The following is a 144,179-nucleotide window of genomic DNA, read 5'->3' on the forward strand; positions in this document are numbered from 1 at the left end:
GGGTGTGTGAGGGTAAGGGGGGAGAGGGTGAAAGGGTGAAAGGGCGAGGGCATGTGAGGGTGAGGGCGTGTGAGGGTGTGTGAGGATGAGAGGGTGTGTGAGGATGAGAAGGGGTGTGAGGATGAGAGGGGGTGTGAGGGTGAGGGGGTGTGAGGGTGAGGGGGTGAGGGGGTGAGGTTGAGGGTACATGAGGGTGAAGGGGTGAGGGGGTAAGGGTGAGGGGGTGTTGGGGTGAGGGTGTGTGAGAGTGAGGGGGTGTGAGGGCGTGTGAGAGTGAAGGGGTGAGAGGTGGAGAGGGTGTGAGGGTGAGGGGGTGTGAGGGTGTGTGTGAGAGGGAGGGGGTGTGAGGGGAAGTGAGGATGAGGGTGTGTGAGGGTGTCTGAGTTTATAATATCCACCAGATACAAGACCTCACGTACAATTGTTGGTAATCTGCACCAAAAAACAACTCAGAAAAGATCACGAATGCACGCCATCGGCACACTGAGCAATATTACTGGACGAACGTCTGGCTGGGCGCAGCAACAACTTTCCACAACCACAGTAGTCATATCAACGACGCTCTCGAGAACTGCATGCCATGCACCAGACTTCAAACACGCTCAAGCAGCTGGTTTCAGCTGCACCACCCACACAGGTTTCAGTGCTAGGTTAATACTGTTTATTAGTTCGGAGTTTTCATTCGAACAATGTGACTCTAAAGCACAGGTCGGCAGAACAGTAGACGCTTATTCAGTACTGGCAGATTAATTATGGAAGGAATTCGCCGATGCAGAACAAGGACAGTTTGTTCAAACTAACAAAATAATCAAAAAACAAATACTGCTCACAGCGGAAAAACAAAATAAAGTTACAAATGAACAGTCAGCATAATATGGGCAAAACAGTCCAAACAGGAAGTACAGTTTATTAAATCTAAATAAACTCCGCAGAAATAAGAGGGACCCACACAGTGCAGTCTGAAGTATTGCGTAATGGTGGGAGTGAGGAGTCAGAATGGCAGAATGAGGTACACGTGTGCAGTTAGATAATACGGTTAAAAGAACTTCCCTTGGTTTTAGCACCGCTCTACCGCAGTACTGCAACCTACACCAAAGGTGCTAAACTGACATTTGCCAGGCAGAGGCAAAGCTCCATTTTCTGTGCTCCCGAGAAAGACGTGCCTTCAGGAGAAAGCAAAGTAGTCTGTTTCCTCTGCGGACCGTTCACCCAACCAGAATTGAGGAAGCCAATTAGGCACTCCGGGATCAGTAAGCCGCCTCGGGTGACAGCCATGTGACAAAAAGATGGACCTGAAATATTCTGAATCCACCCAAGACTAATAAAATAGGATTAAGAGCGCATTGGTTTGTCCCATCAGTGGCCACATCTCCACCTCATTTAGCTTTTGAAAGGGCAATGCACTTTGAAGAAATACAATCGCAGAATGAAGTAGAACAGATGAGTCAAGAAGATCCCGGTGTTGACAGAAGTGCAATCACGAAAAGAAAAGTGGCCACACGGCCTAGCAGAGCAGTAGATCATACTGGGGAGCCAAGCTTAGGTACCAAATACGCTGGAGAGGAAAGCAGGATTAGAAGAACAAGTTAATAATTAAATAAGGAGACACGGCAGGCCGGCCGTGAAACTGAAAGCACGGCCGGCCTGCCGCAATCGCAGAATGAAGTAGAACAGATGAGTCAAGAAGATCCCGGTGTTGACAGAAGTGCAATCGCGAAAAGAAAAGTGGCCACACGGCCTAGCAGAGCAGTAGATCATACTAGGGAGCCAAGCTTAGGCACCGGATATGCTGGAGAGGAAAGCAGGATTAGAAGAACAAGTTAATAATTAAATAAGGAGACACGGCCTTTGATCCGACAGGCGGCGATGAGGGTGTGAAGCAGCAGGGGCTGCGGGAGGGAGGCTGGGCTGCCTTTGATGTGGTAATGCAAGGCAGGCGGCTGGTGGCATGTGCACGCGCTTTTAATGTCAATGCGCTTGCGCATTGATCTTGAATTTCACGGGCACTGCAAGGAATCGCCATGGAATCGCAAGTTGGTTAAAGTCTGTTTAAGCCCCCATAGTCTCGCAAGCTCAATGCGCATGCGCATTGACAGGCGAGACCTAAAAAGGGTTTGTTTGTAGATTGTAAAGTCAAACCTAGCCAATGTGTTATGTTATAAATCCTGAGTTTGTGCTTCTCCAGAACAAGCACTCTTAAAAAATACCTACCAGTATGGATGACATGTGAATTCTACACCTTGCAGTCCTCTTTGTCATATGTAACATTTTCTATACAACGATTTACACATGTATGATTCATTGCATCTGTATGTGTGTGTGATGTAAAATACTCCAACACCCTACACTGGTATGAGAGGTGCTATAATACAAATGAAATACATGTGAGAGAGGAGCAAAAGAGAGATAAGAGGCATTGTTGGGGGATGATAGTGAGGGAATCATTAAAAGGACCCAACAAAGATTGTTGTATCCCAGTGGACTGTACTATGCTTTTAAAGCTAATACAATTGAAAATATATGAAGAAAAACGTGTTGTAGAATGCTCCATTTTTGCATTTTTTCCCACATTCTCTTGGAGGGTTAACTCCCGCCCACTATCAAGGAGGGGTCAGGCTGTCTTGCTGCGCACGCACGCTATGCGCCATACGGGAGCTGGTCTGACAACATTTGCCAGGGCAGCTTTGTGTTGCCAATCCAGTCCTGTCTTTCTTGGAGGAGAGACCCCTTGCAACTAAAAAGTAATCTTTAATTGTATCCAGTTTTTATCAATGTTACTGGCTGCAAATGATACATCTTTAAATTTGTATTTATATGTTATATAAATGTATTAATGTTAAAAGGTTCTTCCATTATGCTGTCACTGCAGAGGGTCCATGCCCCCCCCTGAGAAATACCACATTGGCTAAAGCCCTGCGTTAGACTAAATAGAGGAAGAACCTCTTCGGGAAACAGTTTCTCTTTTGTCAACAAGGGAGGCCATACTTCCAGTTCCATTACAGGACAGAGAAAAAATATGTAATTCAAGGGTGTTTTTGGTCAAGATGGCGTCAGGGAAGTCCAGCATAATAAAACATCTGTTTCCCAACTAGTTGATTCTCCAGTTTGTTTCAAGAGGAACACACTTCAGCAGGTCACTTCCCTTGTTTCCAGGGGCAATTTTCTAACCAGGTTCAACCTGCAGGATGAGTATCTCCACATTTCCATTGCTCTCTCTCAGAGATTTATAAGGTTTGTAATTAGTTACCAGCGCTGACAGTATTACCTTTTAGTCTGAAGATTTCACGCAAGGTCATGGCACTGGTAATAGCTCACCTACATGGTCAGGGTGTGGTGATCCATCCTTATTTGGATGGTCTCATGATTCAAGCTCTGTCCCGAGACCAAATTTGAAAGAACACAACTTTTCAGACACTTCAAAACTTTGGATTTCTAATACACTGGCTGAGATCGCACCTCAGCCCAGTTCAGAGATCAGATTAAATAGGAGCCATATTCGACACCCCTTGGGAGCATGCATTATTTCCAGAAGTCAGGAAGAAGAAGCTCCAAGATCACCTGCAGACTTTATTAGTGGGTTCAAAAGCCTCAACAAGAACGTCGCTTAGTGTCCAACAAGACTTGTTAATCGTTCGTCGTTTTTTAGACCTCCTGAATTGGTTTTGTTTTTAGAGACAATAGATAGTTGCATTTTTTTCTCTCTTTCTTTCTTCTCTTTTACAGGTTACAACTCTGAGCATTGTTCCAGGACTCGTCTTTACCTGGGATAACAGGTACTTCATATTTTAAATACTTTGATTCCTCTCCACGAGAGATCGACTATCTAATTCCTGTGACTTACTCAATCCAGAGGAGCTTGTTTTGGTGGATGAGACCCTCATTATTAGATAGAGAAACTTGTTTGTTTACTCCAATCCACTAGTCCTGACCTCTGATGTGAACAATTTGCCATGGGGGCAGTCTAAGGCACCTTCGCCACTCAGGGCATATAGGGGTCATTAGAAGGGGGTAGGTCATCCAACCGAGGAGAGAACTAATGGCAATCTGGAGGGCTATTCAATTAGTTGCAAAGCACCTAAAGGGGAGTGCCCAGGTGGTTCCTATGGCATAATACAGTACCAATGTCCTACCTAAACCATCAGTTTGATACAGATTCCAACTCCCTCAGTTAGCTTCTCATATCTGTCTGTTGAGCAAGAAGAATGTCCACCACCAAAAAACCAATTACATCAATGGATTCCTGAAATCTCACAGACCATGTCAGCAGTTTTTTCCATGTTCATAGGACCTTGTTCTGATTCCAAAATATGCCAAACGTTATGCTAGAGGTGGATCGTGCCTCTGATAGATTTGGTTGTAGTACCTCCGAATTCCCAGATACTGAAGATTCTCTCATGAGTCCAGGAGCAACAGGAGATAGGAATAGATGCCCTAGCCAGTCCTAGGCCAATTGGACTCCTCTATTCATTCCTTTAATACCCTATAATTCTTACTAGACTCCAGAGGGAAGCACTAGAGATGATTATTGTCCTTTTGTTTTGGACAAGAAGACCATAGTTCTCCTTTCGACGTGTCCTGGTGGAAGATCAGGAGTGAAGCCGGCCAGTCTTCATCTCCCCTGAGTCATCCCCTGCTTTCTCTGAATACATTTGCATCCCCAAATACTGTCAGTCTGGAAGTTGGGAGGGAGGGTTTTTTAAATGAGTCTCCAATGTGTTTCAGCTTCTCCACAGGCCTTGAAAAGAAAATCAACAAATAAGGCATATGATGATCACTGAGCTTCCCTTGATGCTTAGAGCGGAGCCAGGCCAGATGCTAACATTCTCTAATTTTTACAGGACAGATTTAATTAGAAATTGTACAATACCCGCTAGAAGACAGAAATGAACAGCAATAAAATCCTTCAGATTCACTTGTGTTGCTCTCTCTTCTTTAGAGCCACCAGTTTCTGCGATGTTTAAAGGATTTATTCTCCTACAACCAAGAGTTAGGAATTCTTTCCTATCCTGTGATCTACCTCTGTTCTTTCACACTTACAAAAGACTCAATTTGGGCCTTTGGAGACAGTTGGTGAGAAGTTCCTTAACTTCAAGTGTTTTCATCTAAATTCCAATAACTATTGCCAGATAAATTGAGGAAATGAATGCGCTGGCGTGCCTCCCCCAATCTAACAAATGTTTGATGACGGTTCTTTCTTTGCCTTTGTTTAAAATGTCTCCCCAAAAGTATACTCTACTTTTCATGGAAGTCAGGGGATCTTGCTCCCTTCCCTACAGTTAGATTACACAAATATGGATCCTTCAATTCATCTCTTAGATGTGGTAAGAGCTGTAAGGATTTACCTGAAAAGCTCATCAGCCTACAGGAGATCTGATAGCCTCTTTATTAACATTGCCTTAGTTGAGAAAGATTAGAAGCCCTCTTCTTCCACTCTGGGAAGATGGATTCAGATTGTAATCTCCTCAGTCTATGAGGACAGTGGTAAGGAGAATTCAAGAGCAGTAAAAGTTAATTCAACTGGTCTGAGTGGGCAGGAGTCTCTATAGCAGATATTTGTAGTGCTGCCACATAGGACGCCCCTTCCACATTTAGCACGCAATTAGGAACTTATATTAATTTAAATGACAATTTGATTTACTGTTTTCTTTTCTGTGATTGAGAAATGTATTTGTTTGTTTACTTACTCTGCACAAAAGGTCAAGTGAAAGTGACAGATAGGAGACAAGATAAATAAATGAATAAAGGCTTTCGTTTCCCAAAGACTTTACAATCTGGTTGGTCTCATTTTTCTTTTCGACTGTTGAAGGGGTTTGTTTCTTGGATAAACCAAGGAATGGGACTTGTAGGCAGAAGATGCGATAATCTCTGGAATACTTAACAGCAAATTTCATTACTCCAATTCTATTTTGCTTGTCCCAGTACATACAACCCTGCACCCAATCTGTCATTCTTTCATCCACCATCTAGTAAGGGCTTATTATAAATAGGAGGAGGGATTGGGAGGAAGGAGATTTATGTGAGGGAAATCCCTTTTTTAGCAAACCCAGAAAGAGTTATTGGAATGGGTGACCTCGTTCATATATGAGGCCCATTATTACTCAACTGTAAATACTGGGATGGGTAGGGAGGAGCCATGGTAATGCGTATTAATAGTAAGTAATCCAAACATTTGTCAGAAACGAAGATAATGCAATGCTGAAGTGCTGATATTTGGGAATAGAGCTCGCCTACGTGCCTCCTCCGCACTTCTTAAATTCCTCAAGGAGCTGAAGACCTGGCTATTCAGCTAGTCTTCTTGTGGGACCATCAAGACTGTCCATATTCAGGGCCAGCCTCACTGATGCCTACACTCACCTACTCAGGCCCTGCAGACCCTCACACAAATCCACCTTACATTACATTACAAAACTGCCTACGGTGTTTCTTAGGACCTCCAGCTTGCATGGGTATGTCACTTGGTAATTGCTTGGGTTTAAAAATGAATGCAAAGAAAGGTTTTGTAATGACCTGTGGGAGAGGGAAACAAAGGTATAGGAGTATTCATGCTGGGGGGAGAGGGTAGAACCTATTAACACCTTTACATATCTGGGTGTTCTATTCACCCCGATGACAGCGTCGGCCTTATTGAAGACGTGGTGAGGGCAGGGGTCTGTCGGAGATCCGGAGTGGATGGAGTTCATCGTGCGGATGGTGTCTTCGGTGCTGATCGGAGTCCAGGCGCGGAGGGTGGTGGTGGGGGGTGGTGGTTCGGTCGTGGCGTGCGTCGGTTGAGTGCTGAAGCTGTTGTGGATGTCCGCGATCTTGTTGTGGAAGTAGGAGGCGATGGAGTTGCAGAGGTCTTGCGAAGGGGTGATGTCGTTGTTTCCGGCGTTGGGGTTGGAGAGCTCTTTCACGATGTTGAAGAGTTCCTTGCTGTTGTGTGCGTTGTTGTCCAGTCGTTCCTTGAATGCGGTTTTCTTGGTGGCGTGGATCAGTTGGTGGTGTTTTCGGGTGGCGAGCTTGAGGGCAGTCATGTTGTCCGGTGTTGAGTCTCTGCGCCAGGTTTTCTCGAGTGCTCTGCAGTTCTTCTTGGAGCTCTTGAGTTCGTCGTTAAACCATGGGGCTTTCTTGCTGCCGGGTCTGCTCGGTGGGGTCTTCAGAGGGGCGAGGTCGTCTGCGCAGTCGCTGATCCATTTCGTTAGGTTGGTGGCCGCTTGGCTGGGGTTTGTTGTGCTGGTGGGAGGCTTCTTGCTCAGGGAAGACGCGAGCTGGTCGGCTGTGATCTTGTTCCAGCTTCTGCGGGGAACCTATTGCTGGTGATGGTGGAGCGTGGTCCTTTTGAAGCTGAAGTGGACGCAGCTGTGGTCCGTCCAGTGGAGTCCCGTGGCGTGGCTGAAGGCGATGTCCTTGCTGGAGGAGAAGATCGGGTCGAGTGTGTCCAAGGGCAATCCACATATAACAGAATGTTAAAACAAGGAATAGCGCGCCCTCGTGTGGCTTTCCTAAATTAAAAGGAGCAGTTCCATCCCCAAAGCCCCCTCGCGCTAAAAGGATGCAGCAGGGGGAGGGGCGAGAGGAGAGGCGAGTGAAAGCGTTTCACTTGCGGGAGCGTGCAGCACCAGGAGCGATAATTGCTCCCACATGGCGCCGCACGCTCCGGTAAGTAAATCGCCACACGTGCATGCGTTGCCATTGAAGGCAATGGAACGCGTGCATATTTTTGGATGAAAAGTCAAAGCAATCGCAAAAGGTCTTTTTTGCCTAAGCAGCGCATGCGCACTGCGTAGGCGAGACCTACAAACGACTTCCCCCGGAAAATGAAAAACAAAAGAGTCCAACGGAGGTAGCCCATCCGGAGCGAGGACATTCAACAACTTCCCTCGAGGACTCTCTACCCTCCTCTTTCTACACTACTCAAGCAGCATCAAGATGAGTGTTTTTGATTCTCCTTAAAAATTGGTGTTTATGATCGTATTTATGCGTTAAATTGCATGTTCTTTGCACGCAAGCGTTTCAATTGTTCTGCCTGTTGGTGCGTGCGCTAACGATTATTTTCTTCCTTCCTCACGGGATTGTCTCTCGCTCCTTCGCGCCCGCAGGCTCTCTGTCAGGCTCTCGGCACGGTGCAGGCCTCCTGCCGCTAGGGGACCACGTGCCCATTGCCTTTCACGCATTTCACCCATTTACCCCCAGCGGTGCAGGCGAGTTGTCTTTTCCGCCCAGACTACCGCGGAAAGACTGGCTCGGGGGAAGATCTGTAATAATGGATTTTGCTTGGGCAAATTACATTTGAGAGCCCTTGCCTGGAGCTTGAACACCTGTGCACCGTAAGAAACAAGTGGATTGTGAAGGGACCAGCCCAGGAAGGCTATTACCCTCAATACTAGAAGGGTGTAGCGGTCCCAGGTCTAAGCCCTCTATATTAGAATATGTATATATTATACATTTTGGCTTACCACGCAAAGGTTTACCTCATCTGATCCCCTTTGTCTGCTCATAAATTCCAGTGGCAACAGCCTATGGCAGACTTTGACGACTGTTATGAAAAGGAGGAGGAGGAAATTACTTACTTACCTCTTGATGACTACTTTTGCATGGTAATTGACTCCTCCATTCTGAAAGCAGTTTCTCAAGTGGTTGCGCCCCTGGAGAGGAAATTAGACCAACTTCAGGCACAATGCCAGCCACCCCTCAGGCCGAAGGAAGATCTATCGGGGTCTGTGAATCCCCTACCTCCAGGTCAGCCATCCACTAGCGCTGTAGATCCGAAGCAAACATGCTCTGACGACACTGGCGTGGATATAGACAACTTTGCACGTCTAAAAAAGGCATTTATGGATGCCCATTCCCCTCAGCTCCCAATAAACCTGTGGAAGCTCTGGCCGGACCCTCTGGGCTCCCAGATGACTCTGATGGGGACGGAGACTCAGAAAGGCCATGGGGTCCAGCGACGGTAGATCAGATGGCAATCCCTGAAACAGATAATGACTTGCTCAATCCTGTTGATCTCCTACACCCTAGGTCAGCGGAGTGGGTTCCAGTCCATAAGGTAGCAGCCTACATGGCGGCCAGATTGCGTAAACCGCTGGATAAGGAAGTCAGAAGTTTCCTGAGAGCTGAGTGTCCACGACCATCCCTATATGGGAAGGGTGCAGGCACTCCAGATGTGGACCCTAAAATGGCCACCTTCTTAGTTAAATTTATCTGTGATCCCAATAAAGGTATTGACTGCTTGTGGATAGCATGCCAAGATAAACTCTTGGACATGGCGGGCCCCCTGGCTAAGATTTTAGACATGGCCGAAGATGCCAAGGCCTCGGGTACCCTTATCTGCCCAGACACAGTCTCTAGCTGGGCCCAGAGGACAATAATTTTTCGAGGAAACGCCAATGCGGCAATCTCTACAGAGCGTTGCAGGTTTTTGCTGATAAAATAGACCCCAATGTTGGGGGAACTGGCCACCTCGGAGGCTGATCCAGTTGTAGAGGGTAATCTCTTTGGAGACCCCTTTGTGAAGGAGCTGGGCACATTTGTAAATACTTTTAACTCATTAGATAAGGCCCAAACATCTATAAAAGGCATCTTCACCCGCATGTTTTTGGTGCAGCCGGTCATGGCAGGGGGCGCTCTATCGGCCGTCCCTACAACAGAGCCTCCTACAAGTCGGCTGAACCCCACCAAAACGTATCCACGCCACAGGGGTGGCAGAGGAAGACAAAACGGTTGCTACAATAATCAACAAGGTACGACTTCAGACTTTGGGGGATGTGACACTAGGGGGCAGCTTGCAATTTTTTCTGCACAATTGGTCTTCGCTAACCTCAGACGCCAGGGTTCTACAGACTATCAATCGGTTCCAAATAGAGTTTTTTGATTCACCGAGTCAACCGGTTCGCCCGAAACCCCTGTATTTCCCACGGGAGCAGATGGAACTCATAGACAGGGAAGTTTCAGAGCTTGTGCAGAAAGGAGCAATCTTTCCCTCAATCTTACAACCTTGAGGTTTTCTCAGCAACATCTTTCCAATGGTGAAACAAGATGGGGGCTACCACCCAGTAATAAACCTTAAGGAATTCAACGAGTAGCTTATTAACCGTCATTTAAAAATGGAAGGGATTCACCTTCTCAGGGACCTTCTGCAGAAACAGGACTGGATGGTCTGCTTGGACCTTAAGGACACGTACCTTACAATTCCAGATTTCCCTCCTCACAGACATTTTCTTCAGTTCCAATGGAACTCCCAGATCTTCGAATTTTCCTCCCTTCCTTTCGGTCTATCCTCCGCTCCATGGTGCTTCACCAAGGTGATGAAGCCAGTGGTGGAGTGTCTCAGAGTGGAGAGGGTACGGCTGATAATCTATCTGGACGATATTATCATTATGAGCCAATGTCCTCAACACTTCCTCATCCAACTGCAACAGGCAGTAACACTTCTGGAGTCCTTGGGGTTTGTGATCAACGAATCCAAGTCTTACCGTATCCCTTCTCAGAGGATGCAATCCCTGGATTTCATGATAAATTTGTCCCAACGCGACTTTATCCCTTCCGTCTCGCAAACTATCCAAGATCAGACACAAGTTGAAACTTACGCTAGCGAGGCCCACAATATCCTTACACCACCTAGCCAGAGTGGTGGGCCTTCTTTCATCATCAATACAGGCCATATTGCCGGGCCCCCTTCACTACAGGCCCCTTCAACACCTCAAGGGTTATCATCTGCGCAAATGTCTTATCTAGTCCCAATGCGTGCCCCTCTCAGAAGAGGCCAAAACCGAGTTACAGTGGTGGATCGACCACATGGAGGTCTGGAATGGCCGAGCCATTTTCGGTTCCCAACCCGACTTGGTGATAGAGTCGGACACCAGTAGTTCAGGCTGGTTTGCCCGCTGCGAAGAAGTTTCTGTCTGGAGTTGATGGCGGGCTTTTTCGCTGTGAAGTGCTGGACCAAGAACAGGGTCCAGAGTTGCGTCTTACTCAAAATGAATAATGGGGCAGCAATCAGCTACATCAAGCATTTAGGAGGGACAAGTTCCAGTGCCTTTTTGAATCATACCCGGGACCTCTGGGAATATATCTCTGTCAGTGGAACATCTTCTGGGATCGTCAAACCAGGTGGCGGATTGATGCTCCCGTCACTGGAAGGATACCAGTCTGTGGAAGCTACACCCCAGGGTGTTTCGGGAAATCCAATCTCGCTGGGGTTTCTTCTCATTAGACCTCTTTGCCTCCTGACTGGATGTCAAACTGGAATGGTACTACAGTTGGCGTCCGGATCCAGAAGCATTAGCAGTGGATGCAGTCCTCCAGGATTGGAGCGCGGAACAGGGCTATGCGTTTCCTACCTTTGCAATGATAATGACGGTATCCTCGCAGGTGAGGAGTCAACAGGCAGATCTTTTGATGATCACCTGTCAAGACCTGTTCGGCAACTTATATTGATAAACGGAAAACAAGGTTTCACCTTAAGAACAAGCTTTTGATGACTAAACTGTTCGTAAGGCAATGCATCATCACCATACAGAAATCCAGTATGGCCTCCGCTGACACGATCCAAAAACCTAAGTCAGCAGTCTAGTCCCTTGAGGCTCGCGACGAGCCAGGTGCATGTTGTTTGAATTCTAGAAACGAACGGTGCACTTCAACCGTCAGCGTGACGAAGACGGATGTCTTTCTTCTCACATCGGTTGTTATTTCTTGTATTTTTCCTGAATTTCGAACAACCAATTCCTAGATTAACTGTCAATGATAGTTACCTGACACTGAACCTGGAGAAGTGTGGCTCAATGGTTAGAGCGGCAGACCCGGAGGCAGGAGTCTAGCCCTGGATCAGGGTTCAATTCCCTGCCTCGGCGGGTCTTGGGCTCAAAAATTCCACGGACCTGATAATTCTCGCCTCGGTGCCTATTCCAATCATGGAGTCCCACTCTGCAACTCTGGGCAATAGTTTGCTTAATCTTCACAACGGCCCCCACAATGCTAAGGATGCCTGGCCTCCACCTTGGGGTGCCCAGGAGTGTACAACTCACAGGGAAAGCCAGGATGGGTTCCACAGCGGTATTCGTACAAGCGCCTTGAGACCCTTGCGGGTGAGTAGTGCGCTATACAAGTATCAATTTACATTTACATTTACAACCTATTTTGTCTACAAGTTACTTTTTTTTTTACGCACGCGCAACGTGGGACCTTTCGACAATTCTTCGTGAACGACGGAGGTCCTCCAGCTCAGAGAATTCAGTCCGCTTCTTGATCCTGTTGTGGCGGTGGTAAGAGGTGTCTGACACCAATCAACAGACTCAGCAACTTTAACTAATAATTACAGGTACAGAAGATTACTCCATACCTAACACCTAATAACAGAGAGGAGCAATAGCCTGAGGGTTAATTGGTAAATAAAGTGTAATTATCCAAAATTGCTAAAAGAATTAGGAAAGTTGAATTGTATGTAATAAGGTGTATTCACTCACTACAAGTACAGCACATTACAGCGGTAGCAGGCTCGGCTGGTCCAACGGCGTGCTTCAGCTGGATAAATGGTGTGCTCAGCAGAACCACCTTCTTCAGTCTGTCTCTCTTTGTCTTCTACTTCCCCTTCCCCCCGTCAGTGCGCTGCCTAGAGTATTATAGTTTCTCGGGTGCCGCGCTGGTGGTGGGGCGTTGGGAGCATCTTCGACTCCTGTGGAGATGGTTTTGGCATCTGACAAGTTTTGACCTCACCCCGATCTGGAGGTTACAAGCCTGATTTCCAGTTCTGATGGAACTGTCCTGGAATTTTCTAATCCATCTACCCCCCGGTCAAGATCTACTCAAAGATCCTCAGTGGAATCCCCATCACCTCCTTGTCACGGGCGGTCTCCAATTGATGGCCAGGCGGGTTACAGGCAATGCTGGAAAGTGCCAGGCCGTTCGGCAGAGGCTGCCTTGTTACTCGATAAGCCTTGGACAGAGAACACCAACAAGAGACACCGTTCGGCATGGTCGCGTTGGTAAAGTTGGTGTATACAACAACAAGTGTATCCAATGGGGGAAGATGTTGTCTCCGTCCTTAATTTCTTAGCCTCTTTGGCAAAAGAAGGTCTGGCCTATAGGTCGATCAATACTTTTCGGTCAGCAATTTCCGGTTGATAGATACCCGATTGGCGAACATCCTCTGGTTTGCAAATTATTGAGGGGTATCAGGTTATCCGAGGCCCCAGAACCTAGTTAATCTGTTCTTTGGGATGTTTACAAGGTTTCGGGTTTATTCCGTTCATGGCCATCAAATAAGTACTTGTCTAGGAAGCAAATGTCAGCTAAGCTAGCAATGCTTTTGTGTTTGATATCCTGTCACAGAGTTTCTGATGTGAGGGCCCCAGAGGGAGTTACATTTCATATACCTAGAAGAACCAATGTAATTCAAAGTCTGTGTCCTATACTGCTTTTCCTGATATCCCCAAATCATGTGTGGTCAGAGATCTCAAGGCCTATGAAGTGGCAACAATTGACATATGCCCAAATGGTGTAAAAAAACTGTTTATAGCCCCCACCAAAGCACACGGAAGGTCTCATCCCCTACGATTGCGAGATGGGTTCGCTGGGTGATGCAGGAGGCAGGTATGGATACCTCCCGTTTTGGGGCTCATTCTGTTTGGGGTGCAATGGCATCCAAGGCTTTTTCCCTGGGAGCGTGGCTGGAAGATATCCTTAACGCCACAGATTTGTCCTTGGACTTCACCTTCAAGAGGTTTTACATTAAACCAGTCACTGGGAACTTTAGTGGTGGATAAGCTTCAAACTAGTTTCATCTGAAGCTTCCGGTCCTACCATAGACTGCAAAATTTCCTAGCTATCATACAGAAAAGTTTCAATTCAATGAAGGACGCGGAGGCAAGGATTATCCCACCCTTTCAGTTGAACCCTCCCAGAATACCTACGTACTCATGTTGAGTAAAAAGTTTACGATTAGGTTTGGTCGACAATGACTTTTAATGGTGCTTTGTTTATTGACATTACTGTTGTCACTGTTGTTTGAGAATAATTGGACTGGTCCTCATACCTCAGATTTACATCTACCCTTCTTTGACTTAGGAATGGACACTGGCAAACAAGAATAAGCTAAGACTGGCTTGAAGTGGTCGCAGGAAGAAAGAGGAGGGTAGATCGTCCTCGATGGAAGTTATTGGATGTCCTCGCTCTTGATTGGCTACCTCCATCGGACTCTTTTATTTTTTATTTTCCGTAAGCATCATGGGAAATGTAGTTCTTATGTTTAATGTGGACTTTTGAAAAGCTGCTGAGTGTAATAAATGGTGAAAGTTGAAAGACTAATCCTCGTCTCTGTGTCCTTAATAGAATTGAAACTTTCCTGTACAAAATTTTTGATTCTCTTGGTTCATGCTACTCGGGTGAGAATGGTCCGGTGCAGTGAGGGAGTCAAGGAGAAATTGCATTTTTAAAGCACTGTCTTAGTGGGGTTCCCTCCTACCTTCAAGTTTGTGAACTGCTTTAGGGCACCACCACCATTTGGTCTCTTTGGGATCCTTGTGCCTTTGGTCTGATTTAATGCTCCTCTCCTTTTGTGCATTTTTAGGGGTTTACTCTTGTGGTGTAGCCCTGCTGACACGTTTCTTTATTGTGTTGTGGTCTCCATTTTGTATTGAGGCCTTACTTTTATTAGTGGAATGTGTTCTTTGTAGAGCTAGGGGTTCCTGTATGTCAGTCTCCTCCAGCCAGAGCACCCTTCTTCCCAATACGGGTTCCAGAAACATTAATGACATCCCAGTCATATGACCCAGGACACTGGCAGAAAGGCACAGTTAGTTGGGAAAATGCTAACCCTCTTATTGCAGTATTTTCAAAATTGTAACTTAAATTTCGACTTCACCATTAAAGAGGATTTTCAATGGCAATTTATTTGAGTGCAAACAGCATATCTCTATCTTCTCCCAATCAAAAGCTGGCACTTAATACTAAATAACCCAGTGATAGTCAATTGGAGAGACAGGCCTTACACCAGTGAACTAATTTAGGGGTGACTTACAAATATTAAGAAGGAAGGTTTAGGCCTGGCAAAAAGATTACTTTGCCAGAATTAAATGGCAGTTTAAAATGGCACTACAAACTGGAGTTGCAGGCCTGAGACATGTTCTAAATAGCTACTTTAGTGGGTGATACAATGAGTTCTGCAGGTCCACTAGTAGCATTTAATTTACAGGTCCTGGGTACATGTAGTACCATTATCTGGGGACTTACAGGTAAATTAAATGTACCAATCAGGTAGATGCCAATTGTACTATGTTTTAGGCAGACAGCACAAACACTTTACCACTGGTTAGCAGGGAAAAGGTGCACAAATTCCTAGTAGCCAATAAAAATGGGTTTAGTAGACGAATACAGAGGAATGCAAAACATTTGGGGTACTCTGCAAAAGAGGGCAAGGACCAACAGAAATATTCACCTACGTTAGTAATAAGGTGCATTATTGTAATTAAATTCAACTTATATGTACACCCTGTTTGGCGAAGGGCACAGTACATATTTGTAGAAAATGTGGTTAAGGGTACAAGGCTATAATTGCAGCCTGTTGGATAAAGTAAGTAAAAAATTTTACTTAGCTGAGTAAATGTGATTGTTAGGCACTCATAGGGGACATCCCCATATTAATACTGCTGTTGCTGACAGAGTTTGCCACTAACTCTGGGCCTGATGAAGGACGAGAAACGCCTGGTTGGTATGAAGTTTTCACAGAGGAACTGGCTGTTTACCTCTCTTTTCAAGCACCCTTCTTCAAAGCTGCACTGGCCATCCTGTGCATTGAGCGTTTCCGCGGGAGACCAGAAGGGTACTTTTGTTATTGGGGGCCGCCCTTTGGAGCACTGCAGCAGTTTTAAAAGCATTGCAGAGTTCCTTGCATATCCAGTAGTTAACAGGCGAGAATAAAAGTGTCAAGATAACTCTGGTGATGAATGTTCCTGCTGGATTAAGGCCTAATATGCCTGCTGCAAAGAACATGTACCATGCAGTTCACAGAACATTATAATATACACATAGCTCAGCGAGCTGTCTTTGTCACAGAGATACTTGTGTTACTGTGTAGTGCATAAGTTACAATCGTAATCTAGCATAGTGAGTTGTGAACTGCCATCAAAGAACTGCATGGAAACTGCATTGTACAAGAGTCTTTTATTACCATAACGTTGCTAATGTTACAGAAGCAAATGGTGAGCTTGCTCCTATAATGAAGCCTGGTCGAAATAGCCTCATTAACTCTGCACCATGGTTTATTTATTCTCTGGCAAAAGGGAAGCTTTCTCGCAAGCAGCTTAAAAGAAAGAGTGGAGGAATCATTATATGTTGGAAGACAAACTTAGATATAAACCTGATTGAGATGGTATCACAATCTGATAAAGGAGGCAAAAAAGTTATTTTTCACTTCTCAAATTGAGTTTGTTAATAATGACCCAAGAAGATTTTTCAGATCACCAAGTCATTTCTTCAACCCAAAGCCTCAAGGAGAAATATTACTCCTCAAACGTTATTCGACATTCTCCCCAAATTTTTTGAGGAGGAAATCATTACTATCCAAAGGGGCTTTAATAGTAACTCTAATAGGTTGGTTGATTCTCACTGCCTCTTTCAGGATATTTCCCATCTTAAGCCCAAAATGGCTGCTTTTCAGCGTATTTCTCTTCAGCAATCGAAACACGCTATGTCACTTCGTAAATCAGACTCCCATTTTAACCCATGTCCCCGGCTGTCATTAGGAAAGCGATTGAGGCCATTAATCCTGTGATTAAAGCCATTCTTAATGCATCTCTTTCCTCTGCGTGGGTTCCTGAGACATGGAAACTGGCGGTGGTCAAACCGTAATTGAAAAAACCAACAGCGGACACTAATGTTTTATCTAATTTTAGGCCTAACTCCATTCTCCCTGCCCCGAATAAATTGTTGGAAAAATTAGTCAACAAACTATTTATGGCCTTTCTTGAAAATTCCAGCATTCTACATCCCTATGAATCATGTCTTAGACCCAGACACTCCACAGTATCTGCTCTTTAGAAGTATCAGAAACAATAAAAGTAACACTGGATAAGGGTCTGAATGTTGATTCTCTTAAATATTTCTACAGGAGTAAAATTTGATTGTTCCCTCTACTTCTGCACTCAGGTTGTATCTGTGTTGGGCACATGTTTATCTGTAATTAAGTAATTAAAACAATTCTTTGAATTTCTCTCTCTGACAGCAGGTAAAATTGTCTCCCTGATGCTCATCACTTCAAGGATGGATTACTGCAATCAGTGCTTAATTTGAGCCGGTGGCTTCCAATGCTCAGCACTTGCACTTAATTGTCAACATCGGCACTTATGATAGTCTGCCATACTGTGGTGCCGCCAGTCAAATTCAGAGATAAACACAACAGTTGTTTATTTAATTCAACGCACAATAAAAATAACTACTATTCATGCAGTTATTATAGCTTTTGGGGCCAGGAATTGCCACTCTTTTAAGAGTGTGAGGATAAGTAGTGTGTTTGTTGCTGTCCTTTGCAGCTCTGGCAGCGGCTAGGGTGGTACAAGATGGTCCCCGACACTTATGTTTTTTACAAATCAAATATTTACTGCAGTAGCACATACCTAGGGATTACTAAAAAATTGTTGCATAAGCTTCAAATGGTCCAAAATGCTACAGTTTGACTTCTTCTTAAGCTTCCTCAGAATTGTTCCATCTCTCAGGACCTAAACAAATTGCACTGGCTTCATGTCCACAAGCGAATCCTCTTTAAAACCTTGAACTTTGTTTTCAGAACATTTTATCTTAAAGGCCCCCAAGTACTTTTCTGGTCATTTAATGCTTCAAAGGAACCCATGGATTTTGATATCCTCTAATCCAAACTTCTTTCAGGCTTAAAACACGAGGAGAGAATGGATTTGTTTTGTTGGGTTCTAAAGCCTGCGGTCACCTTCCCAGATCACTGAGAATCATAGAGACTGAATCTACTTTGTCTGAAAACCTGGCTCTTTCCCTTACTGGAAGAGTTATGTAAAATGGCTGACTGAATGATTTTAGATCCTGTTTAATCCTTGGTCTTTAAATGTTAATATTCTTTTCCCCTCTAGGCTTAGTAAATTGTTCTGGTATCTGAAACTGCGCTAGGATGCTCTGTTCCGAGTAGCAGTGCACTTTATAGATACTTAATTTCATTTTATTTCATTTCTAACAAGCATTGGAAATGCAATAGGTCTCGCATTAGGAAAGTTTGAGCTATTGTTATTGTAAATGACAATTTTTTTTATTTGTGTTGGTTTTGAAAATAGCTAAATTAATAGCTTTGTTATTTACAATGCCAATAGTTATAACTTTCACAAATGTGACACCGATAGCATTTGTAATGCAATGTGTTGTATTTACGTGACTTACATGTATTGATATTACAAATAACAATGTCTTTTAATGTTTTTAATTAATTAATACTTAAATGAAAGTTATTGTAATTTCTAATGGCAATAGCTTAAACTTTTGTAAATAACTTGTGTTAAGATTATGTTCAGTGTATTTTATTGTGACGAAAATCCAAGAACAGAAGTGAAATATTAACATTTTTTTGTTACATTTGTAATACAGCTTGAAACATTGAGATAACATATTTGAACCAGTTGTTGAATGGTTGCACAGATTGATGCTGTGGTGGCGCTGAGTGATGTTGTGGTGCCCCTGAGTGATGCTGTGGTGGTGCTGAGTGATGCTGTATGCTATGCTGTTTTGTTTTGCTTTCCTATGTTTTGTTTTGGTATGCTATGCAATGTTTTGCTATCCTATGCTTTTGATTTGTTATGTTATGCTGTGTTTTCTATGCTTTTTTATGCTATGTTGTGTTTTATTATGCTATGCTTTGTTTTGCTATGTTATGTTTTGTTATGCTATGCTATGGTTTGGTGTGTTTGGTATGCTATGCTTTGCTATGCTATTATATGTTTTGCTATGCTATGTTTAGTTGTGTTTTGTTAAGCTATGTTTTGTTGTGTTTTGCTATGTTTTGTTATGCTGTGTTGTGTTTTGTTATGCTGTTTTGTTATGTTATGCTGTTTTGTTATGCTATGCTATGTTTTGTTATGCTATGCTATGTTTTGTTTTGCTACCCTATGCTTTGTTTTATTGTGATTTGCTATGTTAAGTTTTGCTATCCTATGCTTTGTTTTGTTATGCTACGCTATGTTTTGTTGTGTTTTGTTATGCTATGTTTTGTTATGTTATGTTTTGTTATGTTATGCTATGTTTTGTTATGTTATGCTATGTTTCGTTCTGCTATGTTTTGTTGTGTTTTGTTATGCTATGCTTTGTTGTGTTTTGCTATGCTATGTTTTGTTTTGTTATGCTATGTCTTGTTTTGCTATCCTATGCTTTGTTTTGTTATCCTATGCTTTGTTTTGTTATGCTATGTTCTGCTATCCTATGCTTTTTTATTGTTATGCTATGCTGTGTATTGTTAATCTATGCTTTGTTTTGTTATGCTATGCTGGTGAGGGTGTGTGAGGGTGAGTGAGAGTGAGGGTGAGTGAGAGTGAGGGTGAGTGAGGGTGTGTGAGGGTGTATGAGGGTGTATGAGGGTTGTGAGGGGGTGTGAGGGTGAGTGAGGGTGTGTGTGGGTGTGTGAGGGTAAGGGGGGAGAGGGTGAAAGGGTGAAAGGGCGAGGGCATGTGAGGGTGAGGGCGTGTGAGGGTGTGTGAGGATGAGAGGGTGTGTGAGGATGAGAAGGGGTGTGAGGATGAGAGGGGGTGTGAGGGTGAGGGGGTGTGAGGGTGAGGGGGTGAGGGGGTGAGGTTGAGGGTACATGAGGGTGAAGGGGTGAGGGGGTAAGGGTGAGGGGGTGTTGGGGTGAGGGTGTGTGAGAGTGAGGGGGTGTGAGGGCGTGTGAGAGTGAAGGGGTGAGAGGTGGAGAGGGTGTGAGGGTGAGGGGGTGTGAGGGTGTGTGTGAGAGGGAGGGGGTGTGAGGGGAAGTGAGGATGAGGGTGTGTGAGGGTGTCTGAGTTTATAATATCCACCAGATACAAGACCTCACGTACAATTGTTGGTAATCTGCACCAAAAAACAACTCAGAAAAGATCACGAATGCACGCCATCGGCACACTGAGCAATATTACTGGACGAACGTCTGGCTGGGCGCAGCAACAACTTTCCACAACCACAGTAGTCATATCAACGACGCTCTCGAGAACTGCATGCCATGCACCAGACTTCAAACACGCTCAAGCAGCTGGTTTCAGCTGCACCACCCACACAGGTTTCAGTGCTAGGTTAATACTGTTTATTAGTTCGGAGTTTTCATTCGAACAATGTGACTCTAAAGCACAGGTCGGCAGAACAGTAGACGCTTATTCAGTACTGGCAGATTAATTATGGAAGGAATTCGCCGATGCAGAACAAGGACAGTTTGTTCAAACTAACAAAATAATCAAAAAACAAATACTGCTCACAGCGGAAAAACAAAATAAAGTTACAAATGAACAGTCAGCATAATATGGGCAAAACAGTCCAAACAGGAAGTACAGTTTATTAAATCTAAATAAACTCCGCAGAAATAAGAGGGACCCACACAGTGCAGTCTGAAGTATTGCGTAATGGTGGGAGTGAGGAGTCAGAATGGCAGAATGAGGTACACGTGTGCAGTTAGATAATACGGTTAAAAGAACTTCCCTTGGTTTTAGCACCGCTCTACCGCAGTACTGCAACCTACACCAAAGGTGCTAAACTGACATTTGCCAGGCAGAGGCAAAGCTCCATTTTCTGTGCTCCCGAGAAAGACGTGCCTTCAGGAGAAAGCAAAGTAGTCTGTTTCCTCTGCGGACCGTTCACCCAACCAGAATTGAGGAAGCCAATTAGGCACTCCGGGATCAGTAAGCCGCCTCGGGTGACAGCCATGTGACAAAAAGATGGACCTGAAATATTCTGAATCCACCCAAGACTAATAAAATAGGATTAAGAGCGCATTGGTTTGTCCCATCAGTGGCCACATCTCCACCTCATTTAGCTTTTGAAAGGGCAATGCACTTTGAAGAAATACAATCGCAGAATGAAGTAGAACAGATGAGTCAAGAAGATCCCGGTGTTGACAGAAGTGCAATCACGAAAAGAAAAGTGGCCACACGGCCTAGCAGAGCAGTAGATCATACTGGGGAGCCAAGCTTAGGTACCAAATACGCTGGAGAGGAAAGCAGGATTAGAAGAACAAGTTAATAATTAAATAAGGAGACACGGCAGGCCGGCCGTGAAACTGAAAGCACGGCCGGCCTGCCGCAATCGCAGAATGAAGTAGAACAGATGAGTCAAGAAGATCCCGGTGTTGACAGAAGTGCAATCGCGAAAAGAAAAGTGGCCACACGGCCTAGCAGAGCAGTAGATCATACTAGGGAGCCAAGCTTAGGCACCGGATATGCTGGAGAGGAAAGCAGGATTAGAAGAACAAGTTAATAATTAAATAAGGAGACACGGCCTTTGATCCGACAGGCGGCGATGAGGGTGTGAAGCAGCAGGGGCTGCGGGAGGGAGGCTGGGCTGCCTTTGATGTGGTAATGCAAGGCAGGCGGCTGGTGGCATGTGCACGCGCTTTTAATGTCAATGCGCTTGCGCATTGATCTTGAATTTCACGGGCACTGCAAGGAATCGCCATGGAATCGCAAGTTGGTTAAAGTCTGTTTAAGCCCCCATAGTCTCGCAAGCTCAATGCGCATGCGCATTGACAGGCGAGACCTAAAAAGGGTTTGTTTGGAGATTGTAAAGTCAAACCTAGCCAATGTGTTATGTTATAAATCCTGAGTTTGTGCTTCTCCAGAACAAGCACTCTTAAAAAATACCTACCAGTATGGATGACATGTGAATTCTACACCTTGCAGTCCTCTTTGTCATATGTAACATTTTCTATACAACGATTTACACATGTATGATTCATTGCATCTGTATGTGTGTGTGATGTAAAATACTCCAACACCCTACACTGGTATGAGAGGTGCTATAATACAAATGAAATACATGTGAGAGAGGAGCAAAAGAGAGATAAGAGGCATTGTTGGGGGATGATAGTGAGGGAATCATTAAAAGGACCCAACAAAGATTGTTGTATCCCAGTGGACTGTACTATGCTTTTAAAGCTAATACAATTGAAAATATATGAAGAAAAACGTGTTGTAGAATGCTCCATTTTTGCATTTTTTCCCACATTCTCTTGGAGGGTTAACTCCCGCCCACTATCAAGGAGGGGTCAGGCTGTCTTGCTGCGCACGCACGCTATGCGCCATACGGGAGCTGGTCTGACAACATTTGCCAGGGCAGCTTTGTGTTGCCAATCCAGTCCTGTCTTTCTTGGAGGAGAGACCCCTTGCAACTAAAAAGTAATCTTTAATTGTATCCAGTTTTTATCAATGTTACTGGCTGCAAATGATACATCTTTAAATTTGTATTTATATGTTATATAAATGTATTAATGTTAAAAGGTTCTTCCATTATGCTGTCACTGCAGAGGGTCCATGCCCCCCCCTGAGAAATACCACATTGGCTAAAGCCCTGCGTTAGACTAAATAGAGGAAGAACCTCTTCGGGAAACAGTTTCTCTTTTGTCAACAAGGGAGGCCATACTTCCAGTTCCATTACAGGACAGAGAAAAAATATGTAATTCAAGGGTGTTTTTGGTCAAGATGGCGTCAGGGAAGTCCAGCATAATAAAACATCTGTTTCCCAACTAGTTGATTCTCCAGTTTGTTTCAAGAGGAACACACTTCAGCAGGTCACTTCCCTTGTTTCCAGGGGCAATTTTCTAACCAGGTTCAACCTGCAGGATGAGTATCTCCACATTTCCATTGCTCTCTCTCAGAGATTTATAAGGTTTGTAATTAGTTACCAGCGCTGACAGTATTACCTTTTAGTCTGAAGATTTCACGCAAGGTCATGGCACTGGTAATAGCTCACCTACATGGTCAGGGTGTGGTGATCCATCCTTATTTGGATGATCTCATGATTCAAGCTCTGTCCCGAGACCAAATTTGAAAGAACACAACTTTTCAGACACTTCAAAACTTTGGATTTCTAATACACTGGCTGAGATCGCACCTCAGCCCAGTTCAGAGATCAGATTAAATAGGAGCCATATTCGACACCCCTTGGGAGCATGCATTATTTCCAGAAGTCAGGAAGAAGAAGCTCCAAGATCACCTGCAGACTTTATTAGTGGGTTCAAAAGCCTCAACAAGAACGTCGCTTAGTGTCCAACAAGACTTGTTAATCGTTCGTCGTTTTTTAGACCTCCTGAATTGGTTTTGTTTTTAGAGACAATAGATAGTTGCATTTTTTTCTCTCTTTCTTTCTTCTCTTTTACAGGTTACAACTCTGAGCATTGTTCCAGGACTCGTCTTTACCTGGGATAACAGGTACTTCATATTTTAAATACTTTGATTCCTCTCCACGAGAGATCGACTATCTAATTCCTGTGACTTACTCAATCCAGAGGAGCTTGTTTTGGTGGATGAGACCCTCATTATTAGATAGAGAAACTTGTTTGTTTACTCCAATCCACTAGTCCTGACCTCTGATGTGAACAATTTGCCATGGGGGCAGTCTAAGGCACCTTCGCCACTCAGGGCATATAGGGGTCATTAGAAGGGGGTAGGTCATCCAACCGAGGAGAGAACTAATGGCAATCTGGAGGGCTATTCAATTAGTTGCAAAGCACCTAAAGGGGAGTGCCCAGGTGGTTCCTATGGCATAATACAGTACCAATGTCCTACCTAAACCATCAGTTTGATACAGATTCCAACTCCCTCAGTTAGCTTCTCATATCTGTCTGTTGAGCAAGAAGAATGTCCACCACCAAAAAACCAATTACATCAATGGATTCCTGAAATCTCACAGACCATGTCAGCAGTTTTTTCCATGTTCATAGGACCTTGTTCTGATTCCAAAATATGCCAAACGTTATGCTAGAGGTGGATCGTGCCTCTGATAGATTTGGTTGTAGTACCTCCGAATTCCCAGATACTGAAGATTCTCTCATGAGTCCAGGAGCAACAGGAGATAGGAATAGATGCCCTAGCCAGTCCTAGGCCAATTGGACTCCTCTATTCATTCCTTTAATACCCTATAATTCTTACTAGACTCCAGAGGGAAGCACTAGAGATGATTATTGTCCTTTTGTTTTGGACAAGAAGACCATAGTTCTCCTTTCGACGTGTCCTGGTGGAAGATCAGGAGTGAAGCCGGCCAGTCTTCATCTCCCCTGAGTCATCCCCTGCTTTCTCTGAATACATTTGCATCCCCAAATACTGTCAGTCTGGAAGTTGGGAGGGAGGGTTTTTTAAATGAGTCTCCAATGTGTTTCAGCTTCTCCACAGGCCTTGAAAAGAAAATCAACAAATAAGGCATATGATGATCACTGAGCTTCCCTTGATGCTTAGAGCGGAGCCAGGCCAGATGCTAACATTCTCTAATTTTTACAGGACAGATTTAATTAGAAATTGTACAATACCCGCTAGAAGACAGAAATGAACAGCAATAAAATCCTTCAGATTCACTTGTGTTGCTCTCTCTTCTTTAGAGCCACCAGTTTCTGCGATGTTTAAAGGATTTATTCTCCTACAACCAAGAGTTAGGAATTCTTTCCTATCCTGTGATCTACCTCTGTTCTTTCACACTTACAAAAGACTCAATTTGGGCCTTTGGAGACAGTTGGTGAGAAGTTCCTTAACTTCAAGTGTTTTCATCTAAATTCCAATAACTATTGCCAGATAAATTGAGGAAATGAATGCGCTGGCGTGCCTCCCCCAATCTAACAAATGTTTGATGACGGTTCTTTCTTTGCCTTTGTTTAAAATGTCTCCCCAAAAGTATACTCTACTTTTCATGGAAGTCAGGGGATCTTGCTCCCTTCCCTACAGTTAGATTACACAAATATGGATCCTTCAATTCATCTCTTAGATGTGGTAAGAGCTGTAAGGATTTACCTGAAAAGCTCATCAGCCTACAGGAGATCTGATAGCCTCTTTATTAACATTGCCTTAGTTGAGAAAGATTAGAAGCCCTCTTCTTCCACTCTGGGAAGATGGATTCAGATTGTAATCTCCTCAGTCTATGAGGACAGTGGTAAGGAGAATTCAAGAGCAGTAAAAGTTAATTCAACTGGTCTGAGTGGGCAGGAGTCTCTATAGCAGATATTTGTAGTGCTGCCACATAGGACGCCCCTTCCACATTTAGCACGCAATTAGGAACTTATATTAATTTAAATGACAATTTGATTTACTGTTTTCTTTTCTGTGATTGAGAAATGTATTTGTTTGTTTACTTACTCTGCACAAAAGGTCAAGTGAAAGTGACAGATAGGAGACAAGATAAATAAATGAATAAAGGCTTTCGTTTCCCAAAGACTTTACAATCTGGTTGGTCTCATTTTTCTTTTCGACTGTTGAAGGGGTTTGTTTCTTGGATAAACCAAGGAATGGGACTTGTAGGCAGAAGATGCGATAATCTCTGGAATACTTAACAGCAAATTTCATTACTCCAATTCTATTTTGCTTGTCCCAGTACATACAACCCTGCACCCAATCTGTCATTCTTTCATCCACCATCTAGTAAGGGCTTATTATAAATAGGAGGAGGGATTGGGAGGAAGGAGATTTATGTGAGGGAAATCCCTTTTTTAGCAAACCCAGAAAGAGTTATTGGAATGGGTGACCTCGTTCATATATGAGGCCCATTATTACTCAACTGTAAATACTGGGATGGGTAGGGAGGAGCCATGGTAATGCGTATTAATAGTAAGTAATCCAAACATTTGTCAGAAACGAAGATAATGCAATGCTGAAGTGCTGATATTTGGGAATAGAGCTCGCCTACGTGCCTCCTCCGCACTTCTTAAATTCCTCAAGGAGCTGAAGACCTGGCTATTCAGCTAGTCTTCTTGTGGGACCATCAAGACTGTCCATATTCAGGGCCAGCCTCACTGATGCCTACACTCACCTACTCAGGCCCTGCAGACCCTCACACAAATCCACCTTACATTACATTACAAAACTGCCTACGGTGTTTCTTAGGACCTCCAGCTTGCATGGGTATGTCACTTGGTAATTGCTTGGGTTTAAAAATGAATGCAAAGAAAGGTTTTGTAATGACCTGTGGGAGAGGGAAACAAAGGTATAGGAGTATTCATGCTGGGGGGAGAGGGTAGAACCTATTAACACCTTTACATATCTGGGTGTTCTATTTAACTGTACTGGGTCTTGGGCACAGGGGATCAAGACGAGGAGCCTCCTGTTCACAAGGTCTACCGCTGCCCTGATATGTTTTACCAAAAAACTGGGTAAAAGACCACCAGAAATTCTATTGAAAATCTATCAGGCTAAATGCGTGAGCATTGCAATCTTTGGGGCGGAATACGGGGGTTCCATGATTGTGCCCCAATCCAATATGTCGAAAAAACATATTTTTAAGATTTATTTTGGCTGTCCCTGCTAGTACCTCTGATTTTAACTACCACAGCGTGCTAGGACTACAATACATTTCAGATTTAATTAAGGTATAACCAGTGCTGCTCTGGCTCAGAATTTGGACCTCTACCAGCACAGGTCTAAACAAGGAAATTCTAACCTACGCAATGAAACTGGATCATGTCAGCAAGATCACATGGTTAAAATATGTACAAAATGCTATGCATGAAATTGGGCATCCAGAATACTTTTCCCATCTTGAAACATTATATTCAATACACCGGAAGGAATTGAAAAAAGTTGGCATGACCGTTCTGGAAGAAAACAGGCTGGTTTTGGAAATAAATAAACCCATGGTGGTCCAGCATCAACTGATCACCATAACATATAACATCCAACCGTATCTCTATGTTGTCTGGTGGGGGTACGATAGGTATGAGCTAACACACTTCAGATTTGAGCCTTTACACCGCCTAATTAGTCATCCGGTTACAAACAATTGGTCAAGGGAATTATGCCCATGCCCTTGCGATAACATCTCTGTACAAACAACCATTCATGTAATTTTATTCTGTAAGTACAATGCAAACGAACAACGAGGATGGATTGTACCGCGCTCAAAACAGGGAGGATGGAGACAATGCCCCCCTGCTTTTATGTATTTACAGATGTTAGGAAACTTTTATTGCATTGGTACCATGGCGTGCTTCCTAAAAAGTATATTGAGAGCAAGGAAACACCTACATGTTTAGACCTTCAAGGGATTATTACAAGTATAGCTGCCAAACAGTCTGTATTTTCGTGTACCAGAGATAGTTATAGCTAAATGAACTGTTTTTATGCATTTTGTATTTATCTATATTACCTATGTACTTTTTAGAAGTAAGATGAAATGTTTTTAACTGTCTGCTTTTATGATTGTTTATGCCTAAAATCGAATAAAACTTGTTTGATTGATTGAATTGCTAGGTATTAGGACTGAACTTCCTTATATGCTTGAACTGTAGGTGAGGTCACATCTGAGATCTCAAAAGGAGGCTAAAGGCTTTGCCTTGTGTTACAGAGTAGCCTTAAAGTCAGTATGATATTAAGACATGCATATGCCAGCTGTACAAATAATTCCTTTTCCTGTTGGTAAAAAAATCCCGGTTGTATAATGGGAGAGCTTAATGTGAGCAAATGTGCCACTGTTTACAGATGACATACAGTGGAATCAAACTGACTACCTTACTTTCACTAATGCAGCGAGCCGACTCTTTGTGGGAAGGGTTTTTTTAAACTCAAAAGGGGTGAGAGAAGCGCTTTATATTGACTTGACTTAAAATATCGAGCCTGATTACTTTAACTTTAGACTTAACCAGTGGTCCGAGGATGCCTGGTGGTCTGTGAGGCCTAATAAAGAGGTCAGCGAGGCCTAATAAGAGGGTCTGCAACTGTCTTACAAAATTAAAAAATATTAAAGTGAATACATTAAAATTAATAAAGTATATACAAATAAAGAAGAATTATTGAAAATGTAGAAACTTTTTATATATTTGAATGCAAACGTGTCGTGCCTGCTGCTCTCCCGGGTTTGGATGCGGTAGAAGCTTGAGTGCAGCAGGCTTTAAAGCCATCGATCCACGCCGGAAGACTGCTTAGCGTTCTCTGCAGAAGGGTCACTTTCCTTCCACCTAAGTATCACCTGAGCACCGCATTCTGACGTGCTCTGCAGTGCTGATGTTTGTCGCCTTTCACTTCTGTTCCACAGCTTCCTACAATTCTTACAACCATATCCAGCTCTGACAGTTACAAAAAATGAAAAGAGGAACATTGAAAGAATCTACGTCTTCCGGATATTTGGTGGGAACGCGGCTGCGACAATGACATATGTTGTGTCCTGCTGGACACATTCTAGTTGTTTGCAGAATGTGATCTCACACTGTACACCCACCCACCGCTGTGTCACGAGTCACATGACACAGTTAATAAAAGGAGCCGAGCGCACGTGCTCGTGGCTCATTAACCCACCATACATCGGAGTGTCCGTGTCCATTCATTACGCTAATGAGGGCCTAGGGCCCACAACACAACAATGGCGATGAGGAGTGGCTGAGCCCCGGCGTGCTACAGCCATTGGTGAAGGGGGAGAGAAGGCTGATCGCCGAGAGAGCACCCCCTGACAACGAGCGGCGCCGGCCGCCGAGTAGCCCGGAGGGCGTGTGCTCAGCCCCGGGCCTGCAGTGAAGGAGAGAGTGACTGGGAGCCCACCCCGCACTTCTCCAGCTCTGCCGAGTGCTGCCGCGCCGTCGGAGTGCCCATGATGATAAGTGGACCGGCCAGAGCCCACCTGCACCGGCCGCCACTGACCCCGACCACGAAGAGGCCATGCGGTGTCCACCCACGAGACAGGAAGGCCCGGAGACCGGAGGTGAGCCCGGGTGCCGAGAAATGCCTAGGGGGCCGCGCTAGCATGAAGCGACCCCCCCTTATGGAGGCACAGGAAAGCAGAGCCCACCCGCGTGGTTACAGCGCCTGGCCGAACGCAAGGGACGATACACACATTCAGCAAGGCCAGCGGAGCCTACCCGCAGCCTGCCAGAAGTGTCCCCCGCCCCCCGCCCCGTGTGAGCAGAGAAGCTGCCACGGGCGGGGAGAGGACAAGGGAAAGTCCATTGAAAGCCCCTTGTGACTGTACACAAAGCGGAGCCCACCCGCGGAGCAGCAGAGGCCGACGGCTGCGAGTGCCCACCTCGCAGACTGAGGAGCGGTAGGCAGCGCCCCCCCTCCGCCGCCGAAAGTGAGTGCAGTGTGCGGCAAGTTGAAGCTGCGGTGGTGGAAGGCAGGGAGCGGGAAAAGGAAAAGAAATGCAGCGGAATGAGGCCGCTCTAACCGTTTAAAGCACCGCAGTGCTAACAGCCACAAATCAGCCCCAGCGTTCCTCCCCTGCCCGCGCGAGGACTGAGAGAAGCCGCCGCGGGCAGGGAGGACATAGCAAAAAAAAAAAACTGTGCCGCCAGTGGAGCCAAACCCCCCGTCCCAGCAGCGAGTGTGCAGAGGATGGATGCGGGCGGGCAGGAGGCATGAGTGACGGCGGTAGCTCCCAGCTCCCCGTGGAAGGGAGAGGAGCTGCACCACCACTGAGCAGGGTGGGCCCTGACCCCCCCTTCGCACCACAAGTACTGAAATACTGGTGCCCCACTGCCCACATATTAACAAAACAAAAAAAATATACACTTACCTGAGAAGAGGTAATGTGATGTCCTGCTCATGATGCCTGGAGTCAGCAGTGGCTCCAGCCCCCTCCTGCACAGTCCACGGGAAGCAGGCCCTGCAAGCTGGGACAGGAAAGCACAAACAACACGGTGGAAAAGTAAACGGAGAAGAAGCCTGCTGAAGAAAAGCCTAATCTGACACTGCCATCTAGTGGACACTGGATGGTACTGCGCCACAAGAAGCAAACAAGCACAAGACAAGCCAAGGGAAAGGCTACAGAGGGAAAGCAAGCCTGCAGCGACGCGGACGGAGACTGTAACCAACACTCACTGCGGAGGAGAAGTGTAGTGACGCCTGGTGGCCACAGGTGCTCGCCGCAAATGCAGTGAAGAGAACAGCAACCCAAGACACAGCAGTGGAAATTCAAGACCGTCTACCGCAGGCAGCAAGGTTCAAGGAAAACCGATGGAAGCGCGCAAGTGTACCCCGAACGCGGACGGTACAGGACAGCGCCTGAGAGCAAGGAAGCCGCACCCAAAGCACTAGAAGATGTGCACAGCAGTACCCGAGTACGCGAAGAAGCAGAAGTGCAGCACGCACGTGGAGTAGTGCGACGACGCCAGAGAAGATAAAGAAGCGCAAGGAACAACGCTACACTGAAGATGTACCACGGACGGTACGAAGTGAAGCATGAACTTGCAACCACCACGCACAAAGACAAGGCGAATCAACCAGGCATGGTTAGCGCCCCAAGAAGATAAAGAGCCTCACCGGCAGCGAGCAAGAGGGTGCCCACCGGAGAATAATAATAATAATAATCCACATTTGTAAAGCGCACAATCACCCGTAAGGGTCTCTAGGCGCTGGGGGCCGTTGGGAAGATTAAGCAAGCTATTGCCCAGAGTCACATGGTGCTGGACTAATCTGCCGCCGGTGCCAGGGATCGAACCGTGATCCCCAGATTCCGGAGTCAGTCGCCCTAGCCGTGGCGCCACACCTCTCCCTAAGAAGGTCCAAGGAGCGGTGAAGTAACCCTCCGGAACACGCAGAGCATACGAAGAGCGCAGAAAAAAGTACGCCAACGCACAAGCACTGCAACAGAAGCAAATGGCAATCCCAACGATCGCGGACAGCAAGAAGACTCACGAAGAGGAAGCTGTCCACCCCTTTTGGTAGCAAGGAAAATCGCCTAAGAAGAAAAGGATGATCCGACCAGCCAGAGGCGTACCCAAAGAAAAGCCGACCAGTCAGATGGTCGCCCAAGAAGGAAAAGAGAAAAGATGGTAACGACCGGTCCAGTCACAGAAGAGTGGAGAGAAGACAGTGTCCGAAAGCCAGGACAAAACCAGAGGGAAACAGGCGGAGTGCACGCTGCTTGAAGAAGCCTGGTCAGGAAGACAAAGACAGAAAAGTGACCGCACTGTCGCGAAAAGGAAAATGGAGAAGGATGTGGCACGATGCCACGAAGAAGTGAAAACTAAGAAAGGAGTCATGTGGCACGACGCCATCAAGAACAACATCTGGAAAAGGTGAGGAGAGGTGTGACAAGTTTACACACCCGCCAGAAGAAGAGGTGACACACACCACAACATCATGAACAGTGACTAGCACGTCCAGGAGGACACTGATAGCACCAAGAACAGAACAGGCATCTACTTACAAGACCCCGACGACCAGTCGACTGCAGGAGAGCACAGGCCGGACCATTGGCAACACCCACCTTTGGGATTGAGTGGAAGCCTGGATGGGGAGGGAGCTCAGATGTCCTGAAGAAGGAGAACTGACCAATCCACACCAGCCCGTGGAGATCCAAGGGGCAAAGGCCTCAGGGACACCGGTGGCAGAGGGTCCCGACAAGAGAGATGGATCTGTCGCCATCTACCCTGCACGTCCCAGGAAGAAGAGGAACTTGTGCGCAAAGGCAGGAGTCAACAACTACCCTTCAGGTGAAGCTACAGACTCTGTGAGCTAGTACCCTCATTGTCTCCTCCATTCACACACAGACTGTGGAGTTGGAGCAACGCTCTGGAGAACACCCGGCCCAGTGGCAACCTGGTGAAAAGGGCCTCCGGGACATCTCGTGGCAGGAGAACACCCGAGAGAGGGGTGTCCTAGTGAGAAGGATGTCCTTCTATCACTCCATCCTTTGTAATGTAAGGCCAAGCTGCCTACAGTGACAAAACCAGACGGACTAGTAGAAGACATTCATCCATCAAGTCTACAATCTGGTCATCCTATTCGGCGTTAGCTCAAAAGCAAGATCTCTGTGGACTGACCAACACACCTTCGGGGTGCAAGTCCAGAAGAGCACGCCCACCGAGAACCAGGACGTCAAGCCCAGGAGAACTGATGTAATTTACACCGTCGTCATCAAGCAAGTAGCTGAAGAGACTCATTTTAGATTTGTAACTATTGTATATTTATGTATTTCCTCCCACAGGTTTGGACTTTGCCTTTCCTTAATTTTTATCAAATTTTGGGAGGAATGTTGTGTCCTGCTGGACTCATTCTAGTTGTTTGCAGGATGTGATCTCACACTGTACACCCACCCACCGCTGTGTCACGAGTCACGTGACACAGTTAATAAAAGGAGCCAAGCGCACGTGCTCATGGCTCATTAACCCACCATACATCGGAGTGTCCGTGTCCATTCATTACGCTAATGAGGGCCTAGGGCCCACAACACAACAACATAAACAACATGCGTGTTAGACTTATCTGAAATATTCCTTTGCCTTCCAAAACTTCCTGTTGTGCTAACTTGGTGTTTTGATCTGAAAGTCAAAAGCCAGTGAAGAATCAGTCGCTTATTTCTGGCATTTCTAAGAAATAAGCACGTAGAAGCACCGTGAGGCTCTATACGATTTTTGTATTCTTTTTGTTACCTTTTTTGTGTATACTAAGTTAGAACACTAACATTGGAATTTCTATTTTGATGGCGTTATAGTCTACCAATGGGCCTTTCTATGACTACAGCAACATATCTGTTAGATACGCATGTCACATACAGACAGAGAAATCCTGCCCCTTTAGTTATTTTTCTTTACCTAAACCTAAGCTCTTCCTTTCTCTTACATAGATTGTATGCTACCCCTATGTATGCAATCACTTACCTATATACGGATGAGGGGATTTGTTCAGGTATATTTTTGTATATACGAGTTTTGTGTGTACATTCACAGATGTACTGGTTCTTATATTCTCTTCCTTATACTCAGAAGGCATAAAGAGACATCTAAGCACCACACACCATTCTGTTTTGACTTTGTGGGACATATTGGTTTTTCTTTTCCCATCCTCTCTTTACCCATTCAACCTCGATTAGCCTTGGCCTAGGTTGGGCAGTCTGGGTGGTGGGTGTAAGTTGGGAACTTGCTTCACGCCTCTCTTGTCGCTCCTGAGGGAATACAGGTGAGATATGACAGAATTAAACAAAATGCTTAAATATTTGAGGATTTGTTTAGTGTATACTTATTTCTTTCTTTTTGGGTATTGTTTTGAGGTTCAAATCAAAGAAATGCTAAGACCAGGGTCCTCAACTTTCAATAATGACTGATTATGGGTCGCCAGAATCCAGTAATCAGTCAGTGGAGTTCCACAGAAGTCAAAAGGTTAAGAACCACTCCCTTAGATCAATGTCCGTAACCTTGAAACTCAGTGTACACTTTGTATTAAAAAAAAAGAACGTTAACTTTGGAGCAGATTTGTAATTTTATAAATAATGACTGCTTGATGACATTAATGATTCACAATTGAAACACATTTGCTGCACTGTAAGGAACTTAAGTTGGCCCAGATTCCATCTTACATTTCAAATATTCTCATTTGTTCTCCCTTCACATGCATTAAAATGGGGACTGAAGCATTATTAACTGAAATATGTTTGGTGATTCTGTTTATTTTCAGTCAGTGAAATTGTGCTCTTAGCAAGCTAGAAATGCAGCTCTTCCTTACAAATGGCAGTCTCTTGCTCTTTGGACTTAGGATAATCTTGAAGACTTTATACCAGACCTCCTGCTGAATTACTTTGCATTGTGCTGCATATAAAACTGGGCTTTATTACTGATTCCCACTGATTTGCAATTGATTTTCGATCCCAGTCAGATACTCTTTATTTCGGCTTTATGCCACCAAACACAGTCAAATAAATAATTAAAAAGACAATACAGTACAAAATCCTGAGCACAACCTCATAAATAGAAAATAGAACAGCCTTTTAAAACAACTACTGATGGCAGAATAAAAAAAAAGAAGCAGAGTAAAATACCATGCGCGACCCTTCCTCCATTTGTCAATCCATGAGCAAATACTAGGTCATTACACAGTGGTAAAAATGTAGTCTATAAATACCTGAATATGATACTTGGGAGGGGTCAGCGTCTACTATTGTTACACAAGTTAGTTTATATTCATGAATTCAATTGTTTTTATAATGTTTATTGCATTTTCGGTTAACATAACACAAATACGATGCTAACATAGTAACGTTATGAATACAGTACAAGACACATTGACCTAGGTACACAAAACACAGGAATATGGAAAGCAGGACCAAATACAGTTGTAATGCCGGAGGACCTGCTGACATGTTCTTTTGTATAATTTGAATGAAGCGGTGACTCAACACACATCCCGCAATCAATTATGTCTGTATGTCCTTCCCAGTACATGAATCTGGCCCCCTCACGTTACCCTGTCTCTTTGTCAATCAAATATTGTTGGAATAGGCTCCAAAAGCCTTGGTGTCAGTTCCGAGGGGGTAATATTTGCTGTATACCCCTGTCTGAGTGTTACAGTATATCATATCTTTTGTCCAATCCTCTATTGTTGGAGAAGGGCCTTTAGACCACCGCATACCCACCCGCCTTTTGGCCAGTGGCAGACCAATTGCCACCAGTCGCCGTACACTTTAACAATTCTTTTGTCATACCCCAACAATGCTAGGAACGTGTCTGGATCAAGTGAGAGACCGGTGATGTCATTAAGGGTATGGAATACTTTATTCAAGAACGCTAGAATTTTGCGACAGTACCAGGCTATATGAAGAAACCCAGCCTCGGGCTCTGCTCAACGATAACAGGACACAGTGTCTCTTATACCATATCTATATAGTCTGTTCGATGTGTAGTATATCCTACATACATTTAAAGTCGATGAGACGGTGCTTGTTGTTCAATGAAACTAGCCTAGTCATCCTAAAGCAGTAGCTCCAACTGTCATCGTGCATTGTACGACCTAGATCTTTTTGCCAGTCTTACCGCGACTTCAGTGGCGACAACCGTCTACAGCCTTGTGTGAGGCTGTAGACGCTAGAAACCAATTCAGAAGGGGTGGGAGGTCGAATAATGTGAGAGAGCGCTGAAACCTCTGTCGGTTCTTGTAGATCTTCACCCAATAAGTCTAGTAAATCATGGCCTCCCGCATCAATGGGGGTATTATTATTTTTGCTGTCATCTCCTCAAATAGAGTAACTAAGTGAGAAACAAGTAATTTTTTTTTAGGCTTTGTAGAAAGCAACTGTTGAGCCATCAACGCCAGGTGCGGACATCGCCCTCATCATTTTTAATGCTGCTTGTACTTCTATAGGATCAAGAGGGGCCATGAGATATTTTCTGTGGAAGTCAGTCAGCCATGTGATCTGAATGTGAGCTAGGTAATCTTTGCTGCTTTGTCATCTTGTATTATCTGATCAATATAAATCCGCATAATACTCGCGAATCTTTCAGCAATCCCAACTGCATTGTGCACTAGATTGCCGTCCCCATCTTTAATTTCTATGACGGTACTAGCCTCCCGCTTTGTGCATTGTAAGCTTGCAAGCATGAGAATAAGAATAAGACAGAATAAGAAAGAAACCAGGACTAGTAGAGCCTGGAACAAAATAGAGGGGACCGCCCTGGAGGAGCTACTGGTGGCCTCTATGGTCTCCATGCCCCTAGGGGCAGATGAAGCCGCAGCCACATACGCCAATTGGATTGATCAGGCCTGTACTATTTTAGCTCCATCAAAAAGCTGGTACCCCTCCTGTACGGTTCCGTCAGCCCCCTGGTTTTCAGAGGAACTCAGGGAGTTAAAAATGGTGAAAAAATGACAGTGAAGCCGATAAAAAGAAATACAGATTTAGCCAGGGGATCTATAAAGAGAGGATCAGACAACTCAAACAATCCTATTTTACGGATCGCATTCTTGGGGCTAAGAGCTCCTCCAAGGAACTTTTTCACACAGTTGCAAGCCTGGCCACGCCCAAACCAGCGGCCACGCCCCCTAGCCAGGAACTTTGCGAGAACCTTGCCCAGTTTTTTATGAGCAAGGTTGAAAATATCTTTGCATCCTTGGAAGTCCAAGTAAGGCAGAGCCTGCAGGAATCCATGTCTAGGAATCTGACAGGAAACACACAGATCAAACTGCTTTCATTTGCTCCAGTTAGGGGAGAAGAGATCAAGAGGCAGTGGGTGAACACAAAGTCGGGTTCACCTCATGATCCCTGCCCGGCAGCCGTGGCAAAGCTAGCAGCGGCTCGGATAGCCGATATCCTAGCAGAACTGATTAACCAGCTATTCAAGACAGGGGATTTTCCATCCAGCTGGAAACTGGCCTCAATTAAACCATTACTAAAAAAGCCTAACTTGGATATTGCCGATCCTAACAACTATCGGCCGATCGCGAGATTACCACTGCCGGACAAAATCATAGCAAGAACTATGAATAACCGGGGGGCGCTAGAGGGCGCACTGCGGAATGGTTGACTAGACAGTCAGCTCCGCCGGACGGGTGCATCAACGTAGAATTTCACCCTCTTAAACTCCCACAAAAATATCACCGGATGTACTGCGCGATATCGGAACATGCCGCCCACGCGAAATTGGTAAAGAGACTTCTGCAGAGAGAGTGGAACTGGCGGGAAGGAGGAAAAATGGCACGGCAGCGCAACGAGAGACAAGATGGCCGCCCAAAGCGCTCGGCACTACTGGCCGTGAGATCGCCACCACAAGCTGATGTAAGGAGCAATTTGACTCAGCGGCATAGCGGACTCACAGTGTCTTGCTCCTTACATAACGGTGTGTATTAGAACCTGTGAGCGAGGTCGGACAAATGCGCTGCATGGATGCGTTCCACGAAAGGCAAGATGGCGGCGGCAGTGGAACGCATACAATGAACGGCGATTGGGGACTACTGCGGGACCGCAAGACAGCATGACCAATATAGGTGAGCGAGCCGCGGAAGAGGCTGAAGGGACACAGGGTGCTGAGACATTATGAAAGGGTGCGCTGCATGATCGCACTGATACAACGCTGCTTTGCTGAGCTGGGTGACAGACTCTGAGCACGATATGACGCCCGTAGTCGCTGTCTGAATGGCGCGAAGAGCTGACTGCACCCCACAAAGGCCCCCGCATTGATCACATCAGTGACATCAGTCAACTGGGCGCGCAAGACTCGAGAACTAGGCAATTTGCTAACGCTCCTAGAGACATAGGTGGCAGTGCAAATGATTACATAACGGCAAAAAGGTGCGCGGGACGGAGAGGGCAGTGCCTTGGCACCGAAACCAACATGGCGCGACGGCTATAGCGAACGCCATATACGGATAGCGCACAGACGGGATAGAGGACCTCCTGCACGACTATTCTGCTCCTGCACCCACAGTGCAACGCAGCGTTGGGGTACATGCCGAGGTGAGAGGCGGCAGATGCATAACTCGTTATTGCCAAGGACGGCAAAAACACCTCTCAGGCGAAACCAATTCACAACGCAAAACACATCAACGGCAGACCTGGGGAAGGCACAACTCAGCCCAGCACAGCAAGTAGGTGTCATGGGAAAACCGGATAAGCAGCAAACTACACTACCGTTTGCCACGCGCAAACAAACAAAAACCAACGTCGCTGCTTCGGATGCAGATGGGGAACAAGACACAGCAGACGGATCGGGAATGGAGGCAGTGCTGAGAGCCATCCAACAGAGCCTACAAGAAATGAATAATAAACTAGACAATGTAGTGCAGCGTGTGGATCATATGGCAGCAAGGATAGAAAAGCACGACGAGCGGATTGTGGAGGCGGAACAAAGGATCTCAAAAGTGGAGGACGAATCTAGAACCACATCGAAAACTTGTGGTGGCATGGAAAAAACGTTAGAAGTCCTACGAGCTAGGGTGGAGGATCAGGAAGCGAGATCGAGACGGAACAACGTCCGCATATCGGGTCTGCCAGAATCAACAAACACGGGCAAAATGGAAAACTACATTGAACGGCTGCTGACAGACATATTCGGGGCTGACAGTCTGTCCCCAGTGTTCCTCGTAGAGCGGGCGCACCGTTCCCTGGCGCCCACGCCGAGACCGGGTGCAACTCCACGCATGGTAATAGCCCGCCTACTCAACTATAGGGACAGAGATACTGTCCTCCGGCTAGCAAGAGAAAAGGGGGCCATTACGTATCAAGGCAACGCCCTGGAATTTTACCCTGATCACAATATGGCGGTACAACTGGCACGCAAGGAATTCGCAACAGTTAAAAAGAAGCTGCGAGAACTGGGAGTCGAGTACGCAATGTTATATCCCGCGAAGCTCAAAATCACGAACGCAGGCAAGCCCGTGATTCTACCCTCGGTTCAGGCGGCGCAGGACTATGTCAAGAAATTGGGCAAACAGCGCAAGACACAGGACCGGGAAGGTCGAACAAGTGATAATGATTGAGGCTCTGGAAACACAACTGCCATGTTTATAGGGAAGACTACAAGGTGTCGATGACGCCCTTCAAAATGGAACTACAACGTACGTTTTCAGAGCGACCGGAATTTTATTGACGTGCTCACCAGTTGGGGAGCTGCTGACACCCCAGGACAAAGATACCTGCTTGACCAGACACTGTTGTTGTGCAGCGCCCCAGATCGGAAATTACGCAATGAATCAGTAGACATTACACGCAAGATATGGGAGGTGTGAGGGTACAAGGTGCTGGACCTTGTGTGAGACGCCGTTACAGCGGCATTATAAAACTGCACTGCTTGTGTGTACTGGCGAACATTGAGCCTAAACTGCGCGACTAACCAGGTGAGACGCATTGCAAAGTAAAAAAGGTTGGGAGGGAAAAGAATGTGCTCCTATATCGCAATTGCCTGCAAAGTTTATATTGTAACGTAGAACGCAATATGATGGCAGATATGGGTTACTGGTGAATTAGCAAGTCGGGACGGGGACAGAGAGGTGAAACACTGATAACGGATTATAGAAATGCCATACGCACCTGTCCACATCCACGATGTGGATGGTGACGTGTGCACCTGGCGACACCCCCAGGCGGGTGCGCCCCAATTACAGTTCAGTTACTAGTTGTGTTAAAACATGGGGATGGCTTTGGCAAAGTTGGGATGCTAAAGTGGGAGGTGGGTGGAGGGGGGAAACGGGAAAGGTTCGGTATCGATCACTGTGTCTGAGAAACATTGCAACCTCTTTGAAACCAAATTGCATTGCATGGGATGTTAAACTCATTGTTATAAACTGTACACTCGAGTGCGGGACAGACTACGAGGGGGATCTAACACGTGGAGTGGAGGACTATTTCATGTTGCACTACTACTTCCAATTGTTACGATGTTGACCTCCGCTACACTGAAATGTATAACGTGGAATGTCAGAGGGTTAGGTAATCAGAAAAAAATTAGGCAGATGTTTGCATACTTTGACAGATTGCATGTCGATGTGGCTTTCCTACAAGAAACGCACTTAGCATCCACTGACTCTTCCACTATGGGGTCCAGATGGGCAGAATCAGTTACCAATTCCAATTACTCAACGTACTCCCGTGGGGTTAGCATTTTAATTAAAAAGGGAGTGCACTTTAAGATCTCGCACACACATAAAGATGTTGAAGGTAGAAGTGTGATAGTGGTGGGCACAGTGAGACAACACACGCTGGCATTGGTGAACACTTATGGCCCTAGCATAGATGACCCAATTTTTTATGAGACAATATGGGGCGAATTGGCGGATATCCAGATTGAAAACATACTATGGGGAGGAGACTTTAACGTAATGCTGAGGGAGGGAATTGATAGGTCCCCAAACACACTGGAACCACACGTGAAGGCGAGAGCGACACTGCTGGAGGCTATAGACGACTTAAAGTTGGTGGACATATGGAGGGCTCAACACCCAGGGGAGATGGTGGCGATGCACATAAATGCAGCACACGCAAGCTGGTCTAGGCTGGACTACTGGTTGGCCACACAGGAAGTAACGTCCTGGGTAACAAAAGTAAAACACCTCCCACGAACAATGTCTGACCATAGCCCGGTGATATTGGAGATTGAAATACCGAGATATGCACCTCCGCCATTTACGTGGAGATTCAATGCAGTAGCCCTGCGCGACCCAATATATGCAGACACCATACATAAAGCAATAATAGACTATTTTGACCTTAATAGCCCCACTACAGAAAGTCCGGGCCTACTATGGGAAGCTTTTAAAGCTACATTGCGAGGGGTATGCATTAGCACGACCACGGGCATACTGAGAGACATTAGACAACAATTACAAACGCGTGAAAGGGCAATACAGGCACTGGAACAAAGATATACACACACAAGGGATGAGGCGATACTGGGGGAAATACAGGTTCTCCTAACTGAACACCGACAGTTTGCTGCAGATGAGCTTCAATATATCCACAAACGTAAAACGGCTAGGCGATACGGGGAGGCGGGTTGGCCGGGTAGAGCCCTGGCCGAGAAGATATGTACTGGACACGCACCACAACACATCGCAGCTGTCAGAACACATACAGGGCAACTGACACATGACATGAAAGGGATTATGGGTGAATTTTATGTACACATATGGCAAACTGTATGAAGCACGTCCCTCGCTGCCGCAAGAGGACTTACTGCAATATATGGCAGATATAGAACTGGCTTGGCTATCTGACGGACATAGAGAATACCTAGCTCTCCCTATCACGGTGGAGGATGTAGTGGACACTATCAAGCGCTTGCCGAATGGCAAAGCACCAGGGCCAGATGGCTTCACGATAGAGTTTTACAAGACATTTGCGGACCTGTTGGCCCCGCATTTGGTGAGACTGTATTGGGAGGCGCATGAGGCACAGACACTTCCAGCGTCCATGAGGGAAGCCTTACTGATTACATTACTTAAACCGGGCAAAGGGGAGGAATACTGCGACTCATACCGACCGCTATCCCTAATAAATGTGGATACCAAAATCATAGCCAGCCTCCTAGCTGACAGACTTAAACCGCTCATGCTGTTACTGATAAGGCCCGACCAATCTGGCTTCATACCGGAAAGGTCAACGACACATAGCACGCGCACTTTATTTGCGCTAGCTCATTATCTGGCACCTGAAGTAAAAGCTGTGGCTGTATTGCTAGATGCGGCCAAAGCGTTCGACACGATAGATTGGCCTTTTTTACATGCAGTACTACTGAGTATGGGATTTCCTCCGATCTTCATTGGATGGATCACGATGCTATACACAAATTTAACAGCACGCATTAGAGTGAACAAACACATATCAGAACCAATCGAAATATGTTGCGGCACAAGGCAGGGATGTCCACTATCCCCAATGCTTTTTGCTCTGGTACTAGAACCCCTGGCCTGCAAAATTAGACAGCATCATCACTGCTCGGCCATACAACTGCCGGCTCGCCCGATACATATCTCGCTATATGCGGACGATATGGTGCTTTATGTAAAAAATCCGGAACAGCACCTTAACCCCCTGCTGCGCGAATATATCAAGTTTGGCTATCACTCAGGGCTCCAGATCAACTGGACCAAATCCCTCATACTGGCACTTACAGACGGCACACACCCAACAGCCACTTGAATGGCAAGAAGAACCGACCAAATATTTAGGAGTGTGGTTTCACAGGGACCCTGAACTTGTAATCCGAACCAACTACGGGAGGGCGATCTCAACATTAGACGACAAAATTAAACGGTGGAATAAGCTGCAGCTGTCGCTAGCTGACAGAGTGGCAATTGTAAAAATGGTAATACTCCCCAAGTTCCTATACTTGTTTAATAATATCCCAATTAAGCCAACAGCAGAGGTATTCCGAAATATCAAGAAACTAGTACTGAATCTAATTTGGGCGGGGAAACAAGCGAGATTGGGTTTGCAAACGATGACACTACCTTACGCTAAAGGGGGTTTCAAAGTACCAGATCTCTATCTGTACTACTTATGTGCGCAAGCGCAATTTGCACATTACTGGTATCACGAGATTCCATTCATGACACATGTGGCGGTGGAGGCTGGAGATGCAGACCCGATTCCATTAACTAGCATATTGACACACAAACGGGGCAGGTTACATGAACGTGACATAAACCCAGTGAACGCCACAATGGATGCATGGAGAAGGATGGGAAAGGTGGTTAAATGACTCCCCATATATGCGCCAGGTCTCCCCCTAGCGCACCACCCGGCGCTCTCAGTAACACAGGAAAGGATTGGAATGAACCTACTGAGAAATGTCGGCATAGATAAGCTGGGAGACTTGTATAAAGAAGGACTCTACCAAACACTAGACAAATTAGATTACATCAGCAACCCTACCTTACTATTTACCTTTAACTACTATAGATTACAAAGAGCGATCAAGGAGCACTTTCCCACATTTCCGGAGGAACCCCAAACTCTGTCCCCCCTACAACTGCTTCTAACCACACCTAATGCCTCTCATCTAGTGTCCAAACTCTACACAAGCATACAAACTGACATTGGGGGGAATACAGACAAGATGAGAGATAAATGGAGCGAGGTCCTGGGAGGCGACCTATCTGCAGAGGACTGGGAAACCGCGTGCCTACTAACTGGCATGTTACCGGCGAATGGGAACCTCAGGATCATACATTACAAATACATACACCAAATGTACTACACGCCACAAAGACTTCATAGATACGGGTTAAGGGACGACTCCTGCTGTGTGCGGTGTAAGCAAGAAAATGCGGACTTTCTGCATTTAGCATGGAACTGTGGCTCGGTGGCTAATTACTGGAAACAGGTGACACGAGCATTAAGTGACATGTTAGGGATATCACTAGAATGCGAAGTTAAGATCTGCTTGCTAGGCATAGTCCCACACTTGCGAGCGACACGGAGAAAGTTCTGTGTGGTAGCGCTCTTGATGGCGAAAAGGAGGGTCTCACTACACTAGAATAGTAAGGCAGGGCCGAGGATGAAAAACTGGCTGGAAGATTTGACGTACTGTTGTGACACTCTGACCACGTATGAGGAGGAGTTGCCGCTTAGATCACGCCCGAGGGACTATTGGATGTATTTGCGTGATTACTTACTAAAACATGCGGCAGAATGATCAGGGCAGAGGGAACGTACATGACTTGAGAAGGGATATATGGGGATGAGTTATACATACTTAACATAGAAGAGGAAGAATGTTGTGACACAGTGTTCGCTGTTTTTGTACTACAGGTTGTTTATTAAAAGTTTATGGTACACATTTCAAAATATAAAATGTAAGAACATGATCATGCTCTGGAATGTATACAGTGCTGCTTCAAGATATAAATGCGTTCGCATGACACGCCGCCGGTCATACTGATGTCGGCTGATGGGCTGTGTAAGAACATCAATGTATTGGATGTATTATACCGCTGTGAGGCCGGCCTAATAAGGTTGTAGGCACAAACTTGTATACAGTATATATGCGAATTATGCAATAAACATCTTACAATTTAAAAAAAAAAAAAGAACTATGAATACCCAGCTCAGTGCATTCCTAGGAACCACTAAAGGTCTTGACATCTCACAGCATGGTTTTAGACCTGGCCACAGTACGGAATCCGCCCTTATCAAATCGACAGAAAAACTCAAGGCCTTGGTTATGCTGGACTTATCGGCGGCCTTTGATACAGTCCACCATACCATTTTGGTGGAACGTTTGGAAGAATGCGGGGTACAGGGGAAGGCCTTAGATATCCTGAAAACCTTCCTGACCAACAGGGTCAAAACCTTTCTAACCACCTTGCGGGGTTCCTCGGGGATCCTTGCTAAGCCCCACCCTGTTTAATATCTACGTCTCAACCTTGGCCCCGGTTATCCGCTCCTATGGGTTTGAATTAACATCATATGCAGACGACACACAGATCGTGGTGTCTCTGCTTCCAGGGAGAGAGGATGATGTGGCCGGTAAGTTCCAGGAATGCATGACAGCAGTGAGTACTTGGATGGCCAGGAATTGTCTAAAGCTTAATTCGGCCAAAACCGAAGTGTTACTGTTTGGCTCCACAGTCAACTTTTGGAGCCCGCGGTGGTGGCCGGAAGAAATGGGGACCCCCCCCATCCCGGTTAGTAAGGTCAAGAGCCTGGGTGTCGTGATAGACGATAGACTCTCTTTCAGACCCCAAGTAAATGCCCTATCCTCATCCATCCACTGGACGTTGAAAATCCTTCGGAAGGTCCTCCCGTTCTTACCAGTCGACTGCAAAAAAACGGTGGTGACTGCCCTTGTGCTGTCACAACTTGATTATTGTAATAGCCTACTCCTTGAAGCCCAGAAAGGAGTGCTCAACAAGCTAGAGATATTGCAAAGTGCAGCAGCTCGTCTCCTCACAGGCCTACCCAAGTTTGCTTCTATTTTGCAGGGACTCGTGAAACTTCACTGGCTTCCAGTACGGAAGCGGATCCTATTTGAAACCATGTGTATTGTCTTTAAGGCAGTCAATGGAATTGGTCCATCTTTCCTTGGGCAATACTTCCACTGGTACAGACCAGGCAGACTCCTTAGGTCAGCCGATCTTGGGCTGATTAGGACTCCACGCATTAGGAAGGTGTGTTGGGGAGGCAGAAGCTTTAGCCGAAGGGCCGCTGTGGCCTGGAATGCCCTCCCGATGTGCCTCGGACTATCCACCGACCTGATGACCTTTCGCAGAGGTTTAAAAACATGGTTGTTTACAAACTAAACAGGAGGCTTAGCTAGGGGAGTGATCTTTACAGCGCCAGGACACCGTACGGTAACAGTGCGCTCTACAAATGTCAAAAATAAATAAAATAAAATAAATGGCACCCACTCGTTCACCCTCTCCATATGCTCGCGCAGTCACATATTTACCCAAATGTTTAACCTCACTGTCTGCCGTGTGGTGGTACTCATCTAGAGCTTGCTTGATGTCCTCTAACCATTTACTATCTCCCGATCTAAGGTGAGATTGTTCCAGCTGTTCTATTTAGTTCTCTAATCTAGAAAGCCTGTCTCAAATGGAGCAAAGGACCCCTGCATGCTTTGAAATGACCACTCCCTGTACACTTTAAACGCCTCCCAAATTGTCAAGAATGTAGTGACAGACCCTATGTTGTTTTCAAAGTAATTTTCAATAGATTTGGCAAATTCTGCACAAAACACTGGGTCCAGCAGTGAGTATGGGGGAAACAGCCGTGTAAAAGGGGCGACGCGGTCCGCATATAATTCTAATTTTAACATGACCGGGGAATGGTTGGAGTATGTCCTTGGGAGCGGCTCACAAGTAGTGTCTTGGGGAAGGACACATCTAGATATCAACCAGTAGTCAGTTCTGCTATGTGTGTCATGAGGGGCAGAATAATGAGTAATACACAAGGAAGTACCAGCTTGCTGTCACCAGACATCCAACAATCTCAACTGATTCATTATGTCTGTGATAGCACCTGCAGCTGCAGCTGGACGTTTGGCTGAACCTTTAGATTGGTCAAAAGTAGGATCTAATATGCAATTAAAATCACCCCCCGCCCAGACATGCATTAAACCGCTCTTTATAATATTTAGTGGCAGTAAACCTTCCATTTGGGTCAAACTCCATCTCCTGTAATTTAATGCCCGATTTAGCATGGGAGGTGAATCCTGCAAAACTACACTGCCCTTGTAGATATCTCAGAGTTAACATGGAAATGTTAGGGGCTAAGTGGATTTCCTGTATCATTGTCACGTCAAACTGATGTCTTTTCAAGTATGCCACCACTTTACAAAGTTTTCTATGATCGTTCAGGACTCGAACATTCCACGTCCATAGCCTAACCCTGCTAGTTATTTTTGGTGAATCTCCGGCTATGGTCCTATTAATTGCAGACTCATGACACTTATCCTGTGCATATAACACACTCCAAATGTGATCTCGTGTACATGTACTTTGCAGAATCCGATAATAGCATTTCTCTCAAACAACCCCCCGCCTACGCTATGCCCTCCCTTACTAAGCATAGTCAACCTTGCAGTCTCCCCCCCCCCCTTGTACAGCCAGCAAACACACCCAGGCGGGTGACACAAACAACAAACATCAAAACGTAGTGTGATTAACACGTGGGGGCAGATGTTGCCGGTATTTCATCTTGCTCATAACTAGCGAAGCCCATATTTTAAAATGGTACGGGTGCTTCCCTTCTCAGAAAATACAGTACTTTGCACACCTCCATTGTACTGGGTTTTCCCCCTTCCCCCTAAACCCCAAGCATGCAGTATACTACTATGACACTGTTGATAGCAGGGAAGGTAGGGATATGACCATCCAATTTCGTTCGCCACATATCTTCACTTCACTGATATTAATTTGTCAAGGGGTCATAATAATACACATCCCAGTAGCCTAGCTGATAATAGAAGTGAGGTATAATAAAACAAAGAAACCTCTTGTGTTCTTTCTCAATCCCCAGCATATATAGGCTGTACGATTCCACCTTATATTTTAAAAAAATTCTCTGTGGTTCAATCTGTAAGGCAATTATGGGGCTATGTCCCCTGTGTCCCTGAAAGGATCATTCAGGGACACATAAGCGGGGACCTCGGGGAACTTTTCTGGCTCTTGTAGCTTTCTCTTTTCAAGAATTGTAGCGCTTGTTTGGGTTCAATGAAAATATGCACTTTTTTGCGGGCGTGTATCTTCATGCTATACTCTAGATAAAGGTCACGAAGTTTGTGTGTCACTGGTAGGAATTGGCGTCTAGCTTCCTGTTCCTGCTGTGTGAAATCTGGATAGAGGGAAATGTCCATGTTCTCCTAATGGAGGGATTGCAGTTCTCTGGCCCTTCAGAGGGCAGGCATCTCCATCCCAGAAGTAGAGCACCCTCGCAATGATGGGGCGCGGGGTGCACCAGGCATCGGTCTGGGGCCAAGGAGCGATGTGCCCTCTCCACAATGAAGATATTAGAGAAAATATCCCTACCCAACAAAGTCTCCAGCAATTGTTCGATGTAGAGATCCATATTTGGTATTTTTGTGGACTCTGCAATATCAACTATGTGGAATGTTATTTCTCTTGGAGCGCGCTACCAAATCTTCTGCTTTAGTCTGTGCGTTTTGCAGAATTTTGTCCATTTTCATGATCAAATGCTTGAATTATTACCACTTCATCCATTTGAGTGGGTTGTTGTGTCTGGCTATAGGTGGATCTCCAGCTTCTCTATTCGTCCTGGTTTCATTCCCCTTTGTCTCTGAGGTTATTATGCTACAACACTGCAACCTTACTATTTCTGTTAAGGTTTTGGGTTCAGACAAGCTGGGGGGTTGAAGCTAGGTGTCCTTATTATTACTGGTGTTCAAGACAGTGCACATGGGGTGGACTCAGGGCTTGGTCTTTAACTATTCCCAGCGCCCCAATTACTCTGCAACTAGAGCCTCCTGCACATATCCTTCAACGGTTTACAGCATGGGTTGGTTATAGGGCTTGATCAAGCCATGTACAATCCTCCAGTGCTTCCAACCTTTCAATCATATAACCTCATGCATGGCATTTGGTCATATGCAGTGGTGGTTTTCTTCACAGCACGTTCAACACCTATCAACAGAATAAAGTGGGGTGAGCCGGCATAACCTGGATTCCAGCTAGATTCTGCCCCAAACTTCCATGTGCCCAGCCCCAATTCATTCAGCCTTGCATAGCAGGCTGAGGGTGCAGGCCCTGCATCAGTCCTCATATCAATTAACCAGACGATTTGGTCTGGGAGCATGACCTGGACTGTGTTCAAAGCCCATATTGAGCTCAGTGCTACCAATTCAGCTGTGCATGGCTATTGGTTGAACAGAAACCTCTCAGCACAGCATGCCATCCACAAGGACCACTGTGCCCACTGCACATGATCTTTGTGTGCTTGTTCTGTGAAAATATTTTTCTTTTCATTTTGATTTGCAATTAATTGGAATTTTTCATAAATGTTCACAGACCTACCAGCAAATTTGCAGATCTGCAGACCCAAATTTGGATCCATAAACCCCACTGTTAGAAATGGGGTCTCTGGTTAGGTAGGGAATATACCTTGACCAGGTAGAACCTACCACTCTAGTCAGGGCATACATTATAACAACAGGGTGTGAAATCCAATAGATTATAAAATGAAAACAAATGAATCATCGCACATCAGTATACATCACCAGTAGTATATAAATTACCATCATATCAGTAATGGTCATTCAGTATCAAAAGACCTGAATCTTTAGGACACCATAGCATACGGCATACCTGTACTCCTATTATGCTTTGAACGGTACTTAAACCCCAATAGTGGGACCCAGGGGCACATGTGTGCCTACTACCCGTGTTGCAGTAATTTCTCGCAATGCAGCCAGCTCTTTAGGCAATGGGGGGCCTCAGTTGAGGTTCTACCCCACAATGCCACCTAAAGCTCAAGTTCCCCCAAAGTCTTTTACACAACGTAAGAAGAAGGCATGAACTACAGGATACACAAGAGGAGGCCTCATTCGGTCCTCCCCGCCATCGGTGTGACAAAGAAATGCAGCCTTTCTCATAATGGACAGGGCCATCCATGAAGGAACTACAGGACGGCCGTCTCTTCGCTGTGGTTACCTTTTGTGGCCTCCGAGACACCCGAATTCGACAGAGTAATACCTGGTTTCAGGAACATGGGTCAGAGATGTTGGCAGGACTGGCAATCTGCATAGGCTTCTGCCAGCGTCACTCAGCCAGCATTCTCAAGGGGAGGAAGCCACACTTAGGGGGGTCTCGATGTGCAATGCAGCATTTGGTACGTCTGTCCAGCTCATGGAGCCATGTGGAGGGGGTATTCACATTAAGGCAGGCAATGGGCAGCGCAATAGCTGAAGAAGCAAAAATAAATCGCTCACCATGCTATACTTTTTGACAATAGATACAATGAAAGATGAAGTGCTCACCACGCGCTATTTCTTGTCAAATTACAATGGCTGGACCCACAAGTCTCACTGGCAATTCTTGGCTGTTGAATGGAATCCCTTCAGGTTCCTGAGCTTCCCAACAATCGGGGGGCAACCAACCAGCCTCCGGAGAACACTGAAGGGCACATATGGCAAGTAGCAAAGTGGCAGGCTCATTTACAGCCCAGTAATCAGTAGGCAGCAGACCACCACAACCAAGCAGGAAGACCTAATGGTGGCTCCTCCTGGTAGCACAGCAGTCCTATGTCAATGTGCAGTAGGTAGAGCCAGCAGCCTATTGTTACAAGTCAGCACAGCATCTAAAATCATGGGGAACTTCAAAAGAACATTTAGAAGTGCACAACACTCTCTTTCAACCCCGGCCTGGCTCCAGGAATCAGTAGGGGGTAAATCAGCCCTTTGTGTGAGTGCAGGAAACAACCTATACAAATTTAAAGTGTGAATGCTCCTCTCTCTTCCAGCCCAGGAAAACCATCAGTATGTAGAGGAATGCAGATGTAATCCCTCTCACACCTGCCCATACCTGTGTGGTGGCTATCTAGAAAGTAGGCACAACATGTAGCTGTCAACCAGGCCTTGGTGTGGATTGGAGTCAGGCTGCAAAGCACAAATTGCCAAATGCACAGAGAAATGACCACTTTCTAAAAGTGACGTTTCTAAAATATTAATGTAGAATCCAACTACACCAGTAAGTAGTATTTATCACCACCATTCTACATACTAAACATAACAACACTTCTTTAAGATCAGGAATTATTACTTAGGGACATATAAGGGAATTCTAAATGCTATCCTATGATAGTAGTAGGCCTTACAGCAATGAGGAACAAAATAGGATTTTTGTCACTACTGGGACATGCCACACAATAAAGGCTCATGTCTTACCTTTCATTTACACTGCACCCTTCCCGTAATAATATTAAAAGGGGAAATTAATGCTTGGCAAGCGGTTCTAAATGCTAAAACAAAGTGACAGTAAACTGCGTACTCAGCCCCTGCAGTGGCAGGTTTGAAAGGCTACTTCTGTGGGTGGCACAAGCAGTGCTGTAGGCTCACAAGTATCATTTAATTTGCAGGCCATGGGTACAAGGGATACCACTTTACAAGAGCTGTACAAGTACATTAAATATGCCAAACAGGTGTGTAAACCAAGCAGTGGTTAAGTGCCCAGAGTCCTAAATCCACCAAAAAGAAGGCCAGACACATAGGAGGAAAAAAGCTAAAGGTTTGGGGATAACCCGGAAAAAAGGGCCAGGTCTAACACAGACAGAAAAATACGTCAGTTTTTTTGCCTCTATTTCTACCCCTACATCCTCTACATGATCGGGTAATTCTTTATCAGTCCCTCCTAAGCGCCTCTGTCACTTTTTATACAACGCAAGATAAAGTGGCTGGTGTCCTGCAACAGAACCTGCCAAGTTCCCTCCTCCAGTAAGATGTATCTTTTTCAAATATATTAACCATGAATGGGTGATAAACCCAGGTCTACAACAATGCCTAAATGATTGATCGAAAGGTAGAATAATGAAGCCTTTAAAGCCCCCCCTGCCTCCTGCACCTTTTGTGTAAAGCATAGATCCCCGAAACTAGGGACCAAACCAAGAAAGAATATCACACTGAAGGCCCTATTTACGAGCCCCTTGTGCACCCAAAGTGTCACTTTTGTGATGCGCGTAGCACAAATCATAAAATCATATCTATGTGGCCACTATGCGTAGCTTTCAATTACCTTAAAGATATAGAGTAAGGCAAGGCAGTGCAAATCATGGGATTGCCTTACTCCCTAATCGGGAGGCATTCTATGGGCATTGCAGTTTGTTTTCCCACTCAACACCTATAGATTTTGAACTTGCCCAGATTTACGAGAGCATATAAACCTGGGCAAGTGCCAAACCCTAACGCCTCCTGAGGTGAGGCGTAATGAGGAGAAACAACTTTGTTTCTCATTGTTTTTTCCTCTTTCTATGTGTGCTGCATAGAAAGAGGAAAATGCCTCTCTGGATTGTTTGGTGAAAAGGTGTATGCGTTGGGGCTCGGCTGCAGAAACAGCACCAGTGCTAGGGGAAAGGGCAGGAAAGCACCTTATTTCATTAATACGGTGCATTCCTGACTTTCACTTTTACGCTGCTCTAAGTCAAATCACCAAAAATGAGGCCCTGAGTATCTTGTTTCATCCGCGAGTTATACTGTATTATTATGACGGCCAGTTCTCCTGCCGACACTACCGACAATCCTTCACCATCCTCCGCACCCCCACGACCACCACACTCATGCCAGACACCAGCACACCAACATCCTCAACAAGCGATCCCTGTACAGACATGCTGTTGACACCATCTCACCAGACGTCGCCTTCATCGCGGACTCCTGGACCAACTCCAACTCCACCTCCACACCGACATCGCCATTGCCATCCCCGACGGATACAAGATCCAGAGGAAGGATGGCCCCAACCGCCCAGGGGGAGTACTCGCCATTGCACAAAAGAGCTCCATCAAACTCACCACATCCAGCACGAGCGACTCCCCATCCACCGCCAAACACCTCCATTTCCAGGTCCAGACCAGCCCTAAAGCGACCCTACGTGGCACCCTCACCTACAGACCTCCTGGCCCTCGAACCGCAGTTCACCACTACCATTGCCAACCTCATCACAACCCACACCATCGCCTCCATGGACTACATACTCATCAGAGACCTCAACTTCTACCTCAAGAACCTCAGCGACCCCAACTCCACCACCCTCCTAGACAACTTCACCAACCTCGGACTGAAACAGCTAGCCACCATCCCCAACCACAAAGTTCCATTTTGCATTCCCTCTAATAGCAAATTTTAGGTAATCTCTATTTATGGAAAGAAAATTGGTATGCAAGAAAATAGCAATTTCCTAATTGCGTTAACTACAGCAAATTCTACTACTATCGGCCCAGAGTGAAGGAAGTGGCCCTTAGGGGCTACTGGGGTTTCTTGCAACCACCTGCTATGCCTTCCCAAACATGAAGAGTCAGTCAGACAGTAGAGAATACAAAGAAGCTTTTATTAGCAATACTCTGCAGAGGAGTCCAATCTGACCTGAACTCTAAGATGTCTGCAGAGGGACTGAACCCCCAACAGTCTGCAACACGTAATGACTCTTCCCAAGAGCCTCCAACCACGCCCACAGTAGAAAGTTACCGGCCTGGGCCGAACATGAACAAAAGAGGCACAGAAAGATGGGCTACCACCTGCCAGATGGGTACATGCAATCTGCAACTCAAGGTTAACGTGCTGAGTCTCAGCTTCTCCTAACGTGGGAGCAGAACTACACACTTGGAAACAACCTTAATAATGAATCTCTAACAACGAGTGGGCTTAACAACGACTCCCAAACAACGACCTGTGCCTGAACCACGAACTCCTTAACAACTACTATAGCTGAACCACGACCTCCAAAACCAGAAGTAAGTGTCATTAATTAAATACAAAATATATATCTTTATTAAATTGATTTATACATTTCCTTATTTTAATTACGCTACCGTTATAATAGACTTTGTATAGATTAAAATTGTTTGACCAGTAGATGGCACTGTAGGGTTGCTTTCCAATGATACGATTTTGAACTGTGTTCGATGCAAATGTTCCTCGCTGGTTTTCACAGTTGAAATGGTCACAAAAGGATTGTTAGACGTTAATTATATGTTTTATATGAGTCAATTATTTAAAACAAAAATGAAAATATGTTCTGGAATCCGTTTTTAAATAATTTTATTTTTTTGTGACAAAAAAGATGGAATTACTTTTTATAGTTTTTTGCCGAACATTACTGTCTCTGTAACTTCGTCTGTATTTTAAGAAAAATATTATTTTACTGAAAATTTTAAGTTTCTTTACTATAAATAGTTTAAATAATAAGTGTTGTTTGATTTAAATACATTTTTAACATGTTTCAATCTTGCGTTCATTTGAACGTAGTGATAGATTCGGGTAACAGGGAAATAAATAACTTTTCGTGGTTTAGTGAATCGTTGTTAAATATGTAGTGGTTTGGCTTTGGTCGTGGTTTAGCCTTCGTGGTTTAGGCATTCTTTGTTGTAGTGGTAGTTGTTTAATCATACATCCCACTCGGATAGGTATGTGAGGGCTGAATGGACTATTTATAAGTAAGTCGGGAAGCAGCCTTGAACAGAAGAGAAAATAATAATGAAGTACAGTGTTTTGCTGAGGCAAGCAGTACGAATAATGAGGCCTAGTTCAAGTACAGTCTAAGCAGCCTAATAAGGGTAACGAAATGCAAAATGTAGTCACACTCGCTAACTGAAGCCTGCACAGTACAGGAATAACTCAGTGGGTTGCATAACATGAATAAGAATGGTGTCTATTTAGCCACACACTGCTAACCTAATATAGCATGAAAGAAGTGCATTGCCGGAATGGGATTTTCAAACCTAACAGACCCTCCTTTTAGCATGGATGGCTAAATGCTTTATTGAGGCTATCCGGTAGGGTCTTTACAATTCTAAGTGGGGAGAAAGAAAATGCATAGTCACTCAAGTTACAAGGGAGAATAAAGCAACTCACTTAGTATCAAAATCCACTTAGTATTCAAAAATGCCCTCATCGATGAGCATCATATCCTGGATATCCAGCATCATCATAGTAGAGACTGTGTTATCACGTCCTGGCAATTTAGGGGTAGGGGTGAGCTTGCTCACACAATAGGTGCAACATGCTGGGAGGCAATTAATCTATAGGCAACATGTGAAGATGAAACCTAAGATAGCTACTAGAACAAGTAGTATCTTCCAACCCCATGATGTCAGCAGACCCCAGAGCCACCCTATGAGGGACCATGAACCATTATCCTGATGGATATCTGAAGCAAGTCTGTGTAATTTCTGTATTGCAGAGTATACAGTAGGGACGTTATCAGGAATGTAAACACAACAGCTGTTCCCGATGACGCAGCAGGCTCCACCCCTATCAGCAAGGATGATGTCTAAAACCATTCGGTTTTGAAGAGCAACGAGCCTCGTAGCCTGAAGCTCAACTGTAAGATTAGTCAGTATACCTGCAGTAGTATTAATGACTCCCTCAACTAATCTGGCAAGGCAACAAATATTACGACTATTGATCATGGGGCCCCAGAACGGCAGAATGCCCTTCATTATGTCAGTAATTTGCTGCAGGGAAGTATTTGTCTGATCTATATCTTCTGGATTAACAACTCTTTTAACTTGATGTGAATGGAGATCCCTACGCTGAAGCTTATGATCCTTGTGATAATTAGACAGTGCAATGTAAACAGGAGGTAAAAGGAAAGAGACAAAACAACGGCCAAACCATCCCCTGGGAAACCATGTATAAGCCTGCTCCCCACAAATGAAGTATACATTTGTAGGTGTAAGCAAAGGTGGGCTACCAGTAGTGTGCAATCGGTATGTATAGTTGTAACTGCTCTGTCCTACTGGAATGTTCCCTGAACCTAACACAAGGCGATGATGGAGGGAAACAAGCCTCCTGGGACCGGTTTCGGGCTAACAGCCCTCATCAGCGAGGCTAGCTTGAATCCAGTGGCAAAGTGAGCAAGGGACCCACGTCTGGGCATACCCTGACAACTTAGCGAGAATAAAGCAAACACAAGGAGATGATGGACGGAGTGCTGAAACTTTTCAAACACTCACCCCCAGTCACAGATCTGGGTTGAATCCATCATCATTCTTTAGCTCACTTTGCCACCCCAGTTCAGACACAGCTATATGCAAATCAGTATTGACCCTGTGCCTTATGGGAACAGTCCAGCCCGAACTGCCAAGCCTGTGTTCCCTGGACCGACCGGTGTCAGGAGAACCCACTGGGTCTTCCAGGGCCGAACCGTCCTCTGAGTCCATCTCAGGCACCTGTAGTGCTGCAACTAAGCCCTCCCACGCCCTTGCTGACTCCAGTGCCTTTTCGTTATTAGTTCGCAGGGCCTGCTGCAGTCTGAGTGTACCTTCGCTCAATGCCCATTTGAGTAACCCGGCCTTCTACCTCCCCATGCTGGGCCCTCTTGTCGATTTCCAGTGCGCAGTGATCTCTCTCTTAGCTAGTATTAGGCCCAAGTCTATAAACTTGCTCGTCACCTTCGTTTCAGAGGTATGCGGGAACCAGTGCAGTAAACAAGTGCCCTGATCATGTTCGATGTTACGATCAGTTATTCCACAAAGCAAATCAATTACTTCCTCCCAATACGTTCCCAAACATGAACAGCCCCAGATCATATACTGGAAGTTTGCCCCCTCTAGCCTACATCTCGGGCACCGTCCGTTCTAAAATATTGGTTAATCTTAGCAGGTGTTAAGTACGCTCTATGCAGGATATACAATTGCACCAATTGGAATCTGGCGTTCCTCGTGCCCTTCCATTTCCCCTGCAGTTCGCGCAATGGCTCCAGCCCCTCAGTCAGCATATGCCTATAAAGGCACATAATGGCCTTGAAGGTTCCCGCGGCCATTACCACGTACTGGCATGCCATTGATATCTGTTTTTCCAAACAATCCTGCCTTCCAGTAACGTTGCATTGCCGAGACTAGTGCTGAATGCAGCAAGTAATCCCCCCGTGGAAGACCATATCTATCCTGCAGAGCCTGAAATGGCAATAGGACTTCATCTTCATAAAGATCTCCCAGCACCTGGATTCCCAGCACTTCCCATTCGGCCAATGTTACCCAGTCCCTGCCATGCGGGAGGGCGGTACACATACCCAGCGAGATCTCCGGGGCATACGGGCGAGCGATCCCAGTTCTGCGCTGGCTCCGGTTCCAACACAATCTTAGTGGCCGTTCTTCACTAGTGAGCAACTCAAGGCGCAGCCTCTGCTGAAGTACTATAAAGGAGAAGATATAGCGTGGGACTCACCATCCCTCAGGTCCGTCCGGACCACTCAAAATCCGGCACTGCCATACCCCCGTCAGCTTTCGGGCGCATCATTGTAGTCATCGCGGTCCGCCATAGAAACCCCCGGCCATGGAGCAGAGCTGTCTAAATATGGAGTCCAGCACCCAGATTGGCAGTGTCTGGAAATAATACAATAATCGAAGGAGCACCACCATCTCAGGTAAGGACAGGTAAGCGCCGCAATACCAAGCTGCTGCTGATTTAATACTAAATACCATATTGTCGACCAGCGCGAGTACAGCGCACTTTTAAACGCGCCGTTTTTTGCTAAATATAAAAGAATTATAATTTTTATTGAAATAGGTCTGCACTCTTGTGGGATTGTATCAGGACATACCTGCATTTAAATTGGATGTTCCACCGCGTTTGAGCGGGTCTTTAGTTGTTGCCTTGGGGGTGGGAGCCATCTTGGGGGAGGAAGCGCCGGGGCGGGACACCATTTTTGTTTACAGGCTAGTAGTTGCCTGCCTGACGACCTCGCTCGCTCGAGGCTACTTAAACTGATTACTTCAGGGCTTCTCATTGACAGGTAAGCGCTGCAATACCAAGCTGCTGCTGATTTAATACTAAATACCATATTGCCGACCAGCGCGAGTACAGCGCACTTTTAAACGCGCCGTTTTTTGCTAAATATAAAATAATTATAATTTTAATTGAAATAGGTCTGCACTCTTGTGGGATTGTATCAGGACATACCTGCATTTAAATTGGATGTTCCACCGCGTTTGAGCGGGTCTTTAGTTGTTGCCTTGGGGGTGGGAGCCATCTTGGGGGAGGAAGCGCCGGGGCGGGACGCCATTTTTGTTTACAGGCTAGTAGTTGCCTGCCTGACGACCTCGCTCGCTCGAGGCTACTTAACCCTGCATATATGCGAGCACACAGCGCGCTCGCGCCGCGGGCGCACCGTGGGCACGCCAGAGGCAAGCCCATCTGTGCCCATCCGGGACCAACTGGGACCTGGGGCCATGACCCCTGGTCCGCATGTTATCTATACCGGTGCAGAGCTGAAGGCTCTTAATTCAGGTAAGGGTGTCATCAGTCAGGATTGTACTGATAGACTCAGGCAGGAAAGACTGCTGATAGCCCCCAGTGTCTACCGAGGCAGGAAAACAGTTGTGAAGGCACAAGGCCTGCGTTATGGTCTCCTTAATACTCGCTCTCTTCAATGCCATCATCTAGAAGTATTCACTCTCCTAGAGGAAGGAGATATGGATCTACTCGGAATAACAGAAACATGGCTTGAAGATTCTTCAATGCCGGACTTAGTAGCCTCCTTGCCAGCTGATTTTTCGGCACTCTTCTACAATCGAGTGGAAGCTAGGAGAGGAGGAGGCGTGGCCCTTTTGTATAGCTCGCGCCTATCGGGTGAAAGGTTTTTGACCGAAAATCTGGCTGGCGCAGAAGTAATGGGGGTTAAGTTGAAGTTGGGGACAGACTGCCTGGTCATTCTAGTGGTATACCGCCCCCCGTGGGCCTCGCTGGAGTTTCCCGATTTGTTTACGAGACTGGTCTATGACATCGGCTCAAGATATGACAAAGTAGTCATAATGGGTGATTTTAATTATCACTGGGAAAAGGTACCAAGAGAAGGTCAAGCAGCACAGATCGAGGAGGCGTTAGCCTCATTAGATCTGGCCCAACAAGTAAATGGTCCGACTCATGTGAAGGGACATACGTTGGATTTGATATGGACGACAGTCCCAGTGCAGGGAGTGACAACAGTCCAGCCATGTGTATGGTCAGACCATCATTTGGTGAGGGGTGGCCTCTTAGTGGACAAACAAATCTCAACGATTGGTGGAAGGTGGAGGGTAGTCAGGAAATGGAAAAATATTGATGGGGACAAAATGGTTAATCTTCTTCGTACCAACCTCCCCCTTAATAACCATACAGATAATCCAGAGCTCCTGTGTAAGGAACTTATGGATAAAGTCTCAAAGGCTGTGGATCGAGTGGCACCTATCCGCAGGATGAACATAGTGGATAGAGGACGAAGGGCTAGGTGGTATAACGAGTCACTCAGAGATAAGAAACGCGGGCTTCGCAAATTAGAGAGAGCCTATAATCCGGACTCTAGGCGTAGCTATATGCAGGCACTCACCGGCTACAAACAAGCAATTATAGCTAGGAAGTCCGAGTTCTTCGAGGAAAGAATGATAACTGCATCAAACCCCCAGAAAGAAGTTTTCCAAGTTCTTACAGAGCTGAGGAAAAATAAGGAACAGACTCCTGACTTTACCCTGGAAGACTGCCAAAAATTTCAGGACTTTTTTACCAACAAAATCACTGATCTTGTCACTGAAATTAGGGCGACTCCTAAGATAGACTGTCCATGGCAGGCTGCGCCAGCTAAACCGGCAGTGACACTTCCACTATCTACCCTACCCTTGATTACTAAGGAGAGGTTGTCTATTCTTACAGGGCGGGTTAAGTCGGGTTCTAGTCTGGATCCATGTCCACCTGAAGTGCTTAAATTAGCACTTCCTGGTATAGAGGAGGATGTGCTGAATCTCCTAAATCTGTCGCTACAGGTAGGACAAGTGCCCGCCTCCTTTAAGGAGGCTCGGCTTATCCCCTTGCTAAAAAAGGCGGGGGCGGACGTGAAATGTCTGAAAAATTTCAGACCAATTTCTCAGCTTCCGTTCTTTGCGAAGGTTTTGGAGCAACATGTTCTCACCACTCTATCGGAACACCTGGAGTCCAATTCATGGCTAGAGCCGAATCAGGCTGGCTTTCGTGCGAATCACAGCACAGAGCTGGTTATGCTGTCAATTGTGGATGAGTTAAGGAACAGAGCAGACAAGAAAACTCCCGGTGCCCTGGTGCTGTTGGACCTCTCCGCGGCATTTGATACCGTCTGTCATGAACAACTACTGTCGCGGATGAGGGAGTCCGGCATTCAGGGCACAGCACTTGCTTGGTTCGCATCCTTTCTTGAAGAGAGGAAGCAGAGAGTGCAATTAGGTGACCTTCTTTCCACCGCAACATCGATCACCTGTGGAGTACCGCAAGGGTCTGCTCTGTCACCTCTCATGTTCAACATATATCTACAGCCCCTGATTCTGATGCTCAATCAATTGGACTGCCAGGTGTACAACTACGCCGATGACACCCAACTCATCATCCAACTGGATGATAGTCAGGATGCCTCTGCAAGATTACACAACATCTTGAGAAGCACGGCTAATTGGATGTCCGAGAACTCCCTGAAAATCAACCCGGATAAAACCGAGGTGTTGCCAATCACCTTAGCTGGCAACCCATGGAGTGATCAATTTTGGCCCAGGGAGCTGGGTACTCCCCCGGAACCGGCGACAGTGGTCAAAAGCCTGGGCATCCGGGTGGACGATAAACTGTCCATGAAAAAACAGGTCACAGCTGTGATAGGCACCTGCGTCGGCCTTCTCCGACAATTGAGGAAGGTTTCATCTGTGTTGTCCTTTTCCTCTTTGAGGAGTGCGGTCTCCGCTATGATTTTAGCCAGGCTGGACTACGGCAACTCGCTGTATATAGGACTACCACAAAGACTACTAAAAAAAATGCAGATCGTTATGAACGATGCTGCGAGACTCATATTAAAAAAACCAAGGCATACACATGCCTCCCCCCTTTTGCGCGAACTACATTGGCTGCCAGTCAAGCAGAGGCTAATGTTCAAGGGGCTATGCATTGTTCATAAGGCTCTGTATGGAAGGGCACCCCATTACGTGAAGGCACGTTTGTTTCCCTATAGACCAGCTAGGGAGCTTAGATCTGCTGAAGCAGCCCTCCTTGTCCAGCCGCGTTGTAGGTTGGCTACGGTGGGAGGTCGTGCGTTCTCACACACCCTACCAGCGCTATGGAATAAACTGCCTCTGGATCTGCGAAAGGACATTAAGTTAATGTCTTTCAGAAAGAAATTAAAAACAGTGTTGTTTCAGCAAGCATGGGGCTATTCCTAAATGATAAAATCTGCTGTAGCCTTTGAATTGCCTGTGAATCCTGTCAAAGCGCCTAGAGACCTCTGGGTTATAGTGCGCTATATAAATCAAATAAATAAATAAATAAATAAATCTTCAGAAGCGCCACCCGGCCCGCCACTGAGAGCGGCAATGTACTCCAAAACGCAAATCTGATCCTAAGCCCTCGTATGGCCCGACCCACGTTACCCTCCAGCAAATCCTCAGGGGTATGATATATGTTAGTGCCAAGATAAGGCAAACACCGGGGCTTCCAGCCAATGCCCGCCACCTGGGAAGGTCTCACCCCTGACGGAGCCACCGGAAACAAGCAAGTCTTCGTCCACTTCACCCCCAGCCCTGATAGCATGCCAAACGCATGGAGCAACCGCCTCGTCCGCATATAAGGAGATAAACTGAGTGTCCCCACGAAGGTTAAACCCAGGGTAGTACCTCCCCAGTCTGGCATGGGCAGCCAAAGGCTCAACGGCTAAGACAAACAGCAACGGAGAGAGCGGGCATCCCTGTCCTGTTCCCCGTCCTATCAGACTAGATGGGGAGATCGTCACTCCTGTCCGTACACGAGCCGTCGCCGATCAATAAAGGATCTCTGTCCACCCCACAAGGGATTCCCCAAGAGTGAGCTTGTGAAGGACCCGGAACAAATATGGCCACTCCAGGCTGTCAAATGCCTTTTCAATGTCTACTGAGAGAACCGCTGCTGTGGGGGTCTTGCTATGATCTTCCCCCCAGGATGCGGAGAAGGCGTCTCACATTAGTCACCGTAGTGCGTTTCGGGATAAAGCCCGCCTGGCCACTATGGACCAACTGCTCCATGTAGGGAAGGAGCCGGGTTGCTAGAATGCTACTTAATATTTTATAATCAGATGTTAGCATTGATAACGGGCGTTAGGCCGACCCAGTCAAGGGGTCTTTTTCCGGTCTCAACAGCGGGATAATGATGGCATCCCGAGTGGAGGCAGGCAGCCTCCCCAAGTCCCGGGCTTCTTGATAAACTGCCAGCAGTTTGGGGGCCAAAATATCAACGAATGAACGTTGAGTAAAATTCTATCGGTAGCCCGTCAGTGCCTGGGGTTTTCTTGTGCACCATATGTTTTATCACACTACGTATTTCCCCTACTGGGATCTCCCTTCCGCCTGGTCCTCCTCAAGGCACGGCAGTTGTACCATGGCTAAGAAGTCCTCCAGCCCATCTCCAATGGTTTACTCTTGTATGGATCAGCGTAGAATGTCAGGAATAACCCATTAATCCCCTTCTGGGTATACTCCGGTGTTCCCGTGGGTGAGGCCAAGGCCAGGATAGGCATACCCCTCGGGCCGGGTTGGCCAGCCAGGCCAGTGGTGTGCCCGCCTTATCCCTCTCTGCATGCGCCTTCACCAAAAACGCTTTATGGTCAGAGCAGCGCAACCTCTCCACTTGTGTCATTACTCTCTCTCTCACGGCCAAGACCTCGGCCTGTGCCCCCAGGTTCTCTGGGCGGGCTGTCTCTGCCTGATGCAGCCGCAGTTCCTCCTCTTCTATATCCTGCAGCAGCGCCCTCCGCACACTCACCATTTTGGTTATACATAAACCCCGCACTATCACTTTAAAAGTATCCCACTCCAGTGCCAAGGTCGAAGCTGTACCCTCATTCTCGAGGAAGTAGTGCTCTATACCTTCCTGCACCTCCGCACGGATTATTGGGTCCTCCAAGGCCTCCGGGCGTAATCGCCAGGTAGGAATTGCAGGCCTCCCCCGCGTCCAGTGCAACGCCAGCAACAATGGATTATGATCCGAGATTGACTCGCTAGGTATTTGCTGTGTCTTACCATCAGATGAACGTCCGGGGTGCACAATATGGCGTCCAACCGAACATGCAAGTCATGCAGAGCGGAGAAGTAAGAATAATCCTGCTTCCCTAAATGTTGCGCGCGCCATGTGTCTATCAACCCCCACTCATCTTGCCAGTCTCGTCTGAGTTTTGAGAACCTGTGTGTAGGCGCTTCGGGAAGTGGCGGGTGAGACCTATCCATCTCAATATCTGCGATAGAGTTAAAATCACCCCCAATTATCACTGAACCGGTCAAGTAGGGCACCAATTTCCCTGAAAGTCTAGCAAAATAGGTCGCCTGTTCCACATTAGGGGCATACACACTGCATAACATCACATCTTTCCCATCAAATCACCCCATGACAGCCACAAACCTCCCCTCTGGATGCACTAGGCGCTGTATTGGCTAAAAAGGAACCCCCGCCCTAACCCATTTTGCGCTCCTCTAGCAAAAGGCGAGTATGACGTATAAAAAAGCTGCCCTCTCCACCTGCGCTGTAATGCCTGGCCTTCAGCTCGGTCAACATGGGTTTCTTGGAGGAAATCAATCTGCACTCTCCTACGCACCAAATAAGCATGAACCCTGTGGCGTCTCAACATCGTATGCATCCCCCTCACATTCCACGTAATGCATTTTAACTCAGGTGATGTCCCCATTGTGTTGACTATCTCTCATCTGCAACTGCACTTCCCTTCAGTGGCACACTGAAAACATCCCTCGAACTCTCCCAACAACCCCTCCCCAGAACAGTTCCTAAACAGCTAGTACCCATCCAAAACTATCCACTAACAGTCCCTCTGGTATATACCAGGGATTCACTCAGAGAGCGAAACTAAGGGGGGAGCCCTAGTGGCGAGAGGTTCCGATCCACAACCCCATTGAGTCCTAACGCTGTACCCCACTATGAAAGAGTCTTTAGTTCCTCCGGAAGGGCCCCAGGCAGAGGCAACTGCACACTGCTACCACCCCCCTGCCTCAGCCATCCTAATTACATTCCCCCCGCTTACCCCCACCAGGAGCATGGTTGGCCACGTCCATTCAACCTCTCTTACTGGTCTCAGGAATTACCGCACAACTTCAGGCACCAACTAGCTCTTCTGCTGTCCCCGGCGTGACAAGCGGTAAAGGGACACTTCCCGTGCCTGTCCCGTCAGTATCAGTTCCAGCCGACCCCTTTTCTGAGTCTGTCGCTCCCATCGACATCGCTCCGCTCGCATGGGGTATCTCCGTCACAGCCTGTAGTGCTGCCGATCTCTCCTTCTCTGTCTGAGATGTAGTGGGTTTCTGTTCTCCAGTGCGACATCTTCTGGTGCGCCTTGTGCAGCGCGGTCAGGGTGCCTCTGTCCGCTGTCCCAGGCCACCTCCTGCTTCACCCAACCCTGTGCGGTAGGATTCCAGACAACTCTATGCCTCCTCAGGGTAATTATGAAAAAACGTTTTGACATCCAATGTCACTCTCAAGCATGCTGGGAACATCAGTACTGAATGCCTTCGTCTCGCAGGGCCTTCCTAACCGCCAGAAACGAGGCTCGGTGGTGCTGCACGTCAAAGGTGTAATCTGGGAACAGCGACACGTTATTATTGTCCACCCTGTATGGACCTGCTGTGCGTGCTTTATTCAGGAGCAGGTCCCTGTCCTTATAGTGGAATAGGCAGGCCACCACTGGTCTAGGCAGTCTTCCAGGTGCCAGTGGCCTGGCCGGCACCCTCTGTGCTCTTTCCAAAATGTAGAATTGTGTCAGGCCTTCCGGGGCAACCTCGGTCCGCAGCCATTGTTCCAGGTAGTCTACCATGTTGCCCCCTTTCACTCCTTCCGGCAGGCCCACCACCCGAATGTTGTTCCACCTGTCCTGCCCTTCGGCATCATCTGCCCTCCCCTGCAGTACCTGCAGCATGCGAGTTACTTCCCCCATCTGAATGTCCAGTGCTTTCTGGGAGGGTTCTAGAGCCTCCAGTGTGGTCTTAGCCTGCTTCACCCTATCGACCAGCTTCGCATTATACGCCCGTAGCAAGGCAGGCGTAGCGATGGAAATATTCGCGCTAAGCGCGAATATCTCCAAATACTAACACCTGCCCAGACCAGTTCTTAGCCATGTTAGCCAATGGGAGGTGGATAACATGGCTAAGACCATTTTGTCGCTAATGCGTGAATATCGCTGTATTCTCAGCGATATTCATGCATTTCGCCGCTATCGCTGGATATTTTAGCACAATGGAGAAAAACGTTGCTAATAGCATGTTTTCTCCGCTAACATATCCAGCGATAGGCAGCGATAAAAAAAATTTGCTAAGAGCATTTTGCGATAAATATCGTTATTCCTTGGTAATATGCCCCTTGATTCTTACTTCGAGTTTTCAACTCCTGATTTCAGCGTGTGCATTTATTCTCGTCAGTCAAGCGTGAAGGGGCTCGTGCTTGTAATTGAATGTAAACAGAGTTTACAACTTTATGAAGCTGAAGCCCTAACGTGTACATTGTTTTATGTTTCTGCGCAGTGACACATCACTTGAGCCCATCAAAAAACATAGCGCAAAGAAGGAATTACCTGTGTTTTCGCGAAATTTTTTTTTTTTAACAACTCTTCACTGCTGTGACTTGCAGTTGGATTTTCACGGAAATCTTTTCCTCATTACTTCATTCCAACCATCGAGTTGTCATCATAGAGTGTATCTCTTACTGTTCTTTGTCCAACACTGACATTGTGTGGTTTTTGGTGGAACTTCAGCTGAAACAGCAGCAATTTAAACATTATTTTCCCACAGTATTTATGCAAGTTGTGGTGCAAGTTAAACTCTCTCTGATTTGCACACACTATTTATTTCAAGCTCTTGTGGAAATTAAACCTTCAGTGATTTGCACACTAATTTGAATGCGAGGATTGAATGTTTTCAGAGCGTGCAGCCTAGCGCTAAAGATCGGTGTTAAAACGTCGCAACGTCATGCCATTTTATTCTAAGTTTACAGTATTTGGCTATTCAGCTCTGAAGCTTCATCTCAACGTGAGCGCCAAGGTTTCCTTCACAACAGTGTTTTCTTCGTGTTTCAAGCCCCGTTTTCAAACAAATACTTTCAGTTCCATGGTGTTTACCAGTTTTTAACTAGCAGGATTAACTGTATGAAGTTTATTGTTGTGTAAAGGTTCTACGTGCATTTCGGTGATGCACACACCTTACTTCAATGTGAATTTTTCTTCAACAGGAACTGTATTTTTCATTTTCTTTAAGGTACTCTATTTTTATTCAATTTCAGATTATTGATAATTACTTGTTATGATGCAACAATCTATTCTAGCACCTCCTCCTTTTATCTCCACCCCTGTAAACCCTCCTATAGAGTGGGAATTGTGGCTTGAGGGTTTTGAGGCTTATCTTGAAAACTTTGAAGCAGATGTTTTCACACAAATGAAAACATTTGCATTGTTACGTCACTCTTTAGGTACAGAAGGAAGGATGCATTTTATATGAGAAAACAGTTACCTGGTGAGTCTATTGAAACGTTTGTAAGTGATTTAAGGGTTTTAGCTGCTACATGCGATTATAAAACTTTTCATAATGAAATGTTAAGAGATCAAATTGTTGAAAAAACAAATAGCAAAAAGTTGCTAATTACACAAGATCTTACTTTGGATAAAGCTGTAGAAATAGCGGAAAAATATAGAATCAACTTCCATGTATATGGATCAAATGGCTTTAGACACTAAGACACCTCCTCTAGCTGTAGACAAGACTGTAGTAAAAGAAAGAAGTTAAGTATGACAAACAACGTAAAGTTTTTGAATTTTATAGGTGTGGTAGCAGAAATCATTTGGGAAATGCTCCTTTCTGTCCTGCCATAGACAAATTCTGAGCTAAATGCAAAAAGAAAGGCCATTTTTCTAAAATGTGTAAATCAAAATCAATGTATGCTAGTTCCAATCTAAATGTTAAATCTGCCTTTAAGAAAGTTCGGGCTATTGAAACCAAACCTGAGCCTGATGCCAGTTCGGACAGTGAGGATGGTAATGAAATTATGATGTTGTCTAATTCTCATGAAATGTGTGTTACTGAGTCTCAAAACATGTTATCCACTCCCACTTTTGAGGAAGGTGTTTTGCAGATTGCGAAACTACAATTTTAAAACATTAAGCGTCCTCATTGTCAAGTGATAATACATGGTAATCAAATTGAAATGATGGCTGATTCAGGTTCCTTTTTCACATTGATTGGTCCTGAAGAGTGGCAGAATTAAAAGCATTTGGTATTTCTTTAAGAAAGTCATTCATCAAATCTGTAGCCTATGGTGGTAAACCTGTAGAAGTTTTAGGTGAATTTGATTGTACTTAACTTTCAAAGGGCGGTCTACTCCAGCTACTGCGTATGTTGCTGATGATAAATCTTCACGGATATATGACGGTACAACGCGTACCGTCACAACGCATACCTTTACAACGCGGCCGTGACAACGCAAGTCGTTACCACGACTTGCGTTGGGGGGGCGCGGATTTCGAATAGTTTAATTTACTATTCTAACACCAGTCCCCGTGGACCCTAGGGAAGGTGTTAGGATAGTAAATTAACTATTTTTAGACCTTGAGCGCCCTCCAGCGCAAGTCGTGGTAACGACTTGCGTTGTCACAGCCGCGGTGTAAAGGTACCGCGTTGTGAAAACATCGTTGTAAACGATGTTTACCAATCTTCACTGTTGGGTTGGCTGGAACAGAAAAATGTGGGTATAATTTTAGACCCTAACAATGAGGAGCAGGTTCTTCTTAAAGATAATTTTATACCAGTGTGCAGTGTGCACCATAAACTTCCATGATTGGATATCAGCTTTTCCAACTGTATTTTGTGAAACCCTGGGCAAGATTAAAGGTTTTTCCCAACAAATCATCCTCAAGCATGATGCACAACCAGTTGTGCACAATTCTAGAAGGGTTCCTTTAGCCATGAGTAGAGAATTATCTCTAGAACTAGATTCCCTATGTAAACAAAAGATAATTGATCCCACTGAAAGCTCAGAATGGCTTTCCCCAGTTGTTTTAGCTAGAAAACCAAATGGCACACTTAGGATGTGTATTGATTCAAGAGATCTGAACGAAGGATTATGGGTTGATAGGCATCCCCTTCCAAACATCACGGAAATGTTAGGTTCTCTCCAAGGTGCAAAGGTTCACTACCTTAGATATGTCATCGGCATATCACCAAAGTACACTAAAAAAAGACAGTTGTCATCTTACTTCATTTGTTACGCCTTTTGGTGCTTACGGCTTTAAAAGAATGCAGATCGTGGTGCAACTTTGAGAGCTGAGAAATGCAAATTTGCAGTTCAGGAGGTAAATTATTTGGGTTACAAGTTATCAGCAAAGGGAGTTGAACCCAAAGAAGATTTGGTGTCTGCTATAAAATGCTTTCCTACTCCTCAGAAAAAAGATCAACTTCGATAATTTTTTGGAATGTTAGAGTTCTATGCTAGATTTATACCTAACTGTAGCAGTAAAACACATGTTTTGAGATTACTCATGAAGAAAAATCAACACTTTGAATGCTCTAATGATTGTGAGAATGAATTTCAGTCAATAAAGTTGGAATTGAGTAGTGCCATTACTTTACAACATTTTAACACACATGATCATTCCATTGTCGTCACAGACGCCAGCCAATACGGTCTAGGTGCTGTATTATTCCAAAAAAGAGAGGGAAAGGAGGTAGTTGTAGCTTTCGCTTCATACACTTTAAGGGGTGCTGAATCAACTTATTCAGTTGTGGAGCGAGAAGCCTTAGCTTGCTGGTGGGGTATCAATCACTTCAGACAATACCTATGGGGTTCTAAATTTACGATTCGTATGGCCCACCAACCTCTAGTTAATTTGTTTTCGACCAAAGGTGCTGGGAATGTTACTCCTCGTATTGCTATGCGGCACTACAGGTTAATGGAATTTAATTTTCAATTAGAATATATTCCTGGTGCAAAGATCACCTTTGCTGATTGTCTGTCTAGACTTCCTTTAGCCACTGAAAAATCTAGTGAGTTAGAAGAGGAGGAATTTTCTAATGCAGCTTCCTTAGTTGATTCAGATTTTACATGTATTTCAGAGGATGAGTGGAAATCTGCTGTCCACCAAGATGTGGTGTTAAGAAATCATTGCTTTTCTGAATAAAGGTTGGTCATCCAAAAGTGAGGAGACAGATGTCTTTAAATATGTTTTCCCTGAATTGAATTTTGAGTGTGGTATACTCAGGAGACTAGATTTATTAGTTGTTCCGGTATCTCTTTAAAGTAAAGTTTTGGTGATTGCTCACGAAGGCCACATTGGTATGAAAGCAATGAAAAGGAGACTTAGAGAAATATTTTGGTGGCCTGGCATTTTGTAAGAGACTGTATTTCATGTGCCACTAGTGATAAGACCCAAGTGACTTTTCCCAGTCCAGTGGAAGCCATTCCCGTACCTGACAAACCTTGGGTTAAATTAGCTTTAGATATCATAGGTCCCATGTTTGTTTTGGATGACAAATGCAGGTATGGTCTAGTTTTGATAGATTATGGGTCCAAGTGGCCAGAGGTGAAATTTGTAAGGGATGCTACTACTGATGAAGTGGTGATTTTTCTCCAGTCGTTATTTTTAAGGGAAGGTGCTCCCATTGAACTTGTAACAGATATTGGGGTACAATTTGTGTCCAAAGAATTTCAAGAATTTTTATCTCATTGGGGTGTTAAACATATTACTACTTCTTTATATCACCCTCGCAGTAATGGTCTTGTGGAACGTTGTAATGGAAATATAAAGGATAATATCCAATTGTCTATGGTAAATGGTCTGGACTGGAAGAAAGCACTTTCCAATCTACTCTGGGCTTTGCGCACTACTCCCAATGCTGTTACTAAAGTTTCTCCTTTTACTTTATTAAAAGGGAGGTCAGCCTCTTCCAAATTAGTCAGACCTTGGATGCGTGATTTGAGTGTTCCTAAAATTAATTTGGATTCAGTCAAGGCCAATTGCCTTATAGCTCAGGGCAAGTACATTACTAAAGAACCTATTAAGGGAAGGAAACAAGTTATTTTCAAAGAAAGGGATTGGGTTAGAGTGAGGTTTCCAGGTTTCCTGGTTACATTTCCAAGGGTCATTCCAAGTTCTCATGCCCCAAACACATTTTTTCTGTAAGGGGCAGGTCTGTGATGTTAAGGGATGGTAAATGGTGGAACATGGAAAGATTGTCTAAACTGAATTCTATTTCTATTTCTATTTTAAACATTTATAGAGCGCGACAGCTGCCCCAGCCAAGGGGCGTCCTGGGGCTAGAAGCAAAACAGCAGCAAAGATACGGAAGACAGTCTACACAGTAGGAAAAAGAAAGGTTTTAATAGCTCTCCTAAAATGAGTGAGATTATCAAGGGCACGAATATGGGGGGGTAGAGAATTCCAAAGAATTGCCGCTCTATAATGGAAAGAGTGACCTCCAGCTTGAACTTTCCTGACTCGAGGGACCCGCAGCAAATGTTGGCCCATAGAGCGAAGCTGGCGGGGGTGAACATAGAAAGCAAGCAAATCTGTCAGTGAGCTAGGGGATCTGAGCTTCAGAATTTTAAAAGCTATACAGAGGGCTTTAAACACAATCCTTTGTGCCACGGGCAGCCAGTGAAGGCGGCGAAGACTGCCAGACACTGAGCAGACTCTGGGCAAGCCCAAAAGAGCTCTCACTGCGGCATTCTAAACTCTCTGTAACCTTAATACTTCTGCCTTGTTTACCCCTAGGTACAGAGAGTTCACATAATCAAGCCTAGAGATAATTAGTGCTTGAATAATGAGCTGTCTGGTCGGTGCATCAAAGAAGGCCAGGATAGGTTGCAGCCCACGGAGGAGACTGAAACAGGTACCTGCTACCTTCTTTGTTTGAGTCTGGAGACTAAGTGAAGAGTCCATCCAGACCCCCAAGTTCTTTACCACCTGTTCAGGAGGGGGAGGGGTACCTAGATTCCTGGGCCACCAGTGCTCATTCCATAACCCATGGTCATTACCCACCAGCAACACTTCCGACTTACTAGCGTTCAGCTGGAGGCAGTTGGCTGTCATCCAGCCGGCAGCTGCCTCAAGATCACCTTGGAACTTAGCGGCGTTGTCCCTAGAATTACTAGAAAGTGCCACCACCAGCTGCGTGTCATTGGCATAGGAGACCACTGTCAGCCCTCTGCTCTTGGCAAAAACAGCCAAAGGTTGTACATACAAGTTAAAGAGCAGAGGACTAAAAGATGAACCCTGTGGTACTCCGTGCTTGATGGGAAAGGTTGATGAAAAAAAGGGGGAGCAGTCACCTGGTAAGACCTGTCTGAAAGAAATGACGCTAGCCACTTCAAAGCAAGGCCACAGATGCCTGCCTCTTTCAACCGAGGCAGCAAGATGGCATGGGACACCGTATCGAACGCAGCACTGAGATCCAGAAGGATCAGTGCCGACGTCTGTCCTGCGTCCAGTGCTGCCCAGAGATGTTCTTGAACCGTCAAAAGTGCTGACTCTGTACCATGGCCAGTACGAAATCCTTTTTGCGAGGAGTCGAGTATATTATTGCTGGTCAGGTGGTCCAAAAGAGTGGAATTAATATATGCTTGCACAATTTTAGCAGTCCAGGGGAGCAGTGAAATTGGCCTGAAGTTCTCCGGTTTTTTGGCATCCAGGGAAGGTTTTTTGAGCAATGGCAGTACTCTGGCCTGTTTCCATGCTGTAGGTACGATCGCTCGACTGAGAGATTTATTAATCTCTTGGCCAAGAGAGGAAGAAATAGTAGGTAAAATTCTCCTAAACTGGTCAGGTTTCAAAGGATCGGCCGATGAGCCTGATTTGATTTTTGCATAAAGGGCAAGTAACCGGTCCTGCTCAATCTGAGGAAATACCTCTAAGGTGTTCAGCGTCCCATTGATAAGTATTTCAGGGCAGTCCAGATCAGTCATGGGGAAGCCTTGTAGGTGTCTTCTATAAGGCAAGCTCCTCACATTGCTGACTCGAGGAAATTAATGGGCCAGTCGTCTCCTTCTGATTGTTTAAATCTGACACAATAGAGAAGATACTCTTCGCAGGATTACTACTTTTCCTTATTTTTAAAGCATAAAAAGCTGCACGTTCACTGTGAATTGCCCTGTGGTAGGTCCGTACTGCGTCCCGATAGTGCGCTTTAATTAGAGGGTCAAAGTCCTTTCTCCATGGTTCTTTCACATTTTTTACAGATTTTTTGCAGCAAAACTAGCTTTTCATTATACCACGGACACGGACAAACGATTAGGGGACCACTTAGCTGGGATTAGCTTATCTAGTGGCTGACTCATCCAGTCAGAAAAGGCTAAATTTGTTTTGTCAGGATCTGTCGACAGCACTGGGACGGAGCTCGAAAGTAAGGTTTGAAATTGATTCCAATTAAGCTTATGCCAAGGGCATTTTAAGGAATAGGACTTCTCTAATGTACGTATAGGAGCTATGCCCTGAATACACAAAGGGTCCAAAAAATGGTGGTCCAACCAGGTCATGGGTACCGGCGATTGTGTAATCAGGGAAGGAATGTTGGTAAAAACCGGATCAAGCAGGTGACTGGCCAAATGAGTGGGATCTGTAACCCGCTGGTCTAACTGGCAGGCCGCTAAATCCGCCATTAAATTCACCGCATCCACATCAGTGTAGTTATCAAAATGAAAATTCAAATCTCCCAAGATCGTAAAATTGGGAGAGTTGACCACCAAGGTGCATACAGTGTCAATAAATGCTTCCCTAAAGGCTTTAGATGGACTCGGAGGGCAATATATTAGTAACCCAGTCATGGTGTTTTTGGAATTAAAGGTGATTTTTAAGCAGGCACATTCGCAGCCTACAATGGGCCGTTTAGTAAAGGAACAATCATAACCAGTTTTCACCCAGTCATGGTGTTTTTGGAATTAAAGGTGATTTTGAAGCAGGCACATTCGCAGCCTACAATGGGCCGTTTAGTAAAGGAACAAGCATAACCAGTTTTCACAATGGCCGCTATGCCACCACCTCTTGTGTCTCTATTAAGAGTGTGCATGACATAGCCCCACGGAAGTGCCAGCCCTGAATCTTCCGAGAGCCAAGTCTCCGTTAAAACCAAGGTGTCCTGCCTTTCGGTTTCCAGAAGGTCAAAAACATCTGCACAGTGGAGCGACAATTAAGATAAAAAAAATCCAAGCTCTTGCCTCGGGGAGAAGGACGATCCTGCAAACCTTATGGGACCATAGATGTGAACCCACACTGTTTACAGCTAAAGGGACCCTCTAAATCCTGTAACCCATGAACTGAACAGCTACTGGCTAGTGCTCTAGCTGCTAGAAGTTCCTTCTGGGAATAGGTACATAAGGGTTCCCGAAATTGGCAGCATGTCTGGCGTCTGGCGCTGACACTGGCGCGGACGGGCGCAGACGGGCCAGCATGGAATCTCAAAGCGTGCCTAATTCTGTACATCATGGACCTGGTACTACACAAGCTAAATGTTATGTTATGTTATGTTATGTTATGTTATGTTATGTTATGTTATGTTATGTTATGTTATGTTATATTGTATTGTAAAGCGCACAGCTGCCCCAGCAAAGGGGCGTCCCGGTGCTAATCATGTAGAAGAAACAAAACTGAATTCAGGGAGATAGACAAACAGAAGAAGGAAATAAATGAGTTTTGATGGCTTTCCTAAATTGGAACAGCTCCTCCATTTCCCGAATATGGAGTGGTAGAGTGTTCCATAATTTTGCTGCTAAGAAGCGGAAGGAGCGACCGCCCGCCCTGCTTCAATTGAACCGGGGTACCTAAACCAGGTTCTGACCAGCCGAGCGTAGAGCCCGCATGGCACATACATGTTCAGCAGTGGCCCCAGCATTATGGGGGTAGACAGTCTTAAGATTTTAAATGAGATACATAAGGTCTTAAACTGTATCCGCTGAGCTACTGGGAGCCAGTGAAGCTTCCGGATAGTAGCAGAGGTAGGGCTAAAACGTGGCAGGCCTACTAAGGCTCTAGCTCTGGTATCAGAGTTTCTGCAAGAGTAAGAAAACCTCCTATCAAGTACAAAGATTATGTATAATTTCTGTAATGTTTTATTTTATTTTTATTTTGGCATTATTTGTTACTTATTATTTTGTTTCAAATATTAAGGGGAAAGATGTGTTGGGTCTTGTGTTCTTTTAATAGCAGTAATAGTAGTGTGTTCCTTTGATGATGATAATGATATTTATAAAGCGTGCAAATACCAAAAATGGTGTCTCAGCGCTAAATTTATGGCAGTGTGTTTACTTATGAGTCTAGCACATGCCACCATGACTTATGTTCCTTCCTGGAATGGTGGCATGTGGATAAGGTTAGAGTCAGTTGTATCTTGCTGTCTCTCTGGCCAGTTGATTTATTGGATTTCTCTTCTCATTCAAATAAAGAAATTAAATACAATTGGATCAGCATCTTCCTTTCACACTGTTTGCAAACATCTCTCCCGGGGAACCATATAAGTCGGTTAAATACTTAACATATGGGCTAAGAAGTCTGTGCTATTATACCTGCAAAAACATTGGTCACTGAACATATTTCAAGAGTGTGACCTCTGTATGACTACAGAAATTGTTATTTCACAGAGAAGCACCAACATTGAAATACATTCTCATTTTGAACCAACTTTTCGTAGAGTCACAAAATTGCGTTTAGACCAGACAGAGCAGCATTTCCATATTTCTTTAAAGCACATGACCCACATTGAGAATTTTCTATTTTGGGGTGAAGTAGAAGCATTAATAAATACTCTTGGGGTTAAAACATTGCACCCCTCATTAAAAAGTGCAAATTGTCATGCTCAATTGTTCCACGTGTGTAAAGTGACAGGGAATATTTTATGATTTGACGATGGTTGGCTGCTTGCTGTTCTCCACTCGTCGACTCACTCTGATGTACACAATGCTCTGTCCACACGCGTCATCGCCTCGGGGGCCATTTTGTCCGCGAGAACGTCTGCCGGCCTCGCTTCTCCTGATTGGATCACCTAGGCACCTGCTTTTGAGGATGGTGCGGTGGCTTCACTGTGCTGACTGGTCGAAGTGCATTAAAAAATGTATGGGAACTGTGATGATGTGCGCAATGGGGTCGGGGTGAGTGAGCGTGGGGGCGCCCTCGAAGACATGGCAAAAAAAAACAAAATATTCTGTAACTTTTTTCGGTCTTTCACCTTCAGGTAACTACATATAAAATATGGCACAGCTTCATTGGAAAATAAATACATGTTAAATTAATCTGTGTACATTATGAAACCTCTATTTGTTAATGCACTGCAGAGATATGTGTCTATAACTTGAGAGCTACAGAAATGAATCCTGGTTGATGCAGTGGAGAATAGTGACTTGCATATGTTTAGTGCTTCATGGTACCATTCTGTGACAGAAAGCACGTCAAATATGTACATAATTATTTTAAACTTGCAATGCACACAGTGTAAAATAAGCTGTTACAAAAAGCTCTAACGTTTAAGATAAAAAAGTGCTTCCAAAATATAGATTTTAGTAATACCCAGACTGTACATAGTGCAATTTTTGTTATAACTGTCCTTAAAAACCCCATGCTACACAGCTCAGGAATTACTGGACTATAGCAACACTCTATGTTGGAATCTCCAAACTACTCATACACAGACTCTAGACTATATAGAATGCAGCCGCAAGTCTCATATTTGACCTTCTATGCTGCATCCACATCACACAGCACCTCAGTAAGCCTCACTGGCTCACCATTCACAAGCGCAGCCAATTCAAACTTCTCACACACACATGAAAAGCCATACACAACACAGGAACAGAATACCTGAACAGCCAAATACACTATCACTAACCCACCAGACTCCTACGCTCTCCGCATTCTCACTCGAACAAACTCCCCGCATCCACAAAAGCAAAACTGAAGGTCGATAATTCTCTCATTCTCCTACATCGTCCCAAGACATGGAACAAACTCCCTCAATAAATCAGAACCTTCTTCTCACTTCTTGAGTTCCGCAAAAAGCTGAAGATCTGGGTCTTCGTATAAGCACCTTGGGTCCACACACCTTGCCGAAGAGCCTGAATATACTCTTGGGTCATTAGTACACTATACAAATCAGCATAACATAACACAGTAATGTTACATAAAGGAATTTTATAAATAGACAACGCCCATCTCAGGACCTCAGGGAGCTTGAATGTCATGTGGACATGCCCACTCATTTAAATGCATCCACTTACAAATCAGCTGAAAAAGAGAACAAGCACTTTCGATGCCTGCTGTTAATGCTGGTAAATGAATCACTTGCCATTGGGCACAGTCCATGTTTATTATACATCTTTAGGTCGAGCCTGGGCAACCGATGCGCTGCTCTGCGAGGCATGCAGTATTTGAGTATGGACTAGAAGCCCCCCCACTCTCTGCCCATATTTGTCATTGGCTTGTGTCATTGTCCTTCATACATGCTGGCTTCCGATTAGTTTATAGGCTTGTTACTCCCTCCTTAGTACCACCATAATATCGAGGAAAAAATATAGAATACAAAAATATCGAATTCCTATCTCCAAACAGGTAAGTACAAAAATATCGAATCAAAAATATCGTTGTAAAAAATATAGTTAGTCAAAATATCGAATTTGTTTAAATGCTTAAAAGTAATTCAAAATTAATGAAATAATAAATATAATTAACTTAAAATACTTAAAATACTTAAATAACCTTAAAATTAATAAATAATCAATGTAAGTTAAAAAAAACATACAATTTGATTTCTTAATACATATATATATGAACGTAATATTAATAAAAAATATACAATATTTTTACCGTAGGATAGCGGAAAGGGTAACATTTACTATTACCACTCCAGTGAGTGCAACAGTAGAAAAAGCGTTGGATAGCGTAGGGGTAAAAATTACTATTCCCACTCCAGTGAGTGCAACAGTAGGGAAAGCGTTGGATAGCGGGAGGGTAAAAATTACTATTCCCACTCCAGAGAGTGCAACAGTAGGGAAAGCATTGGATTGCGTAGGGGTAAAAATTACTATTCCCACTCCAGATAGTGCAACAGTAGGGAAAGCGTTGGATAGCGTAGGGGTAAAAATTACTATTCCCACTCCAGAGAGTGCAACAGTAGGGAAAGCGTTGGATAGTGGGAGGGTCAAAATGACTATTCCCACTCCAGTGAGTGCAACAGTAGGGAAAGCGTTGGATAGTGGGAGGGTAAAAATTACTTTTCCCACTCCAGTGAGTGCAACAGTAGGGAAATCGTTGGATAGCAGATGGGTAAAAATTACTATTACCACTCCAGAGAGTGCAACAGTAGGAAAAGCATTGGATAGCATAGGGTTAAAAAATACTATTCCCACTCCAGAGAGTGCAACAGTAGGGAACGTGTTGGATAGCGTAGGGGTAAAAATTACTATTCCCACTCCAGAGAGTGCAACAGTAGGGAAAGCGTTGAATAGCGTAGGGGTAAAAATTACTATTCCCACTCCAGTGAGTGCAACAGTAGGGAAAGCGTTGGATAGCGGGAGGGTAAAAATGACCATTCCCACTCCAGAGAGTGCAACAGTAGGGAAAGCGTTGGATAGCGTAGGGGTAAAAATGACTATTCCCACTCCAGAGAGTGCAACAGTAGGGAAAGCGTTGGATAGCGTAGGGGTAAAAATTACTATTCCCACTCCAGAGAGTGCAACAGTAGGGAAAGCGTTGGATAGCGTAGGGGTAAAAATGACTATTCCTACTCCAGTGAGTGCAACAGTAGGGAAAGCGTTGGATAGCGGGAGGGTAAAAATTACCATTCCCACTCCAGAGAGTGCAACAGTAGGGAAAGTGTTGGATAGCGTAGGGGTAAAAATTACTATTCCCACTCCAGTGAGTGCAACAGTAGGGAAAGCGTTGGATAGCGGGAGGGTAAAAATTACCATTCCCACTCCAGAGAGTGCAACAGTAGGGAAATCGTTGGATAGCAGAGGGGTAAAAATTACTATTCCCACTCTAGAGAGTGCAACAGTAGGAAAAGCGTTGGATAGCGTAGGGTTAAAAATGACTATTCCCACTCCAGAGAGTGCAACAGTAGGGAAAGCGTTGGATAGCGTAGGGGTAAAAATTACTAGTCCCACTCCAGAGAGTGCAACAGTAGGGAAAGCGTTGGATAGCATAGGGGTAAAAATTACTATTCCCACTCCAGTGAGTGCAACAGTAGGGAAAGCGTTGGATAGCATAGGGGTAAAAATTACTATTCCCACTCCAGAGAGTGCAACAGTAGGGAAACGTTGGATAGCGTAGGTGTTAAAATTACTATTCCCACTTCAGTGAGTGCAACAGTAGGGAAAGTAAATACTTCATATATTAATGAAAATAAATTAAATATTAATACCAATTTAATATAATATAATAATGAATCAATTAAAAATGCAAATACAAATTATTTATTAAGTCATTACCTATTAATACAAATTAATTAACAATTAACAATTAACTAATTAGCCATTGAAAAATAATTAACAATTAATTCAAGATAAATACCAATAAATACATTTAAAAATGTAATCAATTATGATTAAGTTAGTTCCCACCCTATTCCCCTATAAACCCACAACCCGCTACAGAAAATAAATTAATAAAATTACCATAATTATCAATTAAGCAATTAATAAAAAATAATGACCAATTATAATTGATTAATTACCAATTAAAAATTAATTAACAAAAACATTTAAATAATTATAATTAAATTACTTCCGACCCTATTCCCCTATAAACCCACAACCCGCTACAGAATTAAATTACGCAAAAATTAAATACCATAAAATTCATTACTTTAAATTATAAAATAAATACACACTTTTCACACATATACTAACATAAAAACACTTTAAATAATTTGATGTATTTAATACCTATATTATATACTTCAATATTTTGACTTTCTATATTTATGTAAATCGATATTAACTTACTTACCTCAAATTCAATATTTTTGTTGTCTATATTCTGTCCATTCGATATTTTGTCCATTAAATTCAATATTTTTGTTGCCTATATTCTGTCCATTCGATATTTGTCCATTCTATATTTTTAATTCAATATTACTGCAATTCTATATTTTTAACTCGATATTTTGACTGTATACCGGGAAGAGAGGAAGGGAGAAGGGAAGGGCTGGAGTTAGGAAGGGACAGAGAAATGAAAAGAAGAAAGGTAGGAAAGAGAGGGAGGGAGGAGGGATTCAGAGGCATAGGAATGGGGAAGGATTGAATGAAGATGGACATAAGTCTAGGAAATGAGCGAACAACCTAAAGAAACGGATATAAATTCCACTATGTCTTGTCATGAAGTGCAGACCAGTGACTCCATGCTGCACAAGGCTGTGAAAGTTTCCCTGTGAACGGGAAATCATGTAACCTAAATAAGTGTAAAACAAAAGCAATTACCAACCACGTGTGTTCATCCAGTTGTCTTCGGCAGTCCACTGTTCTCTTCCCGGAAGAAACCCACGGAGCCTGAGGTAACCAGTGATGGAGCAAGGTACAGAATAAAATTTAGTTTTGACTCACAAAGTTAAACTTCCATAATACCGTAACTGTATTAATCAGTGTATGTTGAAGTACTAATCAATCTAGTTTTAAAATGCGTTACACGACACAAGGGACTAATCTATGGCTCTATGTTGCAATTGCAAGTGTGTTGAGAATAATAAACTAACTTTGTCTATTGTCTTTGTCAGTATTAAATGCGGCTGTTTAACTAATGGCATGTGCTTATTTTGTGTGCTTATGTTATGTCTTTTCGTCTTTATGTGGCATTAGCTCGTGGAGGATTCTGCGGTCTAAATGAAGATGGTAGATATAAACATGCAGCTCTGTGTGCTTCAGCTAGGTAACATTGATTAATGGGTTAATATTTAGCAAAGGGGGTGGGTATCAGAATGGGTTTCAATACTTTCATTAATTAATGTCTTGTGTTTGTTTGAATACTAGTTACCAAGGGAGATGCTTAAGGCCTAGCGTTTTAAAGATGGTGCTTAGAATCCTGTCCAGTGTGGAGCCCTGCACGTTTTCTCAGAAGTGGAAACTTTTACCACATCGACAGTTGTCAAAGAAATACTGATGAATGACTCTTGTGCAGGACGTGCTCTGAGAATGGCAAAATCAAGGACAGAATGCGGCAAGTCTGCCAAGCTAAGGAAGTAACGGTCTGTTACTTGAAGAATGTTGCATTTCCGAGGAAGCTAAAGTCATGTATTTAGTCGGACAATGAAGCCAAAGAAAAGGCTTGGTTTTTGGATTGAAAAAGTGATGAACTGACATGGACTGACAACTGTCAGCCAATAAGAACTCTGGATGGCAAGAGAAATAATACATTTTAGTGAGATTAGTCAGACAGAAAAGGTATAAAGCCTGACCTCTTTGACAGGAGGGCGCTTCTCGCTTTCCAATTCCTGAAGGGCGTGTCGTGCTGTTGGACTTTGGCGCACGTAAGAATAATAGGCCCAAATGATTTTTCCCTTACAGGTGGACAAAGAATAGTTAGGGAAATAACTTGAGGGATTGGAAACTGTTATTTTGCTTTAAACATGCTTACTGATTTGCTTTGAAGTGTCAGACTAATTGTTCATTCCTCATTAAATGCTGCTTAATTGCTAATAAAATAATGATTTATTAAAGAAAATGCTTTTCCTTTGAAGAATAAAATTAATAAATTAGATTTTGAAATAACAAGCTGGTCTTGTTTATTCATGGTCTAGTTACCATTAGCTGATTCATTTACCTTAGTGACTTAAATAAAATGTTTTTTGCATAAAAACCATGGTAAGAGATGATAAACTGCAGATGTATATAACTGTGTAAATAGTTTGTAAATAGGTTCTGATTAATTAGGTCACATGATTCAGTTGCCCAAAATTGTCTCGTTGGTTTATGGGCCTTGTGAGTAATTTATGATTAAAGGTGAGTATCATGGGGTTGGGTAGCGTTGTTGAGACAGTTTTTCGCTAGGGGCGCTGGATCAATTCCTTGGTAGCAGAGTTACGGTTGCTATGGTAACTGTCATGCTACAAGGTAATTACATAGGATCGATGTTTAACATATGTTAAGTTTGTTGAGTTTGTTCAGTTGTTATATGTAGTCGAAAGGTTTTTTCCAGCAGTGTGAAAATTCCTAATTGTGCCGGCCTAAGAGTAGTGTAACAGGTGGAGTTGCACAGTGCATTTGTTCTGTTTCAAAACAGTGGTATTGTCATATATCACTAGTGTTGTGGTCGTACAGCAAAAGTTTAGGGATTCTAACTAGGTGCTAGGTAAAATGTATAGTAAGGGTTGTCTATGAAATCGTAGCTTTTGAGTATAGGGACATCTGTCCAGTTTTAAAACTCACTGTGAAAAGAGTAGTAGAATTTATCCAAGCTTGAGTGAAGGGTAAGGTAGCGTCGTCTATTCTTTCTAGCGAGTGAGGATTTCATCGGTTGGTTAAAGTCCTACCAAGATTCATGTATGTATGGTTAGGGATATTTTCCGTATGAATGTGCGTAAATGAATTTTGTAATATATGATCAAGTCAAACTTTGAATTGTCACTCTATGTGCATTCAGAGGGAAACAAGTTCGTTATTACCTGATAGAAGGGTAGAGTAGTCTTACTTTATCAACAAATGAATATTCTGTGAGAATAGCGTCGTCTATTTCACGCAAAGAATACCTGAGTGACTGTAAAAGCTATTACTTTATTTTAGTGAAACAGACAAATGGTTTGTTTTTCTGGAGTTACTAACTGAATTCCATTGAAAAGTTTTGTTAAAATGGCGCTGTGAAAATATTTTGTGAAGGAGGGGTGAGCTCTAGGAGAGAGAGACGAGAAGCTGCAGCGGCAGTGTACGTCACAGGGTCAGCGCTGTGATTGGCTAACATACATCACAGCAAGCGCGCTGATTGGTTCACATGACTAAGACGAGCTGGCAGCTGATTGGTTTATCCTGAAAACAGCAATTCTATTGGTTGAGCAAGGTGGTGACGCAGCTTAACCTGATTGGCTTGTTAGTGAGTTTCGCGCACAGATTGGCTGGTGCAGAGGAATACCAACTTCCTTGTTACGATCTTTACTGAAGTAAAGGAAACAGATTTAAAACATGGATTATTATTATATTAAGCAGAAAAAGAAACTTTCATGGTTTCAGAAATTGAAAAATAAATTGAAATCAGACAAGAAAATTGAAACGCGAGGTGGAAAGTTACTTCATAAGTACAAGACACCTGCAGCTTATATGAAAGGTGAATATGGTTATCATATTTGCCTTTGGTTTGAAAATTGGATGGATTATACCAAGAATGATGGTGTTTTAGCATGGCCGAAAGATGGTTCCTTTAACATTAAGGTTATGAAAAATTTAAGAGACAAGATGATGACACTTGAACCAAAGCCTAGACCTACACAATTTGAGGCTTTAGCTGAATGGGAGGATGAGATGTTTCAATTGGAACGGGAGAATAAAGGTATAACAAGAGGAACTAGATTAGACATTGATCGAGAAACTCATGAGGATAGAATGCGTCGTTGGAGACGTAGTGCATGTGAGGGTCTGTATCCAGCAAGATTTGGTGAGGCAACTAGTCAAAACAATGCCCGAAAGAAAAATAATAATGATGAAGAAAGTGAATTAGAAAATCCAGTTTTAGAAGAAATTTATATTACAAATCAGAAAAAGACTCCTTATCAACCAGCCTGTACATGGTCTTCCCCGATGGTTCCTCCAGGAACTACTCCAAGTGCTCCTCCAAGAGAAGTTATTGATGAGGCATCACCCAGATTATACCCGAATAATGCAAAAACTCCTGAAAGAGTAGAAACAAGATCTAGCTCCAGTATATCTGGAGAAAACAGAAATTATGCTGAAACCCCAGTTCGCAGAAATTAAACCCCAAGAAATGTAATGAGAACAGAAGGATGTGGGGAAATGCCAAATACTTCAGAATATTTTCGAACAAAAGATGAATTAATACAGCAGTTAACTAAAAGTATGGAAGCAGTAACGGTACCAGTAACGATTGGACCTGTTCAACCGGTATTTGATCAAAGAGAGGTGAGACACTCAGCTTTAACTATTCCATTAAATGCAGAAATCCAGAAAGTGGCTGAAAAAGTTTATTCAGATGTCAGAAATTCACCGAGAAAAAACAATGATGCCTGATTTAACTTTTAATCAAAGTCCGTTATGTAGAATACCAACTGGTGCAGAATCTGATGCTGATTCGCCAGAAAAGAGCATAAATAAAATAGATTTAACACATACCCCAAAGACTCCAGAAACTAAATTACTTGATGTTGCAACATTGAAAGCAGATTTGGAGGAATTGATTATTGGTACAATTGGACCTGACAATTTAAAGCTGTATCAGGATGAAGAATTATTGTTTATTTGTAAAAGTATACAATGGAAAACTAAAACCAAGTATGAACAGTTAGAAGAATTAGCTACTGAATTGGAAGTTGATTTGAGCAGGCAGAAGAATTTGGGAAAACATTACAGAGTAGATTTTACTGTAATAGACATTGAAAACCTGAACACTACAGGAAGAATAATTCATATAAAAGAATTAATTGTGTTCCTAAAAAGATTAGGTGAATTAAGTAAATGGAGAGTAAAATGGACAAAGAAAAGAGAGGAAGAAAGGAGAGAGAGAGGTGAAGTAGCACAATCAGTTTCCAATGAGAGAAATAGCTGGAGGTGGGTATGTGCATGTTCCTTGGGCAAGACAGGACATCTTATTGTTTACCGATGATTTCCCTCGGCTGAGAGAAAAGCCTGTGGAGTGGTATCGACAGGTGGATAGATTTATCAAGGTTTCAAAAGTTCTGTTGATTGATCTTGATGGATTCTTTGACATTGTTGTCCCATCGGATCTTTGGACAGAATGTTAGATTTCTGTAAGTTGGCCCAAAGAAGAACCTGCTTGAGATAGAATAACAGGTGCTCCATCAGCAGATGTTATGGGTCCGTATGACAAAGTAATTGTGTGGTTGAAAAACAAGATTGCCCCAAAAGAAGTTGATTGGGTTAAAATAGACAGAACAAATCAAGAGCCGAAAGAATCAGTACATTCATTTTATGAAAGGTTACTGTTGGTCTTTAAACAATACAGTGGCTATGAAAAATTAAGCGAAAAGGACATGAGCCACTTCATATACAGGTTTGTTTATGGTTTAAGACCTGAAATTGGTGAAATGATTAGAAACGGAATAGTTGGTTGGCAATCACTATCAGTTGATGACATTTTGAGAAAAGCAAAATATTGTAGTGACGAGATAGATGCCAAACAAAAGAAGCTAAAAGAGAAAGCAATGTGGGCACATGTGAAGGTAGCTGAACAGCAAATAGCAACCCTGGAAAACAAAAATGCTAATCAGAATCAAGGAAGATTTAAAGGCAATAAGCCTAGATTGATGGGTAATATTGAAGAATTAAAGCAAAAACTCCCATGTTTTAATTGCGGCGAAATTGGACACTGGAAGCGCGAATGTAAAAATCCGCCCAGAAATTTTAAAAATGCATCATTAATCCACAGTTGCAGAATGAGATAAATCTGCAGCAACAGCTACAGCGACAGGTAGTGAATCAGCAGAGTCAGATTCCACAACCGCCACTTCCAAACTGTGTAAATGTGCAGAGATACAATACAGAAACGGTATTCTGCGGAGGAGAGCAGGTAAACAGATCACAAAGAGTGAATGTGCAAAATGTTTCTCAACAATATTTGATGAAAGAAAATGGAGGGAGTGATTCTGAGGATTACTTATGACGGTGCCTGAGAGAGGAGGAAGAGTGTGTGCTTGGAGCCACTCTTGAGGTAGACCAATCAGGTCCATTTGTAAATGGTAAAGTGAATGATGTAGAAATCACTTTTCTTGTGGGCACAGGTGCTACCCGTTCTACTGTTAGATCAGTGGAAATAGAAAACCTGCCTCTCTCTGGTGACACCATCCAAGTAGTTGGCGTAGCGAATCAACAAATGAAAACAGATTTAACAGAACCTTGAAATCTGAATTTGGTCAATTTAAAAACAAACATAGATTTGTAGTTTGTAACAGCAGTCCTGTAAACCTGTTAGGAAGGGACATCCTTTGCAAGATGAATTGCAAAATATATTGCTCACCGGATGGTATAGAGCTCCAAACTCAAGAGGAAGATGGGCTTTACAGGTTAACAATGTTAATGGTTGAAGCAGAGGAAAGCAAATTATTTCCTGCATTTGATAAAGATAATCTTCCAGATGAATTAAAAGAGACAGTCAATGCTAAAATTTGGGATTTGATAGGAAGTGAAATGGGTTTGATGAAAAATGTTGACCCAGTTAAAATTACAGTGAAACAAGGAGTAGATTTTCCAAAACATTCCTCATTCCTCAGTATAAAATGAAGGCAAAAACTATTGAAGGTGTCATACCTGTAATTGATAAATTCATAAAAAAGGGTGTTCTAAAAGAAATTGAAGGCAGTCCATGTAATTCACCGATTATGGGGATTAAAAAGCCAAACGGAACTTTCAGGATTGTTCAAGACCTGAGAAAGGTTAAATCAGATAGTTATTCCATGTTGCCCAGTTGTTCCAAACTCAGCGGTAATTCTTTACCAGATTCCGCATGATGCAGAATGGTATACAGTTATAGACCTTTGCAATGCATTCTTTACTGTTCTATTGCATCCAGAAAGCCAACAAATTTTTGCGTTTAGGTTCCAGGATCGCATTTTAGCATGGTGACGTATCCCACAAGGGTATACAGAGAGTCCATCTACTTTTAATCAGTTGTTAAAGAAATCCTTGGAAAACTTAGATTTGCCTGGAAAATCAACATTGGTGCAATACATAGATGACCTCCGTGTGGCTGGAAAAACACGAGACAACTGTGTAACAGATACCATTACTCTTTTGAATCATCTGGCAGATGAGGGACATAAAGTGTCTCCTGCAAAATTACAGTTTTGCAAACAAGAAGTTAAATATCTTGGTCACAGGATTGCAAAAGGAATCAGGCAAGTGACAATTGAGAGAATTTAAATGATTCAGGGAATGCAACCTCCAAAAACACAGAGACAGGTCAGAATGTTTCTAGGAGTGGTTGGTTATTGTCGCCAATGGATTCGTGGATTTTCAGTAATTGCAAAACCATTACAGAGACTGACAAAAGCAGACAGAAAAGACCCAATTACTCCAACAGAAACTGAGTTGGAAGCTTTTGAGCAGTTAAAGAGAGGTCTGTGTGAAGCACCTGCATTGGGTATGCCAGATTACGAGAAAGAATTTGAGCTGTATTGCAGTGAAAGGGAAGGTTGTGCATTATCAGTTCTAATTCAAAGACATGGAAAACTGAGAAAGCCAATAGCCTATTTCTCAGCAGTTCTTGATCCTGTTGCAAAAGCATTACCTGGCTGCTTAAAAGCAGTGGCTGCAACTAGTGTAAGCCTTGAACAGAGTGAAGGAATTATAATGGGATTTCCTGTAAAAGTTTATGTACCCCATTCAGTCGAGATTCATCTTACCAGAAGCAAAACACAGCATTTGACAAGTAACAGATTAACCAAATATGAAAAAGTAATTCTGGGATCAGATAATGTCTCGATAGCAAGGTGTGTGAATTTAAATCCTTCCACATTATTGCCTGATGGTACAGTAACAGAAATCAGAAGTGAGAATGACATTGATCATGAATGCTTGGATGTTTTAGAATATTGCACCAAACCCAGGCAGGACATTAAAGATGTCCCATTAACTGAATCAGATTTTGTTTACTTTGTTGATGGTTCATGCTTAAGAACAGATGAAGGTGTTCTGAGAGCAGCATATTCTGTCTGCACAGTTGCAGATGTAGTTGAGGCTTCTTGTCTTGAAGGAATTTGTTCAGCTCAAGTAGCAGAATTGATTGCTTTGATTAGAGCATGTGAAAGAGCAAAAGAGTTAAGAATTACCATAGTGACTGATAGTCAGTATGGATATGGCGTAGTTCATGACTATGGCCAGATCTGGTCTCAAAGAGGTTATTTAACGCCTGCGGGAACTCCGATCAGGAATGCAGAATTGATCAAAAGATTGATCAATGGCATTCAGCTACCAGAGAAAATTGCTGTCGTGAAATGTACAGCGCATAAAAAGGGCAATGATTATATAACTAAAGGAAATGCTTATGCAGACGAATTTGCCAAGTTCTGTGCTAAGAACAATATGTCAATCAATCGGGAGAAAAACAATGAACATGTTTTGAATTCACTTATGCTAACATCTGTAGTTGAGACATGGCAAGGAGTTAAAGATTTACAAGATGAGGCAGATGATGAGGAAAAAGACACATGGTTAAAAGCAGGTTGCAGACAGCGAGAAGAAGATTAAATTTGGGTTTACAAAGATGACAGACCAGTTATGCCAAATAGCATGATTGCTGACATGGCTAGAATGTATCATGGTCCAGGACATATTGGAAGGGATTCAATGATTAGATTGTTTAGGCAGACATGGTTCAACCCAAAATTCAGACTAATTGCAGAATCTTTTTGTCGGAGATGTTTGACCTGCCAGCAGATCAACCCAAACAGAAAAAAAGTTGTGAGCATGGGAACCATAGGACGGGAGTGTGGTCCTTTTACTAGATTGCAAATGGATTTCATTGACATGCCACCCCATAACAGGTTAAGTACGTTCTGGTGATAGTTTGTTTGTTTTCAAGATGGGTGGAAGCGTTCCCAACACGTCACAATGATTCAGTTTCTGTTGCAAAATTGCTTTTAAGAGAGATCATACCTAGGTACGGTTTTCCAGTGACTGTTGAAACTGATCGTGGCACACATTTTGAAAACAGACTATTACAAATGATTTGTGAAGCATTGAATATAAATCAAAAGCTGCATTGTGCCAACAGACCAGAAGCATCAGGTGTTGTTGAGCAAATAAATGGTACAATCAAGAATAGGATAGCTAAAATGTGTCTAGCTACAGGAGTAAAGTGGACTTATGCACTTCCACCTGTTTTGATGTCTTTGAGAAGTACTCTTGATAAAAAGACAGGTCGAAGCCCTTATGATATTGTCATGGGTAGAGTTATGAGACAAGCATTTGTACCAGTTGGAAAATTAATGAGTATAAATGATAGCGTCATTTTGGAATACTGTAGGAACCTTTCTGACGTCGTGACTTCTGTGTTCCATCAGGTGGGAACTGAAGTAATTACAAGAGAGAAGGAACAAGCTCATGATCTGTTACCAGGAGACTGGGTGAGGACACAAATACACCGGAGAAGAAATTGTCTAGTACCCAGGTGGCAGAAAGCAAGACAAGTGATACTTGTCACAACAAATGCAGGAAAGTGCAGAAGATTGAAGAGGTGGATTCACGCTAGTCACACCATTCGTGTGCCACCACCTGAAAACCCTGACGAAGGTGACAATACAACTGATTCAGATTCTGAAGAAGAACCTGAAAGAAATCCAGATCCTGAAGATCCACAAGAAGGTCGACATCTGGAGAGTTCAATTGCGAATGAGGCATTGAATGAAGATACTGAGGAAATTGTGATACTAGACTCAGAAGATGATGAAAATCTGCTAGAAAAAGAAGCAGAAGAAGAGTCTGATCAAGTGGTAATTCAAAATCAGGAGAGTATTGAAAAGCAGATTGGAAGCTCTGAAGGCAGGAACGGAAGTCCTGAAACTGGGAAGTTGGAAGTTATTGCAGAAGAAGAAGAATACGAAATTCCGAGTACCAGCTATAAGGATGATGTTCCTAACAGAGTGAAACTGCCGAGTAAAGAAGAACCTAGATTTAGAATTGAAATCTCAGAAACAGAATCAGATGAAAGTAATGAAGATTCTGAAATAAGAAATTTTAGAAAGAATGCTTGGAGAGCAGAGTGTAACAAATCTGAACCAAAGAAGAAATGACCAAGAAAAGGTGATAATTGGACTAATGAAAATGAGGGCCTAAAATGTAAATTGGTAAACAGATCAAAAGAGCAAATTAACGAAATATCAAGTCAGAAAGGAGATACAGATAAGAAAATTCAGGCAGGAAAGAAAATAGAAGTAATTAGCAATAGAGCAAAAAGAGTTGTAAAGCCTAACCAAAAGTACAAGTCCCCTGAGTGGACTTATATTATCATCCCACCTGTGGTGGAGGTGAATAGCAGTAGTCAGGAAGATATAAATGACACAAGTGATAATGACTGATTTTGTTTCAATATAAATTTTCATTTGGTATAAGGCTGAAGAAATTGTGTTAGGTGACACAAGGTCGAAGAAATTGTGTTAGCTGGAAAAACACATTGATGTAAGACGTAAGGTTGAAGAAAAGTTGTTAGAAAGTAGGGTTTTCTTTAAAAAAAAAGTAAAACGGGGGGTTTATTTAGTAGTAGTATATTTAGTAATTTTTAAATTTTTGATTTTTTTTGTAAGGCCCTTGTTACAGAGTAAAGATGCCTACTACTAACAGAAATTCAAGATGTTCTATCCTAAGAAGATGTTGCAAAATGTCTTTTATTTGTGTGGTTTTAATAATCTTGGTCTGGTTAATTTTAGCTGTCATTTTCCCTTTTGGAGTTGACAAGGAAATGTACAAAGCGAATATGACAAGCAAAGCTATGGCTAAACAAGATATTCATGGTACAGCAGGCAAAACTAACAGAGTTATTGATCATAAACCAGAGATCCACCAAGATAGATCTGTTGGTGATTTTTCTAGTAATACTTTTTCAAGGCTTTTATCTGAGTATGTTAAGGTCATGGATGTTAAAGATTGCTACATTTGTGTGAAACTACCTGCTTCTGTTTCGGAGGGGGTGACATATAATATGCTTCCCCTTACTTATGGCATCACTTGCAGCATAATAGCTAGTCTGTTTTACCAAACAGGTCGTTTAGAGTATTATTATTCTAATTGCGACAACATTTTTGCAAATTTAAAAGTTGATGAAAGCTTGAATAAGCATAAACAAGGTAAACAGATGAGGGAATTTTTCATTGTAACTAATGAACTTACTTATGAGTATGCTTTTAGAAACAATTTAACTTGTAAATTGAGAGCTGAAGAGAAATCTTTATTAAACTTAGTTGAAGAGAGAAGAGCAATTTTTAAAAGAAATGAGATGCTGAAACAAACCAAATCTAAGTTTTGGCAAATTGAGGATGAAAAGCTTAATGGTAGATCATCCGAAAATGTTGCTACTCACATAGATAAACCTGTTAGTGGAAAGCTTTGTATTAGGAGAGACAACACGCTTTTTGACAATTACTTTGTGGGTGCAAGCCAATGCGAGGATACTTATCAGATCTTGGGTGGATGGGGATTCAAAGGTGGCAAAGATCCAATTTTTCCTGGAATTTATCTTGCATGTGGGGACAAAGCTTACTACAATCTCCCAGACCACTGGTATGGGACTTGTTATGTTGGTTTAGGTTTCCCAAAGATTTTTCATGTAGACAGAAATGAAAAAGGTTAATTTGAAATTAGCAATCATCTGAGTAGATTCAAAAGAGAAAGTTATTCAGAAATTTTGGGAGAAATTTTTGGTGCAGTAATACCTTTTGTGGGTATAACCTTGCATGCAGTTAAAATCAGAAAACTGTCTACAATTGTTTACAGATTGTCTACTGATACTGCCGGTGGTTTCCAACTAGTGGATACTGAACTTATTGCTATGAGATCTATGGTCATGCAGAACCGTCTTGCTTTAGACATTCTGCTAGCAAAAGAGGGAGGAGTTTATGGAATTTTACAGGTCCAGCATTGCTGCACATACATTTCAGATAAGAGCCAGAATATTGAAATGTACATTAAAAACATTACAGAATTACATTCAGAAATTGTTCCTTTAGAAGATGAAGACTTTTCAGAACGTTTGAGCAAAAGATTTGCAGCAATCAAAACCTGGTTTCAAGAGATTGGTAGTTCAATTTTAGGCAAAATACTGACTCCTTTATTAGTTATAGTTTTTGTGATACTTTTGTTGAAAATTAGTTGCATGCTACACAAACGAAAGAAATATGTAAGGGAAAAGAAGAGGAATTATAAGCTCAGAAAGGAACAAGATAAGGAAATAGAATTAGAAGTATGAGAGTTACAAGCAGACAGCAGAATCGAAACTTTAGAAACACTAATACAGTGAAAGTCAAAACATGTTCAAGGGTTTAAAATTTGCTAAAATGTGGGTGTAGTTTGGTGATTTTGAAATCACCAGATGAGGGAGTTGATGGAGCGAGGTTCAGAATAAAATTTTGTTTTGACTCGCAAAGTTAAACTTCCATAATACCGTAACTGTATTAATCAGTGTATGTTGAAGTACTAATCAATCTAGTTTTAAAATGCATTACACAACACAAGGGACTAATCTATGGCTCTATGTTGCAATTGCAAGTGCGTTGAGAATAATAAACTAACTTTGTCTATTTTCTTTGTCAGTATTAAATGCGGCTGTTTAACTAATGGCATGTGCTTATTTTGTGTGCTTATGTTATGTCTTTTCGTCTTTATGTGGCATTAGCTCGTGGAGGATTCTGCGGTCTAAATGAAGATGGTAGATATAAACATGCTGCTCTGTGTGCTTCAGCTAGGTAACATTGATTAATGGGTTAATATTTAGCAAAGGGGGTGGGTATCAGAATGGGTTTCAATACTTTAATTAATTAATGTCTTGTGTTTGTTTGAATACTAGTTACCAAGGGAGAGGCTTAAGGCCTAGCGTTTTAAAGATGGTGCTTGGAATCCTGTCCAGTGTGGAGCCCTGCACGTTTTCTCAGAAGTGGAAACTTTTACCACATCGACAGTTGTCAAAGAAATACTGATGAATGACTCTTGTGCAGGACTTGCTCTGAGAATGAAAAAATCAAGGACAGGATGCGGCAAGTCTGCCAAGCTAAGGAAGTAACGGTCTGTTACTTGAAGAATGTTGCATTTCCGAGGAAGCTAAAGTCATGTATTTAGTCGGACAATGGAGCCAAAGAAAAGGCTCGGTTTTTGGGTTGAAAAAGTGATGAGCTGACATGGATCTGTCAGCCAATAAGAACTCTGGATGGCAAGAGAAAGAATACATTTTAGTGACATTAGTCAGACAGAAAAGGTATAAAGCCTGACCCCTTTGACAGGAGGGCGCTTCTCGCTTTCCGATTCCTGAAGGGCGTGTCGTGCTGTTCGACTTTGGCGCACGTAACGATAATAGGCCCAAATGATTTTTCCCTTACAGGTGGAACAAAGAATAGTTAGGGAAATAACTTGAGGGATTGGAAACTGTTATTTTGCTTTAAACATGCTTACTGATTTGCTTTGAAGTGTCAGACTAATTGTTCATTTCTCATTAAATGCTGCTCAATTGCTAATTAAATAATGATTTATTAAAGAAAATGCTTTTCCTTTGAAGAATAAAATAGATTTTGAAATGACAAGCTGGTCTTGTTTATTCATGGTCTAGTTACCATTAGCTGATCCATTTACCTTATTGACTTAATTAAAATGTTTTTTGCATAAAAACCATGGTAAGAGATGATAAACTGCAGATGTATATAAATGTGTAAATAGTTTGTAAATAGGTTCTGATTAATTAGGTCACATGATTCAGTTTCCCAAAAATGGTCTCGTTGGTTTATGGGCCTTGTGAGTAATTTATGATTAAAGGTGAGTATCATGGTGTTGGGTAGCGTTGTTGAGACAGTTTTTCTATAGGGGCGCTGGATCACCAGCCAACAAACCTAACCAATCCTGGAGCTGCTCCGCATGAGAGCAGCGCCATGATTGGTAGGGGCAGGCTCACCCAACGGTACTTTACCAAGTAGGAGCCGGTGCCTGCAGTCTTTCCGACTGTTACACAGCTATTATTGGTGCAGGCTGAAGTACGCATGTTGTGCTGGCTGTCGCAAGACAGCTGGCCAATACGACATACACACTTAGTGCATGTCATTCCTGCTGCCAATCAGCAGCAACAATGCCACCGCCCGAGACGAGACACTGTAAGTGCTCTTTGGTAAATCAAAAATCTGATTGCTGCTGCACGTGCAGCAGGCGGGGCGATGCTCCTCTGCCTTGTAGGAGGAATTGCCGCTGGGTAAAGGTGCTGCTTGTTCATCAGATATACATGTCCATGCTCACAGTATCTTTCAAGGTCAAAGGGCCCCATTCACAAAGGTAAAGTTAAACCAAAAGTCTAACTTTACTACTTTTCGGTATTCACAAAGGTAAAATTAGACCAAAAGTCGAACTTTAATAGTAGTAATTTACTTTTGTGAATACAGAAAAGTAATAATTTTAGAATTTTGGTCTAAATTTACCCTTGCGAATATCGAAAAGTAGTAAAGTTAAACTTTTGGTCTAAGTTTACCTTTGTGAATACCAAAAAGTAATAAAGTTACACAAAAGTGTAAGTTTACCTTTGTGAATCCGGCCCTGTGACTCTGGAGACGTCTCGGACCATAGTACCCATTGCTGCCTTAAATGAAACCAGTCACCTCAACGGCCACACCCATTGTATGTCTGTCTGCCACTGTCATGTCTTAAATCATCAATAATAAAACCATATTCAATATTTCATAAGGACTTTATTTTGATTGCAAGACTGCATGTCCACAATGTAGAATGTATGATATTTGCACTTTAAAGCTAACACATCATGCCTCCCCCCACTGGCCTAATCTACAACACAACCCAAAGGTGGACCAGCAAAATCACAATTATAGAGATAGAAGACCCTTATCATCAGCCCAAGGTCCTCCTGCCACGTGTGATAGGATGATCTTGGCAGGGCATTGGCGGGTGATCCAAGACAGGCTTCATCCATGAAAACCTGTAAAGAAAATAATAGTGAATATAAATGTATACACAGAAGCAAGTGCACCATAAATCCTTGCAATGAGATGTAACTACACAACAAGGGGCATAATAATGAAAGAGAGTCGTCCTCGAGCAGCGCAAGAGGGCGTGAGGGTGACACAACTCTTAGGTTTGATGTGTGACTAGATACATTTAGAGTAGTAGAATGTGGGTGTTACCACCCATGGATTCTGGCACAATCACAGATTCAACATCAATGGTAGGCCTGGGAATGTTTCCAGTCCAGGGATGACCTGACCTGGCAGTTGGGGCTGGACTATTCCTATGAGGAGCAGGGTCAAGACTGATTAACATATGGATGGGTCCATCCTGAGGTCGCATAGTGAGCAAAAGAACAATGGATTCAACCCAGATCTCTTGACTGGGGGTGAGTGATTGAAAAGTTTCAGCACTCCGTCCATCATCTTTATGTTTTTGCTAGGCCTAGGAATGCCTTAAAATGCTAAGACTCCCCAGGTGATGCATAAAGTGTAGAAATATATTTAGTTCTCCACGTTACTTCCTCTTTGCACACTTAGAAGAGCGAACATGCCTCAGGCGAATTGTTTTTGTGCAGGAAAGCTTTCCTTCCTGCACAAGAACAATCTCCCAAAACACAGGCACCCTTGCACAATGGTTCATGGGTGCCTGCGTTGGGGCTAGGCAGCATATTCTGCACCAGTGCTGGGAAATGACAGGGATGTGCGGTATATTGTTAAGTATGGCGCATTCCTGCCCTTTCCTCATCACGTAAGGCAGCAAGGTGACTTACTGCACTATGTGATTATTTGTTAAACTTGCCCCTAAGTCTATCCATCTACCAGAATTTAACCCATGAAAGAGATCAAGTCAAGCCACTCTAATTTATACTGTGATCAGGGCAGACCATATCTCATTTTCATTTCTGCCAGTAGTTGAGTTTCACAAAGCATGTTGAGAAAACAGTTGTATTTGGAAGGTGAAGCTGCACATTTTTCTTGACATGCATATACCTGCATGTGCCACTTATACAAATATTGCACACTGACCGTCATTGAACATACATCATGTGCATCACTCTAGATATGTTTTTCCAGGCCAAGGTAGCATTAAGACAATCAAAAAAGGTTATACAACTCTTACAAGTTTTACAAAAAGTTTTCCCTGGCTTAAGAACGGGTTTAGGCTACCAATATTGATTAGCAAACGTTTTCCCAGCTTTAAATGAGTCTTAAGTCAGGATGTGACATGGATGTTAAACCCTTTGTATATCAGACCATTGAATCTCCAGCAAATGCCCAACCCAATGCCTAATACACCCAAACTCCTATTCTGAAGTATAACAACATTTTGGCCCACATCATAAATATTTAACTGAAGTAACTTATGGACGCAGGCTACTTCATTATTGGATTTTATGTTTCAGATCTGCATTGATTTATTGCAGCCTGGAATTGAAACTAATTTTGAAAGGCACTTTACATTCATTGCAATGGTCCAGCCATTCCTGCCAGGACTATATTATTACACTTTACAGCACTAATGATATATCCCTTAAGGATGCACCCTCTGAGACCCTTGAGGTAAGGGGAGCTTACTAACTTTGTTTTGAAAGACTATCCCTGGCCACCTTCCATTCCATTAATTTACTTCGCATGTTTCTTCCTGTCCAGAATAGCTGGGTACCTGACACCAATCTTACTCGGAAGGAGGTTCGAGGTGGGTGTGCAGGTAGAGTGCGGGGTTGTAGGAGGGTGCTGGGTGCTGTGAGGGGGAAGTTTCAATTTGCGTTGCCTGAGAAAGCAGCTTCTTCTGTAACAATGCGGAAAACAAGATATTAGGAGTTTTAAGAGTATTTATAATTGGTGAGGTGGGTGGGACGCTTTTGCACATATATGGTGGTGAATAATAAAAAGGTAAATTGTTGAGAAGAGCAAGACGTGTCTCCTGTGTGAGCTGAGCCACTGTCGCCATCTGGTAGAGGGTATCCTGTGATCTCTTATTAGAGCTGGGATAGAGCTGGGATACAAACACTAAGAACAAGTTAGTGAATTCCATTAAGATGCCAGGAGCTACATGGAGAACCACCAAATGATCAATCTTTTTGGGAAAGGGTATGGCAAAGATACACTGCAAAGAGAAAATTAACCCCTTTGAAAAAAATCTGAGTTACAACTGCAGGAGAAAGATGAGAATGTCCCACATGGACTCGAAGGCTCCTCTACGAGCAAGGCTGGATCACCATCCATCGTCTCACTAGCCTCCTCAATAAAACATTTCATGGAAAAGCACTTTAAGAACAAGACATGTAGGGAGGATGAAGGAACAGTAAGCCGCCTCAGCCAGGAAACATAGGAGGGCCAGAATTTGCAAATAAGGAGAGATGCTTGCAACAAACTATTCCAAGATTTGGAGTCAGATCTTGATGGCCACCACTGCACTAGTTTATTGATGGAATTTCAAGAGTTCTCCACTAAGAATGAAGTATCGTATAAGGGGGAAAAAGGGAATATGTAAGAAGATGACGGGGAAGGGGAATGAAAAATTGTAGGAAGCTGGCTTTATGTGGTGATGCCAATGTAAGGGCACACCATGCAAAAAGTAGAGACAACTGGTTACAGGGCTTGAATTAATAATTCCAAGTGCTCTATTTGTGGTAGTGTGGTTGAGCAGCTTAGACTTATCAGAGGGTAGTGTTAAGCATTTGTTGTACACATTCAGTAAATGAGACACACACTAAGGAAGGAAATCCAAAACCAAGTTGGAAAAATAACACAGATGGTTAGATAATTTTAGACACCAAGATCATCGGAGTCAGGTAAGCACCTTCGGAGTTATAGATTTTTGTAGAAATAGAAAAATACAGTTGAATAACATTTTGAGGTATGAGCCTTGGGAGCAGTAATGTTATCCTATGGGAGAAACATACATTGCATAGATATACTTGTAAACAGTTTTTTGAGGATGCCTTCTAGGACTTAACGTGCTTAGGGGCCAAGAAACCACCAGCAGTTCGGTTTTACATGCCCTGGTGTGTCGGTTTGTCCAGGTGCCGGGGTGCTGGTGGTGTTGGTAGCCTTGGGCGCTACGTGTTAAAGTCTATGGAAGAAGTACCTGCAAAAGACAGGCTGCAAGTGTGAACTTGAGGGCAAGTCCGGCAGAACCCAAAGTGGGGGCCGCACTCTCGTGGGTCTACAGGGCACGGGGACACAGTCAGTTTATATGAACCCGTTCTGGGTGTTTCGGTGCAGAAGTGTTTTTTTCCGGCGGGTCGCTGCAGTTAGAGGCTCTCACTTGGCTTTGGTGACCTGGAGAGTGGGAGAAAACAGGGCAGCAGGGCCACTCTCAATAAAGGCCTCGTGGATCCTAAAATCCCTCAACGGCAGTTTGGTGTTGGCAGCGGTGATGTACGGACTGGAGACGCTACAAGTCTTGGTAGTTGCAAGGGCTCTGGTGACCAGGGTATTGGTGTTGCGAGGCTTTTGGAGCGGTCAGCGTCTCAACACTTAGTGAAAGCAATGGAGCTGTCCTCCTGAGCCCACAACAACTTGTCACTGGAAAGTTGCTCACTTGGTGGGCCCGATGGCTAGTAAGACAAAATACTGGGTTAATGTTGTTGGTGCCTGCAGATGCAGGGGGGTTGGCTCCTCTACCTCAAGGGAGAAGCTGCTTCATTTTTGAAGGGGAGAACAGTCCTCCAAGGGTTTGGCGAGGCTGCTCAGCTTCAGAATGAGTCAGTCTTTGTGATTGTAATGGTGCAAGCAGAAAGGCAGGATTTGGCACCAAATTCAGTGCAGGACCTCTGTTCTCACGACCTCTGCTCTTCTTTGTTCTTCCTTTCGTTCCCTAATATGTTTTCCTGGTGTCAGAGGGATCCTCAAATACTGAATGTAGGTGCGCTTAGGGGAGTTTAGGGTAGTATCCAATGGCTTACTTACACCTGGAGTGACTACACCCCCTATATGACCACTTCCTGTGGAGAGTTGCCAAAATCCTCGCTCAGAGTTCCTAGTTCACCAAATACAAAATGGTGAAACCATTTCTCAACTGTCCACTTCAGGTGGCTCACCTTAGGAGGTGTGCCTAGCCTGATAGTATGACACGCCTTCGGAATATCTGTATTTGCCACCTGCTCTGGTGCCAAGTGAGCTTCAGGACAGGGGGTAGAATTCCCCAGGTCTGGGTTAAGCCAGGGTCATATATCAAAGGCTGCAGAGGCTTTCATGCCTGTGGCCTAGATCTGCTGAATCACTTGCCTTCATGCTGGAGGAGGTGTTACCACCTTTCTCTGGAGAAGGCATTGTTTCTGGCTTCTGAGAGGGCGGAGACTCTCTCCTACAGGGGGTCGGAAACTCATCTGTGATGGCAGGCTGGACAATACTAGTCAGCCTGCACACTAGAGGACTAGCAGGTTTTGATGGGACACCTCTAAGGTGCCCTCTGGGTGCATGTCACAATAAATCTGACACTGACATCGGCATGAATTTGAGATGAGCGGTTTGATACCAAACACCATTGATTTCATTGCAGCTATCTCGTAGCTTGGTAACTTGTGAAGGCTAGTGCCCAGTAAATGTCCCTAAGATGGATGCCTGATCACTTGGAATATCTAGTAATGAAACTGTACATAACAGTGGCCTTTCTGCTCATGCAGGTTTGCCCTCACATATAAAATAATGCACCCTGCCCTAGGGCCCTAAGGCCTGCTGAGTGACCTAAATATAGTATATGCAGTGTACTTGTACTCTACTTGGCATCGGGGGGCCCTAGCCATGCTCATGCATCAACCATGCCCTGTTAAGAGTGCTTGGCCCCAAGAGGCATGGAGAGAGCGACCAGACGAATAGGCCACAATAAGTGGGGAGGACGCCTGCTGCTGACAAGCTCCATAGGGAAGTGAAGAGGCCCGTGCAACGCTATGGCGCGACGTGCTGCTTGCCCTTTGAGACACGCTTGCCTGCTAGTGGCCAGAAGGGACTGCACCACATTGCCCACTGCTTTAACCCAGAGGAGAGGAGTGGATCTCCTTTCTGGTGCTTGGCCTCAATCCTCCCTCCAAATCTGGGGATCTCCTACCTGCGCGATAATCATCTGCCTGGATGCGCGCTCGGCCCCTGGTTCTTCGCATTGCCAGCAGGAAGGTGCACATCTGACCTGACCACCCTAGCTTCGAGCAGGGAGAACTGAGGAGCTCAGCTGCTTTGCTTTGTGGTGCAGGGGGAGAGGCTGGGGACCCTGCCTGAAAGTGAGGTCCCTTAGAGGCTCCCTGTGTACGGTGAGTGCCCTCTTGTTTGCTTAAACTATTGCACTCTAGGTGGTGGCCTGCATCGGGGGAGAGCCCCCCATTCAATCGTCGCTGACGGAACCGGTGACAGAACAAAGTGACTGTAGTGTGTACTTCCTAACTGTGGACCACTTGACCAGGGTGAGATAGCAGGTCACTCTGATTTACAGTTTGCTAACTCCCTGGTTCAGACTTTGATTGCTCTGCATCCTTTCTGGGGTACCTGTCACGCTCACCTTATCTGTCACTGCTCTGAGGTTTGGTGCCCCCCTGGATGAATCCCAGATTGCCCTAAACACGTGTGGACAATGGCACCAAATCTTTGCTCCTTGCTATCCTGCCACTCAGTCTTCAAGGGCTGTTTTCTTTCTATCGCTGGGCACAGTGTCCCCATTGTGCACTCTGCCAAGCCTCCTAAAAGTAAAGCCAACAAGTTCGCTGAGTCTGCCGCTGCCAGTGACAACCTTGTTACATCCCTCTGGCCTAAAACAAATGCTCAGGTGCATGAAGATTCTAACTCTTCTACCGTTGCATCAGGGAAGTCCATTTCAGACATGCAAATCACTAAGGCATTCATAGCGTCTTTTCTACAGGATATCAAAGATGAAATCGGCTCTCTCCGACAGGACTTCAAAGCTGGTCTCCAGTATATAAGGCGGGAGGTCACGGAGATCGGTGGACGGGTAGACGATCTTGAACGCACCATGGACACTAGAGCAGAGGACCACGAAAATCTTTGGAAGAGGAAGACGGAAATGGATCGATACAAATCTTCCAATACCTGGCGCCTTCTACACTTCGACAGCAAAAAGAGTTTAAGCCCGGCAAGGATAAGCTGAGAGACCTCAATATCAAGTACTAGTGGGGCCATGCCTTCACCCTGATGTTTCAGCTGGGAGGGCAAACTGCGAGTCCATCGTTCACTGAGAGATGCAAAACTGCTTCTGCAGCTCCGAGTGGAGCCTGAAGAGGATGACCTGTCTTCATCGCGAGAACGTCAAGAGGTGCCTCTCTGCCCGATATGGTCCAATGTTATGCCTCCAAAATCCAAACGCCGCACACAGGATCTTGAATCCTCCCAAACTAAGCAAGACATCATTAGCCACATTCACTCTTTAAGCAGCTCTCCCTCTCCATCTCGTTCGCCAAACTGCGCAGTACAAACTACACTGGTTGTGCCACCCCCCGTATTAGTCTTGAAGCTCCTTAAATCTAGCCTTGAATATGTGTGACTTTGGCTCTTTGATATGAGACCTGGACTTTGCTGGGTGTTGGCTACAGGACGGGACACAGCATATATTTGTAGGCAAAAAACAGCCCTCTCGCATGGAATACCTGTACTTTCAAAGGGTATCATCCTCAACGCTGCAACTGGTTGCCTTTGGGATGGCCTGGTAGTCACAGAAAATACTGCTCTCCCCAACATTGCCATGGGATGGTGGAAGCGGAGACCCCCGAACCCTTGTATGTCTGAAGCGCCCCCTCCTCAAAGTCCCTTAGGAGAGTGACTTTTCCAGAATGGCCTGTCTGTGCGACTCTGGGCTGTTCTTGATAGACTCTGATCTTGTTTGGCCCAGTTGGCCATTTGTTGTTGTGCTCTTTATTTTTTCCTGTTTTTCCTTTTTAACAGAGTGTCTTTTCTTCCTGGATGCGCTGTTTTTGAGGGCTGGAGGGAGGGGGGTAACAATGGATACATTGCTGGGAATCCCTTGACCATGCTTTGCTACATCGGAGCCCTACGATTGCCCTCTATTCTTACTGGCAGGATGGGAATCCTAGGGGGTGGAAATACGGGCCTCTGGTGCTTTTTTGAGGGCTGCGTGGGACACATATCACTTTTTGAAATATTATGACTAACCCTATTAAAGTTATCTCCCTAAATGTAAAGCAGTTGAACTCCCCTAACAAGAGACGCCAGGTGTGGCGATACCTCCTCCACCGTGAACCCAATGTTGTTTTTATCCAAGAGACACTCGCCTCATGTCACAGCCCAAATACCCCACTCAATATTGGTACTGCTCCCCCTCTAAAACAGGGGGGTTGCCATCTTTTTAAAATCAGGTTAGCATGCGGTGACGCCATAGATCAACAATGACGAAGGCGGGAGGTTTCTTAATGGCTTAGGCTTGTTGGTCCTTAACCTTTGTCAACATATACGCACCAAATCAAAACCAGGATGCTTTCCTGCGTCTAAACCGCTCCTGCAGGCAGTTATGTCAACATATACGCCCCAAATCAAAACCAGGATGCTTTCCTGCATCTAAACCTCAGGGAGCTCCTGCAGGCAGTTATGACTCCAATTATTCTTGGGGTAGATTTTAATTTGGTCTGGAACCCAGAATGGGATCGCACTGCGCAGGCACACCAAAATGCTGAGGTGATGTCGGCAACACTGCGGAATATCATCACAGACTTTGGTTTAGTTGATGGCTGGAGACACCTACACCCGGATTCCAAAGACTATTCCTTTTTGTCCCATGCGCATTAGTCATTTTCCTTCATGGATTAATATTTCCTTTCCCTCGCCCTGATACATGCACTGAGTAGTGCAGAGATATCTGATATATCCTCATCAGATCATGTGCATGTTCTGATCTCTCTACAAACCCCCAATTCACATAAGGAACCCCTCCCTCGATGGAAACTGCCCCCTCAGGTCCTCCGGGATTGTTGGAACCGGAGGTCTCTGGTTGGCACAGGTATGCACTTGTGACAAGCAGGGACCCTCAGCTCCACGTCAGGGTAAGGGAACTACTCCTTTGAATAACCCCTGCTCACCCTCTAGGTAGTGTGGCGCGAGCAGACAAGGCTAATCCTCAGGGCAATAGTAAGTTAAGCATTAATGATCACATACAGTAAACCCACTGACCCACCACAAATGGACACCAGTCGTGTAGTTGTATCAAAAATACGTATACTTTATATAAAAGATAGATTCAAGCAGGATTATCACAAGACCATGTAACGTTTAGCGATTCGAGGCCACCAGATTATGATAGGCAAAAGTTAGTCTTTGAATGTTCGTTGTTCAGCAAGGTACGATGACAGGGAAATAAGAACGTTGCGGACCCTGGATCCGATATGAACTCGGGACGGAGTTCACGTGTACCTTGCTGGTGGAAGTCCAAGGCGTTTCAGGCGCGGCTGGTGAGGGCGGACTCCGGACGAGGCCAGCGGTTCTCCAGAGGATCTCTCCGGCTCAGGTCCCCCTCGAGGTGCGAGGTGGAGGAGCAGGACTGTGGAGGGTTGTGGCGATCCGGGGTCGATGCAGCTCACGGGGTGAGGCGCCGTTCAGGCCTGTGGGACGTACTACTTCTTAACACGCCGGGTCGTACTTGTGGATCTGTGAGGGGCGTCACGTTCTATGGCAGACGAGTGCAACACCAGGCTTCCGGTACCACTGTACGGGGAGGCCTTTCTTGAGGTGCGGCACGGGTCTTGGTATGCAGGAGGGCAAAGCGAGACAGTCGGGTACGTTACGACGTACGGACCGTCCGAGGCTATGGAATGCGCTCTGTGCAGGTTCCGGCGGGAGAAGATGAGAGGTGCACAACGCGCTCCGTTAGCGGCGAGGTGACAGGAGAGCGGGCGGCCCGGCACTGAAGCGGAGAGCGACTCAGGGATGAGCGGGCTCTCTACGGCGGGGCGACCAGGCTCCGAGCTGTCACGACCTGGGAGGGGGCGAAGGCACTAAGCATGGGCGGATTTTGCGAATTGGCAATCCGCGAAATTGCGTATTTACGGATTCGCAATCCGCAAAATCCACGAACTCTCGCGAATTTTGCAGATTCCTTTTTTTTTGTGTTCGCAAGTGTTTCTGCCATTTCGCAAGGGTTTTTTACCAGTTCGCAAACGCGAACTTACTTGTCGGGTAGCAACGGTCGCGACCATGTTGTTTCTACGTCTGGTTCATCACAGCACCCTCTGTTTCACCACTGCCACCCTCTGTTTCACCACTGCCACCCTCTGGCTCACCCATGCCACCCTCTGGCTCACCCATGCCACCCTCTAATTCATCACTGATTATGAGGGGAAAAGCACACCTGCCCTGCCTCAACTGACATGAATGAATTAGGGGCTGATTAATGTGTCACTGAATTTGAACTTCCAGGCTCGCACCTGCTTCCTTATCTGTAATTGCTTTCTGTTGCAGTGTAATTTTTTTAACAGGACCTTTGTTGTATACTTGTAGCTATTCTCTGAGCCTGCTGTGAGGGTCAGAGCAGGGTCATAGAATAGTTGCAAGTAGGCAACTGAACTCTGAAGGGGCCCCTCAGGAAGCACTACAGGGAATGGTTACTAATGATAAGATTGAACTTTTGCACCTGCTGAGTGCTTTCAGTTTTGCAAAAATCCAAATATCCAGCAGCATCCACAAAAAGTAATCCTTCCAGGCACTACAGGGAATTGTTACTAATGACAAGATTGAACTTTTGCACCTGCCGAGTGCTTTCAGTTTTGCAAAAATTCAAATATCCAGCAGCATCCACAAAAAGTAATCCCTCCAGGGTAAGATCCAAATCAAAGTGACCAGCACATGAAGAAAGCACTGGGAGGAGCCTGCTGGACAGGAACAGGAAGTTGGAGACTGTGGGGCACTTCCTTCCCCCCCCCCCAAAATGGACTCCTTGAAAAAAAAAGTGCAGGCAAATGTCAACCTGAGGAGTTATTCTGATAAAAATCATAATTATCAAGGTTTATGCTGCCTGCTGGTGGATTTCTTGTGCGAAATTGCAAATTTTGCAATCTCGCAATTGCGAGATTGTCGCTGCCCGCCGCATCTACGTGTTTGCAAGTGTTTACTCCCGCAAAATTGTATAGTATTCTAGTTGGCAAGTGCGACCAAGCAAAAAATCCGCTTCGCGCGGATTTACGAATTTTCGGCAAGTTCGCGAGAGTTCGCGGATTGCGAATTTGCCGAAAATCCGCAAAATCCACGAGCGGAACGGATTTTACGCCCATGCTTAGAAGGCACCCGAGTCACAACTCCGGCGAGGGAATAAGAGCTAAGGCCCAACAGCAGACGGGCACAAGCAGATAGAACCCAAAGGTCCTGGGGTTCCGTTCAGTGGGCAAGCTCTCGATCAAGCCCTTGGAGATCGTTTCAGGCACAAGTCTACAAAGTCCTTTCTGGTCCTTTCCTCTCCGTTCTCAGCAAGGCACCACTGCAGGCCAGTCTTACAGGATTCAGACCGGTTTCCGTCCTTCAGCTTCTCTTGGTCCTTCTAGTCAGGCAGAGGTTCGTCGTGGTCAAAACTGGATCTGATTTGTAAGGAGTGGAGCTCCTATATTTATACTGCGATTCTTTTGTCTTCGCAGGCCAAGGGGCCTGAGCCTAGTTCAACCCGGTTTTGGAGTACTCTGTTTACAGGAAGCTGCCGTCTTCTTTCGGACTGCAGGGCAGAGACATCAGACGCTCCGCAGGAGGTGGAGCCAGCATTGTGGTGGTGGAGCACAATCCTACTCAGAGTCAAGGACTACTCCGCCCACCCATCCTGGTGTAAGCACCCTATTCACCACCTGGGGGTTCCAACTGTCCCCGGAATCTCCCAGCCCTGTCACTCACACAAACCCAACAGATACACATCCTGGCAGAGGCGGGCTAAATAGTTAGGCGCGCAAAGTCTAGCTTTCTAAAAGTAGCATTTGTAAACCCAGGATATTAAAATAAACCTTACTGAAGGAAGTATTTTATTATTCAGGCATACTAAACTCGACATGCTACCGTGTTCCCTGAGCCTGCCAGGACTATAGCGTGTAATAGTTCCGACAGCTCATCTTGGCCTAAGAGAACCGGTAGCCCTTCCATAGTAAAGAACAAGAAGGGCGGTAATTCACTATGAGGACATGCCACACTCCAGGCTTGTCCTACCTTACGCTTCAATGCACCCTGCCCGTAGGCCTACCATAGGGGCGACTGATAGGGAGGTTAGGGAAGGTTCAGGGACTGGCAAGTGTGGGCACTTGCACAGTCAGCGTGACAGTACGGGACTGTACGCGGGGTCTGCAATGGCGGACCCGAGTCATGTCTTACGAGGCCGCTTCTGGGGGTGGCGCAACCAGCGCTGCAGGCCCACTAGCAGCATTTGTATCTACAAGCCCCGGCACTCCTCGTGCACTTTACTGGGGACTGACAGTAAACCAAATAAGCCAATCGCGGAAATCAATTGCACATACACTTTACATTGGGAGCACTTGCACTGCGGCACGGATTGGCCATGGCGCAGTGCCCTGAGCATCGAACACCAGCAAAACATCTGAGGCACATCAGCAAAAAGTGGAAGGGAGACTCACGCCAAGGTGCCAGGTCTAACACGTGTCCCCTCCAGCTGAAATGTGGGGAGAACTACCCTTGCCCAGGGAGTTCCTCATCACTAAGGCGGAAAAACCTTGACAGACCTTCAGCATTGGCGTGGTCTATGCCAGGGCGGTGTTCCACCGTAAAGTCCATACTCTGTAGAGAAATGGACCACCTCAACAGTTTCGGGTTCTCACCCCTCATTTGCATCAACCATCTGAGGGGCCTGTGGTCCGTTTGAACTCGGAAGTGAGACCCAAACAAGTAGGGTCTTAGCTTCTTCAGGGCCCAGACCACAGCAAAAGCTTCTCGCTCAATCGCAATCGCACTCCACTTCTGTTCCCGTGGAAGTAACCTCCGACTGATGAAGGCCACAGGGTGATCCCAGCCCTCCTCAGTCGTCTGTGAGAGGACAGCCCCAATCCCATGCTCTGAAGCGTCTGTCTGCACTAAGAACTCTTTGGAGAAATCAGGAGCCAGGAGCACGGGCGCCGTGCACATGGCCGTCTTCAGGGTGTCGAATGCTACCTGACAGGCGTCAGTCCAGATCACTTTCCAGGGCTGCTTCTTCGAAGTCAGCTCGGTCAAGGGGGCAACGATGGTGCCGTATCCCTTGACGAACCTCCTGTAATACCCGGTGAGTCCGAGGAAGGCCCTCACCTCCGTTTGGGTCTTGGGGGCTTCCCAAGCCAGGATGGTCTGAATTTTGGGTTGAAGGGGCGCCACCTTGGCCGCTCCCAACTTGGTGTCCCAAATACACCACCGAACCCTGCCCGATCTGAGACTTGCTTGCCTTGATCGTGAGGCCTGCCTTGCGCAGAGCCGCCAACACTTCCTACAGGTGTCGCAAGTGTTCTTCCCACGTACTGCTGAACACTGCGATGTCATCCAGGTAGGAGGCACTGAACGCGTCCAGTCCAACCAACACCTGGTTGACCAACCTCTGGAAGGTGGCAGGGGCGTTTTTCATCCCGAAGGGCTTAACCCGGAATTGGTAGTGCCCATCTGGGGTTGAAAACGCTGACCTCTCCTTGGCCCCGTCAGTTAAGGTGATCTGCCAGTACCCAGACGTTAAGTCAAACGTACTGAGGTACCGGGCAGCCCTCAACCGATCGATGAGCTCATCAGCTCTGGGGATGGGGTGCGCGTCAGTCTTCGTGACCGAATTGAGTCCTCGATGGTCCACACAGAACCGTAGTTCGGGTGTGGCTCCCTGCGTCGCAGCCTTCGGGACCAAGACCACTGGACTGGCCCAAGGACTGCTGGAGGACTCAATCACCCAAGAGCAAACATCTTCAAGACTTCCTCTTTGATGCAGGCTGGTACCCTGTGAGTCACACGGTAAGCCTTGTGCTTCACCGGCAAGCTGTCTCCCGTGTCCACATCATGGATGCACCAATCTGTGACACCCGGAACCAGGGAGAACAAGTCAGAGAATTGCCCCAGCAGCTGGCGGCAATCACTCTGCTGCTCAGGGGTCAGGGAGGGTGAGAGGTTAACTCCATCCGCTGACCCGTCTCGCTCGGAGGCCACCAAGAGGTCCGGAAGAGGCTCGGTCTCCTCCTCCATTCCATCATCGGTTGCCAACAGCATGCCCACTTCGGACCTCTCCAAGTGGGGCTTAAGGCGGTTAACATGTAGGACCCTCAAAGGGTTCCTGGGAGTTTGCAAGTTCACCAGGTAGGTGACAGGACTCTTGCGATCCACAACCTCAAATGGACCCGTCCACTTATCCTGAAGTGCACAGGGCTCCACTGGGGCCAAGACCCACACCTTTTGTCCAGGTTGAAGCTCCACCAGTTTCCAGGTTTGCCTCAGCAAGTTTCCTGAATCGCCTGGTCTGGTTTCGGAAGGCCAGCATGTAGCTATATACATTCTGGGGAGGTTTCCTGGGAGATTGCTCCCAGCCTTCCTGAACCAGACTCAGAGGTCCTCATACCGGGTGACCGTACAGAAGCTCGAAGGGACTGAACCCGAGCGACTTCTGTGGCACCTCTCAGTACGCAAACAGTAGGCATGGCAAGAGGACGTCCCACTTACGCCTCATTGGTCCTTCTAGGCACATGATCACGCCTTTCAAGGTTCGGTTGAATCTTTCAACCAACCCGTTTCTTTGGGGATGGTAAGGGGTGGTGAACTTGTACGTTACACCACCTTCTTGCCAAAGGGATTTCATATATTTCGATATGAAATTGGTACCTCTGTCAGACACCACCTCTAGAGGGAATCCTACTCGAGAGAAAATTCCCATCAGCGCTCGTCCCACCACGGGGGCCGTCACTGTCCTCAGAGGGATGTCTTCAGGGTACCGGGTGGCATGGTACACCAAGACCAGGATGAACCTGTTGCCCATGGCTGTCTTGGGGTCCAGAGGCCCCACAATGCCAATTCCCACTCGTTGGAATGGGGTACTGACGACGGGGAATGGTTGGAGGGGAGCCTTGTTCTTCCCTCCACACTTACCACTGGCTTGGCAAGTTGGGCATGTCCTACAGTGAGCATCTGAGCTCCTGTGCATCTGGGGCCAGTAAAAGTGGGTGACAAGCCTGTCATAGGTCTTGTCCATCCCCAGATGTCCTGCTAACGGCACATCGTGAGCCAAACCCAGTAGGAAGGCTCTGAACTTCTGGGGTACCACCAGCACACGGGCTGACCCAGGTTCAGCAGCCTTAGGCTCTGAATACAGGAGATCGTTCTCCCAGTAGACCAAGTGTTTCCCGGACTGAACACCATTGGCCTGGTCTGCAGCCTGCTGCCGCATCCCCACAAGAGAAGGGCACTCTCTCTGCTCCTTGCAGAATTCCTCCCTGGAGGGACCCCCTTCCTGCTGCCAATGGGTCAGCTCAGGCAGGTCTCCCAGTTTGGCAATCTGTTCCCCGGTAGGCTCCAGGGCATCCCCCTCGAGGTCTGCTTCCTCCTGGGCCGTGGGAACTTCGGGGGCCGGCTGTCCGCGCCCCCTACGCCTTCTCTCTAAGGCCGTTTCCTGGGCCCCTCCTTCAGGCTCCAGGACTTCTTCAACACCCCTACTGGCTGCCATGGACCGTGTGGTCACTCATGCCCAGTCGGGTAGACCCACCATCCGCAGATGAGTCGTTTTCTCCACCTTTTCCCAAGGGGAGTTCTCCAAATCGTTCCCTAGCAGACAATCTACCGGCATGGAAGTCCTCACAGCGACTTGCAGAGTACCAGAGACCCCCCCCACTCAAAGGGAACCTGAGCCATCGGACATTGGCTCTCAGAATTGTCAGCATTGACAACCCTACAGTAGGCGTGCAGTACTACCTGCTCCTGAGACACCAGGTGCTGCCTCACTGCAGTCACACTGGCTCCTGTATCTCGAAGAGCCTCCGCCTTCTTACCGTTGATGGTCACTACCTGCGCATATTTCTTAGTGTTATTGGGTAGGTAGTTTTCGGGGACCATTTCACTGTCTCCTAGCGAGACTAGGGTCATCTGAACGGGATCCCCACCCATTTGGACGGCTACTTCCTCCCCAAAATTAACATTAGCTAGTTGCCGGGGTGGAGCACCAGTGGGTGCGGGTTTTGCAAACAAACGACACTTAGGGTCAGAGGCAACGTGACCCAGGTTGCCACACCTAAAACAGGTGATGGCCCCTCTTTGAACAGGTTTACCTGTTGGGGCCCCGGTTGATTTTGGGGGTGGAGGAGGCTGAGAACCTTTCCCTTGGTTCCCTTGGGGATTACTTTGGGGGCCTTTGTGGAACCCTTTCTGTTTTCCCCTGTCCCCCCCACTCTTCTGCTGGGGACCCTGCCCACCTTTGGCTGAGTTTCCCACTGGACATTTGTGGACCCTGGTGCTGAGCCAGCGGTCTGCTTCCTCAGCAAGCTTCCTCGGGTTGGACAGCTTGCTATCGATCAGGTGCTGGCGTAACTCAGGAAAACAATTATCCGACAAGTGCTCCCATGCCATTAAATCAAGTAGCCCTTGAAAATCAGTTACTCTGCTGCCCTTCACCCAACCATCCAGCGCTCTGCAGAAAAAGGTCACATACTCCACATACGTACCCCCTTGAATCTTCACACACTTCCTAAACCACTGTCGGTACATTTCAGGAGTTAACCCAAATCGATTCATCAGGGCATCTTTCATGTGCGGGTAGGAGTTGGACTCTTCAGAAGGAAGATCTAGCAGGGTATCCCGCCCCTCGGTCAGGAACCGTCCTGACAACCCCGCTCCCCAATCTTTCTCAGGGACCCGGTGGGAGGACATGGCTACCTCGTAGGCCCGGAACCACTGCCCTATGTCATCCCCCTTAAAATACTCCTTCACCACATCTTTCAGTACGTAGACCCTTGACTCTACCTGGGCTGGTGTTGTGCTGCCACCAGGAGCTGCGTCCAAGCTCTTTGCTTTCAGCTCCAATTCTTTTAGGCGTATCTCATGCCATCTGTCCTTTCAATCTGGCCATCTCTACTTCATGCGCTCTGGTTGCGGCCCTGTCCGCCAGCTCTTCTGACGACAGGCCTCCCGGTACTTCGATAAGGCTATCTGGTGGATCCACTACCACCCGATTTTCTGGCTCTCTCGACTCTTTCCAAGCTGTTAGTGCCTTGATGCGCTGGGCTCTGGTTTTGCAGCCCGCTTGGGAGACTCGGAACTTCTCGCACAAGGCTTTCAACTGATCAAGTTTCAACTGTTCAAGCCCTTCCCAGTCAACTTCGTCGATTCCAGAGCTAACAGAGGGTGCTCTCACGGGGAGTGAACCAGGCATGTTTTTAGAGATTGGAGATCTCTCGGCAAGGATCTGTGGCTCGTTATTTGGTCTGCTCTCACTACGTGGTGATCAGTAATTCACTGTATATAAATCATAAATGCAAATCCGAAATCCTCACAGCTGCCGCCAATGTTGGAACCGGAGGTCTCTGGTTGGCACAGGTATGCACTTGTGACAAGCAGGGACCCTCAGCTCAACGTCAGGGTAAGGGAACTACTCCTTTGAATAACCCCTGCTCACCCTCTAGGTAGTGTGGCGCAAGCAGACAAGGCTAATCCTCAGGGCGATAGTAAGTTAAGCATTTATGATCACACACATTAAACCCACTGACCCACCACAAATGGACACCAGTTGTGTAGTTGTATCAAAAATACGTATACTTTATATAAAAGATAGATTCAAGCAGGATTATCACAAGACCATGTAACGTTTAGCGATTCGAGGCCACCAGATTATGATAGGCAAAACTTAGTCTTTGAATGTTCGTTGTTCAGCAAGGTATGATGACAGGGAAATAAGAACGTTGCGGACCCTGGATCCGATATGAACTCGGGACGGAGTTCACGTGTACCTTGCTGGTGGAAGTCCGAGGGGTTTCAGGCGCCGCTGGGGAGGGCGGACTCCGGACGAGGCCAGCGGTTCACCAGAGGATCTCTCCGGCTCAGGTCCCCCTCGAGGTGTGAGGTGGAGGAGCAGGACTGTGGAGGGTTGTGGCTATCCGGGGTCGATGCAGCTCACGGGGCGAGGCGCCGTTCAGGCCTGCGGGACGTAATGTTATGTAATGTAATTGCCCATTTATACCGCGCAACAATCGCTCCAGGGAGCATCTCGGCGCCAATATGTGGTCAACCTGATGTCAAAGTTGCCATTACTGCTTGGAATGATCAGGACCGGAATCACACTAGTGCTCTGGCAGCTATGTCTGGAAGGTTGTAGATCCAGATTTTTAGTTGTTTACGGAATTCTGATTCCTTAGCCAGTGCTCTTAGGTGTGGGGGAAGGGCATTCCAGGCTTTTGCACCTAATACCGCCAGGGATTTGCCCTCACGGGTTTTAAGTCTAAACCCTGGGACGGTCAATAAGTTGGCGTTGAAGGATCGCAATGCTCGGGTTGGACAGTATCTTACAAATGTTTTTCTTTGGTATAAAGAGCCTAGGTCGTGGACAGCTCGAAAGGTAATTATCAGCACTTTGTACAGGACCCTTTTTGTTATGGGCAGCCAGTGTAGTGCATTGAGTGCTTTGGTTGCTGAGGATTTTCTCGGCCATTTTAAGACCAGCCTTGCTGCCGCATGCTGTACCATCTGGAGTTTATGAGTAACCGCCTTATTGGTTCCAGCATACAGGCTGTTACAATAGTCAATGCATGATGTAACTAATGCAACGGTAACTGTTTTCCTCGGTTCAAAGGGCAGCAAGTCAAAGAACTTCCTGAGTCCCTTTATCACCCCAAAACAGGTGCCTGCCACTTTTGACGCCTGATGTTTAAAAGATAAGTCGGTGTCAAAGTGTACCCCAAGATTACGGGCTGAGGAGGTGGTGTGAGGCGGTATTTCTGCCTTCTCGGGCCACCATAGTCTGGGAATTAAATCATTTTTTGGGCCTATAGGCATGATCTCAGTTTTGCCTGTGTTACATTTTAGATGGTTTCTCCGCATCTAATCAAAGGTGGCCGTTAGGCAACATTTGAGCTTTTCCTCCCAGACCTGGTTATCTTTATCCATTACCAGGATAAGTTGAGTATCGTCGGCATATGCTATTACATCTATGCCAAATGACGATATCAGCTTTATCAGGGGTGCAGTGTAGACATTGAATAATGTCGGGCTCAGGCTGGAACCTTGAGGTACTCCCGTCGACAGTGATTTCTCACTGGAACGGAAATCCCCCAAGGTCACCACTTGTCTCCTGTCACTTAGAAAGTTTCTTATCCACTCCAGGGCCATGCCTGAGATGGCAGATGTTATTAGCCGGTCTATTAAGATAACATGTGAGACCGTGTCAAAGGCCGCCGACAGATCTAATAGTATCAAGACGGCCTTCTTTCCTTGGTCTAGGGCTGATCGGATGGATTCAGTAGTAAACAGGAGAGCTGATTCCGTAGAATGTTGGGTCCTGAAACCTGCTTGATTGGGGTGCCATGCTTCACTGTTTTCCAGGAAGCAAGTAAGCTGTTTATTTACTATCGACTCTGTGATTTTGCACAGTGCCGGAAGGAGTGAAATGGGACATAAATTTGACAGTATAGTTGGGTCAGGGAGCTGGTTTTTTTTGCAAAGGTTTCACTGCTGCCAATTTCCACTCTGAGGGGACATTGGCTGTAGACAGTGAATTATTAACGATGTCATTTATTTCTGGATTGACAATTTCTGCAATGAGATGTAGGAGTCCAATTGGGGCATGGGTCAAAAGGTGATCCCGATTTTGTTGCCAAAATGGCTTGCTTAGTCTCCTCCGGACTAATTGTAGTAAAGGCTGTGAGCTGGGTTATCTCCTGCCTTGTGTTGTCATCCTCATTCCTTGAATCCGGTATAGGGACCTCGAAATCTTTCGTCAGACCCTGGACCTTTTCTTCAAAGAAGTCTGCGATAGAGTCACAGAGTATTTGTGAGGGCGGAATGTCCTGCATTAAACATTTAGGTTTATTAAAATCATTCACAATCTTAAAAATCACTTTATGTTTGCTATTGGCTGTTTCTATTGCTGACGTAAAATATTTTGTTTTTGCATGTTTGATTAGTGCGTGGTACGCACTCTTAATCTTTTTATATTTACCACGTTCTATGCTGTGATAATTTTTCCGCCAGCTACGTTCAGCTCTACGTAACTCCCCCTGTTTGTTTTTAAGTTCTCGATCGAACCAAGGGGCGGATTTCTTCTTTTTCCCGGGTCTCTTTTTATTTCTTCCCTGTCCAGCCATACCTTTCAGTTCGTTCATCCAAGCCCTAAAGGTATTTTGATTTGGAGGGTCTACTGCCTTGGTCTACATTCTCTAGCCATTGTGGTTAGTTCTGGATGGTTAATAATAGCTTTCCAGTCATCCTGCCTAACCAAGGTACGTTCTTCTGCATGTTTGTTCTTTCTATTAGTCTCTAGTGAGAACGTAAAAGGTATTAATGCGTGATCCGTCCACGTTTGGGGTTTCGGATGGTCTATTTTTAAAATATCTAAATTAGTGGCAATGCAATCTATCGTATGTCCAGGCTCATGGGTGGCTTGGGTGTCACGAATTGTGAGGCCCACTACGTCCATGGTTTCCCTAAAGGAGGTAGTAGATGCTTCCGTTTTGGACTCTAGATGAATGTTTACGTCTCCCAACATAGTGAAATTCGAGTATTTAAGTATCAATGGACTTAGCACATCTCCAATACTTCCCAGAAAACCTGTACATGATCCCGGAGGGCGGTAAATCAATGCCCCTGCAAAGGAGAAATTATCATGAATTTTAAGACAGAAGCCCATTCCTTCCGCATCTTTTAATTCATGGAGTTCTATCACCGAACAGCCAAGTGTATCTCTATATATAATGGCCACTCCCCCCCCGTTGTTCATTTCCTCTGTCAACCCTTTGGATACCATATCCTAGAGGTAGGGCATGTACCAGATCGGGAGTGCACCAAGGTTTGAGCCAGGTCTCTGTAATAAAGAGACAATCTAAGTTGTCATCGATAAGGAGGTCCTGAATATGCTGGGCATGCTTTGGCAGAGATCTAGCATTGATTAAGCCTGCCTTTAGGGTATAGTTAGGTGTTGATAGGACGGAGACCTGAGACCACGTGAAAATACAGTGGCAGTTCTGACAACTCACCGGGCCTGTCCAATCTGAGGGATTGAGTTTATGTAGGTCGCATCCGCAATCCGAATTTAGGGCTAATAGTTCCTGTCTGCTATAGCTCCCTTTATTGGACCCAGCAGAGTTCCTAGCCCTGTGCCCGGCCAGTGCGCGGACGGGCGCAGACCGCCCTGACTCTGGCTTGACTCCAGCGCGAGTCCGGCGCATCCGCTGAGCGCGTCCGCTGCGCGGGGTCATGACTGTTTGTTTTTATACCGGTGACTCTCGCCCCCAAGGGAGGATAGCCCTACCCAAGATGGCCGCCGCAATAGTTCAGCCCGTGCCCCAGGTCGAAACAGCCTAAAATCGGCTGGAACCTCTGGGGGAGGCAGCGCTATGCAGGGTGAGTACACTCCAGTAATTAGATAGCAAGTGAAATTAAAATAATGCCTTCACCCGAAATCGGTGAAGACACCAAGCGTCGCGCTAGGGCCGCGCGCTAGTGCAGGGGGGCGAGGACACAAAGGGCAAGTGCAAACAATAAGTTTAAAATAGCAACAAGAGAAAAGTGTGACCTCCCGGCTCAAGCCTCAGGCGAAAATAGCAGTAATCTAGCAAGATTGTCCCTTTTCTGTTTTTATACCGGTGACTCTCGCCCCCAAGGGAGGATAGCCCTACCCAAGATGGCCGCCGCACGCCGGGTCGTACTCGTGGATCTGTGAGGGGCGTCACGTTCTATGGCAGACGAGTGCAACACCAGGCTTCCGGTACCACTGTACGGGGAGGCCTTTCTTGAGGTGCGGCACGGGTCTTGGTATGCAGGAGCGCAAAGCGAGACAGTCGGGTACGTTACGACGTACGGACTGTCCAAGGCTATGGAATGCGCTCCGTGCAGATTCCGGCGGGAGAAGATGAGAGGTGCACAACGCGCTCCGTTAGCGGCGAGGTGACAGGAGAGCGGTTGGCCCGGCACTGAAGCGGAGAGCGACTCAGGGATGAGCAGGCTCTCTACGGCGGGGCGACCAGGCTCCGAGCTGTCATGACCTGGGAGGGGGGCGAAGGCACCCGAGTCACAACTCCGGCGAGGGAATAAGACCTAAGGCCCAACAGCAGACGAGCACAAGCAGATAGAACCCAATGGTCCTGGGGTTCCGTTCAGGGGGCAAACTCTCGATCAAGCCCTTGGAGATCGTTTCAGGCACAAGTCTACAAAGTCAAAGTCAAAGTCAAAGTCAAAGTTTTTTTATTTTGTTTCGGTACTCTTTCGAGGACCACAAAATTGTTTTAAAAAAAATACATTTTACATTTATGAACAGTTTAATACATTTTCAGCGTTTTTTAAAAAAATTTATAAATCTTATTACAAACATACTCGTTAGGAGGCTTAACGCATACGGAGATGAAATCCCTTGCATTAGTGGTCCGACAGGACCGGTAGATAGGCTCGAGACATGATAACCTGGCGGTGACAACGTCTTTGTTCGGACATATAAAGAGCAAATGCTCTAAGTTCTGTTTACCCCCTAAACACAGATTGCATTGTGAACTACTGTTTGGTTTCCAAGAAGAGGTAAAGGATAACAAAGGGAGTGTACCCAAACGTAGCATCATGATCATACGCCTTGCACCATGGGTAAGAGTGTATTCCAGATAAGGCAGTTTTTGCTTATATTCTTGGGAATCAGCATAAGTTTTATACATAGATAATTTTGTGCAGTGTGACTGATCAAGCTCGTAACTCAACTTTGGTGAAAAAATTTTTAAAAATAGCTTGAGTTGTGCGGGTGTCCAAGATGATAACATTTCTGCACTTATTTTTGCTAAACAGAAAGCCTCTCTCAAGTTTTTAACAAATGTAGACTTAGTGGTATCCTCACTAAAGGACTCGATTTTTAGCAAATGTCGTAGGGTACCCTCCTTGGAATGCAGTAGGTTATAGGCCCACCTAATGAGGCTTCCTATAGATATTGCAAATGCACTGGTGATCGTACATTCCAATCTTAGTGCCTGTACTGGTGTTGAGTTAGAAACTTTCAGTAACTTTTTTAGTATTTTCCCTTCGTTCAAGTCCATATAACTCCATTGTTTTAGGGGGATATGTTCAGAGGCGTAAGATAGAACCGGGGAGATCTTGGCTCTATAAATTTTTATCAGTGCTGAGAAGTGCCTGCTTCCGGTATTCGCATATAGGCGTGATATTGCCCCTGCATGTAAATCACATTTCCTTTTTAAATGGGCAATCTGTTTTCTGTTGCTCATATTATGTGAGAATATTCTTCCGAGATAGGTATATTCCTTTGTCTGTTCCAAGGTCTCTCCTCCCAGTTTCCATTGGTACTTCACATCTTTTTTAGCGTTTGTAAATGCAACTACTTTAGTTTTACTTACATTCGGGGTTAAAAAATGTTCTTTCGAGTAGTTGTGTAAAATGACTAAAAGATTTTGGAGACCAAAGGGTGTCAGGTCGAACAAGACTATATCGTCCGCATACAGCAGACAATGTATCCGTTGACCTGCCATTTTCGGTGGAGTGCATAGCCCTTTTTGTAGATGCGACGGTAGGTCACTCAGGTATAGGGAGAATAAGAGCGGGGCCAAAAGACACCCTTGCTTTAGGCCATTAGATGTATGTATTATCTTTGACAGGCCCTTCTCACCTCCCATTTGGACGCGGCACCAGGTTTCACTATGTAAGTTCACAATTAATTGTAGAAGTGCCTCTGGGATACCCAATTTTCTCAATTTCATCCATAGCGTCGGCCTATCGACCCTATCAAATGCTGTAGAGTAGTCGATGAAGGCTGCGTATATTGATTGGGATTTCCCTGTTACGTATTTATCTAATAAAAATTGGAGAGTAGCTATATTATCTATAACTGAATGGTTCGACCGGAACCCTGCCTGATACATGGGGATTAATCCCTTCGAGAATGCCCAATGTTTCAGTCGGTCAAGTATTTCTGCCGCAAAGATCTTTCCGCCAGCATCCATAAGAGCAATTTGTCTATAATTGCCGGCTATACTCCTTTTTCCTTTTTTGTATATAGGAATTATTGTACTTCCTTTCCACGAGTTTGGGATATTTCCTGAATCGAATATATAGTTGAATAATGGCGCTAGCATCTGACCCCACGCATTTTTATCAGTCTGATACACCTTAATCGGGATCTGGTCAGGACCGGATGCGCCCGTGCTTCTTGCCTTTTTAATATTCATAGCAATTGACACTGCCGATGCCCTGGAAAGTTTTATGTCTTTTGTTATCTTTTCTTGATCAATGTCCTTTCTCACCAAACCATTCATGTTGGGTTTGTACAGATCATTTAAAAATTTGCCCCAGTCATCTTCTGAGACAGGAATTGCTTCAAGCTTCTTTTTAGTCCCTGTCATCTTGGCTATCAAGGACCAGTATTTTCGTTGGTTGCATTGCCTTGCTGCTAATTGGATATCAATCCAATTGCGGTCCTGCTTCAACCTTTCCTGCTTAGCCCGTTGTCTTCGAATTTGGTTCTTCAGTTTATTTATTACAGCTTTATATGTTGATGATTTACTTAGGTACTGAGCTCGAATCATCCTATTAAGCATTTTTATAGTTGACTGATTAAAATTTTTGTACTTGCTGACACACTTTCTTTGTGCTGGTCTGTCCTGTTTTGATTTACTTAATATAGCTTGTTTAAGTTCATTTAATACAATTTCATAATTCTTAATTGGGTTTTCTGAGTGAGAAACGGTTAACAATTGGGATTGTGTGATAAGTTCGTTTAGATAGTCTAAATTTTCCGCGCCCCAAAAGATCCGACGTTGGACTGGATTTACCTCCATTTTGGATTTACTAAATATTGGATCATTCCGGAGAATGGTTTGTGGCATCCAGAGTGTAGTTAGGCAAAGAAGGGCATGATCACTTTCCTCGTTGAACTTGATGGACAATTCTGAGATTTGTTCTTTTAACTCATTCCCACATATAAAGTAATCCAGAATAGAGGGGACTCCGTTTCCTTGCCTAGTAAATGAAGCTGGCTTGTCTCCATTGATGTTTCCGTTTAGTATTGTTCCGTTTATACTTGGAAGGAATGATAATAATAAACTACCTCTTTTATCGGCCTTAACTCCTTTTGGGAATTGCGGGAGCGCTATTTCCAATGATTCCTCCTTAAATAATGTAGACCATTTCTTTATTTCACTATTAGATATTTTAGCGTTTAGGTCACCCATGATGATATACGGTAGATGATGTTGATCTTCGAGGATGTTAGATATGGTCTCTAAGAGATGATCGAATTGAGGGTCATGTTTTTTACTTGGTGGTGCGTAGATATTAAAAAGTAGTATTTTCTTTTGAGCATCTGCTGGATGTAATTTAAGTTGTATTTTGATACATTGCAAATTGTGCGAATAGGTATCAATTAGTACTTGTGACCAAGAATAGTCTTCTTTCAGCAGGATTGCCATACCTCCTTTCGCGTGACCCCTTTTAGATTTTTTTGCTGGGTTTTCGTAAACGTAATATCCTTTTTGCGTAAAGGAAGTGGTGAACCATGTTTCCTGTAAAGCAAGAATGTCTGGATTATCTTTTATTGCGTCTTTCATTTTATTGGCGGTTTTCCCGGCTATGTTCCATAATGATAGTTTCAGACCTTCGCTAAACTTGACGATGTAGCCCACTATCCATTTTTTTTTTTACTGTTTAGTACTTCTGGTAACCACGACCAGGATAGTAGGTTATTCTCCTTTACTTTTGGATTAGTTTTCCGGGACCAAACCGACCTTTCACCTTGCGTTACTTGTATTTTTAATATATCATTACTCACGTTGTTTGAGGTATATTCTTCCCTTTCTAAATTGAGTTTATTTTCAGTGTGAGATTGTCTAATTTCTACTGCGTTTTGTGAGTTAAGTCTACAAAGTCCTTTCTGGTCCTTTCCTCTCCGTTCTCAGCAAGGCACCATTGCAGGCCAGTTTTACAGGATTCAGACCGGTTTCCGTCCTTCAGCTTCTCTTGGTCCTTCTAGTCAGGCAGAGGTTCGTCGTGGTCAAAACTGGATCTGATTTGTAAGGAGCAAAGCTCCTATATTTATACTGCGATTCTTTTGTCTTCGCAGGCCAGGGGGCCTGAGCCTGGTTCAACCCGGTTTTGGAGTACTCAGTTTACAGGAAGCTGCCGTCTTCTTTCGGAGTGCAGGGCAGAGACATCAGACGCTCCGCAGGAGGTGGAGCCAGCATTGTGGTGGTGGAGCACAACCCTACTCAGAGTCAAGGACTGCTCCGCCCACCCATCCTGGTGTAAGCACCCTATTCACCACCTGGGGGTTCCAACTGTCCCTGGGAATCTCCCAGCCCTGTCACTCACACAAACCCAGACAACAGATACACATCCTGGCAGAGGCGGGCTAAATAGTTAGGCGCGCAATGGCTAGCTTTCTAAAAGTAGCATTTGCAAACTAAGGATATTAAAATAAACCTTACTGAAGGAAGTATTTTATTATTCTGAGTTCAGGCATACTAAACTCGACATGCTACCGTGTTCCCTGAGCCTGCCGGGACTATACATTACATACATCAGCAAACTGTCAGAGAAGCACGTAAACACCACCCTTTCCAGCTTTATCGAAGCGACAGGGGGCCTGGACCAATCACAATCTGGGTTCAGGCCCAACCACAGCACTGAATCAGCCCTTCTTTCTGTGACGGATCAGATCAAAATGTCACAGGATAGAGGTGGCTCCATGATTCTAGTGCTGCTGGACCTGTCTGCAGCCTTCGATACCGTGGCCCATAACATCCTTCTCAGCCGTTTGCAAGGAGTAGGAATCGGAGGTCTAGCACTATCATGGTTGGAGAGTTTCCTCTCCGGGAGATCACAATCTGTCAGCCTGGGCCCCTTCTGTTCCACCTCTAGGGGGCTCACGAAGGGGGTGCCACAGGGCTCATGTCTTAGCCCTACATTGTTCAATGTATATGTGGCCCCCCTTGCTGAGATTGTGCGGAAGTATGGGTTCACACCGATCTCCTACGCTGATGACACCCAGCTCCTCTACCCTTTCAATTCCCTTGACTCTAAAGTCAAAGAGAACTTCGCTGAGGGTATGAGGGCGGTGTCGCGTTGGATGGCGACGAACTGCCTCCAATGCAATGTCACAAAAACTGAGGTCATGCTCTTTGGCAAAGCAAGTATTCTTTGGTCCCCTGATTGGTGGCCAATAGATCTCGGCCCTGCACCTACATCTAAACATCATGTAAAGAATCTTGGGGTGAAGTTGGACCAAAAGCTAACCCTGAAGGAACACACCAACTACATCGCAGGATTGTGCTTTCATACTATTGGCCTACTTAGACGTGTCTTTCCGTATCTTCCTGCCACCTACAGAAAGACACTTGTGCAGGCACTAGTGACCAGTCGTCTGGACTACTGCAACGGCCTGCTGACATTAGCAAATGCTGATGCAGTAGGTCGTTTGCAGGTGGTCCAGAACACGGCAGCAAGACTGGTCATGGGTGCACCAGCTAGGACCCCTTCTAAACCCTTACTGAGGGAATTACATTGGCTCCCTATACGACAGCGCATCGATTTTAAGATCTGCTGCACGGTCCATAGATGCATTTATGGTGTAGGTCCTAAATACCTGTCTCAATCCCTGGTGCTATATCAGCCCAGTAGGTCCCTTCGTTCAAGCAATCAAGCCCTTTTAAAACCCCCGGCCACAAAGAAATCCAGACAAGGAGACCGGGCCTTCTCCTCAGTTGGACCTGCCTTATGGAACAAATTGCCCCCTGATGTTAGAACTACCACTAACTACCTATCTTTTAGGAAAATATTAAAAACCCTCCTTTATCAAGAAGCATTCCTACCCTCTTAATCCCCCTAGATGCACTGACTAAGAATCCTATAACTGGCTCAGCGCGGAGATACCCTTACGGGATTGATTCCAGCGCTATAGAAGAAATTAAAATAAAAAATAAATAAAATATAGCGTGTAATAGTTCCGACAGCTCATCTTGGCCTAAGAGAACCGGTAGCCCTTCCATAGTGAAGAACGAGAAGGGCGGTAATTCACTATGAGGACATGCCACACTCTAGGCTTGTCCTACCTTACGCTTCAATGCACCCTGCCCGTAGGCCTACCATAGGGGCGACTGATATGGAGGTTAGGGAAGGTTCAGGGACTGGCAAGTGTGAGCACTTGCGCAGTCAGCGTGACAGTACGGGACTGTACGCGGGGTCTGCAATGGCGGACCCGAGTCATGTCTTACGAGGCCGCTTCTGTGGGTGGCGCAACCAGCGCTGCAGGCCCACTAGCAGCATTTGTCTCTACAAGCCCCGGCACTCCTCGTGCACTTTACTGGGGACTGACAGTAAACCAAATAAGCCAATCGTGGAAATCAATTACACATACACTTTACATTGGGAGCACTTGCACTGCGGCACGGATTGGCCGTGGCGCAGTGCCCTGAGCATCGAACACCAGCAAAACATCTGAGGCACATCAGCAAAAAGTGGAAGGTAGACTCACGCCAAGGTGCCAGGTCTAACAGGGATCCTGTGGATGTGGCAGATATTCAGAAGGAGATTGAGGCCTTCTTTCTTTGTAATACCCTCGCTGATACTTCGGAGGACACTAGGTGGGATGCTTTTAAGGCCAACATTAGAGGGGTCATTACATCTATATCGATCGCCAGGACCCGAGAGGCTTAGCTGGTCTATACCACTGTCTCTAGGGATTTTAAAACCCTAGAACACAAAGACCACCTACAGATGTCCCTTCGCAATAAGCGTCTCCTTGACGAACTACGGGGCCAATTGGGTTTACATCGTACCAACAAGGCAGAGCGACTCCTACTCACTCTCAAGCAGAAATTCTACACAGGGGGGACAAGGTCGGGCATGTTTAGAACAACAACTCTGAGAGCAGACTGCGAGAGCTCACATCACTAAACGTAGGCACCCTGAAGGCACATGGGCCATCATGGAATCGGATAAAGGACTGGAATTAGAGAACTTCTATAGGGACCTCTATGCAAATGCTCCCTGCCCTCGCAAAGCTGTCTCTGCTTTCCTTGACTCTTGCCCTTGGGATCCCATTGATACCCACTTTGCGAAACTGCTGAAAGACCCCAATACTCACGATGAAATTGCTAGAGCCCTGAAGCAACTCCCAATTGTTAAAACCCCAGGCCCTGAAGGGTTGCCAGTTACCTTTTACCAGGTCTTTTACCCACAGCTTCGAGATCACATGCTCCATCTTATTAATAGCTTCACAGACATCTCGGGTCTCACCCCAACAATGAATGAAGCAGAAGTAGTACTCATTTCTAAGCTGGGTAAAAATCCTTCCTTACCCGAGTCTTATCGCCCTATCGCTTTATTAAACACTGACGACAAGATCTCCATGAAAATCCTAGCAAACCATCTCGAGTCCCTCCTCCCGGGTCTCATTGATCCTGATCAAGTGGGTTTTATCCATCAACGCCAGGGAGCAGACAACATCCGTCGGATAGCCCGTCTGGGGAAAAAAGCATGCTACAGAAATATTTCTGCCTGTTTAGTATGGCTTGGTGCAGAGAAAGCATTTGCTCGAGTGGACTGGGGATTTATTAAGGAAGTCTTACAGAGGGTGGGCTTGGGACCGGGGATGATCTCCAGATTGATGGTTCCTTATGCGAAACCTACTGCCCGCATTCGTTTCAATGGACATCTCACTGCTCCTATTCGTATTTACCGTGGCACCAGACAGGGGTGTCCACTATCCCCTTTACTATTTGCCCTTGTGGTAGAACCCCTCGCCATTGCCATCCGTCAAAACAAAGGTATATGGGGTATCCCCATGGGTGGTTATGAACATAAAGCCTCCCTCTTTGCTGACGACCTCCTTCTCTCCCTATCCTCTCCACTTACTTCCCACCATGCTGTAGCTATTCTCCTAAGGTCCTTTGAAGATGCTTTGAGATAAGTGGAGTAGTGTGGCTCACTGGTTAGAGGCGGCAGGCCTGAGAGCAGAAGTCAGCCTGGGACCAGGGTTCAATTCCCGACGCGGCAGGGTCGTGGACCTTGGTCAGCGGACTCGATAATTCTCGCTTCGGTGCTTACTCTAATCAGGGGTTCCACTCGGCAACTCTGGGCATTAGCTTGCCTAATCTCCACAACGGCCCCACCAATTCCAGGGATGCCTGGCTCCACCTTGGAGACTCCCAGCAAGGGACCATCCCACAGGGAAAGCCAGGACGGGTTCCCCAGAGTTATACAGCGCCGGGACGCCCCGTTGCTGGGGCAGCTGTGCGCTTTACAAGTATACTACACACACACACATACCGGATCAATCTTGCCAATTCTCATGCCCTTAATATTAATCTTCAGCCCTGGAAGTCCAGGAGTTGCAAGATTTGATACCGGTACAGTTGTCATGCACTGCAGAGGTAGGTTATCACTAACCTTACAGCCAGATACAGCGGGAACGATGAGATGCTAGTTAATCCCTTCTCCTACGTGGTGATACCCATGAGTATATAGGTATAACACTGCACGGATAACACCACTACCGGGGAAAGGGAAAAAAGGGACAAAAGAAACAATAAAGTTGCAGCTGCTAGGCTCAGATAAGGGATGTCGTTGGTAATGGTGAACCTCACTCTCCTACAATCCACTAAGTATGCCCTGTAAATGAAACACAACACACACATAGGATTACTCTTCCCCCAGTGACCACACCCCCCTGTGCCCCTATGTGTATTTGTACTTACATATTATGCAACTGTACATCTCCCAACGTAAAACAGCACAAAAGAGAAAAATAGTACATAAACAGTCTTGATTCTCACAAGTACTTATCTTACTGTAGATAATCCTCTGGTATACTTGGTACATAATCTTTCTGGCACTTATGTTTCTGAATAATTGTCTTAGATTTTCTCCAGTTCTTCTTTCATATATCCATATCTCTCTCTGGAGCGTGTGAAGTAATGGTCAATTAACATTAAGCATAGGACGCCATCTAGCGTGTTTTCTTTTTTCACTTGGGAGGTATCACAGAAGAAAATTCAACTGGCCGGTACTTCCGCGTTGTTTATTGGCGGAAAGCCGGTACAGGAAATGATATCTAAAAATAGAAGGGCTTCCTTAGCGCGTATGCCTCCTTTTCTGTTCACGATATACCAAACAGCTCCAGGGCATTTAAGCCGGTCCCAATAAGGAACGATTCAAGTACTAAATCACAGATCGAGCGTGAAACTCTCCAGAGAAAGGCAGATTTTCCTTAGCAACTGAACTATGTTTTCGCGTGCAGCGACAATGATTCAAACCATCTGTTGGAGCCGACTCGGGCTTCGATAATAGTTACCGCCCACAGCGTAAGGGACGCTAGGCAGCAGCGGAAGAATTCTGTTCAAGTTACTTTGCCCTGGAAGCAGACATCCTTAATCAGGTGAGGCGACAATCCAGAAATATTCAAGAGGGCATAGAATGCCCGACACAGCAGCTTCCTCTCAATCCTTTCACCAAGTAATTATTTCGAATAGCCCCGAACACAGCGAGAGCGGGGCTCAAGTACACAAGTCAGCTGCCCTGACCGTCTCTCTCTCTCTCTGGATTATGGGAGATGTAGTTCCTGCCTAAACAATCATACAGTGTGTGTGCTCCTACTTCTGTGTGCCTACCTTCGTCTAGCCATGATAACAGTGGACTGATATATCGATTCAGTACTTAGGCCTAGACTTGACCCCCACACCTCGTTCAATTGGCCTAGATATAGGAATGCCATCAGTGAGGAACTGCATAGATGGAAGGGCCTTTCTCTCGCATGGTTAGGTCGCCTCAATACTGTTAAAAGGTCTCTTTTCCCTAAACTCTTATATCTTTTTCAGACCCTACCCACTCCTATACCACAGTCCGACATTCTTGCCCTACAGCGTGACTTAACAAAATGTATATGGGGAACTCCCGACCACGCTCTTCCAACAAGATCGTGATGTTGCCTCGGGACCGGGGTGGACTGGCGTGCCCCAACCTTCTGGAATACTATTGGGCCTGTCACCTCAGATAAATATCAGAGTGGGTGGTCCGCGAGAGCGAGAAACATTGGTTTCACCTGGACCGAGCAGTTTCTTGTAGACCTTTGTGTGACTTCCCATGGCTACCGCGAGGGGCCCGCTCTCGCAGCGCCTACATAGCCACCCCTGCGAGAACAGTACTAGAGACCTGGGATAAGTTAGCGATCTCCCAAGGCCTAACGACCTTTCCTTCTCCTAACACGCCTATTGAACGTAACCCCATGTTCCCTCCTGCTTTGCAAACCCAGGCATTTAGTACATGAACAGAGGGGGCTGCCGGTTCATCCAGGACCTTTTTCAGGGCAATGACTTCCTTACATTTGAACAATGTAGGCAAACTTTTCATCTCACTGAGGGGACACAAATGCAATATTATCAGCTTCGTCATTGACTTAACTCCCAGATTTACACCCAGGGAGCCACCAGACAGCTTTCTGCCTTTAAATCCTTGGTTCACCGATTTGAGGGTTCGAAAGGTCTGATTTCTAATACGTACACCATCTTGCAACATTTTCAGTGACCCATACCACATGGATACCTGACGCAATTGGCTGTGGACTTGGATGAGGATATTCCTCCAGAGGAGTGAGCTCGAGTGTCGCAGGTTATCCGAAGGGTATACCAGAGCACGCCCCAACGTGAATCAGCATATACATTAATGACTCGGTGGTATTACACCCCAACCCGCTTGCATCAGATGTTCCCAAACTCCCCCCTGACCTGTTGGAGGTGCCAGAGTGATAGAGGCGACTTCATTCACATTTGGTGGTAATGCCGATGTTTTGGAAGGAGGTCCTCAGTCACATCAAAGAGGTGGTGGGTTTTCCTATTCCTTCCTCCCCGCTAGTCACATTTTTAGACATCAAGCCCTCAACATTAACTGCTATGACACACACGGATTGGCACTTGATTCTCCACTTGCTAGGAGCTGCTAGACAGTCAATAGCCTTATTTTGGAAAAATCTACACCCCCTCTCCCCCATAGCCACTTGGTTTCTTCGATTGTTTTAGCCCTCAAATTACTTACAGCCTGCATCAACACGCCGATGCAAGATTTGACCGCATTTGGCAGTCACTTTGCACGATTTCACTATGTCTAGACAGTACTGGCTGGTTCCCTCAGATTACGGGCCTTACAGTTGTTTGAAGACTCCCTCGAACCATTTCATAGGGGCCAGAAGCCGGACTCCCTAGAACAACCCACCTAAATCAGAGGGTCTGTTCTCTTGCCCCCTGATGACCCTTTAGCTCCCAATTTGGAGACTAGTTCCTCCCAGCACATCCTCCCTTTTTCTTTCCCCTTTCCTGAGGGAATTTCTCTCTCGTTTTGCTTTTTGTATAATTATTTTTATACAATTGCTGACTGTTGCTTTCTCAGTCTAAAGGGCTTCCTTGGACAGTCAAAATCTATATATTATCAGGTGATGCATAACACGCCCCCACAGACCTCATCGATGTGTCTTTGATAACAACCCATTTGGCATCCGGAGTACGGAGAGCCTCTTGTTTTCTAGTTTTGTCCCTTTACTCTCCCTTGGAAGCGAATATATTGTTAGGATACTTGGGGATGAGCCTTAAGAATGTATTTTTCTCTATAGCATACTTTACAATATAAGTTTTGGCGTTACCCTGCATGGGTTAGGCTCCACTCTGTATGTTCTCATTATATTGTTTCACCATGTAATATGGAATGTGGACTTCTTAGAGGATTTTTTTACGGGGACATGTGTCCTCAAGTTGTTTGATTTATTGCTTCTGTTCTTTATTCAATAAACAGACTTTACAATAAAAATAAAATATAAACAAATATTATTATTCTAAAATTGATCTGGATCTCCTTCTTGAGTCAAGTATCTATTATTGATTACTGTTGTACAATAATAGTCTTACACTCCTCTGTCGTATGCCTAATGCTTTTTGCCCACACTACCACAAATAGAACACATTGAGTTTTACATTAAGCCCTGTACACTTTTGGAGAACTTCTGGACTCTGCGCACGGTTTTAACATCTAGTGGCAATATCATGTACAGAGCCAGCTTCCTACATTGGTGGTGCAGCGGAGGGTTATAAGACTTTGACACTTGTTGTACTGCTTGATTGATAATCGATTTCACAGAGAAAATCCCGAAAAATTGGCTATAGATAGATTTTTTTTTTCAATTGTCAATTTTTTCGAAATTTGTTAAAAATAGTGTTAGGGCCTTGAATACGTCCCCCACTGTTTAGAAATGTAAAGGACTTTAAAGTTGTTAGGCCTTAGACACACTTAGAGTTTTTTTAATTCTCTAATAAGAACCCACTTACTTTAAACACCATCAATTAAACTGCAGGGACCAGCCAGGAGCTGGGTCCCTATGCACATCTTAAAGTTTCTCACGATGCAAAGCATGGAAAACTGCTATGGGTCCTAAACCCAAAAAAAGCCTATCTCCAGCCGTTGCTGTCAGATAATGACAATGCCCTGGCAAACAGAACCGTACCCCACTGGGGAAGAAGTAGAAGAAGAGGAGGAGGTGGACGGAAAAGATACTGACTCTATCACTACCCCCTCAGATAGCAACACTTCTGGAGATAGTGTCTCCAGTAATGTCCCAGATTAAGCAGGCACTGAAGATGCAGATAGTCAGAAACTGGCAAAGAGGACTGCTATAGAAGCTAAACTCCTAGCCATAGAAAAAGAAGAGCTAAGTTGGGCCTAGGACCCATCTCTGGTGGTAACAAAATAATAAATAGGGAAACAGACTCTACAGACTCCAAAATCCCCAAAGGGAGTGTCCCTAAATATTTGTAGGGTGATTATATCACTAAGTGATTCGTTGCATTTGAGAGAGCATGTCTTAGTTGACAGGTCCACAGGAAGCTGTGGAGTGCTTTCCTGTGGAAAATGTTCTCACAAAAGTACAGGGATAGACTCCTGATACTTAATGAGAAAGATGCTACATCTTATGACCTCATGAAAGGTACGCTTATTGAGGGTATAACATCAAAGCCTGATAACTCTAGGTACGTGTGCACAGGACTCTGACTTATAAGTGGTGTGTGGGTCTTGACCCACACACTTGCAGGGGTTGTTTTCTTGTCTGGGTTTGTTCCCCCTGACCTGCCTGCACCGTGGAATCACTAGCTACGTTCTTACTTTTATACATACACGCCAGAGCGCCAATTCTTCCTGTACCCAATCCAAACCCATCACATTGACTCATACCCTCAATACATCTTTTACATGGTGTGACTCAACACTTGTCGGCTGGTTTGTTTTCTTTTGTACTGATCAAATTGAAATATAATCTATTCCACATAAAACCCTGGATGTCGAACTCCGTCATTTTCTCCTATGAACTGTGTTAAATACGGGAAACATCCTTTACGACGCAACTTTTACCACGCAGTGCCTTTACAACGCAGGTTTTTCAACGCAAGTCATTACAACGAATTGCGCTGGGGGCGCTCTAGGATAGGTAATAGTTTAATTTACTATCCAACACCTTCCCTACTATCCACGGGGACTGGAGTTGGAATAGTAAATTAAACTAATCACTATCCAGCACCCCCCAACGCAAGTCGTTGTAACGACTTGCGTTGAAAAACCTGCATTGTAAAGGCATGCGAAGTAAAAGCATGCTTTGTAACAACGTACATCCGTTAAATACATTTGGTTTTGACATCAAAGCCTGATAACTCTCTACACGTGTGCAAAGGTCTCTGACTCACACCCTGATTGAGGGTGTTGGATTCAGCACTGAGGAGTATTGGATCAAGAGTAGATTTCGTATATTACTCAGTGAAAACACTGGGAGGTTGGTTGAGTGGTAAGAATGAAAATGATTTGGAAGGGTTGTATAATTTGACTATGAAGGAACACTTAATTAATTGTCACCAAGATAAACTATCAATTCCTAGTAGACCTAGGTTCACTTCCTCTTCAAGAATTGGGGAAGAAGGCAGACCACTGGGTCAAAACAAGGGTCACCAAAAAGAAACAGGCCAAAAAGCCCCTCCAAGGGAAAGAGGGTAGCCCTAAAAATAATCAAGAGTCTTTTACAGGCCCCCAAAAACCTTCTCAAGTGTGTAGGCCCAGAGTCTCAACACAGTCTAAGGGTGAGTGCCTCACAGTTTTGGAAAGTTTTTCATTACTTTGGCCCGTTATATCCCCTTAACTGGGCACATTGGCCAGGATAAAACTTGGAGTAGGGTAATTAACCAGTTCTACTGGCCTGGGATGTCACAGAAGGTGAAGGATGTTTAGGATGTTTGTCAGTCCTGTGCCACCTGCCAAACAAGTGGCAAGGCAGGAGGCCATCGAAAGTCCCCCTTAATTCTACTTCCAGTGGTTGGGGTACCCTTTGAAAGGTCTAAATTGTTGGCCCCCTGGACTTTCCAAAAGCCTCTGGAAACAAATATATTCTGGTGGTCGTAGATCAGGCCATCACGTATCCTGAAACTATTCCTCTAAGGCCCACTACCGCTCCAGTGGTGACAAAAGCCCTCCTTGGTGTATTCAACAAGGTTGGTTTCCCAAAGGAGGTGGTATCAGACAGAGGTAGAAACTTTATATCGGCCTACCTAAAACATATGTGGGATGAGTGTGGAGTGAACTACAGATTCACCACACCCTATCATCCACAACCAATGGCCTGGTGGAGATAGTCAACAAGACATTAAAAGCATGATTGGTGGGCCCCCCAAAAGCTCAGAAGGAGATGGGATGTCGTACATCCATGCCTGCTTTTTGACTACAGGGAAGTGCCATAGAAGGGAGTATGGTTTTCACCCTTTGAAATTTTGTTGGGCACACGGTTACAGGTCCTCTGAGTCTGGACAGAGAAGGTTGGAAAAAATCTCTCAAAGAACCAAAACAAGAAATTGTGCTGTGGACTATGTGCTGCTTGGCCTGCACTCTAGAGTGGCTGAGTACATGGAGAAAGCAAGCCAAACCCTACAGGCCAGTCAAGACCTGCAAAAGCAGTGGTATGACCAAAAAGCTGCTCTCGTAGAATTGAAACTAGGGCAGAACGTATGGGTATTGGGGCCTGTTGCTCTTAGGACCCTCTGAGACAAATGGAGTGTGCCCCACCCTGTCCATGATAGAAATGGGGAGGTCACCTGTCAGGTCTGGGTCTGGGTCAAACACCCCAAAAGGGTGATACATGTCAACCCCCTGAAATCCTATTAGAACAGAGCTGATATGACCATGCACATGGTCACAGATGAGGGACTGATAATGAGAATGAACCTCTTACTGATCTCCTCTCCAGCAATCCCCAATATATGTCTGTAGATGTAGAGGTCTTGGTCAATAGGCAAACAAAACACCCATATACACCCCAAAATTTTCCGCTGGTGAGTCACCAGGAGTTGTCTGTGACACGGGAAAAAAATAACATGACGTTGCTGGAACGGGTGGGTATAACACGGATGGGCGACCTATATCCTAACGGCACATTTATTACCCCAGAGGATCTGACATACATCAGTAATCAATCACTGCTCTTTCGGTTCTTATATCATAGACTGAGGGCTGCTGTCAAGGCACTGTATCCATCCTTTCCTATAGAGCCTCCTATCCTGCAACCACTGCAAACCCTGATAGCCACTACCACCCACTCGAATATAATTTCACGACTATACAAACAGGTACAAGCAGAAATTGGGCCTACCACCCAGAAAGCTCGTGACAACTGGAATAAACTGCTGAACGACCCCCTAACGGACAAGGAGTGGACTGCTTGCTGCACACTGACTACATTGCTCACACCTAATGGCAATCTCCGTCTCATACATTACAAATATATACACAAAACATACCACACTCCGACAAAACTATACAAACATGGATTGAGGGACAGCGCAAGTTGTAAGAGGTGCGGGATGGTCCAGGCAGATTTTGCACACCTTCCATGGGGTTGTGAGAGGGTGCGGACATACTGGGAGGCTATGATCCACCACTTGAGAATGGCTGTATCCTGTATGTTACCCCGCATACCACAACTGTGTCTATTGGGTCTTAATATACCTCTGAGATATGTTAAAAAGAAACTGGTGGCCATAATGTTATTACTTGCCAAACGGAGGGTTGGGATGCATTGGGACAGCAAGCGGGCTCCTACATTAGAATGTTGGATACTGAACGCTATTTATTGTAGAGCCAATTTTTTATTATACGTGGAAGAACTGCCAACTGCTTCCAAGCCCACGGATATTTGGGAACCATTCACTATTTACTTACGTGAGTATCCTGATCTACTTAAGGCGAATCGTTGGTCCCATTATTTGAAAGTTAAATGTGATACTACTCTGCTGTGTGGTTGTTCAACCGTGTGTTATTGGATGCTATGATGTATTGGATCTCTCATTATGATGCACTACTTGTGACAGGTACAGATGTGACCATTGTTATGTAACTCATTGAAATAATCAGCAAAAAAAAAACCCCTGTTAAAATCACACAGGTTAGCGAGCGTACTCCATGGACTCGTGCAGTCTGCAGGTAACATGCGGCCTGCAGCACTGCAGGTTATTGCAGCTGCTGCAGGGAAGAGTGATCGCCTGCTTAAATGTCACTGATTGTGTAACTGTTGCACTTACTATGTGGAGATGGTGACGGGTCCAATACTCGTATGGTTAACATTCCTACTGCATGTGCAGATAAATAACCCACGGATGCAGGTTGCAAAGCCAGTGCAAGTGCTCAGCGGGTGAATGCACCTGCTGGACAACAAACTTGGTCTGCAGGGCAGCATGCTCCAAATACAGAACAAGCATTTGCAATGAAATAGATATCGCATTTACGCGAGTTTAAGCTAGTGGCATTGAAAATGACAATGCGTTTTATTTATGTTTCAAAAAACAAAACATAAATAAAAGGCATTGCCATTTATAATGCCAATTACTCAAACTCATGTAAATGCAAGACCTGTTGTATGCAAATGCTTGTTATATTTCTAATAGGAGTGGAATCTTTTCTACCATATATGTGTAAACGTAGCAGCCATTTTAACAAGGGGGCACGAATCTGTGAAGTCAATGTGGGCTAAAATTGTCCGTCTAGTTAATCTTAGTTTTAATAGTCGGATTGATATAAAAACACACCAAACTTACACCACGCAGAACACTATGCAGATTAATGTACCAGCCAGCACTACAAACCCAACCAAACCACATCTACACTCCCTACTATCCCAACTAGCACACATATCCACCATCACCTACAAACAGTACACAACTCTATCCTATACCACTAACCAATACACTCATTACTAACACAACGCCAATCAACACCATACATAACTACATCCCATTCAGACACACTCTCCCTGCTGTAATTACACCTAACAGACCACCATTTATCACCTTCCATCAGTTATCCAACAAACACCCTCCTCTCCCTTCTACCATAATAACACTAACGCAAAACACACACACTGCACACCACCACACTTTGTTACTCTTGCAACAAACCAGTCTAAGATAAACACTCTCACCTCTACTTCATTCCCTCCTGCACACAACATACTCATAAACACTTCACCACCCCTCTACATGACATCCTCCTCTCACAAACAATACTACACAACCAAATAAATTGCATGAAACATATACATCAGCACCCTTTTTCACTACTCCTCAAAAGAAAAACATATCACACACACCAGCACAACAAGAACTTTAAAGCGCAACACCTCATAATACTTACCATTACAAAATACAAACATATACCCACCTTTCAAACTATACAAAGGAACAAACTCCAATGCAAAGCTTTCACTCTTCCTCCACACCTAATACAGATACAGCAATACAGCATCTCTCTTCTAACCGCCTCCCATCCATTGGACAATTTAGAACATTACTACCTGACCCACATGCTGCACCACCTCCCCTGACTCATACACCTTCCGCCTCAAACACACACAAAAAAATATAAGCAACACATCACAACTTTGCTTCCCCATGTCTACTTCACAACGATGTTACATCACAAAAGCAACACAGCACTCCAACTCGCTATCAAAACACCATCTCCAACACATACACATGCAGACCCATCAAAATGCCTTCTTAGCATGCTGGATGAGAAATACGCTATAGAACAGCTACACGGTTGCTATCCTAATACAGCTAATACCAGCACTAAAAACACACCTGCTACAAACCCACACAATACTGATCACTCTTCTACCAAACAAAGTCCCACTATCACCAAAGGCCACTCACTAAACTGTCTACTAATAAATGCTTGATTCCTTTCTAAAAACAAGCATCACATCTACGGCATTCTCACCGATGCAACACCAGACATACTATTCATAACCGAATCATGGTTGGGAGAAGATATGGCTCCAGTCCTGCATGAAGCCATTCCTCTAGGCTATCAAATAATCACCCAAAATCGTATAGCCAAAAAAGGAGGTGGTCTACCTGTTGTATTCAAGCAAACAATACATATACAATACAATTAACAACATCTCCATAAAGAATTGTGAGGCTCTTCTAACAAGATGCAATCCTACACCGTCTTCCTCCTGTAACTTCCTGCTCCTTTACAGACCTCCACCTAGCAAGGCAACATTCCCAGACACACTTCTAGACACAGTTTCAAACCTGATAACAATATACTCCAACCTATGCGTTCTGGGTGACCTTAACATTTGGTTTGACAAACCCAATATGACCCATCCAAAACCTATAATCCTCGGCCTAGACGCATTGAACCTGCATCAGATTGTCCACAATCCGACACACACCGCTGGACATATCCTAGATGTCATTTTTGCTAATACTGAACTAGTTACCTTTCAAACTATAACTCCAGTCACATGGTCAGACCACCACTTGCTTGCCTTCCAACATAAAACAACGCTAAGCAACTCACCTAAAACTACCTTACATCCATCCACCCATCGACTATGGAACAAACTCAATTTGGAACACTTGGAAACACAACTAAGATCCAGTACAAATCTGGAAAGCATAAATTCTGTTCAAAATCTATATGAGTGGCTACAGGAAGCTTTTGACATCAAAAACACACAACAGAACAAAAGAAAAAAAGGGCCTTGGAGAAACATAGAAGTAAAAGACATAAAACAACAAATTAGAAAGCTGCAACGTACCTGGCTCAAAACAAAAGCCAAAAAAGACAAACTTCACCTACAGAAAATTAACAGATTATACAAGTCTGCTATCAAAAAAGCTAAGAAAAGGTACTATTCAGACCAAATTCAAAATGCTAAATGTGCAAATAAAGAATTCTATAAAATACGCAATGAATTTCGCAAACCAAATTGCCTAGAAGGAACTCATCCTGTTACTCAAGATTTCACAGACAAACTGGCAAATCATTACACGGACAAAGCAGACACATTGGAATCGTACTTAAAACAGAAACAAAGCACCAGCACTAACACTTGTACAAAACAACAATCCCAGAATGCTCTAATCAAGCCTCTCCGTTCCTTCCAACACATCTCACACTAAGAATTTATGGACCTGGTCAAAGCAAGCAGGCCTGCCGGCAGCCCATCCGACCCCTGTCCGCCACAAACTTTCAAGACAATTCTTTTAGCAACCTCTGCTGCCACTCCAGTAAGAAGAATCATCAACGATTCCTTAACTACTGGAATATTTCCAGAAGAACTCAAAAAGTCATACATACGCCCTTTACTGAAGAAAACAAACTTGGACACGCTGAACCCTAACAACTAAAGACCCATTACAAATGGACCGTTCCTGGGCAAACTGATAGAAAGAGTAGCGTTCGCCCAGATGTCACAATTCATTGAAGAGAATGACATACTTTCAGACTTCCAATCAGGATTCCGTCCGGCAAGAGGCACTGAATCTGCCCTGCTTGCCATCTGTGATGACCTAAAGAATACAGTTGACCACAACTGGGTTGCTGCGCTACTCCTCTTGGACCTCTCAGCTGCCTTTGACACGGTTGACCATGACACTCTGAAACAAAGAATCGATGAAGCTGGCATGGAGGGAACTGCGTTAGACTGGATAGCATCCTACCTTCGAAACAGAACTAATGTCATCCATACCCCACCTTTCTCGTCCAAACCATACTCCACAAAAGCAGGGGTCCCTCAAGGTTCTATCATCTCGCCCATGCTTTTCAACATCTATATGAAGTCATTACCAGTACTGATCAATAAATTTCACCTCACGTGCTATAACTATGCAGATGACACGCAAATACTCCTTCAACTGGAATGCCCCAAAGACATTGGGAAATCACCAATTTTCAGTTGTCTCAGAGCCGTGGATCAGTGGATGACTTGGAGCCATCTCAAATTGAATGCTTCAAATACTCATGTGTGGCGATTGGAAACCTTACAACCCGCTTGCCGCATTGCCTGATGAACTGGGATCACTGCCTAAAGTATCGAAGGAAGTAAGAAACCTCGGAATGACCATGGACTTCAAGCTGTCGATGAATGCCCAAGTGGATAAACTAGCACAATCAAGCTTTGTTACTATAAAAATGCTGCGACGAATTTTACCTCATTTGGGATTTCCACACAAGGTCCAAGCTACTATCTCCCTTGTTCTGTCCAAACTCGATTACGCCAATAGCCTCTACCAAGGATCACCTTTAACGACCACGAAAAGACTACAACGGATTCAGAACTCGGCTGCAAGGCTACTCTTGCATATCAAACCGCGAGACCACCTCTCCCCTGCCTTGAAAGCCCTGCATTGGTTACCGGTTGCCAGAAGATTCACGTTCAAGCTGCTTTGTATCACCCACAAACAGTGGTATCACTAGGGTTGGTGTCACCCAGTGCGGGCAACTCATGGTGTTACCCCCTCATGACTTACCCCATGAATCCGTCATTGACCTCCTCCGAGTCCGCCAGTGCCAAATAACGGGCCCATACAGAACGGTTTCAGTGCTAACTCCCACATTGCCCCATCCCTTGTCATCCCCAGTCTTCACCTCTCATTGGCCCCTATTCCCTCAAGGTCTTCAACCTGACAGTGGATGTTTATAAGACTTTGGAATTTTAACTGATTATAGTCTGGGATCCTGTAAGCTTTGGCCATAAACATCAAACTTATCCCCTCAAGTTATATTTACATGTCTTAATGTCTCAGGGAATAGACAGCAGAGCTACCCTTTAGCTTATTCACATCTTAAAGGTGCGGGGGAGGAGGGGGAGAGAAGAGGAACGCTATCCCTCATATTACACAGCTTTTAGTCTTACAGGCTAAACCCATAAATAGCAGGTTTGCCACTTACGCTATGCTATTTTACAGCTAGAGCACACAGACAGCAGAGCTATCTCTCATCTTCATAGAGCCTTTACAGGCTCAGAATACTTACTTGTAACAGGTAGAGCCAAAGATAGGAGTATAACTCCCACAGAATTCACAGATACCACTTGCTAAGACCGTAAACAGAAGCGTCATGCCTCAGGCGCTACAGACCACGCAGACTCAGGACTGATACCTTACAGTTATTGCACGTCATCATCAGGCGCTACAGACCATACAGACTCTGGACAGATACCAACCACTATCACACAGGTATTGCACGTAATCACTCAGGCGATACAGACTATACATGCCCATGACTCGGACCATACAGTCATTACACAGGTGATACAGGCAGAAGAGGTACGATTCACTTGGCACGGTCCAGCGGCGTAATGAAAACTGTGTGCCCCACCAAAGTAAGTAGAGGTAGGAGCCGCGCTCTGGACCCAGTCAGGAGCTCTTAGCCTCTTAGACCTGATGCCCGCCACCGGTACTCAGTGCCAGGGGGCTCCCTGGAGCTCGCCCCCCGCCCTGCAAGGGCTGCCAGGGTTATTGTTACACCCCTGGCACAGTCCTCACTAATTCTATTTAAGTTGTTTTCTTTGGAAACATATGTTTTCGAAGACATGCAGCGTCAGCGTTTTATCATTATCTCAATTCGCTCACTGAGTTTTCACATTCGTGCTTCAAAGGCTGATAACAACTGCGTCAGAGCAAAATATATATATAACAAACACATTCTTTCGACTTGTGGTCTGTTCATCAAGACGACTGTCTGGAACTAAACACCTGTTAGACCTTGGTCTTGGCACGCGCACACAGATACGTCCGAGTGGAATCTACAGGTTCATTCAGAGCACACACAGCTCTGCCGGTGCACCTCAATCCCTGACCATAGCACATTCATTTGCTCCAATAACGCAACATGCGCGCAGCTCTGATAGTACAGCTCTATCAAGCTCCGCAGAGCATATTGCTCTCATTGGTGAACGGTGCACAGTGAGAGCTGGGCGGGTAGGGCCAGGGTGCAAAGGTGAGTGAGAGTGATCAGGTGAGAGGCCGTGAGAGGGCCTCAGAGCTGGGAGGGCCAGGGTGCAAAGGTGGGTGAGAGGGATCGGGTGAGAGGGCCTGAGAGCGGGGTGGGCCAGGGTGCAAAGGTGGGTGAGAGGGCCCGAGAGCTGGGAGGGCAAGGGTGCAAAGGTGGGTGAGAGGGCCCGAGAGCTGGGAGGGCCAGGGTGCAAAGGTGGGTGAGAGTGATCGGGGCGAGGGCGAGGAATGCGGTATGTCAGAGCCGAGCAGCCCGGGGAAGGATGATGGATTGGAGGGTGATGCCCGGCCTGGGTAGAGAGTGGAGATACTCCCCAATGCCTCACCTGCTGCCGGTGCTGGGTTTTCATCCAGCAGCGCGTGCATGCTGAAACTTCAAACCGAAACTTAAAGCCCCAGAATGGAAAGAGCTGTTTGGTTTAAAAGCCAAGACGGACGGATGGCGCCAGAGGACACACAGACCCGCCTGGAAGCTCTGACTCCCGCCCTGCAGGCTCCTCTACGCAGCCGGTGCATGACCCACTGAACGCACCTCTAGGCGCGGGGCCAGAGGCCCGGGGAGGCTGCAGGCTCGAAGGAGGCTCTGGTAGGTTGTGTGCGGGCTGCCCGGATGAAGCAGGTGAAGGCACTCTCTCTTGCACACAGCTCTCCCAGTGCACCTCAACCAATATCCGCTAGTGAGTCCCACCCGCAGTGCCTACAGCTCTTTTACCGCTAGTGAGACATCGTATATAGCTAAAATGTAATTGGGCAATAGCACTGCAGAGAGACATAGAATCGATGGTGTCACCCCATGTGATGGTATCACCTGGTGCGGTCCACACCCCCCGCAACCCCCTAGTGATGCCACTGCCCACAAAGCAATACAAGGAATGGGACCGATCTTCATCAGGAATAAAATCACCAAACACATTCAACAAAGGAACCTCCGCTCTAAAGGAGCATCTCGCCTCAAAATCCCAACATACAGGAAAAAAAACATGGGTGGCACATCCTTCTCTTTTGAAGCAGCCAAACTATGGAACTTTTTGCCCCCCAACATAAGGTCCACCGAGAACCACCTTATCTTCAGAAAACTACTCAAGATTTGGCTCTTCCCCACATAGGCACCATACGCAAACAGACATTTACAGCATATCCCTCTGTATACAAGCATTTTTTTCACTATAGATATGTACCTATCTTTGTGTATTACTTTGTATAAACATGTAAAATAATGATGTTGTTGAGCGAAAAAATAATAATAATAAAAAAATAAAAATCATCTTTGGTCTGCATGTACATACTTCCATTGTGCATCTATGTACCTTCCATGTAATTGGATTTGTGTGTCTGTTACTTTTCTCCTGAAAAAGCATATCCAATGCACTACCCTATTTCTCATCGTGTGCCTCTATCAATATCTTTAATCTACGTATACTTACCTCCTTTAAGTATCTATATACTTTCAATATAATTATGGATCTATATATTTATCACTTTCTTCTAATTTAGCATTTCCAATGCACTACCCTATTTCTCAGCCTATACTTCGCTCAATATATCTTCTAGCCCAACCACACCGGTGGAAGATTAGCCCAGCACGCTGGAATCTGGGGATCACGGTTCGATCCCCAGCGGCAGATTAGCCCAGCACCACGTGACTCTGGGCAATAGCTTGCGCCTACAGACCCTAACGGGTGATTGTGTGCTTTACAAATGTGGATTATTACTCAGCTAAAACGTCTTCTACTACTCCTTCCAATGCACTACCCTATCTCTCATCCTATACATCTATCAATATATCCTCTACACCCACTCTCTCATTTATTCCAAACCCCATACCACTACTATGATTGCCAAAATAATCCTTTCTCGACACCTCTTTTACTATACTGATCCCCTAAAACAAACCTTTCTAAAGTCTTTCCTCTGAGTCCTCCCCTCCAAAACTAATTTTTACTCATACAAAAGCCTCCTCCTATTGCTAAGACCTACAAAAATAAATAAATAAATCTTTCACTCTTTTATCCCTCTACTATCCTTTTCAATCGAAATTAACAGACTAACATGTTCACTTCTCAAATTCCATATTAAACTATACTAATATACTACCCGAATAACTGAATAACATATCCACTACTCAAACTACTTAACCACATCGCTGCTTGAGAGTTTCCCCTACTGTGCTGGACAGCAACGAAAACGGGTGTGGTCATGACGAGCTCAGCTCGTCATGAGCACCTGAGAGGTATATGCCATGACGAGCTGAGCTCGTCATGAGCTTGGAAGGGGTTAATATATTTTTTACTATACTAATTTTCAACAGTAATCCTTTATGGGTTCCGGAGTGGCATGCCACTCGGCAGAAAAGCGATTCAACACCCATCAGGGGTAACAAGTGCTATATGAAAGCAAATATTTCTTCCCCTTTTATCCCTCCGCTATCATTCTCACTCCAAGTAACTGACTAATATCCACCACTGAAATTACTTCATATTTCCCCATATTAATTTACCACTAATCCTTTGTAGGCTTCCTGTATAGTGTGCGTCAACAAGCGTTATATAAATATAAACCTTTGTCCTCCTCTATCAACATTAATCCTCAATGGGTCCCAGAGTAGCCTGCTACTCGCCGAAAAAGCGCTTTGACGCCTCGTCAGGGGTAGTAAGCGCTATATAAATGCAATTACAATACAATACAATACATGATGTGGTTTTTTCATTAGTGATTCAAAGAAATGTTTTCCTTCGAACCATTGTTCATTCTGTGAAATGAGGATGTTATGTAGACATACATGTGTCTCTCACTAACTGCGATCTAATTTATATTTTGTGCAAAGGAATTTCATCATTGATACCGATGATGTTCGATGAAAGGCGGCATATCCATTGTTGTTCTAGTCTAAAACATGGTATGCTTCCAGCACTGTCCATCGTATATCCTCTGAGGTGTGTCCCTCTGTGAGGAAATGTGTGCTCATTTTTGTATCGGATTTCTTGCAGCGTATAGTGCTGCGATGTTTATTTAGTTTCACTTTTAGAGGGGGTGTGGTCATCCCTATGTATTGTTTACCACAGGGACTAGTGATCAAGTAGACACAGTTCTTTGTGTTGCAATTGGTGTGTGATTTTTGTGTCCACATCCAATTAGTCTTCAAAGATGTGTCTCCCTAGAGCTTTCTGTGAAATGTCCTTTTACTAGGGGTAGATCCCATAGTAATCTCTGGCCTGACCCCTTATGGCTCATGGGCGTGTGTGTATAAGCATGTCCTTTAGATTAGCAGTTTGTTTAAATGCACACTTAGGTGGTGGGAAGGATAGTTGCCCAGTTTGTAAGATTTTCCATTGTTTCTTGATTATTTTTTGTATCTTATTTGATTGCGGTGTGTAAGTAGTGGCACGTGTTAGATTCCCCTCTTGTCTAGCTTGTGGCCCTAGTAGTGTCTCACTGTTACAATTCCTAGCCTGTTTAAGTGCAGTTTGTAGACATTGACTAGGGTATTGTCTTGATTTCAAATCTACGGCCAGCTTTTATGCCTGTGTATCAAAATCGATTAGTCTGTTGCAATTGCGCATAATCTGTCCATATGGTAGGTTGTCGCGCATGTATTTTGGGTGGTGGTATTGTAAAGTAGAAGGCTTTTCCTGGCTGTAGGTTTTTTATATGAGCTTACTACTCGCTTGTTGTCTTTCTTCTTGATCAAAAGATCCAGGAACGGTAGTTCCTTCTCAGTGATTGCTTTTGAAAATTTCAGGTAGGGGTTTATGGTGTTGACCCATGAGCAAAATGACTCATTTGTAGCCAGGTTCCCTTTCCGAAAGATGAGTATGTCATCAATATAGCACCACCATAGAAGGATGATAGGTTTGTATGGGTTCTCTGGACAGAGAATTAATTGTTCTTCAAAATGTGACATATAGAGACATGCTAGATTTGGGTCAAAGGTACTTCCCATGGAGGTACATTGTGTCTGTTGGTATAGTTGTGTCCCATATTGAAAGAAATGTTCAGTGAGAGCCATGCATGTGCATGTCATGATAAAGTTAATGGGCATAGGGGAAGTCCACTCCTCCATTCGGAGGATGGTGTCTATTACCTGCAGTGTGGCTGTCTGTGGTATATTTATATACAGGGATTTGACTTCCAAAGTAACTAGTAGATCTAGCTGGTGTGTGTCAGTAGTGGATTCAATTTTATTCAATATATCTTGGGTGTCTTGTATATATGATGGAGTTATTTTTACACATGGTTGCAAAAAGAATAGTGACAGAACTTGGATATTTGTTCCAGGAGGGAATGTATCCCTGAGACTGTGGGTCTGCTGGAGGTGGGGAAAATCCTCTTTCGAATCTTTGGAAGAGTGTAAAAATATGGGACCCCTGCGTCTTTGTTCACTAGGGCGTCTGCTTTGTTTTTAGTGATCCACCCCTTCGTTTCCGCAGCAGAAACCATGGAGATTATCTGTGTTTTTAGCCTTGTTGTTGTTTCCGTTGCGATGGGAATGTAATACATGCGGTCAACAAATTGACGTACCCATTCATTCTCATAGTGGTGTACCTAATTACCGACACACCACCTTTGTCTGCTAGTTTTATTGTGATCTATTTGTCATTGAACAATTATCTAACTGCTTCGTGTAGCTTTTTGGACATGTTGTGGAAATTCTGTGTGTTATAGTCATTCTCTATACCTTTTAGGACACTAGCTCACGTCGCTTGGTTTGGCTTAAAAGTAGACTTACTAGGAACTGCATACCCCTGTGATCATGACCCTCTGTAGTGCCCATGCCCTAGGCACCAGGTGTACCAGGTGTACCATATACTAGAGACTTACAGGGGTGCTAAAGTCCTTGCCATTTGGGCAACAATTAGACATTTTGCACTGGTACTGGGGATCTGCTTAGCAGGGACCCAGTGCACTTTCAGTCAAAAAGCATCATCACTAGAAAATGACTGTACACTAGTCGTGCTCGTGGGACCCGCTTTCAATACCCCATTACATCTGTCTTCATACGTTTCCAGGGTGCCATAATTTTCACTATGAAAATCCTGCACAGGCATTACTAACCAGTTGTATGGACAAGGACACCCCAGGGGCTCATGTCATGGAGAGCAGAGTGCGGCCTTGCTGGGGCCTGGTGCTAGGCCCTGAATTTGCTGCTATGCCCTGAGGTGATCAGGGTTTAAAGCCATCATGGAACAATGGACTTGGACACAGCTGACCCCCTTAGCAAGGCTGGGACTCAATAGTAGTCATGGAGAGACCAGTGGAGACATGGTGCTGGCCTGGTTCCCCCAGAGGTAACGTGACAGTCCTAGAGGAGGCAAAAAGAGTGATGCAACCCGGGTCCCTCCGGGACAAGACAGCTGCAGAGCTGGTGAGGCGGCACCGGCCTGGGGGCAGCCGCGTTCTCCTGGTGAAAGCCTGCGCTGATGCCCCCACATATTAAGGCCTCCTGGAGTGTTGCACGTCAAGTGAGCCCGGGCGACCTTGGTGCGCTCTGGCATGGAGCTGAGACAGCTGGAGCACACCCGTCTAGGAGATGGATCACTGAAAGAATATCGACTGAAAGAATATCGACTACCCAAAATATCGTTGAGAAAATATCGAGTACAAAATATCGAGTTTCTATCTACAAACAGGTAAGTACAAAAATATCGAGTACAAAATATCGTTTACAAAAATATCGTTGTTAAAAATATCGACTTTACTAAAAACAATGTTTAATTACATTAATATAAAAAATTAATTACTAAAATATAATTAACAATACTTAAAATAGCTTTTAATAATTAAATAATTAATGAAAGTAAAAAAATATTTTTTTTCATCATATTTCTTAAAACATATATATATAGTAACAAAATTTAATTAAATAATAGGCAATATTGTATATGTACCCCAAAAACCCCAAACTGACCCTGAACCCTAAAAATACCCCTTTACCCAAAAACTGAAAACTGACCCTGAACCCTAAAAATACCCCTTTACCCAAAAACTGAAAACTGACCCTGAACCCTAAAAATACCCCTTTACCCAAAAACTGAAAACTGACCCTGAACCCTAAAAATACCCCTTTGCCCAAAAACTGAAAACTGACCCTGAACCCTAAAAATACCCCTTTACCCAAAAACTGACCCTGAACCCTAAAAATACCCCTTTACCCAAAAACTGAAAACTGACCCTGAACCCTAAAAATACCCCTTTACCCAAAAACTGAAAACTGACCCTGAACCCTAAAAATACCCCTTTACCCAAAAACTGAAAACTGACCCTGAACCCTAAAAATACCCCTTTACCCAAAAACTGAAAACTGACCCTGAACCCTAAAAATACCCCTTTGCCCAAAAACTGAAAACTGACCCTGAACTCTAAAAATACCCCTTTACCCAAAAACTGAAAACTGACCCTGAACCCTAAAAATACCCCTTTGCCCAAAAACTGAAAACTGACCCTGAACCCTAAAAATACCCCTTTAATTTAACATAATTAGCAATTAATCAATTAAATTAAATTAATTACCAATTAAATTGTAAATAATTAACATATATTATTTAATTACCAATTAATTAATTATTACTACCAATTAATACATTTACATATTTAATTTATTATAATTAAATTACTTCCCACCCTATTCCCCTATAAACCCACAACCCGCTACAGAATAAAATTACACAATAATTAAAAAAAATTATTAATTAAAAATAATTATTAAAAAAAATGACACTTTTCACATATATTATAACATAAAAACACTATAAATAATTAAATATTATTGAAAAAACTATATTTTTTACTATCTAGATTATATACTTGGATATTTTCACTGTCTATATTATTTACAGTCGATATTACTTCACTTACCTTAAAAACGATATTTTGACTGTCGATATTCTGTCTAGTCGATATTTTCTCCAAACGATATTTAAAACTCGATATTCTTTCCAGTCGATATTTTGGAGTCGATATTATGTCTGTGCACCCCAGGAGATATAGAGAGGCTTGTCGCCTGTTGGCGCGCCCTGCCTGCAGCCTCACTTGGGGTCGCTGTAGAAGGATCTGCCACAGCTCTACTCAAGAGATACACTGAAACCCCACCTTGCCCCTCTTGAAGATGTGAAGTTGGCCTTTGGAGCCCCATAGCCTCGAATAGTGTGCTGCTTCCTGGCTCCACAATAAGTGGATTGAACTATGCCTAGATTCTTGTGTATCTGGATATCCCATGTGCTGACCCCCAGGGGCGACAACTTATCGTCCTGTGGGCGGAAGGCAGGGCGCCGCTGCCCCAACAGTTGCTGATCAAAGTGAATTGTGGATTGTTGCCAGTAGAAAACCAACAGGCTGTAGTGGGGATTCCCCCCCCCCCAGGGCAGGAGGCAGTTATTACTTGGGTGGATTGTTTCTGCGCCCAAATCCCTACAATTATAAGGCATCGATAAGTGCATCATGTCCAGCGGCAAGGAGGGCTACGGAATGCACCAGACTAAGCTCAACTTCCTGCAGTTCCTGATGCCATGCTGCTTAAATATTGGTTTTAATAAAGTACACCATATGTCCCTTAGGATGTAGCAAATACAGATGACGTGGATAAGATCTTCAGTGCCGTGACCCCACAGACGACAAAGCTGTTCGCCTCCTCTCCTTCCGCATGTTGGTAAAAAAGGGGTCATCAGAATGACACTGAAAAAGAGATTTAAAAAGTTCTCCTTGGTTGCCGTTTTTATTTCCATTTTAAAGTTGGGTTGGGGTTCGAGGGCTTCATAGTTGTTGAGCACTACCCAGCCATGTGTTCGCTTGGCGGAAGTGTTTCTTTAACCTCTAGGGCAGATATCAGTTGACTTGCCTGTGTCACGATTTTTTTAAATGAAAGGTGCTCCATTGGAGTACTCCAAAGAACTGTCAGTCCCAAAATTTTGATGGAGAATAGAAAATATTCTCTGGCTGGCGATTTTCCGGGGCGAAACAGCTCAATCCAGAGGTGGGAGTTAAGGGATCCTTCCTCAGCTCTTCGGATTTTATGCCAACATTTTATGTAAGCACCCTTTCTTTCCACCAATTGTTTTTGTAGCCCAAATTACAACTATATTTAGTCCGGTGAAACATATCTGGGGAGATGAAATATCACGCTATAAGAATTAGATGTTATTATATCCAGGACTGCAGCATCTTTCACTATCAGAGGTCCCATAGGTCAGAGTTGGCTGTAGTTTAACTCTCAGAAACTTTAGCAAGGGGGTCAGATGTTAAATCCGGCAGCTTCTTTTTCAAAGGCTTTATGGCTAAGTAAGTCCCAACACCCTTTCTCCGCAAGGACTCCAACTGTGGTTTGAAGGAGCTTTTATGATCTAAGAGTATCCCAAGGTATTTATAACTTGTTGTCTGATCTAAGCGCTGCCCATCCAAATACCAGTTGATATTTTTCTCCCAGTGGTAATTTACTGCCATAATGTTCGTTTTTTTTAGATTTATTTTTAAGGCGTTTCA

This window comes from Lissotriton helveticus, chromosome 6 (assembly GCF_964261635.1).
Source record: "Lissotriton helveticus chromosome 6, aLisHel1.1, whole genome shotgun sequence".
NCBI classification, from domain to species: Eukaryota; Metazoa; Chordata; class Amphibia; order Caudata; family Salamandridae; genus Lissotriton; species Lissotriton helveticus.